This window comes from Canis lupus, chromosome 33 (genome assembly GCF_048164855.1).
Source record: "Canis lupus baileyi chromosome 33, mCanLup2.hap1, whole genome shotgun sequence".
Classification (NCBI taxonomy): domain Eukaryota; kingdom Metazoa; phylum Chordata; class Mammalia; order Carnivora; family Canidae; genus Canis; species Canis lupus.
Genome location: NC_132870.1, coordinates 24,886,952 through 25,031,130, shown reverse-complemented (window position 1 = coordinate 25,031,130; position 144,179 = coordinate 24,886,952). Strand labels below are relative to the sequence as shown.

General features: G+C 34.9%; 1 protein-coding gene and 1 pseudogene across 1 annotated transcript; one reads left to right on the top strand and one right to left on the bottom strand.

The window, feature by feature from the left end:
* The first annotated feature begins 57,958 nt into the window (after positions 1 to 57,958).
* Positions 57,959 to 139,203, top strand: TACR3 (tachykinin receptor 3). Its single transcript, XM_072810046.1, has 5 exons — positions 57,959 to 58,488; positions 89,490 to 89,678; positions 91,780 to 91,930; positions 133,073 to 133,269; positions 134,737 to 139,203. Exons 1-5 carry the CDS (start codon positions 57,959 to 57,961, stop codon positions 135,047 to 135,049), a joined length of 1,380 nt encoding a protein of 459 aa, XP_072666147.1. The 3' UTR covers positions 135,050 to 139,203.
* On the bottom strand, positions 100,661 to 100,805 carry LOC140624043 (U2 spliceosomal RNA; annotated as a pseudogene).
* Positions 139,204 to 144,179: the final 4,976 nt, after the last annotated feature.

The window sequence follows — 144,179 nt, the reverse complement described above, 5'->3', positions numbered from 1 at the left end:
AAAGGGAAAATATGAGAAATTTACATAACTAGAGTCATTTTAAAATGGAGCTGGAATGACCATTATACAGAAATCCTATTACTCACCTTGCTTAAACTGGACCAAAACCTCTGGACTGGGCAAACCACAACTGTTTTAAGTAATTGCTAATTACTTTGACCACATCCTGATTACAAGACTGATAGTTATGGACTTTCTGGAGATAAAAATCAACAGTTAATCAGTATATAAACCAGAGTAGTTTAGTTTATTAACACCCATAAGAAAGACTTTTTTTGCTTCCTTTTCTTCAACTCATTAATTGCCTCCTTCATTTTCCTCATAAAAATCCCTTTGGTTTCACCCTAGAACCAGGAACCACTATTAGGGTATTTCTCTGGATCTGTGCTCCTCAAATTGCAATTTTTGGTCCCAAATAGACACTCATTTGCCTCTCACTGTGGCTTTTTATTTTCAGATTGACACACTGAAGGGGAGTAGAATTTACCATCCCAAAATATGCCTCTCTGGCATAAGGATTACCGAGAGCTAATTAATTTTAAGAAGCAAGAGACAGGAGAATCTCTGAAAACCCAGAAGAAACTATTCTTTTATAAGGGACATTTATATTTCTAAGGGAAATCCTTATTTTATAAGGGTGTTTTCTTCTCTATGCCAGGAACAGGACTAAATCTATAGAGACTCATATCAATGGAAAATGTAACTGACTTAAATGACAACCCTCATTTACTTGCTATAACTGACCCCCCAACACACAACATCTTCTTTTGTCTTTAGCTGACAAGGTGTTGGTTTGGGCTGTTTGAGTTACTCATTTTTCCTGAGTATCTTCCATGTATACAGTATACAGATGATTAAACTTCTGTTTTTCCTCTGTTAATCTGACTTTTCATTATGGGAGGGTGTCAGTCAGGAAGCCAGAAGGATAAAGGGAAAATTAATTTCATCCCCCACAACAAGAAATGAAATATATTAACATGTCCTAGTGCACTCCTTGTTTAACAATGTGTTTTTCCATACAAAATAATTTGTTGAAATTAATACTGCCAAGTGGTTAGTCAGCAGGATTATGTGCTAAAAGTAAGAATATATTTCCTTACACGTAGAAATCCACTAAGCCACAAGTCCTAATATTTTAAGAGATTCTTCCTAGATATGTTTGTAATTCAAATGACTCCAAAGTAGGAGAAAATTGAAAATACTGTGAGAAAGTGTGCTAAAGTTGTAAACCCCTTTGTACTGAGTTCAAAATTTCACTAGGAGAATACAAGAGATTTCACTCAAAGTTGCAACTTCTAAAGTATGTGTTTAGTTTTGTCATGCTAATTCAATCTTGGTTTTCCTAGAAGGAACAAAGAAGTCCCTTAGTGATAGTTAATTAAATCATTTGTGGACTTTGATGTTCAGTTGAAACTCATTTCTATTGCATATGAATTATTTGGATTTGAGGGAAAGAGAAAAGATTTTCTGGTAGTCCTATATCCCAAAGGATTTTCCTGAAGAAAAAGAAATCTTCATTTAATCACACTAAGCAATTAAACGATCCAAATAAAATGGAGTTGACTTGGTAGCTTGAGTTATTTTTAATTTTTATTTATTTAAAGATTTTATTTATTTATTTATTTATTTATTTATTTATTTATTTATTTATTTGAGAGAGAGTGTGTGTACGAGTAGAGGGGAGAGGCAGAGAGAGAGGGAGAAGTAGGTTGCTCTGCTGAGTAGGGAACCTGATGAGGGCTTGATCCCAGGACTCCCGGATCATGACCTGAACCGAAGGCAAATGCTTAAGCGACTGAGCCATCCAGGGGCCTCTATTTTTTATCTTTACTACTCCAATTCATGTTGAAGTATAATGTATTAGTGAGTGTGAATAGAATGAATGATCAAACAACTTTTTTAAAGATTTTATTTATTTATTTATTTATTTATTTTATTTTATTTTTTTTTTATTTGAGAGAAAGAGCACAGTGCACTAGCAGGGTTAGGGGCAGAGCGAATCTCAAGCTGAATCTCAAGCTGAATCCATCCTAAGCATGGAGCCCCACATGGGGCTCAATCTCATGACTTTGAGGTCATGATCTGAGCTGAAGTCATGAGTCAGATGCTTAATAAACTGAGCCACCCAGGTGCCCCTCAAATTCTTTCTCTTTAGTCTTACATGTGAATTTTCCTGCAGTTACAATTATGAATTATAAAATGGCAAACAATCCTATTTGTGGATGTTCTTTGACCAGAAAAATTGCTGAACATAGTTACACTAGGAATCTAGCCAGTTATTGCCCTTGCCTTTAGCAAACTCGCAAATGGATAACGGAGAAGGGGGGAAAAAGGAGTAAGCATGGTTAAAAGGATTATTTGAAATGGAGCCAGGAGGACTTTGAGGAAGTGGGGCTTCTGTCTGTGCTCTGTCAAACATTACTGAAGTATTTGCTGAACTCAGCTAAAAGTTAAAACACCTGCTATATGCTAAAATGGACATAAATGGAGTTTCCACCTAACACTTGCCCTAGCAACCAATCATGTATAGATTAGCATAACTGTAGCTATATCAGTATCAATCACATTTTGTTCAAAACAACTTATGTAAATTCCCTCTTTCCTCTTTAAAAGCTCTAACTCCTTTGTCTCTCCAGAATATGCCTTTGGTTTCCAGATCATCTACATCTACCAAGTTGCAGTCCCTAAGATCCCAAATAAATGCACACATTTTATTTTGTTTTTCTTTTCTTGGCAAAATCTAATGGGGTATATATACTTTTATATTTTAATATTTCTTCTTCAGAAGTTTAGTATTTGATCTGATTTGATTCAATTAAAATATATTTAAAATGGATATATTAAATACCCACTATATGTTCCACTCTAAAAAAATAACTGATATCTTTAATTATTTATAAATTTATAATTTTCTAATTCCTACAAAGGATTTAAGGGATAAAGTTGATTGATTCAATCCATCACCACTTACTTTAACGATAAGGTACTGATGATTGTGTTTTTCCCACAAATATACCTCAAGTAATTAGCAAATCATGCTTCTAAATTGGTGGTTCTAGGGATAAAAATATTCCTGCAGTACCACATTTTAAAAGTAAGGTTTTTGTATCATTCATATTTTTTACAAAGCTGCATAACTGTTATCTATGCCGACATTATTTCATTAAAATATGATACATAAGTTATACCCGATTGTTAAGAATAACCATAGGATCATTAATACTTGTATTCATTTACCTAGAAGGTATCGTATACATCTGTTATACAAATTTATTTTTCTTTTACCTGTTACTTCAAAGAATCTTTCGCTCAAAGAGGTTAGTAGTAATTGAAGCCAAAAACAAATGAAGAAATTTATCACTAAGAAATCAAACAAGAGTAATTGCAAAGAACTCTATAAAACTGTACAGCTAGAGAAAAGTTTTAATGTTGAAATTCCTGTACAGAACTCTATTTTGAAGCCTGAGAATGGTTTAGTGTTTTCAATTAGGGTACTATAACTGTGTTGAGAGGAAAAGTAACCCATTTCTTCAGCCTTATATCAAAAAACAGAAATATTTGCTTTTAACATGATGTTAATATAGAAACGGAATATATTCATTTTTATTCAAATGAAATAGTACTACCCTATTATATGTACAACCATTTTTCTAGGTGCTAAAAGCTCACAAAGCTATGTAAGATATAGTTGCAGCTATGAAGGAGTTTATAATAATGGCTAATGTAAGTCAGAAGGCAGTGAACAAATACAAATATTTACATAATTAAATTAGAAGGCTGAATTAGATAAATGTCATTGGAAATAATGCAGTGGTGCTGGGGGACAGGGGTTCTGAAAAATCAAACTTTGCATTGAAGAAAAGTAGAATATGCCACTCCAAAATATGCTGCTTTGGCTTTGGATTATTTTGAGCTGAAAGCAATGAAGACCCAGCAGACTCAGGAAAAGTTTTACCTCTCCCTTAACTATAAGAATTTGGATAAGGAACCTATGCAAAAAGAGCTATTACCAGAGGTAACCTTTTTTTTTTTTTTTTTTTTTTAAATCTGAAAGACCTATGAGCATCACAGGGCAAACCTCTAGTAAGCAAACATCTGCTCTTCTTACCATTCCATGAATTGCCCTCCTCCTTTTGGAAGCCCTAGGCCCCTGTCCCATTCCTTGACTCAGGATGGCTCGTAAGCCTCAGCTGCCTGACTTGCCCCGGAGTCTCGTATCTTTAAGGTTCCTCCATGTACAAAAGTAAATTTGTTTTTTCTTCTGTTAATCCACCTATGCCAATTTAATTATTAGGCCAACCAAAGAACCTGGAAGAGAAGAAGGGAAAATTTTTCTGTCCCTACAGCAGTTAGTTATAGAATTTAATAAAATTTACTTGAAGAATGGATCATGGACCTTAAGCAGAGATGAAAGTGCATATAAAAAGCATGTACCTACACATAAAGATGGGAAAGCTTTAAGATTATTTGAGTTACAATAAGTAACTCAATTGGATCATCTCAGAGGAGTAGTGGTAAAATGAGGCCACATTACCAGTTAATTAACAGGCATATTGTGGGTAGCCTTATATATGAGGGCTTTAGAATCAGTCCAAAGGCAATTAGGTTTTGTGAGTTTCTCAAAATGAGGGATAGATTGTAAGGAACTCAACAGATCCCGATCTTCTTCATCTCTGTGCTCCCAGTATCTGGAACAATGATTCATGAAATACCTGTGAGAAAACACATTTGTAAATGAGTGAATGGTGACAAGACACGTACTTCTGGAAGATTGGTTTATTTACAAGTGGCATGTTGGAGGAATTGGAAGGAGATTTTCATTCTACTTGCATCCTAGTGATCATTAATACAACATGCTGTTACTGGAGAGTAAGAACTTGTTTCTGTGCCCAGTTGTGACAATTACTTGATAGTAAGCCTATTTCAACTAATAGTCATATCGATATTCTGAGTAAAGTAGAATTCTAATTCCATTTTATAGAAAAGGAAACTGAAACTCAAGGTGTTAGTAATCTATCCAAAGTCACATAGCTTGTAAGTGGTAGAGCCTCTGTTTAAACCCAGATCACTGACCTCTGGCCCCCAGTTCCTAATCACTGAGAAAACTTACCTCTTTCCTCAAATATAAAGAGTTAAAGAAAACTCCATCTTTTCAGTAAAGCAAGGGATTACGTTATAGGTTAGGAATGGAGGAAATGGATGTGGAGTTAAATTTGCGGAGGTTTTCAAAAGTCTCTTTGATTCTATGAGGATTTAACAAGAGAAAATTAAAAACTTTTGTAAATTCGGCCCAAATGATGTCAATGGGTGTGGAATCTGAATGCCCACCCAGTCATTTAAACTCTTAACACATGGGATCCCTGGGTGGCGCAGCGGTTTAGCGCCTGCCTTTGGCCCAGGGCGCCATCCTGGAGACCCGGGATTGAATCCCATGTCGGGCTCCCAGTGCATGGAGCCTGCTTCTCCCTCTGCCTATGTCTCTGCCTGTCTCTCTCGCTCTCTCTCTCTCTCTCTCTCTGACTATCATAAATAAATAAAAATAAATAAATAAATAAATAAACTCTTAACACCAGTATTTTCTAAAGCAGAAACTAAGTTGCCCTTTCAACACCAGGACAGTTGATGTTGGAAAAAAGACTAGCTACATTTTGTGAACATAACTGTATTTCAAATAAACTATTCTTCAGCAGAGAAAAGAAGCACTTTGGAAATACACTGAAAGTGGCCGATGAATTAGAACTTTTGAAATTTCAAACCACCTGCACTTTCATATATTATATATATGCACACAAAAACTTCCATATATCCTCAGCAGAATGTGATCCTCTTGAATCATTACACAGTGGAGCTCATTTCTTAGTACAGAAGGCTATGTGCAATTAGTTAGAAATGTTCGGGCATTCTTTCTTACTTTACAATAAAGATGTTGTACGTGTGCTAATAGAGGCATGGTCCTCACTGTAGGAATGTAATCAATAAAAGCCAGAATGTGGAACACTATAGTATAAATGGTGCATTTACTTCAACAAATAAATTGCAGGGGAAAAATAAAACATAAATAATCTATAAAATAACAAGGACTAAGAAAACCTATCAAATGTAGTGTATAAGCCTTGTTTCCAAAACTTATTCCAAAAAACCCTACATTACACAACCACATACCCACACAGACAAAACAGAAAAATTTGATGCATGATTAGATATTTGTGAAATTAAGAAAATATTGTTAATATTTTGGATATAATTAGTATTTGGTTGAGCTTTCAAAAAAGATTCTCTATTTGTTAAAGATTCATTCTAAATATTTAAAGATGAAATATGATGTATTGGATTTGATTCAAAATAATTTGTGCAAGCAGTGAAATTGGGATATAATTAAAGTAAAATTGGCCCTGACTGAATGATTTTTACAACATAGTAATGGTACATAGGAATTCACTGAAACATTCTTTCTATTTTTTGTTTGTTGGAAATTTCCCAAAATAAAACATTTAAGTACACACACGTATACACACGCAGAGGCTATATGGGAACTCCCTTATATAATTCAAGTTCACTGTTAAAGTTTATATAAAAAGATAAAATATATCTATATAAGTATATAGTGCTGTAAGTCAGGATAAGGGTTACTTTTGGGAAAGAAGGTTGAGATAATGGTGGGGGACAGACATAGGGCCTTCATAAGGAACCTGATATCTGTTTCTAATGATTCATTGAACTGAGCATATTATATATTTTGGGCACTTGTCTGAATGTGTTTGACTTCAACTGAAAAATTATTTTAAAAGCATGAGCCTTATAAATTTAATTGAATTATAAGTTGATATAAATTATTAGTATTGTAAAATATAGAACATCAAGAAATATGTGGGGTACTTGTTACAATATTTTTCTAATGCTTTACAAGTAGTAAAATTTACAAATTTATACGGAGGTTTTATTTTCTCCACTTTGCAGTAGAAAACAAGCGTATCAAGATAAGCTGTCTTACCTGAGGCCACAAAACTAACGAGTGATAGAGATACCATAAAAACCTCAGGCAGTCGAGCTCAAGACCCTGCATGTTCAGGACTTTTACTACCACTCAGAGGGAAGAAGGAAGGAAGTATATCAATGAATCATGAATAGATAATGTCTAAAAAGTACAAGATAATTAGGATTTTTATCAAGTTTAAATGTCAAGTCAAAACTTTTTAGCTATATGAGAACTAAAATCTTTTTATTACATTCAAGTTCTGTGCACATATATTACATGCAAGTTCTTTGTTCAATGTTTGCACTTAATACTTTCATGTACATTTCTATGTGCCTGAAACAGTTCATACAATATTTTTGTCTTTGCTTAATCTTATTGTAATTTAATAGCTGCTACTATTATATCACCCAAATAAATAAAGAAAAAAGATAAAATTAAAATTATATCAGTTTCCAAGGACTAAAATCTTGGAAATGTAATATCTCCACATTTACCAATGTGTATGGTTGATCAAAGTCCATGTATATTTGCCAACATCCATCTCCCTTTCTGGAAAATATTCATATAAAGTCTGTGGACTACAAAAAGTATCCTTTAGTTTAAGCAAATATCCGCATAATATTATACAGAGATGTAAATTATCCAAATAATTGCTAACCTTTATCTTCCTGGATTCCATGTCAATTCAGATATATAGATATATATATGTATCTATAAACCTAATATATATCTAGAAATCTATATATGTATCAATAAACCCCCAAAAATAAGTACTAAATTTTGGAGATGTCATATTTTAAATAATCAGAAATGGCATACTTGATAATAGATATTTGAAACTGAACTATTATATAATTTAATTTTCCACAGGCAAATGTACAACATCATACTAATCTTCCTCCAAATGAGGTAGGCAACTCAGTTATTTTCCACCACTTATAAAGTATTACTATCTCCTTCTATCTTTTTAAAAAATATATACCTCTTCATGAAAATCTTTAAACCATTTTTCTTTGCTTTTAGCAATATTAAATTTAAGTCTGTTCATCAACCATGTGGAACCAAGTGATAGAAATGCACAGGAAAGTTAACATGAGCCCCTTTCCTCAAGGAATAGCAGGGCAATTTTTATCTAGGTATAGACTGGCAGAAATGAGAGCTAAAATGAATATGTAAATAACATCTTAAGTCAAAATCCCACACACACTTCTCAAGAAAAAGATTCATATATTTCAAATAGAAATGATGCCCAAAACAAGACACCACATCTCATAAAATTACCGTGAAAATTAGACATGATAATCCATTCAAGGGATTTGATATTTAGTGTTTAACACAGAAAGTGTTCAAAAAACATTAGTTATATAAAGCATCTATTTTAAGAGATAGATGTGTTCAAGAGAAAGGAAAAAAGAAAGGAACTCGATAGTAAAGATGTCCTATTTTTGAAGGATTTTGTTGGTCTCACAGTCTTAGGTGACCCCCTACAGGAGGTCAAAATGTTCAGTCAGATTTTTTTACACAAGTGTTTACTTATTTAGGTAGAATAATATAGCTTGTGAGATAGCTAAGCAGTTAAGATGAGTCCTTATATTTTATTTTACTTCTGTGATAGCTGGTAAGGCAGTGGAGAATGAAAGACCTTACAATTATGGCAACCAGTAGTGTGTAATTATATCGGGAGAAGAAGAGATGGCATAAGAGGGCCATTAAGTGGGAGTCCATTGGCAGCTTTGGATTTCCAGCTGGAATTTTCTAAGAAAAGCATTTGTGACATAAAGAGACATAGTTTGCTGAGGTCTAATATACTAGAATGAGTCGTGGAAAATCTGACCAGTGAAGAGCAAAAGATGGGTATATGGATTCCAAAGCGAAAAGAAATGAAATATTGGATCCACTTTGCCATCTCCCTCTGGCTGCTCAACTTGTGTTGCTCTACCAAATTTACTCTGAGGTAGCCACTTGGCAGTTGGGTGCAGGGCAGCCAGTGAAGAACCTCACAAACTGGCCCAAACAGAGACCAAAATGACCAAAATGGGTCTGCTCCTTCCCTCATTACTATCACTTATATTGTGTACTCCTCAATTAAGACAAGGCCAGACTTGGAATAACAGCACAATTTTGAAACTGTTTCTCTCCTTCTTTGTTTTCATTCTCCCATTTTCTTCAGGAATTGAAGAAGAAAAAAAATTCTTCATTTATTCTTCTTTCTGGATTTCTCCATATATCATTTTACTCAGACCACTTTTAATTCTGACAAATTAAAAAAGAAAATAATTTAAATAATCATTTCTTAATTAAAAAAAAAAAACTGGGGCCACCTGGGCAGCTCAGTCCGTTAAGCATCCAACTTTATTTCAGCTCAGGTCATGAGCTCAGAGTCCTGAATCTATCTGTGCATCTGGCTCTCAGTCAACAAAACTAAAGACAACCTACAGAATGGGAGAAGATATTTACAATGACATATCAGATAAAGGACTAGTATCCAAGGTCTATAAAGAATATATTTGAAAAAAAAGAGCATATTAAACTCAACAGCAAAGAGAAAAACAATCCAATCATGAAATGGGCAAAAGACATGAACAGAAATCTCACAGAGGAAGACATAGACATGGCCAACAAGCACATGAGAAAATGCTCCGCATCACTTGCCATCAGGAAAATACAAATCAAAACCACAATGAGATACCACCTCACACCAGTGAGAATGGGGAAAATTAACAAGACAGGAAACAACACATGTTGGAGAGGATGTGAGAAAGGAGAACCCTCTTACACTGTTGGTGGGAATGTGAACTGGTGCAGCCACTCTGGAAAACTGTGTGGAGGTTCCTCAAAGAGTTAAAAATAGAGCTACCCTACGACCCAGCAATTGCACTGTTGGGGATTTACCGCAAAGATACAGATGCAGTGAAACGCCGGGACATCTGCACCCCGATGTTTACAGCAGCAATGTTCGCAATAGCCAAACTGTGGAATCATTTCGAGTTGGAATCAAACTCGGTGTCCATCGAAAGATGAAAGATGAATGGATAAAGAAGCTGTGGTCTATGTATACAATGGAATATGACTCAGCTCATTAGAAACGACAAATACCCACCATTTGCTTCGACGTGGATGGAACTGGAGGGTATTATGCTGAGTGAAATAAGTCAATTGGAGAAGGACAAACATTATATGGTCTCATTCATTTGGGGAATATACAAAATAGTGAAAGGGAATAAAAAAAAAAAGAAAGGGAATAAAGGGGAAAGGAGAAAAAATGAGTGGGAAATATCAGAAAGGGAGACAGAACATGAGAGACTCCTAACTCTAGGAAACGAACAAGGGGTGGTGGAAAGGGAGGTGGGCAGGGGGTGGGGGTGACTGGGTGACGGGCACTGAGGGGGGCACTTGGGATGAGCACTGGATGTTATGCTATATGTTGGCAAATTGAACTCCAATTAAAAAATATGTAAAAAAAAAAGAAAAAAGTTATAAAAGCCTTTTGTTCAGTTAAAAAATAAAAAAATAAAAATAAAAAGGACAAAGGAGTCAACTTAAAGGAGCTCCCATTGTTCACCTGAAGACAGTTGAACCTGAGATTTAGGATGAGAGGAAAAATGATAATTGGGGTTCATTGAAGTAAATTAAGGCTCTTGAATGCTGTGAGATTTTTCAATACTCAAAGATAAAAGTTAATATAAAGTACACAAAAGATGGCTTGTAATAGAAAATAATGTTCTGAAAATTGATTTTAATAAAAAGGGAATTGTTAAAAAAAAGTAAAAAGATCATTGAAATCAACAACATCATCAATCAACTGCCTATAACTGATATCAATAGACTACTACAACAGCAGAATATAATAGACAATATCAAGGGAATTAGAAGACAATCCACAGGGATCACTGGGTGGCGCAGTGGTTTGGCACCTGCCTTTGGCCCAGGGCGCGATCCTGGAGACCCGGGATCGAGTCCCATATCGGGCTCCTGGTGCATGGAGCCTGCTTCTCCCTCTGCCTATGTCTCTGCCTCTCTGACTATCATAAATAAATAAAAAATTTTTTAAAAAAGAAGACAATCCACAGATATGAGACAGTATTTGCAAAAGTCTGACAAGGACTGATATCCAAAATATACAAAGAAAATTAAAAATCAGCAATAGGAAACAAGCCAATTAAATAATAGGCTGATCATTAACAGACCCTTCATCAAAGATATTCAAATGGCAAATAAGCATATGAAATGATATTCCACATCAGATGTTATCAAGGAAATACACATTAAAACAGTGAACATACCACAACAAAACCAATAGAGTGTCCAAAATCCAGAACACTGATCACACCAAATGCTGGTGAGGATGTGGAGCAACAGAAACTCTCATTGCTAGTTAGAATATAAAATGGTACAGTTATTTTGGAAGACAGTTCGACTATTTCAAACAAGACTAAACATGCTTCTACTATATACTGCAGAAACTGCATTCCTCAGTATTTACCCAAAGGCGTTGAAAACTACACAAAAATCTGCACATGGATGTTTATAGCAATTTTATTCATAATTTCCAAAATTTGGAAACAACCAAAATGTCCTTCAGGAGGTGAATGGATAAATAAATTTGGTACATCCAGCCAATGGAATATTATTCAGTGCTAAAAGATAATAAGCTAGCAAATTATAAAAAGATATGGAGGGATCTTAAATGCATATTATAAGGTGAAAGAAGCCAATCTGGAAAGTCTACATACTATCTGATTCCAACTATATAACATTCTAGAAAAGGCAAAACTATGGAGACATGAAAAAGATTGCATGGGTGGGGATGGGCTATGGGAAAAGGATGAATAGGTGGGGCACAGAAGATTTTTCAGGCAGAGAAAATATTCTGTAGGAATGTTGTAATGGTGGATACATGTCATTATACATGTGTCCCAAACCATGGAATTTACAACTCCAAGACTGAACTCAAAAGTGAACTATGGACTTTAAGTGATTAGGATGTGTAGGTTCATCAGTTGTAACAAATATGGGGATGCTATACACGTGTGGGAGTAGGGAACATATGAGAAATATGCGAAATGTCTGTACCTTCTCAATTCTGCTGTGGACCTAAAACTGCCCTTAAAAAATAAAGTCTTAATTAGAAAGAAATTATTCTCAGGAAGGATAAAGGCCAAAGAAGTCCATAGCACAAAAGGTTAAAAATCTCTGATGTAGAATATGTAGATGTGACAAAAAGGTGACTTTCATGATAGGACATTTAAAAACTTAATTTCATAAGCAATAATGTGAAGAGTAATGAAAATATGAAGTATTTCCAAGGACGGAGAAACCTAAAGAGAGAAGGCAAATCTGATTTGCAGGACCCCAAGGAGCCAGTTCAGAGGGGTTTTTTGTTTTGTTTTGTTTGTTTGTTTGTTTGTTTGTTTTTTGTAATATGGAGACAATGTTAAGACATCATTTTAATAGATGGCATGTGGGACAAGACTGGAGATAAAGTGATCTATGGAGGTTTGTGAAAACGATTTGATAAACATCACAGGAAAGGGAAAATGTCTATTTTGGTTTAATTTTCAATTTAGATATCAACTGTGTTTCCTCTTAGTTTATGTAATGATGTTATTTGCTTTTGAAGAAGAGTCATCATAAAAATTTTGGATGGCTTTCAAAGAGAATTGAAATGTTATAATGCTCAGAAGACCAACTTGTTTAAAAGATCTGAGATGAAGAAAATGTTCATAACCATATATTCCCTACACATTCAACAAAATCCTTGCTTTTATTAGTTCATCTTGCCACGAAAATAACAGCATAACTGATCTAATTATTGACAGAACAATAGAACTAAATGGCTAATTATTTATTTAGGATGCTTGATTACTACTTGAATACTACCTAAATGTGAGTGGGCACTAAAAGAGGTTTCTCATGGTGTCACTAATTTAATTTCTGAATTAAATACATTAGTATTTACTGTATTTCTAAAGTAAAACTAATCTCAAAAAAGTTATTGTTTCAGAAATGTAAGTTCAATGATGAAGAGCATTTAATAAAAAAACCCAGAGTAGGAATGGAGTTCATTTTTTTAAGCTATGATATCTTTGGGTACAAAATATGAATGAATCAGTGAACTATGGATAAATGTCCTTCCAAAGTAATTGAGTTCTAAATGCCAAACCAAAATAGTTTGCCATAGACTCAATGAAAATGTTCTATTCTAAAGGATGTGCTGACTGATAGTAAATTTAATAAAGTTTAAAAATGTCAAGTTGAGTTTTAATTCCAAGTCTATATCTCCTAAAGTGTAATGTGTTACAAATTCAATATATTGAGACCACCTTTCTCCAGCTTTTTAGATTTTTAGCAATAAGATTTTTAGCCTACTCAAGACTCTATCCTGTTTATGTCCTTCAGAAGTTTAAATAATTTATCTGAATTGCAACTCTGTAGGAAGCTATTTTAAAATAAAAATAATAATAATTAGGTCCATAGCCTCCAAACCAGGCTGCTTCTTATGGTAGCAACTAAGCTTAATTTGTAGCTTTTAAGCTAGAACAACCACTGGCTAAAAATAAAAATTTTTAAATGACAAAACTGGAATACATCTGATAAACACCTATCTGTCCCATAGAAGATATTTTTCAGTAAATATTTTTACTATCTTGCTTGAGGACAAAATAATTAGGTATATGGTTAATATAAGTAAGTTAATAAATTGATACTTAAGTATATTGGCTACCTAAAACCATTATTATACCCACAAATAGAATGAGTCACAGCTTTATGTAGATGAAATAATTGATGCAGATAATTAATTTAAAAATCATAAGCAATTGTTTGGTGGCTATCTTAATATAATTTGGCCTTTCTAAAAATATCTTACATTGGAACTTGTGTAGTTATACTCTATAAAAGATAAAGCTAAAATCTGAAATTAAACTTTTCAAAAGGCTTTTTATCACATTGTTTATTCATTGAAAGGCACTGTTCCACCAATTTGTCAATGCTCCTGTTATTTATACTGCAACCCGAGGATTCTTCGCAAAATGTCCTGACATTTCCTGATCCCTCCTTGTCATTCCTAAAGAAGACAGGAAGGTTCTTTATGAAATTCAGCCTTTTTTTTTTTTTTTTTTTTTTTTTTTACTAAATGGTCCTTGCATTTTTGCAAGCCTTTGGCTAATTTCACTGGTTTTTCAGTCTATTGTTTCGTATGCTTCATTTGTTATTTGTTGTTTTGTTTTTTCTGTTCTTTTAAATTTTTCTTGCAGTGTAGGCTGAGTTTATGTATTTAGGAATTTCTTTTCTAGTAATGACATTTTGTGATAATTTCTCTCAAGTACTCTTTTACCTACTTGATCATATAAATAATTTTATATGATGTGTCTTAATTTTTATTTAGCTAAAAATATTTTTTAGTTTAATTTTTTATTTCTATATGGAACTGTGAATTATTTAGCAGTCTTTTATTAATTTTTAAGTATTTTAGGATTTTCCACATATTGATTTCTATCTTTACTCCATCTTGATCAGAGAATGACTCTAGGTGACTTGGATCCTTTCAAGTTTACTTAAACTTGTTTTATGACTTCAAATATAGTTTATCTTTAAAAGATTTTATATATACTTGAGAAGAATGTGTATTCTGCTGTTATTGGTGGAATGTTCTATAGATGACAATTAGGTTAATCTGATTGATACTGTTTAAGTCTTCTATATCCTTACTGACATTTTGTCTACTTGATCTATCGATTATTGAAAGAAAGATGTTGAAATCTTTAACTATAATTATGTATTAATCCGTATCTCCTTGCAGTTCTATCAGTTCCTGCCTCATGTATTTGCAAGCTCTATTATTATGTCCATACAGGTTTAGGATTATTATCTCCTCACTACTATTTTCAAAACACCCAGTGTTATCCCTGATCATATTCTTTATTCTAAAATCTATTTTGTCTGATATTAATATAGTTATGCCAGCTTTCTTTGGATTATTTTGGTATAATGTAACTTTATTCCATCATTTTATTTTTAACTAGCATTTTTTATTTAAAATAAGATTAGTAAGTAGCATATAGTCAGGTCTTGATGTTTCGTCCTCTCTGACAGTTCATACTTTTGAATTGTGATGTTTATATTTAGCATAATTATTGATATTGTTGGGTTTAAATTTGCCATATTGCTATTTGTTTTATTTTTAATCCGATGTTTACTTTATCCATCTTACCCTTTATTCTTTCCTACTTTTGAAATCAAGTATTTCTTGTTCATTTTTATCTCTTTTGTTAACATATTATAGTTCTCATGTTGTTATTTAGTTGGTTGATATAGGGAAGATGGCGTATATCTTTAATTTATAATACATATCAGGGTGCCTGGGTGGCTCAGCTGGTTAAGTATCAAACTCTTGGTTTCAGCTCAGGTCATGATCTTGGGGTCCTGGGATGGAGCCTCTGGCATAGGCTCCTTGCTCAGTGGGGAGTCTGCTTGGGATTATTTCTCCCTCTCCTTTTGCCCCTGCCTCTCACTTTCTCTATCTTAAATAAATCTTTAAAAAAATATCATACATATCACTTCATAAGGGAAGATTTAAGGACCTTAAAAGAGTGTATTTCTATTTCTCTCTCCCAGTCTTTATGCTATTGCGAACATTCATTTTGCTTCTTTATATATATCTTTGTGGAGAACAGGTGTAGACAATTGTGAAAATTATTTTCCAGCAAAATGCTGGAAAAAGAGAACTACTATCCCTAACACAATTACATTTATCTTTAACAGAATTGCACAATTGCATGATTTTGGTTTGGTTTTAGCCAATGTTTAATATCCTTTTGTTAGTATTTTTTCATGGTTTCTAACTAAGGATATTTTTTTAATTGGAGTTCAATTTGTCAACAGATAGCATATAACCCAGTGCTCATTCCATCAAGTGCCCCCCTTTGTGATGGAAAGATAGTATATATGTTTCTTATAATACTAAGAAGTGCTTACTGGACCTATGCTGGCACTTTTCCCACCATGAGAGTTTTGTCCTCTGCTGAAGCCTCTCAGTTAAACGTCAGTCTCTACAGAATCTCCTTTTCCTTGGACCTATAATTGGAAGTTCTTGAATCCTATATCATTTATTGTTTTTTTCATTTTTCTGATAGTCTTCCTTCCACAACTGGAGAAATATCACCCCTGAATTGCAGAAAGAATAGTCCATATTAACATAAAAATATATTTTGATTCAGTCAGTTCAAATTCCCATTTCAAGGGAGAACAATAAGGCTAAGTGGTATCCATTAGAAATATGTTTCATGTTTCAAAAAAATGTTATTGACTGCATAGAAAGATTCACAAAAGCAAAAATTCCACCTTCTTGAGGCAAAGTTTTGATTACCATTTTGACATAGTTCCTTTCCTTAAATTCTCTCACATAATATTTATTATCTATTACAAGCTTGAAATGCAGATATCAAGATAAAGTATAATTTCCTGTGAAATCAGAAATTCATTTGACAGAAACTCTAAAGTCTGATTGAAACATATTAAAGTAAACTCAGCCCATGATGAAAGATATCGTGTCCTCCCTCCAAGTTTTATTATGTTAATATATACTTAATCCACTTGGTAATACATTTTCATAAATTCTCTATTTTAAATAGGAAAATAAAATGTGTATTGATTTTATCATAGATACTAGACCAAAGATGATCTCATTTATTTAGGGCTACTTTTCCTTAAAAGTTATGTTTTTATTCCTAAGATTTAGAAGCATATCTACATTTCCCAAAGTTGCAAATCCAAATGGCATAATTTAAATTCAAATAAAGATGCGTTCAAATCCAAAGCCTCTTGCATTTCTATTAGCATATGATTCTATATTTCATAGAATTTTATATATAAAACATTGTATTTTTATTATTAAAAATAATAAAACAACATGTTTCTATCAAAAAGTATGCTGCCTCATTTAAATTCACCTATATCCCATAATTGTAATCATTATTCTTTTCCTACAAATCTATTTGGTAGATCTCAGGCCTCTCATATGCCTATCTTTGAGTGATAGAACACAACTAGAGGGCTACACAATTTTGCTGACTATTCTCAGTTGCAATTCATGAACTTGAATCTCAAGAAAGCTTTTAATGTTCCCTAATAATGATAATATATTTCTCAAGTCTACTAACTCTACCATTCTTCTGAAATGATGTTTTTTTTTCTCTCCTCATAACTAAAATACCTATGCCAGTATTCTCTCTTATCCAGCAATTGACTTGTAACTTTAGTAAGAAAATTGAGATGATCAGAGGAGAATTTCCACCAGCTCCCCAGCTACATATATCTTCTGCCAGTATTTGTACTTTGGTACTTTGGCTTCTCTTCTGTCTTAGATCCATCAAAGTCAACCTCTCTCTTATGAGTTAGATCTTATCCCCATTTCCCAATTCAAAGGCATTTTGCCAGAAACTTTACCCTCTCCCTTTTGTGTGTCTAAAATTTTCTTCTTTATTGTTTCACATGCATTAATATACAATTACACTCCTATTTCATTCATAGTTTAAAAAAAAAATCTTTATTGCCCCACTTCCCCTTCCACCATTACTCCATTTCCTTGTTCTCCTTAGTAGAGCAACATTCTTTGAAAGAATTTCCTATATTCCATCACCAATTCCACTTTCCCATATAAATGTAAAATTAATTCTGTTTTGTTCACACAGTCACACTGAAACTCTTATCAAATTAGTTAAGCTGAGGGCAGCCCCAGTGGCGCTGCGGTTTAGCGCCGCCTGCAGCCCAGGGTGTGATCCTGGAGACTCAGGATCGAGTCCCACATCGGGCTCCTGGTGCATGGAGCCTGCTTCTCCCTCTGTCTGTGTCTCTGCCTCTGTGTGTGTGTGTGTCTCTCATGAATAAATAAATAAAATCTTTAAAAAAAAATTAGTTAAGCTGAGAATATCTGCATGGTTCTGAGTTATACTTTACAGTAAACATTTATGTAAAACTTGAAAACTAAAAATAAAATAAAATAGCAGTCATATTTGTTTTATACAGTGGGAAGGTTAGAGAATGCAATAAGCACTTTGTCATTTGCCCATGTTGTTGATTACTTATTGGTTCACTTTGTGAGCTTTGTTCTTGCAGCTCCAGTTCCCTCTGAATCCTCCTTCCATTTCTCTGATTCCTTGGCCAGGGGCTTGCTTAGCTCTAAGAGCTCCAGCTTCTTTTATAATACACCTATAGCATTGAATTGGAGGCTAGAAGCATGAGAAGCACTGAAGAAATTTAGTTGATCCTACTGAGTCCCTTGTATCTTTGCAGGTTCCAACTTGAACTTCCTTCCACAACCTCACATTCATTTTCTCCCAGCTCCCTGCCCCATACACTTAACTACCACAACTGCATAAAGATAAATTCCTATTTTAAAAAGCTATTTACACATATCCTATAGATCTACTTATATTCATATATGATCTATTTATACATCTAACTATCTATCTGTCTATCACCAATTACACATTAAGATCACCTTACTTCATATTACTAAATCTAATGATCAAAAGTCTTTTATGTTGTTGTTTCTGGTTTTTTTTGTGTGTACTTTTATTTTTTTATGGTACATGATCAGCAGCATATGATTTGGTTTTGATTATTTTTTCTTCCTTTATACACATCACATGGCTTCTAGAAAACTGCAATTTCTATGCCTTTTTATTATTTCCCCTCAACTCATTTGATAATTTCCCTTTCTCCTTGACCTCTTGATGTTTGAGTGCCTCAGAGTACAATTCTTGGATAGTGTCTCTAACCAAAGTTACTCCCTTGGTCAGATTCAGTTCCAAGATCTTAAACACGATTTGCTGAAACTCCTTAAACTTATAGCTATAGCCTTATTGTCTCTCCTTTACCACAGACTCCCATACTCAAAAGCTAATTTATGAGCTGATCTTAGGTCTGTGAAATCATTTCAAAAGCAATTATCGTAAAATTTAACTAGTGATTTAACTTCTTTATTTTTTTATATATTTTTTTATTCATGAGAGAGAGAGAGAGAGAAAGAGAGAAAGGCAGAGATACAGGCAGAGGGAGAAACAGGCTCCCTGCAAGGAGCCCGATGTGGGACTCCATCCCAGACAACAGGATCACACCCTGGGCCGAAGGCAGACGCTCAACTGCGGAGCGACCCAGGCATACCCGTAGGCTTCTTTAAACCCATTCTCTTTAGTGGCCCCCATCACTTGATGTTGATTTTATAACTGATTGCTCTGATCCAAAAATTAAGGTCACCCTTTACTCCTATCACATTCCACATATATTCAGATAGGAAATCCTGTTGTTCTACCTATTATGTCCAGAATTTGACCACTTCTTACAACTTCCTCTACTCCGATTCTGGTTGAAACAACTATGATATTTCACCTGGATTGCTGCAAAAGCTATCTAATCACTCATTTTGACTTCATTCTTGCCACCCTTTAGTTCATTAATAAATAGCCACTGGAGTAGTTGAGAAATACAGCAGATTGTGTAAGTCCCCTACAATCCCTTATCCAGCAAAATTCCAAGAAATGAACAGTGAGTTAAATTTTGTCTCCAGTAGTCTTCATAAGAGAAAAACAAACCATGGTTATGGAAATCTCAAATTCTGGTTAATTCTATACAGAATAAAATGTTAAGATTTTGTAAAATAAATAAAATATTAATCAGATATAAAGGAGTAAGAGAAACAATTTAACATTTTACATACTGATATACTTCTTAGTTCATTTTTTAGACCTGTACCTTTTTCCAGAAATGTTTATGATTTTAAAGATGTAGTACTCCAAGACAGCATGTATTCAAATATGAATGATAGGAAAACAAGCAAGGGTAGAAATGTAAGTATCTCCTAAATGACTTAATAAAACTATATAACATACAAATGACCTTAGTGTCTCCTAAATGAGATACAAAACTATGTAACACAAAGCTAAAGTTCACAGGTACAAGTAAGGAACAGAAGACACAGATAAAATTCTAGCAATCTGCAGAGTGTCACTCTGAAGTATTCAGGTGAGAACTGATTGGCACATGCATGTAAGGAAACAACCCAGAGCTAGGAAGCAGTGGTAGGCAGTGGTGGTGGGGGCAGAATATTAGAAAGTATTAGAAGGAACAGAACTTGAAGATCATATAGGACCTGGAACAGTCCAGTCCTCATTCCAAATAGCCAGAGTGGAAAATAATTCATAATTTCTGAAAAAAGGCTTAGAGTACTAAAAAGATCTTCCTTAAGAAGTGGAAAATAAATTACCCCTAGGATAAATATACCATTAGTCCTGCCCAAAAAACTTAAAAGAAAGACTCAAAATATCAAACTGTTTCCAGGTAACAGGCTGTATCCCAGAACAATGATCAACACATTTACAGAAATCAAAAATACCCAGTACCCAACAGAGTAAAGTTTAGAATATGTAGCATCTAATAAGAAATTACCAGGCATGCAGGGATGCTGGAATGGCCCAGCGGTTAGGCGTCTGCCTTTGGCCCAGGGCATGATCCTGGAGTCCCAGGATCGAGTCCCACATCAGGCTCCCTGAAAGGAGCCTGCTTCTCTCTCCACCTATGTCTCTGCCCCTCTCTGTGTGTTTCTCATTAATTAATTAATTAATTAATTAATTAATTTAAAAAAGAAAGAAATTACCAAACATGCAAAGAAGGAAAACACAACCCACAATGAGGAAATCTGACCTAGAGATTACTCAGGTAATAGAATTAGCATGTAAGGGCAATAAAACAATTGTGAATGGACTGTTCCATATATTCAGAACCTAGAGCAAAATTTTAATATATTAAGTAGAGATGTAAAATAAATAAGAGAAGACATGAATCAAACTTCTAGAGGTGAAAATTACAGTCTTAGATAAAAGGTATAGTGGATAAGGAGATATCCACATCAGCTATAAAGAAGTATGGGGCTGGTTGTAGATTCCCATTTAAAACAAACAAACAAACAAAAAAATAGGTGAAACAATGGTTTTCAAGACACTGGGCTTCAGGGGGAAAAATCCCAGAAATATAAGAAATAAACAAAGTGAGCCCTACCATTGTCTCAGGTTCCCGCCTTGGAAGAGTTTGCTGGCAGAACTGAGAGAAGAGGTAGAGGCAAGAGGTGTCCCTGACTAGAGGAGATAGAGCAGAGGGTCTGGGAAGATCAAGGAAAGGGATTTTCACTGCGAGGAAACTACCAATATGCACAGTATCTTCAGGAAGTATTCAGCAGAATTCTGATCAGAATATGCATATAAGAGACTCAGGACCAAGGGAGAAACACCCAAAACCATGAGAGGAGTGCTCCCAGCATTAATAAAGAGTTAGGAATAGTGTCTCCTCCTACAAACCATACTTGGCATTGGACAGAATACTTAGAGGAAGTGTTTTGTCTCAGTAGTGGGAAATCATTCATCCCAGATTAACAATAGCTTTGGTCCACCATACCAAGTAATTAAATCATTACTAAAAAACAAAACAAAAACAAAAACAAAAAAAACTATATCCAGTTTCTACCCAAAGTTCAAAAACTGTAGGAATGCAAAATTATCCACCACTCAAAAAGTCAAAAATTATCAGACATTTAAAATCACAAGAAAATATGACCCAAAATGAAGAAAAAAGAATCAATCCATATATTCAGTGATTTTAGAATTAGCAAACAAGAGCATTCAAACAGTTATTATAACTGTATTTTATATATTTAAAAGGCCAAAGGAAAGATGGAACATTTTAAATAGATGCTTGGAAAATATTTTTTTAAGTCCCAATTCAAATTAGTGGAGGTGAAAACTATAATGTCTGAGATGAAAAATATACTGGATAAGATTAATGACAGAATTTATATTGCAAAAAAAAAATAATGAACTCAAAGACAGAGCAATAAAAAAAAAATTCCAACATGACACAGAGAAACAAAACTCCTAAAAAAATGAACAACTTTAAGGCCTAACATATATGTATTTGCAATCCTGGAAGGGAGAGGAGAAATGAGGACACAGGAAAAATATTTGAGGAAATGATGAAATTACCAAATTTAATTAAACTATAATCCTATAGATCCAAGAAGTTTAATGAACTTGAATTACAAGGAATGTGATGGAAACTCCAAGGTTTCTATCAGAGATTAAAAAAACTATTTAAAACAGCCTGGAAAAAAAACAAACATTTTGTAAGGAGGAACAAAGATAAGGTTAAATTCTCATAAAATATGAGTTAAGCAAGAATATTATGGCAACACATTTAAAGCACTGGAAAGAAATCGGTCAAAAAAATCTGAAGCACATATCCAGCAAAAATATATTTCCAAATGAAAGACAAAATAAAGACACTTTCAAATATGCAAAGGCTTGAAGAATTCATCACCAGGAGACTCAATCTGCCAGAAATAATGAAGAGAGTCCTACAGGCAGAAATAATATGATACTATGTGGAAATCTGGATCTACATAATGGAATAAATAGTAAGGGAATAGCCACAGAGTAAATACACATAAAAACATTGACTGATTAAACCAAAACAAAGCAGAGGGTTGTTTCTACTCTATATTTAAATAAAGTGTATGACAACCTCAGCACAAAAGTCTGAAGTAGAGAAATAAAAATAAAATGCTTTAAAGTTCTAATAATAAATATGAAGTGGTATATCACTTGATGATTAATATAATAAATTAAAATGTGTGATACAAACTCTAAACTATAGAGATGCCTGGGTGGCTCAGTGGTTGAGAGTCTGCCTTCAGCTCAGGTTGTGATCCCAGAGTCCCAGGATCGAGTCCTGCATCAGACTCCCTGCAGGAAGCCTACTTCTCTCTCTGCCTATGTCTCTGCCTCTCTCTGTGTGTCTCTCATGAATAAAGAAATAAAATATTTTATAAATAAATAAATAAATAAATAAACAAACTCTAACCTATAAAAATGCACACTGAACTCTACAGCAAAAAAAGTAACAAAAAATGTATGGTTAATAGTCCAAAAATATATGGGAAAAGTAGGAAACAAACAGCAAGATGATAGATTTATAGCTATATCAACAGCCACTTCAAAAAATAATTAAACACTGTGATTGAAAATCAGAGATTGTCAGAATGCATTAAAAAGCATAATCCAATAAATTAAGAAGCATAATCCAGTCCGGAAGAAATCCACCTAAATATAATACTACAGATAAAAGAAGAAATTAATGAAAGAGGCAATAATATAAAAACAAAGAAAAATCAATGAACCCAAAAGTTAGTTATTTGAAAAGAGCAACAAAATTTACAGTCCTTTACTAGACTGACAGAGAAGAGAGAAGACTCAAAAACAATAAAAAATAAAAGAAGGGTCAGCACTACCACCTTACAAAAATAGAAAAGATTATAAGGGAAGATGGAAAAACTGTATACCAATTGAATTAGATAAGGTAGATGAAATCAGCAACTTCCCAAAGAGAAATGAATTACTAACACTGACTCAAAAAGAACTAAAAGATTTGAATAGAACCTTTGATAGATTGAATTACTAATTTAAAACCATCTCATAAAATTGAGTCCAAATCTAAATGACTTCACTGTTAAATCTTACCCACTATTTAATTAAGAATTAATATCAACTATTGACAAATATTTTCAGAAAATATGGGAACAGGGTACATTACTAACTTATTCTAAGATGCTAATATTACCCTGAAGTCAAATTAGACAAAAAATATGTTAGAAAACTAAAGAACAATATCCCTATGAATATGGACACAAAAAATTCTCAACAAAATACCAGCAAACCAAATCTAGCAACATATAAAAGAGATTATAAACTATTACTTTTGAGATTTTTCCCAGAAATGCAAGGTTGGTTCTATAACATGATTAAAATTACAGTGCTTCAGGGTGCCTGGGTGGCTCAGGTGGTTAAATATCTGACTCTTGATTGTTAAGACAATTTCTTTTAATGGCTGCATAGTAGTATTTTGTATGGTTGAATCATAAGCTATTTAATAGTCTGGTTCAAAATATTATTATTATAAATACTATTATAGTAAACATTCTCATGTTAATTATTTTATGTAATTTCTGATAATCCCTTCGGGATAAACTCCTAAAACTGTGTTGTTGGATTAAAAAAAAAAAGCGTACCTTTTAAGACTTTCTATATGATGCTCACAATCAGAATGAAAGTGCCAACTTTCATGTATTGTTTGTGACAATAGTTTTTTTTTTCCTTTCCCTTCTAAATATGTGAGTAGTAAATAATTGGTCACCACTGTTTTAATCTATAGTTACTGGATTACTAGTGAAAGAATCTCGTATAGAAAGAAAATTATATAAAAAAAGAAAGAAAGAAAATTATAATTTGTTTAAGTTCATTAAAACATTTGTTTACTCTTTCTAAATACTAAATGGCCAATCCCATATATTTGTAGAGTCCTTACCACATGCACGATTAGATCTGTGTTCATGTTGAAAAGAACTAATGACAAGTCCTTAACTTCATTAGGGTTTACAATCTCACTGTTAATCACAAACTAGCTATCACTTAATGAACTACTTCTAGGTACTATAATGAAGTCTTTTATATGTATTTTCTCATTAAAATCTCATGGCAATTTTATAAGAAATCATATTATCTGCTTTATAAATGACAAAATCAAGGTCTAGAGAATTTAAGAGATAAGACTTAGATGATTCAGCTGAAACGTGCTTCACTTCGATAGAGACTGAAACACTTTAATGGGTAGAATATAAATAATTAAACTTCCGTGTAATATAAACTTAGCACTGGATAGTGGTGTAGGGGAATGTAGGAGATTTGTGATCAGGCTTATTTGACTAATAGTGAATCTTTTCTGAATTCCAAGTCATTGTCTGAGTCACTTTTTCTCCTAAGCCGCATTTTTTTCCTTTAAAAAAAGGTGAGGATCAATAATGTCTACGTTACATTTTGGCCTTATTATATATTATGCACATAAATTTCTAAAACAGAGCTACCCCTCTATTTGTTCTACTGAACAATACACTATGGGAGAGCAGAGACTGTATCTCTACTGCTGAAGATTTTATCTGCTGTGCCTAAGTTACTGCCCGTCCAATACTAGACCCTGAATATTTGTTCCAGTTTCCCTTACTTTGGTTATTACTCAGTATTAGAATAGTCTCATAACTATCCATTAAAATCTATTTATGTATGTGCTTTTTATTTCATCTTCCATATAACTCAGTTTACTCTTAATAGACAGAAATATTTCCCAGCTTCAGTGATGAATCAGACCCAACAGAAGAACAAATTGTGGAAATTGTGTACTAATATGTGATTCATGATGGCCCATGTTGCTGCTACATTTAAAAAAGTTTTTATTTATCTGTAATTCTTTGAAAAATGTCATAAAGCTCTCTGTGTATAGTCATTTGACCTACTAAGAATACAGGTACATTTAAAATAATGAAAATAAATGTCATTCATGATAATAAATCATGTCAATGGACATCTTATTTTTTTCACTCATTTCCTCTCAAATTTATTAGGCTGGAAATGTAGAGCGGTTGATCCAAAACATATTTTAAACCCTTCAAACCTCCGTATCCTTAGCTGCCTCTACAAAAGGCTAGCAAAGGTAAAACCCATTTCTTGGTCTTCTTTCAAATCTAGGGTTGTTTATATGTGACATTGCTTTGCACAGGAAGGATTCCAGAGGAAAGTTATTATTTTCCCAATATATTTTATTGACAAATATTTTCAGAAAATATTTGCTAGAAGAGTCCTTCATTTGGGGTTGATGTGTCACTATTTTGCTTTGAATGAGAGCAAGAAGGCTATAACTGTAGCAGTCACCTTGACACTGAATAGATCACACAATAATAGCAGAACACAAAGATAGAGCTTATCTAGGTCTTTTTATGGAATTATGGTGCAGAGAGATCAACATTGATTTCTAAATTTCTTTCATGTGAGAAAATACAATAGGAATTATTAGCTGGGGCTTTATGTTAGTTGAAGTCATATTCCTAACCTGATAAAGTTGACTTTCCTGACAAGCAAATAGTTTAAGTTAATACTTAGCTGTTTATTTTCAGGGTTAACATAATATTTACAATGTTTAGAGTCCCAGGGCATTATTACTCAGGTGTTATTCATCTGGGAAATGTAGAGCAAAATAGTTAATTGTCAAATAGATTCTGTCCAAATGCAGAGAACTTGAACAATCAAAATTAAAGTTTTGTATATTTATACTATATTTATATATAAAATATATATTTATATATAGTATATATTAATATATATACTATTAAGTACAAAGCATTTCAAATAAGCCTAGTCCTTATCTTTCAAAATATCATAGTAACATCATCTTATATTAATCTAATTCTTCATATAGGTAAAGTTATTTTCATATATCATCTCAATCATTTAAACAATCATGTGAAGGTGAATATATTTATTCCATTTTTTTAACAAATGAAAAATTTAATAGGTTTTCTAATTCAAGCAAGACAACTAAAAAAGAAAGCTTTCCTTTTGTCTTTCTGAATCTACAAAAATAAAATTATAGAAATGCAAGAACTGATAAGATCAGATAACCTCCTCTCAAAACAAAACTATGAAGTTTCATTTAAAGATGTCAAAAAAAATCCATGAATAAATGTAGAGACTTCTCATGTTTCCCTATGTGCAAATTTGACATGAAATAGTATTTCCTCCAAGAACAGTCTAAGAATTCAAAGTAACTCCAAAGGAAACCTTTAAATTCCTCAAGGAACTTGAAAATTAATTATAAAGTCACTTTAGAAAAAAATTCAAAGATAGCCAATTTAGAAAAATTAAAAGTTATAGGGCAGTGAAAGAACTCTTAGGTTAATACAAACATATCTCTGTAGTTTTATAAAAAGGAAAACAAGATCAATGAATCAGAATGTGAGCACATATGCTGATTTCTGTTAATGTGAGAATTTAATACAAGTTAAATGGGGCATTTGTTTTTATGTGGGTGAAAATTGAAACTGTTTCACAAATGGCTGTGGAACAAATGGCTGTCCACTTGGGAAAACAATATTAGATGCCTATCTCAAAGCATTTATCACATTCTAGATAAACTACAAATGCACATTAAACATACACAAACACACACACACACACACACACACACACACGGCTACAAAAGCATTCAAGGAAAATACCTTAAGGCAGAAAATTTCTTCCTAGAGCAAAGGAGAGATTGTAAAACTTGACTACCAAGTATTAACCTTTCTTTATGACGAAGACAACACAAAGTTAACAGACAAAAGAGCACTGGGGGAAATAATTGTAACATAAATTAATATTTCCCATCTATGAAAAGCTCCTATAAATTTAAATCAAAAGACAAATATCTAAATAGGCAAATGCATAAAGGTTATGAGCCAGGTAATTAATAGTAGAATAAATATAAACAGCCAATAAAAAATAAGAAGTTCAACTTTACTATTACTATTTGTATTCAAAATACAAATTAAAAGCAACAATAATATTGGTCACCCAGTAAAAATTCAATCATATCCAAAGTTTGATAGGAACAATAGGTATTCCAATGCAATATTGTTGGGAGTATAAGAAAGTAGCATTTCTAGACAGAAAATCGATTTTATATATTCCTAAAAATCATGTATTCAGTTTGACCCAGTAAATCCATGTCATCTATATCTTCCAAAGAAAACATGATTTTATTTTACTTATTTTATTTTAGTTATTTTATTTTAGTTATTTTAAATTTATTTATTTTAAAGAGAGGGGACCGAGTGGAGGGGCAGAAGGTGAGAGAGTCTCAAGCAGACTCTGTGCTTAGTGTGGAGCCTGACATGAGGCTCAATCTCATGACACCAAGATCATGACCTGAGCAAAAACTAAAAGTCAAATGCTTAGTTTTAAACACCCAAGGGTGCTTATTTTAGTTTTATTTGTAATTGTGAGGAAGTGAAAACAATTTAACTATCTAGCAAAAAAAGTGGTGAGAATACCTCCACATTTTTGATGGAGTCTGACTATACAAGTTATTTTTATCTGTAAGAATTGTGTGATCACAATATTTTAAGCTGACATAAATCCAGAAATCTTCCAAGAAAGGGAGATTGAGACCTTAGGAGACTTTTTTTCTTGAAAATCTCAGAATAAACTGTGCCTAAGTTGAGCTGAGAACTGGTAATTCGGTTCAATCAGTTATTTTATTTTCTATCACAAAACCACAGAGACATTTAAATAAAGCTACATTAAGTGCTTATTGTTAACTGTTAACTGTCATAACACTCTGTTTATTGATATGTTAATTTATCATAAAAAATTTCCATATTCTACTTATTTTTCAGCTGCTTTATTACTAATTATTGTCAAGAATTTTTGTTGGTAGTAGCAATAGAAATAATAGACAGTTCTATTTCACAACTATTGATGCTTAAATGATTCATTTTAAACACCAAACATCAGTTTAATTCATATAAGTTAGAAGAATTATACATTTTTAAATTTTTATTTATTTTATTTTAGAGAGCAAGAGCAAGTCAGTCAGTGGGGGAGTGCAGAGGGCGAAGAAGAGAGAGACTCCTCAAGCAGACTCCTACTGAATATGGAGTCCACTGTGGGGCCCCATCTGACCTTGAGATCATGACCTGAGTCAAAGCCAAGAGATGGATACTTAACCAACTGAATCATACAGACACCCCAGAGGCATTATAAATTTGATTTACCCAATCACATTAACACTGACTCCAAATTTATTAGTTTGTTAATTAATTTATTTTTTTTAAAGATTTATTTATTTATGATAGACATAGAGAGAGAGAGAGGCAGAGACACAGGCAGAGGGAGAAGCAGGCTCCATGCACCGGGAGCCCGACGTGGGACTCGATCCCTGGTCTCCAGGATCCTGCCCTGGGCCAAAGGCAGGCGCCAAACCGCTACGCCACCCAGGGATCCCCTATTAGTTTGTTAATTTATTAAGGGAACAGTGGGAGTGTGTATATGCAATTTATATGAATTTCTACTGCTTTTCACCATGTCCCTGATATATTTGCATAGAGCTGATAAAAATATGTTATACTTTATGTAACCTGCTAACAGTCTCATGCGTCTTAGAATCTTAATTTATATTTAATGAGTTCTACAGTTGAGAATAAAGTGAAGCAGGCATTTTCAGACATGGCTGAGAGATACATAAATTCATTGAAGTTCTTTGGAAAGCAATTTAAAAACATATCAAGATCCACAAAAGTGTTTAGAACTTTGACTCAGAATTCTGTGAAAAATCATTTAAACTAAGGTGAAAATAGAGAAAAAGATTAAGATTTATGCACAAATATGGTAACCTTCATATGATCAGTAATAGCTGAAAATAAGTATGAAATAGCTTCAAAACAAGTATTCAATTTAGCAAAATAAATAATGAGGAGAATACAACAAAATAAGGGGATGAAACTCCATAGGGACACACAAAATATGTGTATACCTATAGAGGATGTGTAAAAAAGAATTGCAATTTGCTATGTTAACAAATTCATGAAATAGAACAAAGTAAATATGCACAGGAAAATTTGAGAACAAAGACTCCAGGAACTTTCTAACAAAACTTGACATTATAGCACATTATAAAATATAATAGCTACATGTTTATAATGTATTAGAATTTGTTTTGCTTCCAGTAAAACTATTGACATTGGTTTTGCTTCCTATTGCCTATGGTAGAGGCAGTAGGCTAAAAATTTTCCCCATGTGTCAACTACTTGGCAGGAATGGTAATTTCATTATAATGGACAAAGAAGACAAGAGACTATAGCTACTGTTTTCATGATCTACCGCACCAAGTTGTTTAATGTATATTTATTGCTAAGTATATTGCTGTTTCTATTGAAATGATTAATGTTCTGTTATTTATTTACTTATTTATTTATTTATTTATTTATTTATTTATTTTTAAAGATTTTGTTTATTTATTTATTCATAAACAACAAAGAAAGAGAGAAAGGCAGAGACACAGGCAGAGGGAGAAGCAGGCTCTATGCAGGGAGCCCGACGTGGGACTCGATCCCGAGTCTCCAGGATTAGGCCCTGGGCTGAAGGCGCTAAACCGCGGAGCCACCCAGGCTGCCCCAATGTTCTGTATTTTAAAATGTTTTATCAAAGCTCTGTTTTAACTTGAAATTTGAAAAGTTTATTAAATGCTGAACACAATTTTCAATTCCTTAAGCTGTTTGAGGGTAGGATTAGTGTGGGAGGTCTCAAGATTGTTTTTCAGAAGTATAGGAAATGTTAAAATATAAAAGAAAGGAAATGCAAAAAGGAAACTGGGTCAGAAATAGCATAATGAGCTTTCACATCTATTTTGTCTTGCTGACACTATTTTTTAAAATATTTCTGAAATCTAATGACTTTTCAGCATCTCTACCTTCACTACTTAAAGTTCAAACCACCAATAATTATTGCTTAGACTATGGTCATAGTTATAGGCTCGCTCTTTTCACTGTAACTCCTATAATCCTGATAAAATGCAAGTCACATAAAGTTCAGCTCAATCAGTTACCTGCTGGAAACCACCAATAACTTGAAATTGCCTAGAATAAAATAATAGACCACAGAGCCTTTGTTATCTGGCATCTGACTATAGCTCCAACATCAATTGCCACTCTTATATACATCACTCCACTTCAGCCAGTCTGGACAACTTGAGATGCAGTAGAAACTCTCACAAATGGCCCTAACTCAGGGGTCCTTGTCAGTTCCTTCACAACCTAGAATGATCTTCCCCCACATATTTCTATGATTCATTGACTTGCTTTCTTTGATTTTCGCCAAACATCATCTTCTCAGAAAGAAAAACTTCTATCACTTTACCCTATATTCTTTTTCTTTACTATTACTAGACTATTATTGTTTGATTACATTTTTTTTCTTCTCCTACTGAGGCAAAGACTTTCTTTTAAACCACTGTATTCAAGGTTTCTAGATAGCACCTTCCATATAATAAAAATTGTGTTAGTTAAATCAAAAAGTGAATTTTATCCTTACTAAAGTATGATTCTACAGGTATCATACAGACTATATAGTGAAGGGCAGGGCCCAGAGAAGCTTTTACTTGGTAAAGTGGAGAAGCCCTGTCTCAGAATCCACAGTTTTGTCATTCCAAAAAGTATGCTTTTTGGCACCACATTGGATGAATTCATTCTTCTAGACCTGAATTATCTGGGAGTCTTCATAAAATATACATATCAGAGCTTCATCCAAGAAATGTTGATTTAGTGGATCTGGATTGTGGCTCCACAGATGTATCTGGTATGCAGCCAAGGTTGTATTTTTATTAAAATAATACAAATATGGTAGAGACAGTTCATATTCAGTAAGTTATTCTTCCAAAATAATTTTACTATTACACTAATGTATCTAATTTGTTGAAATAATTAGTGTGCATATCAAAGCCACAGGCTTTCAGGGAGAAAATGGTTGTATATACATTTATATATAATAGGAATATGATACTATATTGATATATATGTGATAATTTTTACTTCATGTATACATATATGTAATGGTGTTACATATTGTAGCATTACACATTACCTGTATAATAGTTTGTATACAATATCATGTCATATTAAGTTATAGATATGATATTATGTATGTTAACTCATTTAATATTCACAATCTTGATTATATACCTGTTGAATTTCTATTTAAAAACGTGTTTTCACTGGGAAAGAAAATAGAACACTTAGGAACTTAACCAAAGAGGAAAGCGTTTTTTCCAATTTAGAAGAGAAATTGGACAGGATTAGCTCATCTTGAAAGTGTTTTTAAAAGACAGCAGCTAGAGATAAGCACAAAATGAACATATAGTTCAAAAGGGAGTTCCAGAAAAAGTTGTATCCACTGGAGAGAAAAGTTAAGAGGATGAGTATCTTAATTTTAAGATCAAGTGACTGACTAATCTTGCCAGAAGGAAAAATAAATCTATTACTATACCTAGATGTTCAGTGGTGGAGACCATGCTGAATCCTGCTTCTGCAACATGTTACTTATGTGACCTTGGTCAAATTAATCCACTCCTCTATATCTGAGTTTTGTCAAGATCATTGTGAACATTAAATGACAGTACACGGAAAGTGTTTGAAGAAATGCTTAACACATAGTATGCAGTATGTGAAAACTTGCCCTTTTAATTTTTACAAGCTGTGTTGCTGGGGAAGTTATATCCCCAGAATAAATAAAATGACTGACTGACTAGAAATAAACAAATAAATAAATATACATCATTCCTCAGAGAATAATAATTCCTGTCTAACTGATTTTCTTTATGTATCAACAGTGTGAAAAGCTGTTTAAAAGATTAGAAATGTTGGAAACTAAAATGATTGTTAAAATCCAGAAAAATAAAATAAATAGTGCAATCACAAACAACTTTGTTTTTTTCTGACTTTGATATGACCTATATTTTTCACATTTAAGCATAAGGTTGGCCTTTAGGATGAGATATGTACATACAGTTCATATATTAAAAGAAATATTTTACTAAAAAATTATAAAAAATCATTGTTCAATCAAATGTCCCTTTGGTATATTTAGACATGATTGTATGAGATTATATGATATTTCTCTTTAGGTATATTTATATTATGAATTACAGAACTGCTTTTCCATTTCTGGAATAAATATTACTTATCCAAGTTATATTACACTGGATTATGTTGCCAAGATATATTTCTAGAATTTTTGTATCAATATTCATATTGAGACTGATCTAAAATTTTCTTCTTTGAACTATATTTGTCAGTCTTTTTATAAATATAATGCTTCCTTATGAAAAAAATGTGGAAGCTTTTCTTTTTCAATACTCTATTTCATTCACATTATAGTTAGCAATCTGTAACAGTTTCATAGAATTTCCCTGTGAAGATTTCTGGGCATGTTTATTTTTTGGTGGTGGGGGGAAGAATGGATATTTATTTAACAATTTTCTTTTTTTTATATATTTTTATTTATTTCACTTATTTGAGAAAGAGCATGCCAGCTGCACACACACACTAGTGGATGCAAGGGTAGGAAGGCCAGCGAGCAGGAGCAAGGGGAAGGGCAGAGGGGGATGAGCCCACCATGTGGTTCATCTGATGACCCTGAGATCTGGGCCAAAACTGAGACTCCCACACTTAACCAACTGAGCCACTGAGGTGCACCTACAATTTTCTATACATTTAAAATGTTCTAAAATCGTTGAAAATCGATCTATTTATTTTGTTTTCTGGGATGAGATTCGGCAATTTAAAATCCTCTGGTATTTCCTCTATTGAATTCAGTTCTTTTTTTTTTAAATTTATTTTTTATTGGTGTTCAATTTACTAACATACAGAATAACCCCCAGTGCCCGACACCCATTCACTCCCACCCCCCGCCCTTCTCCCCTTCTACCACCCCTAGTTCGTTTCCCAGAGTTAGCAGTCTTTAAGTTCTGTCTCCCTTTCTGATATTTCCCACACATTTCTTCTCCCTTCCCTTATATTCCCTTTCACTATTATTTATATTCCCCAAATGAATGAGAACATATAATGTTTGTCCTTCTCCGACTGACTTACTTCACTCAGCATAATACCCTCCAGTTCCATCCACGTTGAAGCAAATGGTGGGTATTTGTCTTAAATTTATTTTGAGAGAAGTAATTCCAGTCCAGGGCAGCCTGGGTGGCTTAGTGGTTTAGTGCCATCTTTGGCCCAGGGGGTGATCCTGGAGACCCGGGATCGAGTCCCACATCAGGCTTCCTGCATGGGGCCTGCTTCTCCCTCTGCCTGTGTCTCTGCCTCTCTCTGTGTGTCTCTCATGAATAAATCAATAAAATCTTAAAAAAAAAAAAAAAGCAATTCCAGTCTAAACATAGTCCCTTTTTGCCATGTCTTTTTGCCATCCTCATGCTACTTGGTACCCACACACTTCCTACATTGCATTATACACAGAACTCGGAAGCCTGAAATCTCTAGAGAAGTGCAGTGTGGCCTCATTCCTGACTTTTTTTTTTCTCATAAGAGCAAGCTCTACAATCTGTGGAATGGTGTTTTCTATCTTATCACAAATAAATGTGAGTATGCAATGCCAGAGTTCACAGCATTCATCAGACTCTTTAAAGAGCTCATGACCCAAGGAAATTAAAAGCTAAGGGCTTTAATACAATTCTTTAAGGCTTTCCATGTAAGTCATTGCACAAATGTGTTAAGCAGGGCCCTTTCTTTCAGGTTTAATCTTCCCAGCTATTCTTCCCTCAGCCACTGGGGCTCTATCCTTAACACTATTTCTTAAAAGCCTTCAATGATGCTCTATTGCTCTGAACTCCTTAGTTTAGCACACAGGACATATGGTGAGCTGATTCATTCCTACCTTTTACTAGCTGCAACCCTTAACTTGCAGTCTTCTCTCGAAGAGAAACCAACCATGTGTCTGTGACTTCGTAGATGGTATTTTCTCTCTCTGCATGCCTTCACCACTAACTCATCTCCAGGGTAGCACAATTCATCAAATTCTTTAGGAAGGATTTCCTCTTCCAAGTCTGCATAAAAGTCCCTTTTTTAAATGTTTCCCGACAATCTTCTGTATATCCCAAACATTGCGCCTCTAACACAGAAAACCTAATGGCGATTTGCTATTTTTTCTGTCCATTATACTCTGAGCTTCTTGAGGAATTAGACCATGTAATATATCACAATTTCTTTCAGGTACATAAACTGACTTTCATAACTTTCATTAAATAAATGAGTAAACTTATTATGAATGATATATTCCATAAGAATTCTGAAGAAGAGGGCTCTGTTTACCAAGGCGATCTCTGACAATTTTGAGAGGCTAGAAAACACATTGCAGGAATTTTTCAATTGTATCTAGTGGCCTTGCCTACTATGAATATGTTCCCAGTCAGAAGCAATCTGGAACAATGGTTTAAACAATGATAATACTGCTATCTGGTAGCTAGCACTTGGCTATATTGCAATAAATATATTTCAGAAGCCAGAAAAACTGAGAATATGTCCTTAATTCTTTATTTTGACAACACTACTTGATTCTTATCTTTCAAGTAGTTTATTCCAAAAGCACCTATACCTGGTAACATTATATTCATCAAAATAAATGTCACTTCCCTATTGCAGGAAGCATTGGCACAATTCTATATAATTCAGGTTGAGTATTCTGTATAATTATTTTCTCCACTATATTCCATTTAACTTCATCAATATTATACTAGGTCTCTGAATTGATAATCTCATCATAGAAAAATAGCATTATTATCTTATATAGAGAACATAGTTCTATTATTTAATGTTTGATGTAAACTGATGCAGCTTGCCTTTCTTAGTTTTTAACTAATATCTGCTCATGTAAATAAGTCCCTGAGAACAAGAATGAATGATGTCCCATTGGTCACTTGATAACTGCTCAGATAAAGAAAAATATTGAAATAATGGCACAGAATTAGTCATATTAACCAGTGGAAACCCTTTACAACTTTGAGGGGAAAAGCAAGCGAATAATCATAATTCTGCTTCAAAGGTATCAAAGAAAGGTTTCAAAGACAGCAAATCAAGTCATGGATATAGAGGCATACATACAATATTTTAACACCCCCTCTTCATCACAAGGATACTTGTGGAAGGTATCTTGAGGAAGAGAAACACAAAATCTTTAGTTGATGAAACCACAGATTCAGATCACAGCCCATATTACTTTACCAATTTTAAAGAATTCAAGAGTTTCTATTTAAGTATTCTATAACATTTCATATGGACTATAAAAATATTTTTTCCTATATTTTTCTCTCTGTGGTATCACTGTTCAGTAGGGTTTGTAGAATTTAAATAAACTGATAAATTTATTTGTGCATGTTAACTAAGTGATTTAAAGGAAATATTCTAACTAATCTTTCTCCTTCTAATTTCCTTCTACCTCTCCTTACCATCTAGCTTACCTCTACTATAAATGTTAGCTTCCCCCAAATTATTAAAAACATGTATCTAGCAGTATCACTCCACCTCTAAAGCTCCTCCCAATGGTTCCTCAACACTTTTAGGATAAAGGTCTAAATTCCTAGCATAAGATAAAAGTGCTTCATGAATCTGACCCTAGTCTACATAATCATCTCACAGCAAACAACTTTCCAATGCACATTCAATCTATTCTCACCAACACTCTCATATCTCTGTGCCTTTGCACTCATCATGCTCATTCTGCTTGGAATAACTTTTCCTCATTCCCTCTGCAGGTAAATTCAAGTTATTTTCAAACCTCATCTCTAGTTTTATCTTTCCAAAGGGAACCTCACCAAGAGTTAGTAGTAATCTCATTCTTCCTTGAGATTAAGCAGTAGTTTTGGAGTGCCTGGGTGTCTCAACATGTTAAGCATCTGACTCTTACCTTCAGCTCAGGTCATGATCTCAGGGTCCTGGGATCGAGCCCCGTGTCAGGTTCCACATTCAGTGCAGAGTCTGCTTGGGAATCTCTCTCTCTCCTCTCTCTGCCCCTCCCCCTGTTCTCTGTGTCATAAGAAATAAATAAATAAATAAATAAATAAACATAAAATCTTTAATGAAAATTGCAGTGAAGTTTTTTCTTGAGAACTATACTAAAACTGCATGGTCTTAGTAGCTAATTTTTTAAACCCATCCTACTTGAAGTTATATTTTTCATTTAGTTAATGTTTAGCATGTTTTAAGCACACAAAGTACAACAGTAATAAAAGTTCTGTGTGTTATTATATGATTTTTTTCTGGAAACATATAGTACGGTAGGATGAACATGGGAATTCAAACAAAATCATAACTATGTCATGATTTTTCAAGCAGGTTTCACTATCATTTACTGATGTATTAATAAGTATTCCATGAATAAAAGGGTTCTTCTTTGGCCACAAACCTTTTTGAGAACTACTAGAACTTAACATACAGATTTTGTAGTAACAAGACTCTTTGCTTATTTGGTCATTGCATGAGTTCAGCTTCGTTTAAAAGAGACTCAGCTAGGGTGGTTTTAACCAATATGTTTTGTAAACATGGAGTCCCATATATAGTGTCTTCAATAGGTCCATAAATCATCAGTGTCTTAAATTTGTCCTAACTTCTTCTCTACTGCTCTCATAATCATCTCCTACTACCAAGATGGCCAGTCAGCCCTCAGCCTCTCATCTGAATGCCAGGCAGGAAAAGGAAATGCCAAAACTTTTTCAGAAACACCAAAAGATTCCCACTGAAGTTTCATTGGCCAGAAGTGACAAGTTATCCTTGCTTAAGGGAGGCTGAAGTAATGACTTTTGGTTGAATCATATTTTTGCAGCTTCTCTTAGAAAAGAATGTAGACATTAGATAAGCAGCTATCAGTGATTTCCATTATCATAAGAGCATTTTTATCCACAAATGTCAAGGAACTTGAATATATCATGAAGCAATTTTTAGAACAATGGTAGCATTAAAAACAAACTAGTAACTAAATCTAGGTACCCGTATTCTTCCACACTACCCTCTCTTTTGAACTACCAAATGTAAAATATTATGAAGTAGGATTTATGAATTTCATCATATTTAATCAAAGTAAAATTATTGGAATGAAATATAAATTAAAAGTTTCCTTGTAGGAAAAAGTCTTTATAATAGGAAAAAATGATTATGAATGCAGTTGAAAATGGTTTATGAATCTCATGAAGTACTTTTTAGAAATAATTTCAGCCTTTATGCATAATGCTATAATAAATATACATGATAATGTCACCTCACATTTTATGTATATTTATGACACTGTGTTGTATTTAAATAACCTAAAGTTTAAAATATCTTGTTTGGTTTTTATTTAAAAATTTTAGAAAAAGGGATGCCTGGGCGGCTCAGTAGTTGAGCATCTGCCTTCGGCTCAGGGCGTGGTCCTGGTCCATGGATCAAGTCCTACATCCAGCTCTGCAAGGAGCCTGCTTCTCCTTCTGCCTGTGTCTTTGTCTCTCTCTGTGTTTTCTCATGAATTAAAAAAAAAAAATTAGAAAAAAATTAGCCTAGAATCCTTGCCAAGAGTTGTAATATCATGAGATTTGTTTTACTTGCTCTGTGGAAGTCATAGACTATTCCCCCACTCAACCTTACACACTGGGATCATCCTCCCCCAATTGTGACTACCTACCAATTGTCTTCCTTGTTTCAAAATAGTAGACACTGGTATGCTTTGTTTACCACTGTACCTCCACCACACCACACAGGAGACATTTAATGAATACCAGCTGAATGAACACAATGCTTTTGAATGAATGCATTGTGAGGCTCACACTGGCTTGATACAATTGAACACAACTGATTTCTTCATCATTACCTTTTGATAATGTTGACTCTACTGGGAAAACTAAAAACTTTTGTTTGTTTCAACAAACAAAAAATTCTGATTTAGAGAACTGCCACTGTCAGAACATGGTAGTTATTTAAATTGTATTCGAAAATAAATAAATAAATAAATAAATAAATAAATAAATAAATAAATAAATAATTGTATTTGATGTTATAAAAAGAAAGCTATTATGTCAATAACTTCATATTAACTGGAAGTAATGATAAAGTTCATAATTTAGCATTACCTAATAAAGCACTAACTAGAGCTTCATTAAATTTTAAGTTTTTTAAACTGTGATTTATTATAATTATTACACTAAATTATTATTTTGCTTATTCACTATTATCAACAGACCAATATTGTGTTACACCAGAAAGCCAGACACATTACCTAATTTACAATTCAGAATCTTTTCATTGCCTTATCTCTTTGCTTTCATCAGCTATCTCTAATGAGCAATCGTAGTCCTTTGTGTTATGCTATTTGTCCATATTCAATGCTAAAGAATAATTATTTTCTCCCTTTTATAGAAGTGTATATATGATAGTACTTTATTTTATTATGATGAATTATTTTAAAAGGTAAATAAAGGTATTCATGATGAGTACAAGCAGGGTGAGCAAACAGAGAACAATGCAAGTGGAAAGAAAATGCTAATTTAGAGAATATTGAGGGCATAAAATAAAGTTGCACTGGATTGGAAAGAGGCTGGGGAAAACTGTTGGGAATGAGTTGCCTCTTTTAATTTTCCAAACAGGGATGGAGTAAAAGTAAGACAATATTCACATGCATACCAAGGAGTGCGATCATTTCTATATCATCCCTTACCTTAAATTGAAAGTCCAAATAGTAACCCTATGATCAGTTCTAGAGAAAACAAGAACAGAGAAGCCAATTTAAAATTGGTCATTTAGGCAAATGTTTTTTCTTAAAACTTTGCAACTACTGATAACTCATATCTTCATTTATTGCATCTCTGTTGAGTATTTAATAACATCTTAATTAATGGATTTTTAAAAGTCTTACATCTAGAGCCATTAAAGTGAAGTTAATGCAAAGCAATGTATCACTGTTTTAAAAATATGTAATTGCGCACTCTAGTTTTATTATGAAATTGTATATCAGCATTATTTTGCCTTTGAGTGTTTTCATTTGTAATTTCAAATCTTTTGTCTCTTTAGGTATATCTTCAGCCCTTATTTACAACCAAAGCATTTTATTAATAATAGTTCTTTTTTTAATTGAGTATGCAATAATCATTTCTCAAATTTTCCTAGAAAACATATTATGCATTAATGCATAAGTCTATTAGGAATACAAATAGTCAAAAAATAGAAAACTTGTAAGTATTTCCATGTAGTAGAAAAAAATGATAAAGTCTCTCAAAGTCCCTGACACATTACTTAATGCTCAGTGACAATTTTAAATTTCAAATTAGTTTGTTGGGCAAATAAATTAACTACATGACATAAAGCAGCCTCTATAATCAGTAGTCAATATATTGTGGCATGTAGCTATATTTATAATTGAAAAAAGAATCAGATATCTTTTTGGAGGCATCTCAGCTTAATCTATCAGATATTTTCTCAGAGCTAACTGCAGTATTGCGGTGGATGGCTATGTATTTGATATAGCTATCTTCTTGCCTCCAAGTAATTCACTTCAGTCTATATTTTGTGTCTAAATTCCCTCAATTCTGTGATTGGAATATATAAGTAATTTTTTAAAGATTTTATTTATTTATTCATGAGAGAGAGACAGAGACACAGGCAGAGGGAGAAGCAGGCTCCATGCAGAGAGCCTGATGCGGGACTTGATCCCAAGACTCCAGGATCACACCCTGGGCCGAAGGCAGGCACTAAACCGCTGAGCCACCCACGGATCCCCTATAAGTAAATACTGATGTTAGATTGACATCAAATCATTCCCTAGGTCAATCAAAGGTACTAACATCTGTGAAGTGATATAGCAGCTCCCCCACTGCAAGATGTAATCAATTAAAAGATCAAAGAATTGAACTTACAGTAAGCAAATTGGTTTCCAGTTTAGTCAAGTCTAGGTAAACTCCTTTATGCAGTAAAACTTCACATACGCTTTGTATTGAAAATTTTAAATGTGAGCTTTCAATAACGAAAGTATTTCATAAATAAAAATATTTTCATACTCTCAGGCTTTGTCTTCCAATAGAATAGGACTCTAGTCACCATGAATGTGCTTGAAGATATAAATAATCTTTGAAAACAACAACAAAAAAGCAAATTTCCCAAGCAATCTACTTCCAGTTTCAGAAAAATGTAGGTTGAAGAATTAACTCCTAGTCAGATAGCTTGGGTTTATTCTGGTGCTACTGTTCACTAGCTGTGTGATGTAGGAAAAACTAATTATTCCTTAGTTTCTTCATATCCAAAAATAAAAATATGCCATCTAAAGTATTATCTAATATTTGGGATGCTTGAGTGGCTCAGTGGTTGAGCATCTGCCTTTGACTCAGGTCATGATCCCAGAGTCCTGGGATCAAGTCCCACATTAGGCTTCCCACAGGCAGCCTGATTCTCCTTCAGCCTATGTCTCTGCATTTCTCTCTCTCTGTCTCTCAGGAATAAATAAATAAAATATTTAAAAAAATAAAATAAAATATTATCTAATATTTACCCTACAAACCTAATAGAGCTACTAAAAGACAAAATACATGAAAAGAGTTTAGAAAGAAGTCGGCACAAAGAATGTTGTCATAAATTCTAGATGCTTTTGTTTTTGTTATTATTATTATTAGCTATAATTTTCAAGTAATAGACTTCAGTTGTTGATGATCAACCAATTAAGCAGTATTTTAGGAGTTCTCCAATTAGAAGTTAATGGATCATCTCTATACTCTTGAAAATTAAATTAGTAAGTAGTTTTTGACTAATGGACTAATGAAGTCCAGTTAGACTCTGGAACTCATACTTCTGTCAAGAGAGAGACCTCAGGAGAGTTGAAAGCACAGGATAATAAGTAGCAAAATGAAATAAAATCTAGTATAGCTGGATTTGAGCATCAAATCTTAATCTTAGGAATAACATAGAGATGGTTGAGAGTACTGGCTTAAGTAGAGAGTTTGAGGAACTTCTCTCCTTTCTAGGACTTGATATAAATCTTTGAAATTTACCAGAATCCAGTTAGCAACTTTGAAGAAGAGAGTGCAAGATAAGTAAGAAAGTTAGAGTTTTCCTATGTGGGAGCAGTACAGGCTGTTCACCACAAAATGGAGAAAGACGACTCCATACCTTAGTGCATGACCTCCTAATCTGGCAGCTCTGCCAACTCACAATCATGGTCCAATTAGAGCCTTAAAAACTGGACAATCTATAACAATTCCTCTTTGGTGAAAGAAGGGCTTATGACATAAATGAAGCAAATTTCCTCCCTTACTCATTCCAGAGAACTACATAGGAACAAATGAATTGCAATACATAATTACTTCCCTCCAAAGCTTGTCATATAATGTAAGGTAATTCAAATTACTACTTCTACATAACAAAATACCTCAAGATTTAGTTGCTTAAAATAATTATTTTTTTTTCATGGATTCTGTGGATGGTGACTTTGGATAGGGTACATTAAATATAGTTTGTTTTTGCTGAAAAGACTAGATGAATGACATTGATCATTGTTCCACAGCCTAGGACTGGCATCAACTACAGGTTTATTTACACATATGTATAATAATTCATAATGGCTATTTGCTGGGTCCTCAGCTGAGACTTCCACAGAACCTCTTCATGACGTCTGCACTTCCTCACAATATGACTGCATTAAAGTAATCAAACTTCTTAAATAGCATTTCAGAGCTCCAAAAGCAAATATCATGGTGATCATTTCATCATCTTTTCTAACATAGCCTTTGTAGTCATGATGCAATTGACTCATAAGCCTACCCAGAATTCAAGGGAAGGGGACAAGTGTCAAGGTCACATTGTCAAAGAACATAAAGGATGGGAAATATTAGTGTAGCCATCTTTGTAAAATATAATCTGCCACAAAGACATAACATTACAATGAAAGATTAATAAAAATCATGTTAAAAGCAAACAAATTAATTGTCAAATTTTGGAAATTATACTATGAGCATGAATGAAATTCAGGAATTGCAGATATCAGTGAAAGCAACTCTAGCAACAAATAACCTAATGGAAGGGACTTGCCCTGAATTGGGCTTTGAAAGATATGTAATATATTTTAACAATCCCTCTATACTTCAGGAAAAAAAATATTGATGCCCAGCTGTTCTCCATTTTCCATTTAAAACCAATTATGGTTTGCCAATTTCCTGTTAGAGTTAGTGTTTAAAAGAAGAAAGAAACTTTTATATCATTGGCAATGATAAATGTAAGAGTAAGATCTTCTAAAATAGGCTGAAAATATTAAAACAACTTTTTCTAATAAAGCTAGCACAAAATTTTGCTTAACATACAAAAAGGAACAAAATTTTAAGGAGTCACAAAGTTTCAGGTTAAAGAATGTTGGAAACTATAGATTACCCATTGAAAGAAGATTGAGAAATGAGTTTTGGCATTTTCATGATAAGTATCTTTTGAACAACATTTTTTGATGATCTTTTAAGTAACTTAGAACCTGAGAAATAAAAAATCTTTCTGGCCTACCTCATTCAAAACAAATGGCTCACTTCGTAAAAAATATTTTCTGGATACCAGTTTCTAGATATAGCATTCTTTCTCTGAAAAACTAGAAAAGATTAATTTAGTTTATAATAAAGAAAACTGAAAAAAAAAAGAAAAGAAAACTGTTATCTGAATAGCAATTTTAAATATACTGTGAGGGGGATCCATGGGTGGCTCAGCGGTTTAGTGCCTGCCTTTGGCCCAGGGGCGATCCTGGAGTCCCGGGATTGAGTCCCACATCGGGGTCCCAGCATGGAGCCTGCTTCTCCCTCCTCCTGTGTCTCTGCCTCTCTCTCTCTCTTTCTCTCTCTGTCTATCATAAATAAATAAATAAATCTTTAAAATAAATAAATAAATAAATAAATATACTGTGTGGTGTCCAAGCATATTATGAATTAGTAGTGAGTAGATTAAGTACATTAGTACTAATAAGTTTCAAATATAAAAATAAAACAACTGAAATCATTTCAGATCTTAAGAATGCTTTGCATCATAAATTATTATTTCTTATATTGAATGGTTATGTCTGTTTGCATCCAACAACATCCAACAACGTTGAAGCACACTGAACCACAGATAAGATGGCTTAGCCAATAGGCCATTTTTTAAATACTGGTTCTTTAGCTGCTGGGTTTCATCCACCAATATTTGATGCAATTTTTTCTTGACCATTATAATCTTTGTTTATATAGTCAGTCTTGCTTTGCTTTTAACCCTCTTGCTTTTTGTGCAATTTCATTTTGTGCTCTTCCACCAGGCACAGTCCTGTCATAACTTATTCAAATAATAGAACTCCATTTGCTCCCTCTGGACTACCTACATCTGCAAACTATATTTCTCACTAAGCAACCATGTCTTAGTCTCTTCTTTGACTAGCAAATACAACAAAATGTTAAAACACACTGTGACTTTTCTGTTTGTGTTTCAACACTCTGGAAGATCTGTCTTGATTTTTAGTGATCCTTATGAAATGTAGTCTATGCTAATTTCACTTAATCATTTTAACACACAATTTTTAATTGAATAGACAGTGAAACACACACATATATTTATAAAACAATACATAGCAAGAATCATTACTTTGATGGCACATAAAAGCATAGCAGAAATATATGAAATATGTGTTCTAAAACTTCATTAGAAGACTTGTAGTTTCAGCCCTAACATGTAAAGATCTTATACATTTTCCTCTCATCCTGCTAATGAAAACAAGTTGGACAAACTGAAAATTGGTGCCTTCATTTGGATCCATCATAGAATTGAAGTCATAGGGCAAATGTCACTCCAAAATCTGGAAAAAGAGGTATGTCCAGAAAGTATGACAACCAAGATTTGCTTACCTGGAGCAGAAGCCTATAGAGCCATTAAGTTGAAGAAATGTGTTAATTTTGAGACTGAGAATAGGGCTGTAGTCTTAGAGGAACTCATCCTTTCATAGGCTTCCCCTCCAAGAATCCTACCAGGTGCTCACTGTAATGATCCAAGAAAGTTCCCCTTGTGGCTCTGACAGGGTGAGGAGAACAGTAGCCAATGTGAGACACTCCCAAAGCCTACTTTTCAGGGGAAAAACTTTGTGGGAGCAAAATTTTGAAACCCTATCTAGCTGAGTGAAAGGAATTCCTATCCACAGCAGTCTCTCTGCAGTAGAAGAAAAATTAGTTTCTTGCCTCACTATGGGGAAGAAACTAAATCAACAGGAGACAGAGCTAGAAGGCTATAAATTAGGAATGCTTCAGACAGGCAAGGGAAACATCAAAAAAAAAAAAAGAAAGAAAGAAAGAAAGCTATAAAATGGAAGAAGGTCAGGAATATTTGTGAAGGACACAGTCCAAGTCAAAGTCCCACTAAAAGACTAAGGCTTAACCAAAATACAATAGAAAAATTTCCCCTCCCCCACACCTTACTACCACAGAAAAAGGGCTCTCATTTATTTATTTATTTTTAAAGATTTTATTTATTTATTCTTGAAAGACACACACACACACACACACACACACACACAGATAGGCAGAGGGAGAAGCAGGCTCCCTGTAGGAGCCTGATGTGGGACTCGATTCCGGAATCCTGGGATCACACCCGGAGCCATAGGCAGATGCTCAACCACTGAGCCACCCAGACATCCCAAGGGCTCTCATTTAATAATAATGATTACAACTGAAAAAACTCAGACTCTGAGGGACAATAATGGGGAAGCCTCTAGGACAGGAGAGAAGACAAAAACAAAGTCATTAGAAGAATTTAAAGCCTTTGCACCTATAGCTACAACAAATATTAAACACAGTCCAACTCCAAGATGATGAATAAAAATCCTTGCACTCAAGGCTGATTTCCTTTATTTACTATTACCCAACACAACGTGTATGGCTTGCAACAAAATATTATAAGGTATGCAAAGAGGCAAGAACACCCAGTGGGAAAGGATAACACAATTATCTGAACTAGGCTCACATATGACACACATGTTGGAGGTATCAGAAAAGAAATACAAAATAATTATGATTAATATGTTAGGAGCATGTAATAGAGTTCTCATGATAACCCTCAGGCTCACTGATTTACTAGAAAGACTGCCCAGAAAATGGGAAAGCTATTATATTCACGACTAAGGCTTTTTACAATGAAAGGAGACAGATTAAAATCAGCAACTGAAATGATACATGCGGCAAAATCCAGGAGAAAACAGACATATGTTTCCTGGTATCCTTACCCAGGAAATCACACCGGAATGCACTTAATTTTCCCAGAAATGATGTGTGAGAACACATGATAAATGTTGTCCACCAGGGAATCTTATGTGAGCTTTGATGTCTTGGTTTTTATTGTAGATCAGTCACACAAGCATGCAGCATCTACATGACTCATCTCAGCCACTCAAAATCCCCTCCTCCCAAAACAAACTAATATATATATATGTGTATATATATGTTATATATATACACATATATATACTAATATAATATAAACTAATATATATCTATATCTATATATAGATATAGATATATATTAGAATAGCTACATTACATAAAGCTAACAATACAAATTGCTGGCAGGAATGCAGAACATCAAAAACTTTCATTCATTGCTGGTGGGAATATAAATGGCACAGCCATTTTGAGAGACAGTTTGGTGATTCCTTCCAAAGCTAAACATTGCCTTACCATGATCCAACAATGGCACTCCTAGGTACCTGCACAACTGAATTGAAAACACATGCCAACATAAAAACCAGCATATAAATGTCTATAGCAGCTTTATTCATTTTCTCCATATACTGGAAGCAACCAATGTCCTTCCATAGGAAAATGAATAAACAAACTATGAGACATTCACACAATGGAATAATACTCAATGACAAAAAGGAATAAGCTATGCAGCCCCATAAAAAATATAGATGAATTTAAATACATATTTCTAATTGAAAGAAGTCAGTCTGAAAGTGCCATATAGTTCCATCTTTATGACATTCTAAGAAAGATAAACCACGAAGTTGGTAAACAGATCAGTAGTTGCCAGGGTTTTGTGAAAAGAGATATTTTTAGGGTGGTTAAGCTATAATATGATACTGTAATATTGGATACATGACATTCTGCACATGTCCAAACCCATGGTAATTTACACCCATAGAGTGAATCTTAATGAATGCACATTTAAATTTAAAAATCACTTAGGGGTGCCTGGACGGCTCAATAGGTTAATTGTCTGACTTTTGATCTCAGCTCTGGTCTTGATAGCAGGGCTGTGAGTTCAGTGTAAAGCCTACTTAAAAAAATCATTTACAAGGTTGAAAGGATTGTAGAGTGGAATTCAGACTGTGACAAAGGAATTGAACCATATTAAAAATACATTAAATAACCTCATTTGTGGGAGTAAGGAAGAAAGCTTAGCTTCTGAGCTAAGCTACTTTGAAAATGGCTGAGTTTGTATGTTTAAAGCCAAAAGAAACTGAACACAAGCAAGGTACTCTAACTGGCAAAGTTGTTTTCTCTTGGAGGTACAGGTTAACAATTCTGAAATCATTATACAGGTATAATGGAATTGACAAATAAATAAATTGATGGGTGATGGTGAGATCCAGGTTCATCACATGTGGAATGGAATATTATGGTCAAGCCAAAAGAAGGGTAGAAAGATCCATGTAGTACTAGATTACAGTTAGACACATCAATACTAGTACATGTTTAGCCTAACAGAGAAAAAGATGAATACATTTAGAAATATTTGTAGATATGAGTCTATACACAGGCTACTATATGCACATACACATCTTTGTTCTGTCCTCTGAGAGGGCTAGAATCAAGGACAGCCCAGTAGCAATGAACACACTCAGAGCCCAGATCTAGATTCCTTTTTTTTCTCAGGATTTTATTTATTCATTCATGAAAGACACACAGAGAGAGGCAGGCATAGGCAGAAGGAGAAGCAGGCTCCCTGCGAGAAGCCCAATATGGGACTCAATCCAAGGACCCCGGGATCATGCCCTGAGCCGAAGGCAGACGCTCAACCACTAAGCAACCCAGGCGTCCCGATTTTTATTTCTAATACCATTCACCAATCAAACGAAATAGGGCTTCTTAGATAAATGTCTTATTCTTAAGCTGGGACAGGAAATATACCAGATAAGGCTAAAGCATCTTTCAGCGCCAGAAAGTAAGGAAATGCTAAAATAATAATAATAATGATAATTACACAACAATGGAATTTGTCAAAGAGACATGGAAGACAACCAAAAGAGCTCCCAAAGGCCAAAGCTGAAATAATTTGAGCAAGAAAATAAAAATACAGTAGTATTAAATTATAATCCAAAATATAAAATAAATATCCATGAGTCTGTACTGATATAGATAGGTAGATAGATAGATGGATAGATAGATATGTACATAAATGGGTAAGAGAGAAATTTCCCATTCAGAAGATACCTAATACATAAATTATTTATGTAGCTACTCTGCCCTGAAGGAGGTAAGCACAATTCCACACTTCTTAAGCATGGGCTACACATGGTGGCTTACTTACAAAGAATATAGTATAGAAAGAGAAAGAAAAGTGAGTAACTTTAAAATGGCTAACCATGACAAACACTACCTCAGTCAAGTGATCAAGGCCAATATCAACAGAGATAAGTCTTATTGATATAATGAACCTTTGATGCCATATGATGAGAATAACTTCATCTCTGTGGTCTTCCTCCCCACACCATGTTACTTCGGTCTAATCATGAGATAAGACTTCAATAAACCCACACTGAAGGGCATTTTTTAAAAGACTGATTTATTCATGAAAGACAGAGAGAGAGAGACAGAGAGACAGAGAGAGAGGCAAAGACACAGGCAGAAGGGGAGGCAGGCTCCTCACAGGGAGCCTGTTACAGGACTTGATCCCAGATCCCAGGATCATGCCCTGAACCTAAGGCAGATGCTCAACTGCTGAGCCACCTAGGCGTCCCTGAAGGACATTTAATAAAATGGCTCACCAGAAGTTTTCAAAAATGCTTCAGATCATCAAAAACACAGGAAGTCTGAGAAACTGTCACAGTCTAGAGGATCTAAAAGTATAAGATGACTAAGTGTATTATGATAGCCTGAATGAAATTCTGGAACAGCAAAACAGCATTATGGAAACACTAAGAAAATCTGATTTAAAAATGTACTTTAAAGTACATTTATTAGTTTTAAGAAATGTATCAGAATCCAGATGGGGCACCTGGGTGGCTCAGTGGTTGCCCATCTGCCTTGGCTCAGGTTATGATCCCAGGGTCCTGGGATTGAGTCCTGCATTGGGCTTCCAGCATGGAGCCTGCTTCTCCCTCTGCTTATGTCTCTGTCTCCCTCTGTTTGTTTCTATGAATAAATAAATAAAATCTGTAAAAATAAAATAAAAAATAAAATTATCCAGAAAAAAAGTTATTTTTAAAAACCATTACAATCATAAATTGATTATACTCTCTAGGGGGAAAAGATAGATAGATAAATAAATAAATAAATAAATAAATAAATAAATAAATAAATAAATAAGTTTTAAAGATTTTTCTTTTTAGCTAAAGAGGTTCCTAAGTATAATCAGTGTTTACATTTCATCAATAGTCAAAGACCTATGACATGAGTTAAATTACTGAAGAAAATATGGAGTTTTACTACTTAATATTATCTATATACAAGCACAGGAAAATATAAAAATATACATTTTGGCAGTAAATGTATTTGGTCTCTGACCTATTGATGAAATGTACACCCTGTGTATTTTACACTCTGTATGATGATTTGACATTAAAAAAAACATATTAGCCTCTTCCAATTACTTCCCAATTAAAATGAGGCCAAATTTAAAATGGTTATAATTTAAAGTTGTTAAGTGGGTGGTATTTGCTGTTGAAACCTCTGGATTTGAATGCTGGCCCCGTTAGTTAAATTTCAAATTACTTTTCTGTTAGTTTCCTCACTCATACAATAGAGATGTTAACAATTATGGTAGTATACTTCTATATATATATAATTTTTTGGACTATATACATGTCTATAGTTGACTCAGGGGCACTGATTCCCTGCACAATCAAAAATCCAAAATTTAACTCCCCAAAAACTTCAATATTAATGTCCTATTGTCTCCCAGAAGCCCTACCAATAACAAAAACAGTCAATTAACACATATTTTATATGTTACATACATTATATACTGGATTTCTACAATAAAGTAAGAAAGAGAAAAGAAAATGTTAAGAAAATAATAAGAGGAAATACACTTACAATACTATATTTATCAAAAAAAATCTGCATATAAGTAGATCCACGCAGTTCAAACCCTTGTTGAAGGGTCAACTGTACTATAATACCTTGTGTATGTACTTGAAAGACTTCTGTTCAGGAAAAACAAGGAGTTACATTCAAAAATTTAAAAAACAGGGTATATGGGGAAAAAAGGTTTAGGGACCCTTCTCAAAATATATACAATTTAGTTACAAGAGCACTATCAACACTTCAAATCAGCATTGGAGGGATACTTTGGACGAGTGAAGTAAGAGGTCAACACACCTGGAGGTAGCCTCAACTGATACTAAAAATGTACCCACAAGGGACACCTGGGTGGCCAGTCGACTAAGTGTCTGACTCTTCATTTCACTCAAGTCATGCTCCCGGTTGTGAGAGTGAGCCCCCAAAATAGAAACAAGATACTATGCATCAACTTCCCAGTACTAGAGTTATCATTCCCTCAATTGCCAATCTCATGAAAACTAACACCTACAGGTACTTCAGTATGGAGTGTTTTATCTTTAGTTTTGGGGATACTGAGGAATTCCAAATGTTCCCAGGGAAGAGAATAAAACTTCCTAAAAAGAAAAAAGGAAAATATCTATGTTTCAATCAATTAGGAGGTATATCAATACTATAAAAATTAGGACAACCATTTCTGCACACACCTGCTGACTCCCAGCTGCGTAGACAGCCACGCAAGTTGCAGGGCTGCAAATAACTTGTTTGTACAGGTTGTGTGAGGAAAGAAACTATGAAACATTATTTTTTTTACTATGAAACATTATTAATATTTCAAATTAATTACAGAAGGGGAATTTTCATATCTATGACCAGATCTATGTGGATGGAGATTACATATTGGGATCCTAACTGTATTTTTAAAAACTATTGTTGGGCAGCCCGGGTGGCTCAGCGGTTTAGCACCTGCCTTCATCCCAGGGCGTGATCCTGGAGACCCGGGATCGAGTCCCACGTCAGGCTCCCTGCATGGAGCCTGCTTCTCCCTCTGCCTGTGTCTCTGCCTCTCTCTCTTCTCTGTGTGTCTCTCATGAATAAATAAATAAAATCTTAAAAAAATAAAAACTTGTCAGTGGTTTCATCTTTCAATTTCATTATATCTTAAATGTACATAATATGTTAGTGCAATAATGCAATTTATATATTATTTGTGCATAAATATATAATGATGCTTTCTTTTCAGCTCTTGATCAACAGCTAAATACTAAACTAGTCAGTTTATAATAGTACAAAGATTAGAAGGTAATTTGTGCCTCAGAGTATTAGCTATATTTGGTTTTTTAATCTAAACCAGATTTAGATTAAACTATATAAAATGCTGATTTGATTATAGATTATGTTCTTAGAAATCTTCTTAGACCACAAAGGACATTTTGGAATAAATATGTATCCAGAAAATTTTGTGCACTATTATGAGCAAAGTTTACCTATTTTCTCTTTAATATCTTTCCATTCTTGTGGAGTTTATGCAGTGATCATATTTGAAATGAAAAATTATGCCAAGCAAAACGAAGCTACTTAAATAAAGATATCAACCTCTCCTCTACACACTAATTTCTGATTCCTCCTTTAAATGATAGTAAATGAATGTGTAGTACAGAAATTATATACCAATCATGGAATCCTATAATTGTACTGATTACCTTTGATTTAATTAACAGATAGGAGTTCTCCAAGGAGCTCTTATTTTGAGAGCTAAAAAAAGCTGAATTGTCCCCCCTACCTACTCACACACATTTTTAGCAGTTTTTAATTTAGAGTAATAGATACTTTAATGAGTTTTGAAAGATTAATTCTTCCCTTAATTATGTCACCTGTATATTTTGAATCAACATGGGAAATGCCAGTGTTCGTAGATAACCAACAGATGTCTCACCTACCACTCCATACTTATTTGAGTAGAACCCTTTCTTCTCTTAGACAAAAAAAAATTAACACATCTTAATGTTATTAAAATTCTGTTGATGAATTTATACAAATATGCTTTTCTTTGGAAATTGTCTCCAAATTACTCAAGGGTATAAATGCAGGTAGCAAAATTGCCATCCCTCTATAACTCTATAAATTATATGTGCATTTCATTTTCTAAAATTCCAATAAACATACTTGGAAAATAAAGGAGGAAATAAATTTCTGTTGTTTTAGGCCACTCAGTTTCTGGTAATTTATTATGACAACCCTAGAAAACTGATATAAATGTCAAATACTAATGCTACAGAAAGGTCAAGGAAGTTAAGGACAGAAAGTGACAGTTTGATTTAACATGCAGATAATTGATAGGACTGTGCACTAAGAGAAAAGTATTAAATATTTGATACTTAAGAATATTATTGTGAGTGAGGAAGTGAAAATATTGAGTTTAGATATTTTGCTAAAGAAGCTCATATGGGAATAGAAAAGAAAGAAAAGTGGTGACCAAAAGGAATGTGGTCAGAAAAGAGCTATTTTAATGTAGAATCTTAGATATGTTTCAATTCTAAAGAAAAAAAAAAGATGCTAAAAGAGAGACAAAAGAGAGGATTTGTTGAAAGAACAGGTAGCACAGATAAAAGAATTGGTTTTAGTAGAAGATAAAGCACTTTCACCAAGATGATAACAAATGATGAAAAGATGGATGAAATGTACAGAAATGTGAAATTCATGGCTGATGTTCTTTTTTTAAGATTTTTTTAAATCTATTTATGTATTTATGTATGTATGTATGTATTTAGAAAGCAGGGGTAGGGGCCGAAGGCAAAGGAGAGAGAGCATCTCAAGCAAACTCCGTGCTTAGATCCCAATGCAGGGCTTGATTTCACAACCCTGAGATCATGACCTGAGTCAAAATCAAGAGTCAGTCACTTAGCTACCACCTAGGAGCTCCAACTTGGCTGATGTTTTTTGGTTTTTGGTTTTTAGGGTGTTTGTTTGTTTGTTTGTTTGTTTGTTTTCAGATAAATTGGAGATAACTTGCTGAGCAGGAGAAGGATGATGAAGAAAGAAGAAAATTGAAGAAAAGTTTGGATTTGGGAAATAGGAATCACAATACCCCTTTTCTGTGGGATATCTGGCAGACAACAAGCATTTTCAAGGAACACCTGTCTACACAATTGAGTGCAGTTGTATCGATTGTTGATTAGTGATTGATTGCCAGCAGTACTCAGTAGCCTGACTGTAGGAGTCCAAAACTCAGAGAGTGGAAATGACCCGAGGTAATTGCAAAGGAGTATGATGAAATAACAAAGGAAAAAAGTGCAAAGCAAGAGTAGAAGTGTGGACTATCAGACCTGAAATTCATAGGAAAGAAAAATAAATCTCAAAAAGTGGTAACAGTGAACATACTGAAACCAAACTGTCAAAGAGAAGTTGGTTGTCAGAGAAATCTGGAACTTTGACAAGTTTTTTTCTAAAAATAACTTCTTCACTAGCCAGCACCAATACCTGAAATTCTACCTTATTATTTTTAAGAGGACTGTTAAAATAAAAATGTAAGTGTGAAATATGCCATATGGTTTCCTTGAGTTGTAAGAGAGAGAATAAAAGGAGAAAGGAGGCAGGGAAAGCATGTCATCAGTATCCATTTTATTATTATAAGTTGTTAGCAAATTACTGGGGCACATTACCAATATGTATTCTAAGTGAAAATATGGAGAACAAATGAAACGAAGGAAATGTAATCTATTACACATCATAAAATAGGAAAACCTTTCTTGGTCATTAGGAATAAATAACAAACATTCACATAAAAGATCATAATTTGTATTAACATTTATGCAGTCAAACCAAAATTTAATCACTATTATATAAAACCTATTAACATCTCCTATGATACTATGCTTGGCTTATTTCCTAGCAGCCTCATGTATTTACATACGGTTTAAATATGCTCAAACACACTCCTAAGCTTCTTTTCCCCCTTACTATACACGTCTCTTTTTATTCTTTTGGTAATCTCTTCCAAAGTTAACCAGTAATTCCGTTGGTACATGATGAAACATGTTAGGAATCGACTTCAAACATTGGCACAGCTCTGAGCATGGCCTTTCCCTTTACTTGAACTCAGAATTAATACTTTCAGTTCTTATTTTCTTTTATTCCGGTCCCAGAAGCAGTTTTCACTGTAGAAGTCATTTGCAGTCAGTCTTCTGCTTTCTAGTAGTAGTCTACAACCAGGCTCTAGTTTCTCCAGGACGCAACACAGGATGGGTGTAACTATTAAACTAAGAGGCATTCTCTCAAAGAGTTTAAATGCAACTTATCTTTACACAACCTACATGATACGTAATATATATGTATATATATAATAAGATATATATATATGTGTGTGTGTATATATATATATATATATATATATATATATAAACAATGCCTCTGCTCCAAATAAATCAGAGTCAAAAGAAATGATGAGCTCAAGATGACATCAGGCCCATTTGTCTAAGTCCTAGTATTGTGTGAGTGAAGAGCAACAGCCAGTTATGACAACAGGTGATATATCCAGCTATTATCCAAAATAATAGCTAAATTCAGTAACATTTTTCCATTTCTAATCTATTCTCAAAGAAAATCATAGATGGGGTCACTCCATTCTCCAGTAGCCCAGCAGAGCAACCATGCCATCTGTATTCATGTTTTCTCCGATAAAGAACTGGTAAGTTTTGAAATTAGCTAGTATGCCTGATTTGTTCCGCAGCTCCTGTCACAAAAATTTTTACTCTTTCTGGCCTCTGTTCTTCAAGTTTGCCTTTGATTGATTTCACATAATCTCAGGTATACTTCCTGTAGGTTTCTTTTGTGAAGCTAGTTTCCTGCAAGTGATGGTTCATGACACTATCAACATCATTGATTACTGTGCTTCCAGTATGTTTGCCTTCATCCCTGTGTGACTTACTTGTTACATAACTGGAAACTTCTATCTCCCAATCCCCTTCACCCATTTTGCCCACCCTCTCCTTTCCCCACTGGCAACCATCAGCATATTCCTTATAATTATGGGACTGTTTCTGCTTTTTTGTTGGTTTGTTTTGTTTTTTGGATTCCACATATAAGCAAAATCATATGGCGTTTGTCTTTTTTGACTCATTTCACTTATGATACATTCTAGGTCCATCCATGTTGTCAAAAATGGCAAGATCTCATTGTTTATGGCTGAATAATATTCCATTGTGTATATATACCACAACTACTTTATCCATTCTTCTATCAATGGTCTCTTAGGTTGCCTCCATATCTTGGCTATAGTAAATAAAGCTGCAATAAACAGAGAGGTGCATATCTTTTAATTACAAAGAAATTCTTTAAGAGAAGTTGAAAGAATCCAGAATCCAGTGAACACAACATCCTCCTATTCAGTTGCACACTTCCATTTTCCTCTGTACCTTCCTATTCTACTATTCATAATACTCTAATGTAATACTTGCTCTAATGTCAAAAATGCTGCCAGACTGCAGGTTCAGTGAGGGCAGGGTTCATATCTGGCTTCTCCCTGTAGTTTCATTCCTCCATCCTTAGTACTTGGCCCAGCTCCTGTAAGGAAGTATACCCAGTACTGATGGGAAGAATCACTGAAGCAATGAATAAACAATAAATCCTCTACTTGGGTACAGAGAGATTCGCTCTGTAGAAGGCAGATCTAAAAGGAAAGCCATGACCTGGATCTTTCTCTTCCTCTGAAAGGAAAGAACTCACTGATTAAACCCCTGGCATTGTAAGTACTTCTAATCCTGTCATTATCACTTTTTTTTTCATATCATTTCCAATCAGGGAAAAGTTCAATGAAGGCAGAATCACAGACATGATACTCTGTACAGACAAGTAAAGCAACAGAGTAAACTGAATGGATTTCTACACAAGTAGGTAATTCTACGTTAAATATTTTATCAAAATATCCATGATTACCAAGCCACCACATGACTTATTTGATGAATGGTGCATGTCACACAAAACGTTTTTAATTCTTCCTTGATTTCATTAGAGAAGAAAGAGGTTTTCATTTGTAACTCAAGTAATTTCTAAGTGGTGAATTGGCAGAAAGAAATAATCTGCCATTCAAAAGAAAATAGTTACACTTAGAATTAGTAAGCAGGACATGTGGCATCTCTATTAAATTCTCTTATAATTTATCACATATTGTTACAGGACTTTCTGAGAAGAAATAGTAAATAATAACTTTTGAAAATCATCATTTTCAGCATGCATTTATTTTGAAGCAGGTTTGTATCAAAATACTTATCAGGTTGCCTCAAACATTTCTATACACTACCTTGTTTGTCATAAAGACTACAAGAAAGAAAACATTATTCATTACCAGACATCCTAAGTTCATTTGTACAATACTCACTGCAGAGTTTTGGAAAAATACATCCTTCACCAGGAAACTAAGGAATACAAAATGTTCACAAATCACATGCTATCTTTTCTTGAAGCAAATAAAACTTGCTGTGCCAGCCTATTTACCTGAAAATGTCTAGATGAAACAATGATAACAAGAGGAAAGGGTGCTAACACATATGGAGGTCTCCCTCTTCCCTCCTGTTGCTGAAAGTCTGTTGAAACTACTCATCCCATAATTATTCTGTAAATAAGATTTTCTTAATATTCACTTTCAAATGAGGAAACTCAAGTTCAAAGAGTTCAATGTTTGGGGGAGGCTGCTAAAACATGCTTAACCCTAAATCTCTCTATCCCTGCCCCCCTCAAGAAACTAGAGCTTCTACTCTGGAACATATTGATAAATCATCCATCTAAGCACAGACTACATCTTCCAGCTTGCACTCCACGGAACACTGCTGCTCACCTGGTCCAGGCCAACGCTCAGAAGTCAAGGCCCCTGGGTCTGCACAGGAAACAGGTTACTGTCACTCATCCTTCTCAGTGTGTCCTCTTGGTCAGAGCCAAAAACTAAGGTACCGAATATCCAAAGCCATATAACCAAATGAATGTGTTCAGATCACTTACAAGATACGTTCACACCAGAGAAAAGAAGTGATTCAATTCTCATCATTGTATTGAAAAAAAAAATATCTACACCGGGGGCTTTCTGATTTACCCTCAGCGTGTTATGGCATTCCAGCATGAGCAGAATCCTCCAGGAGAAACCATAGTTTCTGCCTGGGAGGAAGTCAGAGAAAACTGATTTCTAAGTGAGGGAGCTTAGAAGAGGACGAATGGCTAGACCTCAGAAGTGGGAGCGAGAGGGAGAAGGATGTGAGAAGTGAGAACATAAACACACAAGCAGAAAGTGGAGCGAAATTCCAAAAGCCAGGGAACCCCCAACAAAGTGCGCGTCCCAGCCGTGCCCACAGCCTGCAGCCCGTGACACCCACACGCGCCCTTGTGGGCAGATCTCCGGGGATCTTGCCTCCGCTTTGGGGGTGAATGCTTTGATTGGTTTAGAAAAGAACAAACAGCCCGTAATAAAGGTCTGAGAGCATGGACCTTAGCAAAAGAGCTTGAAACTAAAAGAGGGGGGAAAAAAATCTTTTTTTAATTTATTTTTTATTGGTGTTCAATTTACTAACATACAGAATAACCCCCAGTGCCCGTCACCCATTCACTCCCACCCCCCGCCCTCCTCCCCTTCTACCACCCCTAGTTCGTTTCCCAGAGTTAGCAGTCTTTACGTTCTGTCTCCCTTTCTGATATTTCCCACACATTTCTTCCCCCTTCCCTTATATTCCCTTTCACTATTATTTATATTCCCCAAATGAATGAGAACATATAATGTTTGTCTTGTACAGGTTTCAATTACAAGTGAAGAAGCGCAGCCCTTCCCGAGCGCCTCAACCCCCTAAGGTCCCGGTGCGCGGCTTCCAGGAGCGAATGAACGAGATGCGTGCCAAGGGCGCGCTGGGGAGAGGAGCTCAATCGTAGCCCACGAAGGGGTTCGTCAGCTCCCGGCCCCCACAACGTCACCGAAGCAGGGGACTGCAAGAGACTATAAAGACCCGCTGCAGCGCCCGGGGCCCCCGGAGTGCCCCGCTGGTGACAGCTCCTAACATCTCCCTTCCCTCCCCTCTCCGCCTTCTGGCCTGCGAGAGTCGCCCACTCCTCCTCGGAGAAGGTGCGTCCCCTGCCTCCCCCCGCATCACCTGCTGGCTCGGAGCATCTCAAACCCAGCCAGGGCCGCGGTAGCGTCTCCGCCTCGCTCGCTCGCTCGCAGGCGGGAGCTGCGGGCCGCCCAGCAGCCCAAGGACCGCGAAGCAGGAGCTCCGAGGGAGGCGGCTGCGCGGGCAGACCCGGGGCTGGAGACGCGCGGCGATGGGCTCTCTCCCAGCAGCCGCCACCTGGACGGACCGCGCGGGCCCCGCGGGCGCGGGCGGCGGCAACCTGAGCGCGGCGCTGGCCGCGGGGGCGGCGGCGGCGGCGGGGGCCGAGTGGCTGCAGCTGCTCGGGCGAGCGGGCAACCTGTCGGCCTCTCCGTCCGCGGCCTCGGCGGCGCCGGCGCAGCCCCGGGCCAACCTCACCAACCAGTTCGTGCAGCCGTCCTGGCGCATCGCGCTCTGGTCCCTCGCCTACGGCCTGGTGGTGGCCGTGGCGGTCTTCGGGAACCTCGTGGTCATCTGGATCATCCTGGCCCACAAGCGCATGAGGACCGTCACCAACTACTTCCTCGTGAACCTGGCTTTCTCCGACGCCTCCATGGCTGCCTTCAACACCTTGGTCAACTTCATCTACGCGCTTCACAGCGAGTGGTACTTCGGCGCCAACTACTGTCGCTTCCAGAACTTCTTTCCGATCACGGCGGTGTTCGCCAGCATCTACTCCATGACGGCCATTGCGGTGGACAGGTGAGGAGAGGGCGGGGGGCGGGCAGGGCTGGGCGGTGGCTGGGCGGCGGGATGCGGTCGCGCGGGCACGGCGACTAGGCGGATCTCGATAAAAGGCAGGGGCCCGGGAGGGAGTTCTTGGGCAAAGGAGGTCACTGACACGCAGTCGTCCTGCAGCGGGCTCAGCCGGTTTCTGCTTCGGCGGCCTCCCACCGCTGTCCCCCGACCCCTGATCCCATTCCGGGCCCTCAGAGGGGCTGAGATGACAAATGAGGGAGATGGGGGAAATCTGTCATTCCAAGTAGGACAAACTCAGCTAGAAACAATGCTAGCAAGCTTTCTCAAGTGGCTTCAAACAACTGCTGAAAGACTCATGGTCTCTTTGGGTCTTCCTTCTTTCTAGTAGTCACTACTCTGTCAGAGGAATGGACTAGGAGTCACCCTCCATCCTTCCCCCTTCTCTCTGGTCTGCTGGGCCTCATCCCCACCCACCGTATTCCCTGGCCTTGCTCCAAAGCCGATACTGGCTGGCGTGGGCTCCCGGTGGTCATGGAGCATGCACTAGAGGTAACAATGACCCTCCAAAAGACTGCTTTATGCTGGAAGTTTCCACAGTGTCTTGGGTTAGATTTCACTTTCAATGATCTGGGGAGGCTATGAGCTGGGTGCACGTTGTTCTTGGAAGATTACATACAACCAAATGTTTCAAATGATGAGGGGAAAATCTCAAATAATAAACGGTTAAGGGGATCCCTGGGTGGCTCAATGGTTTGGCGCCTGCCTTTGGCCCCGGGGCACGATCCTGGAGTCCCGGGATCGAGTCCCACGTCGGGCTCCCGGTGCATGGAGCCTGCTTCTCCCTCCTCCTGTGTCTCTGCCTCTCTCTCCCTCTCTCTCTCTGTGTCTATCATGAATAAATAAATAAATAAATCTTTAAAAAAGTAATAGACGGTCAAAAATGAGACATACTACCTTATAGCTATTTAATTTAGCTAATAATTTATAATAATTAGCTAATAATTTATAGCTAATAGTTTTTTTAAATATTCCCCCATCCACAATGGGGATTTCTGAGATTGTCAAGCGATTAAAAGAAGCTAGATAAGTCACCAACATTTGTTCTCGTATTTAAGTTTTTACATTTTCTGTTTGCATTTGCTTTCTCCTATTGAATATTATGGAATATGCATACTTGTGTTAAGACAATGGTGAACCCCTACTTATTACTGAAAGCTGGTTACACTTTAATTCAATATTATTGTAAAACTTCAACAACACCAGTTGATTCCTCTCTGTTCTGTGATTGGCAGCTGCATGGGAAATGTAGGGGAGGTGGTGATGTGACTTTAACTTCAAGCCTCAATTTTAACTGTGAAAAGAAAGTACTTTTTCTATCTTAACAGCCTGTTTCAAAATAAAATAAGACTTAATATTCTTACTACATTAAGCCACCACTATGAAATAAAACAAAAAAAAAACAAATTCTTTCCATAAATCCGTCCTCTGTATTTACTATTTTGAAATAGTGAGCACAAAGATATTGAAAACATAAATCTTTAATAACTACTTTTACATGCTAGGCTCAGAGGATTAAACTGAAGGAGCAGTAGTTAGTAGCCACTAATTAGGATAAATAAGCACAAAATCATATCTTCTAAAAGCCTTGAAACTGTCAATCTTCCCTTTATCTCTGATCTTCCACATATATCTCACCACTTTACTTTTGCAGAAACAGGAGTACAAAGTAGGAACAAATCAGCTCCAAGTGGAGGGATAGGTGAAACTGCCTCTAACCTTGCTCCACCAAGATAAAATTAAATGTTCTTTTGGTTTGAGCATCTTCCTTTTTTTGTTTTGTTTTGGTTTCGTTTTTCCTTTTTTTTTTTTTAATTACTTGTAAACATGTGGTTTTTAATAGAATCAGGAGGGGCATTAGCATATCATGTTTTAAAATTCTCACAATCTTCTTGAGCTATTAATAATTCATTATGAAATTTGATGAAAATTTACTGTGTGGGAAATAGGCATTTCAAAGTCTGAAGGGTACAGAAGTGTTACTTTTCCGTTACTTTCTGCCAGCATTTATACAAAATCTGAAATGGTCTTGGAGTTATTTCAGTTGATAATATAATGCTATTTCATCACAATCACTGACCTGATCTTAATGAATACTTATTCTTTACTATTTCTTTAGTAGAAAATATTATTCAGTCACCAAAACAATACAAAATTTATTGAGCATGCAATTTGTAACAAAATTTGAAGAATGTTTGGCTTAGATACTGAAAAGCTTTTTAAAAACTTGTTATTTAAAGTAATACTTTGAGCATACCATTGACAAAAAGAAATACAAACATATAGAAAAATCTACTTCAGATAATTTTTAGAATAAAAGACTATATGAATATAAGTTATTAGAATTCTCAATAGTTTACCATCCCATGGAATCGTATCTGCACTAGTGTCTTATCAAATATGAACTGGACAAACTAGTCCTGTGGTATTTGTAGTTACTTTGTAGATTCAAGTTTGCAAGATTGACCCCCCATACACACCCTGAGAAATTTCAGGTGAGTCACGGTGTCTTTGGTTATGGATGCATGGACTCTACACCCCGTATGGAACATAGGCAATAGCAGGTGCTCACAGAAATTATATTTTCCCGTATAATTAATGCTTATTGAAATAATCATAAAGGTTATTAGTTCCCTAATTAGTTCTTATTGATAAAGGAATACATCATTTAGACTGCAACATGAATACTTGTTATTGTGCTTTCTATCCTCATTAAATATAAACTGAATTGCATTCTTCTAGGCTAAAGAGAAAACATATTTAACTCACTCTATCCCTCTGCATAAAATCAAAAGACCCTCTGAGCTTGAAAACAATTTCAGCTTTGAGTCAAGCACAAATGGCTTTTCTTCAGCTGTAGCAAAATGCTTGCAATCTCCTATGAACTTGGAAATTGTAGACCTGATTGTAGGTATTCCTTTTATGAACACATGTATTTTGCAAATGGAGAACCTCAAGCTAACTGTGACCACATTTTGTTTTGTTTTGCTTTTGTATGATACTAGTAACTCTGCTAAAGATGTTCATGTGAGGTCACAGGTTCTGGTCTTATCCTGACACATTTTCCCTTTTGCTTTGTTAGAAATTTCTGCAAAGCTATTTTTATTAGCTCAGAAAGCATCTTTCAGTTCTACACAGTCCCCTCATGCCTGGAAGTCTAATACCCATGCCCACAGATACCCACACACATTACAATTATTTGCCAATGAGCTTGCATTTCTCTTCACCATCCTTCCCAAATTTGCCATTTTGAATCTTAACAATTTTTTAAGATTTTATGTATTCATTTGAGAGACTGAGAGTGTGCACAGTGAGAGAGAATGAGAGAGAGAAGGAGCATGAGTGGATTGAGGGGCAGAGGGAGAAGCAGACTCCCTGCTGAGCAGGGAGCCCCCGATGTGGTGCAGGGCTCTATCCTAGGACCTTGGGATCATGACCTGAGTGGAAAGCAGACGCTTAACCAACTGAGCCACCGAGGCACCCCTTGAATTTTAACATTTAAACATGACATTTATTTGAAAGATACTGTACTTTTCTCACCTGAACTCTGGATATAGCCTGAGAAGCAGATAACTCCAAGTTGTAAGGTACGGCTAAAGCTCTCCAAATCATCTTCCTTCCAGCCCTCAATTTCTGATCCTTATCTATCCTCTCTACCATTCTTTTTCCCAAGATCATGCAGTATAGCAAAGATTCAAGACACTGTAATCCACTCATGAGTCTGTGCTATTCTCAGGTTATAATACACTCTTAATGGCTCCTAAAGAATCCTGATGACTGTAGAGTTTAATTAGACAAAATATTACCTTCATTTAAATTAGACTTTAGTGCTTGTTTATATTATATAAATTTTGTATCTATATATTATATACTTACATGTATATATATTTTACATATACACTAATAACAAGATACAACACTAATATAAAAAGAACAAAAGATATGAACAGAAAACGCATAGAAGTAAAAATGTCTAACAAACATAAAATTATGAGCTGCTTACAATCCATATCTGCATTCCTTCACCTGCTATTTGCTCCTCAAACTACTCAAATCTGAATTCATCTCCAAACACTATCTAAAGGTAAGTTGTGAAACCCAGTAGCCATTTCAGTCCTCAACTTCTTTGATTTTTCGGTAGTATTCCTATCAGGTAGCTACTGCTTCTTCGCTTCCCACTTCCCAGGTGCCCTCCTTCCTCCTTGGCCTGTCTTCCATGCTTGTATTTCTGATTCTCTGCTTCTATATAGTAATTAAATACATAGGTTCCTCAATGCTAAATCCTGGGCCTGAGTTTGTCCTAACTTTATTCTCTCCCCAAGTAAGTTCATCCAAACCCATGGCTTTATTTTTCACTTTTGAATAAAGAGCTCTCATTTTTTTCTATCATCTAATTGGTTTTCCTCTGGATTGTAAAGATACATAACAATCTGTACAGTAGACAAATATAAATGAATGAAAAATTAAGTCTGGACAAAATAAAGAGAAAATAGGAACAAAATCAGGGTAAAGTTATAGCATAGACATCAAGTTAAAGAGTCATAATCATTAAAGTTGAACTTAAGATATGTCTGAGATTCTTGATATATATGCAAAAAATACAATTAGTAATATAGCCTACACTGTCCATAAAATAATATATTCCTTAAGAGCTAAGGAATTTCTGGTATTAGGTTTCAAGAAATTCTTTGTATGGGCAGTAAAGAAGATACTGTCCTCAACCACTCTGTCACAAATACAAAAGCAGGTTTCCTACAGGGTTTTTTTTTTTTTTTAATAATAAATTTATTTTTTATTGGTGTTCAATTTGCCAACATATAGAATAACACCCAGTGTTCATCCGTCAAGTGTCCCCCTCAGTGCCCGCCACCCAGTCACCCCCACCCCTGCCCTCCTCCCCTTCCACCACCCCTAGTTCGTTTCCCAGAGTTAGGAGTCTTCATGTTCTGTCTCCCTTTCTGATATTTCCTACCCATTTCTCCCTTCCCTTCTATTCCCTTTCACTATTATTTATATTCCCCATATGAATGAGAACATATAATGTTTGTCCTTCTCTGATTGACTTATTTCACTCAGCATAATACCCTCCAGTTCCATCCACGTTGAAGCAAATGGCGGGTATTTGTCGTTTCTAATGGCTGAGTGATATTCCATTGTATACATAGACCACATCTTCTCTATCCATTCATCTTTCGAAGGACACCGAGGCTCCTTCCACAGTTTGGCTATTGTGGCCATTGCTGCTAGAAACATCGGGGTGCAGATGTCCTGGCATTTCATTACATCTGTATCTTTGGGGTAAATCCCCAACAGTGCAATTGCTGGGTCGTAGGGCAGGTAACTTTTACAGGGAAACCTTCCATGAGGCTTCCAATTTAAATTAAATGTCCCTTTATTTGTTAAGTGTTCCTCTGGGTGAGCTAAAGGCATGTTTCAAAGCAGAATTCAGTGAATGAAGTCCTCAGGATACCAAATCTCTTTTTGAACAGTTTCTAGATGGTCAGGTTGGATGCACTGAAGAAATTACAAGAAAGGATAAAGTACATTTCCCCCAGAAGTATTTTTCTCACCTGAACCCTGGATATAGACTGAGAAGCAGATAACTCAAAGTTGTAAGGTATGGCTAAAGGTCTCCAAATCATCTTCCTTCCAGACCCCAATCTCCGATCCTTATCCATCCTCTCTACCAGTCTTTTATTCCAATTTTTTTTTCACTCATTCATTTTAAGCACATATGCACGGTGCAAAAAATTCAAAAATTTAAATATTAGGAGGTTAAATTTACATATGGTTATCCTACTCCCCAAATATAGCCAACCTATGATCTTCATATTTGCATTTCAACTCTCATTTTGTGATTTATAATCTCCTCTCATATATATATGATATTTATACACATACTCTGGTGCATAGTATATTATATACATGCATAAATACAAATGTCTTTCATTTATTACTAAAATAATGTCACATTATGTCATTTTTAATTTAATATACTTATAAACATTTATTGAACAAATTATAGATCTCGGACACTATTTGATATAAGAATATAGAGATTTATCTTGCTCTATAATGTTCTTTAAATTTTTAATAGACAATACATATATTTTGTTTAAAATTCAAAAAGTAAATGGCTCACAATTTAAAATCCTATATCTAAACCTTCTTTGAGCTGTGGTTATATGTATTCAGTTACCTACTTGACATTTCCACTTGGATGTCTGAAAGCCCCTTAAACTCCATCAAATGCATTACCTTACCTCTAAACCTTTTTCTTTTCCAATGTTCCCCATTTCAACAAATAGTACAAGCATCCATTCAGTTGTTCAAATAGCTCCCAAATCTATTACCTTTTTTCTGTCTCTACCCCAATTTCCCAAGTCCAGCTATCATTATGATCATACAAAGAATGATGCTTTCAAAATATATATAAGACCATGATTCTGTACCCCTGCTTAAAATCCTACAGTGTTTTCCCATTGCTCTTATGAGAAAAAAAATATTCTTAATCCAGACAATAATGACTGATTCCTTCACCTGTCTAGCTTCATCTCATACTCATACCACAGCTCAACCGGCCTAATCTCTGTTTTAGGCACTCTTATCTTCTTTCAAGTCCCTGAATGTATGATGCTCTATTTTTGCCACAAAATCTTTTTTTTTTTTTAAGATCTTATTTATTTATTCATGAAAGACACAGAGAGAGAGAGAGAGAGAGAAGCAAAGACACAGGCAGAGAGAGAAGCAGGCTCCATGCAGGGAGCCTGACATGGGACTCGATCCCGGGTCTCCAGAATCGGTCCTGGGCTGAAGGCGGTGCTAAACTGCTGAGCCACCCAGGCTGCCCTGCCACAAAATCTTTGAACACAATTTACCATTTCAAATTTCCTAAAAAAAAAAAAAAAAAAGAAAAAAAAACAAAAACAAAAAACCAACAAATTTCCTTCTGCCATTTCCTCATTAGTTAAATGTACTCCTTTTTTTAAAAAAGATTTTATTTATTTGAGAGGGACACAGAGAGAGAGAAGGAGAGAGAGAACAAGTGAGCTGGGTGGGTTGGGAGCAGAGGGAGAGGGAGAAGCAGACTCCCTGCTGAGCAAAGAGCCTGACACCAGGCTTGATCCTCAGACCCCTGGGATCATGACCTGAGCCAAAGGCAAATGCTTAACCAACTGAGCCACCCAAGTGCCTCAAAGGTACTCCTCTTAAATAACAGATCAAATGTCACTTTTACAGGGAAACCTTCCATGAGGCTTCCAATTTAAATTAGATGTCCTTTTATAGACTCTCTTAACACATCAGTCATGGCCTTTTTCATACCTTAAATTTCATTTTTATTTAGGAATATTTGATTAATAATTTCCTCTAATAGACTTGTTTATTTTTTCTAGTAGACTTGTAAACACCATGAAGACAGGGTCAATTCTGATCTTAGTGCCTTTTGTATGCTTACGCTGATCATAGTGGTTTACACATGGTAGCACACAATCCAGACTATTGAATAAATAAATCTTAAGAGTAATTAAGCAAATGAAAATTAAAATAATGAAATACAACTCTTTATTAAAATTGGCAGAGATTGGTAAGTATGTTTGTAGTGAACAGGGCATTTTTATATATGCTTTTAAGTTGAACCATATGCAATTGCCATTTTTTTTTTTTTTTTAGTTTAAAATGTCAATATTCTGGGGGATCCCTGGGTGGCTCAGTGGTTTAGTGCCTGCCTTCAGCCCAGGGTGTGATCCTGGAGTCCCGGGATCGAGTCTCACATTGGGCTCCCTGAATGAAGCCTGCTTCTCCCTCTGCCTGTGTCTCTGCCTCTCTCTCTCTCTCTTTCTGTGTCTCTCATGAATAAATAAATAAAATCTTTAAAAAAATAAAAAATAAAATGTCAACATCCTATATCATTTAGCCTAACAATTGGATATATTTTGTCGAAACCTTTCAGGAGTTCAATTTGCCAATATATTCAAGGATATTTTTCTTATTTTTCTTTTCTCTTCCTCTTTTTTTTTTAAAGATTTTATTTATTTATTCATGACAGACACATAGAGAGACAGAGACACAAGTAGAGGGAGAAGCAGGCTCCCTGCAGGGAGCCTGATGTGGGACTTGATCTCAGGTCTCCAGGATCACACTGAAGACAGTACTAAACCACTGAGCCACCAAGGCTGCCCAGTCTCTCTTTCTTTTTTCTTTCTTTCTTTCTTTCTTTCTTTCTTTCTTTCTTTCTTTCTTTCTTTCTTTCTTTCTTTCTCTTTCTTTCTTTCTTTCTTTCTCTTTCTTTCTTTCTTTCTTTCTTTCTTTTCTCTCTCTCTCTCTCTTTTTTTTTTTTTTTTTGAGAGAGAGCGAGAGCGAGTGTGCATGGGAGAGAACAGGGGAGGGGCAGAATGAGAGGAAGAAAGAAAATTCTAAGCAGGATCCTTTCACAAGGCTCCGTCTTAGGACTCTAGGATCATGACGTGAGCCAAAATCAAGAGTCAGACCCTTAACCAACTGAGCCACCTAGGCACCCCTCAAGGATATTTTTCAAATCAAAATTCAAAGTTTAATGAAAACATTAAACATTCAAAGTTTAATGAAAACATTAAAAATTCCAACAAAAGAAAATGATCAAATAAATGATGGGGCATCTATGAGGCCAAAATGAAATTCTGTGTAGAAATTTAAATCCCGTATTTGAATATAACATTAGTCCTCTCAAGTCTCCAGGCACACATGTATAAATGTGGTAACATTATCAGAAATATCAATATTTTTAGTTTATAACCTTTCCTTATAAACCACTTCTTGGGGCGCCTGGGTGGCTCAGTCAGTTAGGTGCCTGTCTTCGGCTCAGGCAGTGATCCCGGGGTCCTGGGACTGAGCCTTGAATTGGGCTCTCTTCTCAGCAGGGAGCCTGGTTCTCCCTCTCCCTCTGCTACTCCCCCTGCTTGTGTTCCCTTGCTCTCTCACTCTCTCGCTGTCTGTCTCTCTCTTACGAATACATAAATAAAATCTCAAAAACAAAACAAAAAAAATACTTCTTGGTAGTCTCCAATGATTTCAGAGTCCCTAGGAAGGTCTGATAACAGTTCATCAGTAGTCCTCTTTAGCACTTCTAATCTCCCCATCCTACCCTAAGGAAAAAAGAAAAAGAAAAAGCAGTATCATCACACTGGTAGAGAGCATGACAGTTTCTGTTGAGGTGGAAACACTGTCTTTCTCCAGATTGTTGTTTGGGCACATTGCATCCAAATCTGCAAAATTCATAAGTTACAATCTTTATTCTGTGCTTGAAATTTTTGCGATGACTATGTTGAAAGAGCATTTAGAAGAAATGATCTCGTTCCTAATCTTTGTTCCATTAACAGTTTCCTAATGACCAATATTCCTTCATCTTCCACTTGCAATTCTCTCTCCCTGGGCTCAGCAATAAATGATATGTCCAGGATGGGGAACCATACCTCCTCTTCCCCATGCCTCATAACTCTGAGCATAAATCATTTTTATTGAAGCCTGCTCACTGGTATATTAAATAAATTCTGCAAAATACACAATTGGGGTTTGCAGCCCTACCACCTCATTAGACACAGTCAGAGTCTGAATCCCATTTTCGACTCAGCAGGATTTCTAACACATGAGAAATTTTTAGACTATGGATTTAACAGTCTGATATAATTCTATATATGCAAAAGGTTTATTTGCTCTGAATGGTGAGACTTTGGGTAACTTTATTTTGTTTTGTACTTTTCTTTTTAAATTATCTACAACATGTGCTTATTTTACATGAAACAAATTATTAATTAATTGAAGTTCTGTGGATAGTGGTGAAGGCTGCACAACAATGTGAATGTACTTAATACTTGGACTATACACTCAAAAATAGTTAAAATGGTAAATTTTATGTATGTTTTACCACAGCACAAATTTTTCAAATATTAATTAAATATTTTTTTAAAGAACCAATAGTGACTCTGAGATATATGCCAAATAGTTTGAACTGCAGAGCTAAATAACTTGATTAAACTTTGTATAGACATTCTTGTGGTAGATGTCTTATGGCAACATTTTTAAACATATTTCCTGGCTGAGTTTGAATTTATGAAGAAAGCTCTGGCAAGAGAGTACTGTTAACATTATAATAGATTATTTTATAGGCTGTGAAATCTTTTTTTCCAGGAATTGTATAATAATATCTCAGCTGTGTGGAATAGCTTAAAAGCCTGGCTAATGGTACAAGATAAACTTAGTTGGGTATGTGACATAGGTTTTTAAATATTTGCTTAAATATCACATTTTGAGCTTTTATTATAATCTATGAGATTTTTTTCTTCCTATTTGCCCAAGTATCAAGGTTATTTAAAATTCTCTTTTATGCACACCTGTAAGTAAGGAAAATATGTATATGATTATATCACTAGGTAAGAGTTGGCTCAGTTTTGTTCTGGAGCTGGTTTATACTGGCTAGAGGGACTCAACTGCACACATTTCTTCCCAACTCTGCATTTAGTGATGTTAGTTTGGTAGCTGGAAATCATGGTAGGAGTTTACATCACAAAAATCTGAAAACACTAGAAATCGGAAGTTTTGTTTTCCATTTGATTTTTTTCACCCAGTGTGGTTGTAGTTGAACATTTACCAGCATACAACTCACTATATTTGTAGTCACTCACTCAACAGGTATTTCTTGAGTACCTTCTAAGTACTAAACACCGTATAGATATGGTACACACATTGGGATAAACAAGGTAGATATGGCTCATATCCTAATGAAACCAATTAATATATCTAACTTGAACCCCTCAGCTGTATTCCAGCATCTTAAATCCAACAACCTATTCAACTTTACCAGTGAAATGTCTAACAGGCATCTCAGACTATCCTGGGGTTGAGATGTCCCCAGACTTTACTGAGTTCTTTACATTCCTTCAAACTTATTCTTCCTGCAGTCTTCTGAGGTCAAAATCTGAGCCTCAGGTCAAAACTCTTAAACATATTCTTGACTCATATCTTATTTCCTACTCCATATCCAATCCATCTAGAGACAAATCTAACACCTCTATTTTTAGAATATATGTAGAACCTAATCACTTCTTAAGATATCTACTGTTGCCTTCCTAGTCTTAATCCATTTCTCACCTAACATGTTTCCCTACTCCTACTCTTATTCATTTTTGGTTTGTTCTAAATGAAACCACCAGAGGTATCCTGTTAGTAATGAATCTGATCATTTTCCCCTCAACAAATTCTCCAATGGCTCCCCAATTCTCTAAGGACAGAAATCAAAGTTCTTACAATGGTTTATAGAAATTTGTAGCAACGGGTCCTTTGTTACTCTCTGCTCTTATCTCCTGCTACTCACTACTCCACCACTCTGCTCCACCATCATTAGTCTCCTCTGTTTCAGCAATATAGTAAGCATATTTTCACTTCAGGATCTTTCCTTTTTCACTTTCTATGTGAAACATGCTTCCTCCAGATAGCCACATTCCTCATTCCCTGTACTACTTCTGAACTATAACAGTTTTACTTAAAATTGATTTATTCTTTATCACATGTATCACCTTCTAAAATACTATACAGCTTTTTTAAAGATTTTTTTATTTACTTATTCATGATAGACATAGAGAGAGAGAGAGAGGCAGAGACACAGGAGGAGGGAGAAGCAGGCTCCATGACGGCAGCCCGACGTGGGACTCATCCCTGGATTCCAGGATCGCGCCCTGGGCCAAAGGCAGGCGCTAAACCGCTGAGCCACCCAGGGATCCCATGAAATACTATACAATTAGTTCATCTTTATTGCTTATTGTTTTCTATCTGTCTGTCCTACTGAGTTGTAAGTTCTATGAGGACTAGATAAGACCTTTATTTCAATTAAATGAGTGAATAATAAAATCTATGATAACTATAAGAATATGTAGTAGGGGAAAGCACATGCAGACTGTTAGAATAGAAAAAGACAGAAATTGTAGAAGCATTTTTAAAGTTCATTGTACAGAGGAATAGAAACTATCTCCTAATAAGTTGACTACGAGTAGTTAATATTTAAGTAAAAATGAAACATTTTAAATACTCTATGCAGCCTAATGCATGATTATAATATCCAGCTGAATTATCAATAAAGAAAAAGGCTTGGAGATTTTCAAAGCATAAGAAACAATTTTGAAGAAAACAAAATATTCACAAAATTGAGTGTTTATGTTGAGTAAGTACCTCTAATCACAATTCAGAATTCCCAGATAAAGAAACCTATTGAATTTAAAAGATGGCATAGTACCCTGTGTATTGATTTTATATACCTTCAAATTGAATGGATATATGTATGTAATTTTTCCCATAAGCTAACTACTCGGCATAAGATAAATTCAAAATCTTTTACTCCTTAAATCAAGATGTTGTCAATATCTCTTCAACAAAGACTTACATAATCCTAATTTCATGTTGAAGACTACAGTGTTTCAGAATCAAACAAAATGAGTATAATCCAATATTATTTTTTGAATAATAGATTAAAATATTACTATGCAAGATATTACTCATTCACCTGTCACAGAACCATTGCTGATAAATATCTCAAATGAACTTAATATGCATTTTTCCTTTTTTTCTCTCCCCTTAGACAGGACAGGAAGGCTAGGGTAGGATAGAGTAGGATACTTCCCTTCTCCTACTTGCAAGGCTATACAGGGCTGGATTTTGCTATACCTTTCCCCTAAAACAGTTAGTTAGATTCTGAAAACTTGTCAGATTAGACTTGTCTGATTAGGCTCTGGCTAACTAGTTTCTCCTATTGGCAGACCTAATTAAGAACAGTCTTTAATGTGTTTCAAATAGTTCCTTCCCCCCTCTCCTTGCCAGAGCATGAGGGAGTGTTTCTCCGATAGTTACTGTGGTAACATGGTCAAGTTCCTGGAGATAACTCTGATAATATTGTGGGCCCCCTTATGAATGGGTCTCCCTGAAGTCTTTAGGTCTCAGACATGTCCACTCTGAGCCTCCAGCAATTCATATACTACAGCTGAGGTTTTCCTACCCGCACACTAGTTCTGATGGAGTTTTTGCTTGTGAACCTCTGTTCAGATATTTGCCTGTCTGCTCAACTTTGGTTCAGTGGTTTTCCCTACATCCTTCCCTCTCCTCCAGATCTGAGAAACATTGCTGATTTTTCAGTCTGTGCAACTTTTTACTAGTTAGGATGAAGTAGTAACTTCCAAGCTCTCTGCATGCAAAACCCAGAAACCAGAAGTGTCATGATATTTTCTTTTACACACACAAAAAGAAAGGGAAGGAGGGAAGGAGGGAAGGAAGGAAGGAAGAAAGAAAAAGAAAGAAAGAAAGAAAGAAAGAAAGAAAGAAAGAAAGAAAGAAAGAAAGAAAGAAAGAAGAAAGAAAAGAAAGAAAGAAAAAAAAGAAAGAAAGAAAGAAAGAAAGAAAGAAAGAAAGAAAGAAAGAAAGAAAGAAAGAAAAGGAAAAAAAGAAAGAAACCACACTTATTTTTCAACATTTCAAATGTTTAAAATTACACTGCATGAAATATTAGTTTTACTATTTTTTCATTTCCTTATGTACACATGACTGAGATTTTTAAGTTTTTTGCAGAAATTTTTAAAGGTTACAGGAAATCTGTCATTTTTCTCATTGATTATTAAGATCATTTTGCACAATTTCAACTTGCATAGTCATTATGATGTTCCCATACTTTGCTAAGTGAGAACTGCTGGCATGTTAGGCATCACAACTTAATTGCCTAAGTTTGGTAATAAATACTTTTTTTCTCAGACAGTTGCACACTGGTTAGCACATACAGACCATTCTATTCACCCAAGATAATTATTATATTATTTAAGAATAAATCTTGCTATTTGCAATGACATGGATGGAGCCTCAGTATAATGTTAAGCAAAATAAATCAGAAAAGACAAATACCATAGGATTTCCCTTGTATGTGGAATTTAAGAAACAAAACAAATAAGCAAAGGGGAAAAATTAGAGCACAAGAGGGGACCAAACCAAGAAACAGGCATTAGCTATAGAGAACAAATTGATGGTTACCAGAAGGGAGGTGGGTTGGGGATATGTTAAATGGGTGATGGGGATTAGGGAGGACATTTACTGTGATGAGCACCAAGTTATGTATGTGAATGTTGAATCATACATTGTACACCTGAAACTAATATTACACTGCAAAAAAAATAATAATATTATACTGCAAGGTAACTAACTGGAATTTAAATAAAAACTTAAAAAAATACCTTTGTCAGTGATACAAATTATAAAGCTATGCAAATAGAATTGAAAAGGATTATACAAAGAAAATACCAGAAACTAATAAAAAGCATAGTTAGTCCAATAAGAAATTTGGAATTTAGTATTTTGGAAAAACACAAGTTAGAGTCTCACTTTACACAATGTGCTAATATAAATATCAGATAGACCAAATAGTTAAAATATAACAATCAAACCATGAAGAAAAAAACAGAAAATCTTATCATTAAATAATCCTAGCTAGGAAAAAAATTCTAAACATCAGAACAGCAAAAGAATACAGAGTAAGATATTAGTTGCTTTGACTGTAAGAAACTATATAACCAAAACATATAGTTTAACCACAAAATCAAAAATATTAAAGCATAATTAAATAGCAAGCAAACTGTTTTAATTATTTTCAGTATAAATTATAGACACAGGGTTTATAACTTTATAATAAGCTCCTATAAATCAAGAAAATATTAATGCAAATATACAAAATATGACAATTTTTTTAAAGAATAAAACTATTACAAAATAAATGAAAAAATATTTATCTTCACAATATTCATTTCAAAATATTTTATACCTTGCTAATGAAAGTTAGAGAAGCAGCCATTCTAAATTTTTGCTGATGGAAATAGAAATCAAAAAACATTTTGTGAAATCAATTTGGTAATGTATATACTAAAATTGCTCATTCCATTAGACACAGCAATTCTAACTCCAAGTATCTATCCATAAAAAATAAGGTTGCAAAGAATGACTTTATTGTTTTCAATTTTTTCACATTATAATAGGTCAGAAATAGATATTCTTAGGCACATTTTAGAGTATTGAGTAGTGATTAAGAATAACATTTCAAGAATATTTATATTCAAAGAGCATACAGTAAAATATTAATTACAGAGAATGTATATTACTATAAACAGGTAGAGGATATAATGATACATGCATAAATATGCATATGCATAAATAAAATAGTAAAAAGGAAATCAATGGGGAATATAAATAATAGTGAAAGGGAATAGAAGGGAAGGGAGAAGAAATGGGTAGGAAATATCAGAAAGGGAAACAGAACATGAAGACTCCTAACTCTGGGAAACAAACTAGGGGTGGTGAAAGGGGAGGAGGGCAGGGGGAGGGGGTGAATGGGTGACGGGCACTGAGGGGGACACTTGACGGGATGAGCACTGGATGTTATTCTGTATGTTGGCAAATTGAACACCAATAAAAAATAAATTTAACATTAAAAAAATAAATAAATAAAAGCCCTCCAGCCCCCCCACCCCCGCAAAAAAAAAAAAAAAAAAAAAGGAAACGGAAAATGAACCAGGATATATAGCAATATTGTCCCTTAGTGACAGGATTATAGGGAATTTGTATTTTCTTTTTTTTTAAGATTTTATTTATTTATTTATTTAGAGATAGAGAATGGGCATGGGGAGGGGCAGAGGGAGAGGGAGAAGCAGAGCCCCTGCTGATCAGGGAGCCTGAATTCAGTCTCCATCCCAGGAGCCTGGATCACAACCTGAGCTAAAGGCAGAAGTTTAATCAACTGATCCACTCAGGAGCCCCTGTATCTTCTTAATATACCCTAGTATCCTCAGTTTCATAATCTGGGAGGGCGGAGTAACTTTCTATAAAGTAGGAGAAGATTATTTTTCCACAATTTCATTTTGTAGAAAGACCTGAACATTAACATGCTCATTATTCTATTACTTTGCTGATATACATCGGCTTTGCCTTTGCTGTGACCTGTTCCGTAAAACTCATTTTGAGGTACTTTACATGTATCTGTTCCTACAAATCTATGGAGTTACGGAATAAAGGAGATTTAATGAACCTTTGTACAGTATTTTCCATTCATTTGCTATTTGGATATGGTTCCACTATTTGATTTGTTAATTTTTAGGGAATCACTCTGATAGGTTGTTTAAAAAATTCTACAAGCACCACATATATAAAGTTTCAAAATAAATGGAGAGAAGTGTTAACATTTTCTGATGTGATGAACTCTCCTCTGTAATTACATCAGGTTCACTAATCATGTTCAGCTCTTCTTCATCTTTACTAGGTTTTGTTATTGTTGTTGTTTTGTTTTCTGCTCTACCAGTTACTGAGAAAAGTATGCAATAGTCCAACTATGCCTGGGAATGTATTTTTCATCTTAGTTCTGTCTAATTTTCTTTGCATATTTTAAAGCAATGTTAATACAAATCTAGGATTTCTTTTGCATTCCTGTTGAATGGATCTTTTGTATCATTATGAAATGTCTATCTTCACATTTTGTATCACTTCATGCCTTAAAGTCTAATGTTTGTGATACTTTTTTGGGGGGAGGGAGACTGTGTTTACATAATAACCTCTTTCACAGAAATATTTTAATACCAAAAATATCTAATATGATTAGAAATCACAAACTTGATTTCAATAATGTATGAAAATATAAATTCCAACTATATAACTTTATTTATGATTAACATACAGTATAATTGATTTTAATTGATGTACAAATGCAAGATTTTTAATGCATGAATAGATTCATTTAACAACCACCACAATCAGAATACATTTTTTTCCCTTTTGCTATATCTTTGTATTCATACCTTCTCTTTGCCTTAAGACCTGGTAATCACTTATTTGCCTTCTACCACTGTAGTTTAGTCTTTTGGGAAAAAAAAAAATATTAAATTAATATAATCATACAACATGCAAACTCTGAGTCCAGATACTTTCACTAACCATAACATCTCTGAGGTTTATCTAAGTTGCCAAGTATTTCAAAAGTTTTCTCCTTTTTATTACTGAGGATATTGAATTGTATGGATGTACCAAAGTTTGTTCATCCACTGTTGGTAAACGTTTGGGTTGTTTCTAGTTTTGAGTGATTATGAAGAGAGTTGCTATAAACACCCATGCAAAGATTTGTGTGTGAACAGAAGTTTTCATTTCTCTAGGGTAAATAACAAAAGTGGGATTGCTGGGCCATATAATAAATGTATATCTAACTTTATAAGAAATTGTGATAACACTTCATACCTGTCAGAGTCGCTATTATCAAAAAGACAAGAGATAACAAGTGTTGGCAAAGATGTGGAGAAAAGGCAACCCTTGTGTACTTCTGGTGGGAATGTGAATTGGTGCAGCCACTATAGAAAACAGTATGGAGGTTTCTCAAAAAATTAAACGTAGAACTAGCATACGATCCAGCAATTCCATTTCTGGGTATTTATCCAAAGAAAACAAAAAAGGTTCATTTGAAATAAATAAATAAATAAATAAATAACTGAAATATATATATGTGTGCGTATATATATATATATATAATCACTATATTCATTACAGTGTTATTTACAATAGCCAAGGTAAGAAAGTAACCTAAGTGTCCATCAATAGATGAATAAAGAAGATGTGCTATATGTATGCAATGGAATATTATTTAGGTATAAAAAAAATGAAATCATACCATTTGCAACAACATGGATGAGCCTAGAGGGTATTATGATAAGTGAAACAGTCAAACAGAGAAAGGCAAATATCCTATGATTTCACTTGTATGTGGAATCTAAAAGATAAAACAAACAAAACAGAAACAAACTCACAAGTACAGAGAATGAACTGGTGTTTGCCAAAAGAGAGGTGGGTAGGTGGATGAGCAAAATAGGTGAAGGGAATTAAGAGTTACAAACTTCCAGTTATAAAATATGTAAGTAACAGGGACATGAAGCACAGTATAGGGAATATAGTCAATAATATTGTAATAATTTTGTATGGTGACAGATGGATAACTACACTTATCATGGTGAACATTTCATAATGTAAATAAATGTCAAATCAGTGTCATGTACATCTGAAACTAATGATATTGTATGTCAACTATACTTTAATAAAAAGAAAAAAGAAAAAAATGTGAAACTGTTTTCCTCAGTGGCTATACCCTTTTGCATTCATACCAACAGTATATGAGAGTCCAACTTATCCAGATCCTCATCAGCAATTGATATTGTCAGTATTTTTGTTTTTATTTAAGCAATACTAATGTGTGTGTAGTTGTATCTTAATGTGTTTTTTTTAATATTTATTTCTTTGAGATAGAGAGAGTGAGTGAGTGAGAGAGAGAGTTAGAATCTGAAGCAGACTCCACACTTAGCACGGAGCCCAATGTGGGGCTTGATCCCACAACCATGAGATAATGACCCACAGGAAACCAAGAGTCATATGCTTAACCAACCAACTGAGCCACCCAGGCTCCCATCAATGTGGTTTTAATTCATGTTTCATTAATGAATAATAATGTTGGACATTTTCGTGTGCTTATTTGTCATTAATATTTCTTCATACATGAAGTATCTGTTCAAGCCATTTGCCCATTTTTAAATTAGATTGTTTTCTTACTGTTGAGATATTTTTATAACCTTATTGAATTATAATTTACATTCCATAAAATACAGTCATTTTAAGTACATAATTCAATAATTATTCATAAGTTTTTAGTTAGGTAACCATTAACACAATCTAATTTAAGAACATTTTTATTTCCCCGAAAAGAAACTTCACTCTAATTGTAGTCATTCCCTGTTCCACACCCAGACCTACACAACCAAAATGCTATTTTCTCCTGCTATAGATTTGACTTTTCTGGAATTTGGTATAAATAGAGTCATACAATATGTAATCTTTTGTATAGACTTCAAATTGTTTTCTCTGTTTTGAATTGGATTATATGTCTTCTTATTAAATTGTAAGAGTTATTTGTGTATTTTAGACACAAGTCCTTTATTGTACATATTGCAAATATTTTCTCCCTGTCTTTGGCTTGTTTTTTTACTCTCTTCATGGTGAATTTGAAGAGCAAAAATTTTAATTTTGATGAAGTACAATATATCATTTTTCCCTTCATTGTGCTTTTGTGGTCAATTCTAAGAAATTATTAGTTACCTCAAGGTGGTAAAGATTCAGTTGTATGTTTTCTTCCTGATAGTTTTATAGTTTTAGATCTTACATTTATATATGATCCATTTGGAGATAATTTTTGCGTGTGGTGTGAGGTAACAACACAATCCATCTTTCTGTGTGTGGCTACCCAATTGTACCAGTACTGTTTGTTGAAAAGGCTACAGTTTCCCCTCACAGATTGCTTTGGCACATTTGTCAAAAATCAATAAATGTGTTTATTTCTGGACCTGGGATATTTCTAGTTCATTGATCTACATGTCTATTTTTCTACCAGGACTATAGTATTTTGATTACTGTAGCTTCATAATAGGTTTTGAAATATAGAAGTGTAAGTCCTTCAACTTTGTCCTTATTTTTCAAAATTCTTTTGACTATTCTAGGAGATTTGCATTTCCAAATTATTTTTAGGATCAGCTTTTTAAATTTTTAAACCACAATAAGGATTTTTATAAGGTTTGTGTTGGACTTTTCAATTTAGGAAGTAATGTCAACTTAACAGTTGAGACTTCCCATCCATGAACATGGACTGTCTCTCCATTTATTGAGGTATTCTTTATTTCAGCAATGCTTTGTAGTTTTCAATGTACAAACCTTTCATTACATTTATTTCTAATATTGTATTCTTTTTGGTGCTGTTGAATAGAATTTTTAATATAATTTTTATTTAAATTCTAGTTAGTTAACATACAGTGCAATATTGGTTTCAGGAGTAGAATTCAATGATTCATCACTTACATACAATACCCAGTGCTCATTACAAGTGCACTCCTTAATCCCCATTACCCATATAGACTTACTCCTCCCTCCATCAACTCTCAGTTTGTTCTCCATCTTTAAGATTCTCTTATGGTATGTTTCCCTCTCTCTTTTATTTCCCCCTCCTATATGCTCATCTGTTTTGTTTCTTAAATTCCACATTGCTGAATGGAATTATTAAAGTTTATTTTCAGATTGTTCATAGCTAGTATGTAGAAATGCAGTTGACTTACTTTGTTGTATCCTGTGACTTTGTTGAACTTATTTATTGATTCTAATGGGTTTTGGTTTTGGTGCACTCTTTAGGATATTCAAGATAGAGGAATAAATCATCTGCTAATAAAGATAATACTTTCTTCTTTTTAATTTGCATGCCTTTTATCGTTTTTCTTTCTTTTATATTTTATTTTTGTTTGGTTGGTTTTTGCCTGGTTGATTACCCTGGCTAGAATCAATCTCCAGTACAATTTTTAATGGAAGTGATGAAATTGGACATCTTTGCCTTGTTCCACATTATAAGGAAAAAGAAATAAATTTTTAACAATTAAGTATGATATTAATTTTAGATTTTTAATCAGTCCACTTTAATAGGCTGAAGAAGTTCCTTTATATTCCCAGTGTGTGGAGAGTTTTTATTCTGAAAAGCTTTTGGGTTTTGGTAAATGACTTTCTGCCTTTGTGAATATGATCACATGGTCTTTGTTCTTTATGCTATTACTATGGTATATTACATTAGCTGATTTTCAGATTGACCTTGAATTTCTGAAATAATTTCTGCTTTTCCATCATGGATAATACTTTCTGTATGCCACTATTTATTTCAGAAAGGAATTTTTTATTTATTTATTTATTTATTTATTTATTTATTTATTTATTTATTTAAGATTTATTTACTTATGATAGACATAGAGAGAGAGAGAGGCAGAGACACAGGAGGAGGGAGAAGCAGGCTCCATGCCGGAAGCCCGACGTGGGACTCGATCCCTGGATTCCAGGATTGTGCCCTGGGCCAAAGGCAGGCACTAAACCGCTGAACCAGCCAGGGATCCTCTCAGAAAGGAATTTGATATTCTCATTAGACAAAGTTGAGGGGAATTAATTCCTAGAATATGCAAAAAATTTTTAAACTCTCCAAGTGTAACATTGAATATTTCCATTGAATCATTGAATCATTGAGCATTAGAGGGCCTTATTGAAGTTGCATAAAAAAATCTCATTACTCTCTATATAGAAAATTGTTTCAGATGGAGAGATTTAGAAGAGAAATAATCAGTATGTCCTACCTGGATGGGATAGGTTTGTGTTGAAGAGCTAGGGACAATATCAAAAGATATTTTTTCAAAAAAAAAAAAAAAAAAGATATTTTTTCAATCCTTAGAATTTTGGCATAAACTTATTTTTCTTTTAATGCCAATCACAAGTTCTAAGAACTGAGTTAAATTGTTTTTGCCTCAAGCGTACCACTTTAGCTGTTTTTTGCTTTTGTTTTTTTTTTTTGCTTTTGTTTTTATCCTAGGTGTTAATTTCATTTTATTCAACACAGTTTGAGATGTTTTAGATTGTCTAGAGTGCCTGACATTATCTTCATCTCTTTGTACACACTGTTATTTAATGCTATTTTAACTTCATAATCATACTCTATATTATGCTTATTATTCCCATTTATCAAAGTTGAGAAAACTATTGCTTTAAAAATTGTAAACATGCTGAAATTTCTATTTGTAAATAATTATTCACTCCATCCAAATATTCCACAGCCATAGAAGTATTCAAATATTCAACTGTCCAAATGTTCAATAACCATTTGCAGTCACTATTCAACTGTAATGTCAACTACTATAGGTATTTTGTTAGGTGCTATGGAACACAGAGAAAAATAAATGGGTAAAAAATCAATCAATCAATATTTCCAATGAGCTAAAATCAAAATATGAGCATAATGCTGTTGGAGCACTGAGAAGGTTGAAAACTAACTCCAGACAGAGAGAAGTGAAGGAATCCAAAGTGATCATTCTTTAATCTGAGTGAAAACTCAAGGATACTTGGAAGTTAAGCAGGCATAGAATTTTAGAATAAGGTATAAGCAAGAGATGAATTATCACAGTAAAGAAGCTACCATATGAGAAATATGAAATTATTAAAGGCCATGTGAGCTGGACAATTTCTATTTCAGTTCAGATCTACCCTCTACTTATTCCACTGTTTTTTCTGTCCCCTCCCCACCAGGCCATTTCTGTGGACTAAATGCATCTATAGAGTCCCTTGCTCTCTGGCCTCTTCTTGGCCTTGCCTAGGGGGAGACACTTGGAAGAGATGGGAGAAAGAGAGGAGAGCAAGTTTGGGTTGTATCTACCACTCCTTCCATTCAGGATTGCTGTGAATTGACTAAGCCCTCAACAGTATCCGTATTTCTTGTCAAGTGCTCTTCCCCCAAGGGTTCATCTCCTCACTTTAGATTATAGTAGCATCCTTTCATCCTTCAGACCTGGCCAGGGGGGACACCCATTCCTAGTCCTAGGAATGTTCATTTCAAGTTGATTTCCTTTAACACCTTTGTAAAATGGAGTTTGTTAAATGGCTTATCTATTTAATTTTGTAAATGGCCCCTTTATTAAACTCTCTTCAGTTTTCCCACTCCAGTGTGCAATCTCTTTTCCCTGGAGCTCTGACTGACACAATGGAGTAAATTTGAGCATAAAGTAAGATATTTAGTGACACTGTAGTAAAGATTGTGCAGCACTGCAGTTAATTCTGTCGAAAGTGAAGAAACAGTGAAATAATTTAGAAAGATAACTTTAAAGACATTGTGAAGAAAGCGAAGAAAGAGTAGCATCAGGAAAATTCATTATGATAATGTTCCAATAGTCCAAGAATTGAGATTTGGAAGGGACAATAGAACAGATTTGGTGATGTCAGAAGTTGAACTGATAAGGTTTATGATTGTGCAAAGAAAATGAGAAAAATAAAGGGGTTCAGAGTAACTCATATGTATATATGAATGATATTTACAATGATTCATACTCAAAAAAGTATTCATTTTCCAAAAGTGAAAAGGCTATTAATGAAGCATGAACATATTTTCATATGAGTAGTACTATTCATGCTTTTTTCTGAAGCCATTGACACTGTAAAAGAGTAGATATAACATTGTTTCTCTTCATTCTAATAATACTCTTAATGTTGCCCATTAGTTAAGAAAAATGTCTGCCAAAACTATTGACTTATAGTACCAATTATAATATGTAACTTTACTTAACCACATGCATATAAAAGCTATATAAAAAGGGAAGCCAAATAATTTTAAGGCAACACTGATAGAGAGGAAGTGAATTTTGGCTCAATACCATTTAATATATGAGTCATACATGTAGTACTCTGAAAATTATACAAAGTAATAAGTTATTTCACTCAATTGTCCCAACAATCTTCTTCCTGTTATAATTCTCTGATAAGGGACTGGAATTATAATTAATTTTCAGACAAACTCTCTCTGATTAAAATTAGAATCTCAAAGTTGCGTGGGAGACTACTTTTACATATTTCAACAATTTGCCTTACATTTATAATCCTTTAATTCATTCAGTAAATGGTGATTCATTCTATTTCTGATTCCTGAGTGCCTTAACAAAGGAGAGAAAGAAGAAAAAAGACTTATTACCACTGGAGACAATCTATTGTCCCCTAGAGACTTGTGATTCATCTATGTCCAAGAAGTGTAGTTTGAGTTTTACCTCCTATCATGATCTCAAACTACTCTATCTATTCTATAGCTCTTCATACATTTGACTAAAGCTAGCAAGTGTCCTGAGTCTTCTCTGCTAAAGAAATTTCAGTACCTTTGTTCATTGATTATAATTTTACATGTCTATTGCTCCCGCCTGGGAATTTCTTTAGCTCTTATTCTAACTCCTCCACTTTGGGGCAGCCTTTTGAATTCTCTTTTTATCTAAAAACTCTTTTCCTTATAAAACAAAATAAAACTGGATGCATATCTGTTTGTATTGCCCCAAAAAGAGGCTTTGTGTATGCATTTTAGGAAGCATGTTATAGTATAAATAGAATATCATGTATAGTTATACACAATTAGGTATATAGTGTTTTGTATTATCTCTATGAAACACTGAATACTAAAAATATTTATAGGTCAATTTCAACTTCAAATACATTTAAATGAAGGGATTGCTTCCAGGAAAATAATCTGCCAGAGTTCAAAAGTATTTTCAAGGGGAATTAGTTTCTTAATATCTGATTGATAACATAAAGGTGACTGTGAAAGCAGCACTTTCGAAGTGATGTATAGAAGTGGTTATGTATGTTCCCATTAACTTTTAAAATTTATTTATTTATTCATGATAGAGAGAGAGAGAGAGAGAGAGGCAGAGACACAGGCAAAGGGAGATGTAGGCTCCATGCAAGGAGCCTGATGTGGGACTCAATTCCGGAACACCAGGATCACACCCAGGGCCAAAGGCAGGTGCTAAATCGCTGAGCCACCCAGGGATCCCTTCCATTAATCTTCTAAGACAATATAGAGATGACACAAGATGTAAGTTAGTTGGACTCTGAAAAAATGATTAAGAGTTTTATAGTATCTCATGGATGAAATAATCTATTATATTCTGATTTTTGAATTATATCATCAGAGATAGTATAAATAACATAAAATAATCTTTTATTTTATAAATAAGTTTTATATTGTCAATACAGAAAGCCACTTCTAGGGATCCCTAGGTGGCTCAGCAGTTGAGTGTCTGCCTTCTCCCAGGGTGTGATCCTGGAGTCCCAGGATGGAGTCCCACACTGGGTTCCCTGCAGGGAGCCTGCTTCTCCCCCTATGTCTCTGCCTTTCCCTCTCTGTGTCTCTCATGAATAAATAAATAAAATCTTTAAAAAAAAAAAAAGAAAAAGAAAACCACTTCTAAATTCATATTTGAAATTCTGACAAGAAATTGTTTTATGTCATACTTAATGAGGTAGCTTTTTGTTATAACTCATTTTATAATTACTATAAATAGAATTTAAAGATTAAATGATTTACATATAAAGCTCTTAGAAGAGTGTCTGGTAGAGGTGTTGGCAATTATTGCTTTTATTGTCAAAAAAGAAAATCTAAATATATATTGAATATATAATATCAGTGAAGTCATGAGTAATAAATACCTCCATCTCCAGCTTCATTTGACACCTCTGCTTTCCCCTCCTCTGTACTATAGCGAAGCTGGCTTTTTTATTTCCTCAGATGCCTCATGGTTTCTCCAACCTCAGGACTTGTTATTCTGCTTTCTCTTCCAATCCCACCTTCATTCTAATTAACTCCTATTTATCATTCTAAATTGATGTTGCTTCCTCAGGAAAGCCATGACTATTAATATATCTCTACCATCATTTCAACCTAGGTCAAATTACCTGTTGTATGCTTTATAATTACTAGTACATGTCTTTATAGCATCCTGGTGTACACAATGGAGACAATTTATTTTGCAGACCTCCCAAAGGATTAAACTAGACTGACTAGTCTATTGACAGTACAGGGAACTGGGCTAAAGTTCTCAAAGCATTGTAAATGACAGGGTCACCCATGGTACATGTAGAGTTTTTTTTTTTTTAATTGCATAATATAAAGTGAGTATAACAAAGAAGAAAAGTCAGGTTTAGAATCATAGGATGAAGACTAGTGGTATATTCTCTCCTCCCCTAAACTCCTAAAATTTTGAAATCTGAAATTCTTTATATAATTGGATTTGTTGTGGAAATCATATGACAGTACAATTTCACTCCAGGTTCACAATGGGTGAGATAAATGTTTCTGACATGGTTTCAAGAACAGAAACAGAGGGTACCAAGTAGGTCAGATTGGATATCACTTAGAAATCATGGGGGAGGATGCTGAACGTGTGCAGGCCATTACAATAAAGCTCCAAGGAAAGTTTAACTAAATATCCTTGAGTCAATGTTTCCCAAGCAACATTTAGGTAATTTCTGAAGTATTTTGTGACTATTTGAATAATGTATTTCTTCTATGTAAGACTCTGAACTCCACAAGAGTAGGAACTATATCTATTTCACTTACCAATATGGCCAGAAAATGTAATACAATCTTGGAAAAAAGCATTCAAGAAATAATTGAAAACAAATAGTTGATACTAGATTAATAAATGAGTAGACAAACCTAATTGTCAAATTTAAATTGAATGTGTATACATTGAAAGTCAAGTACTTTTTCTATTCAGAAACTTTATTTTTTAAATACAGTCTCCCTCAAATGCCTGTTTATAAATTTTACTCATACAAAACAAAAACTTGAGTAAACAAGTGATTTGTTTCTTGCTTGATAATATTTTGAAGTTCCTATTATATGTGTACATATATTTGAATATATGTATATATGTTTGTTTTAATAAATACTTGTTCCCTTAAAAAGTCACTAAGACAATATTTATAATAAATTAATTGGCTCACTCTTGCTTCTTTAAAACACTTATGAAAAAGCACAAAATAAAATTTGTCTACAAAATGCAGTTTCATAAAAGATTATATTTCTCTCTAGTGATTTTTCAAAGCAGAAAATGCCTTAGCACCAAAGGCCTGAAGTTGAAATTTTATGGGTCATGAACAGCTGTTATAACTAATTATTTTACACAGACAATAGCCAGACAGCATATTATATTTGGGCTTTAGAGACTAAAACATTGTCTACCGTGGCCAGAAGCAAATTGGAAAACAGCAAAATCCATGTCTTTTCAGGCAAATATTTTTTGCATTGTTGATATAATCAAGTACCATCTGCAGAGTGTACTCTGTATTCATACTAAAGCTTTAAAATGCAAAGAGGCTCATAAAGATCCAGAAACAGAGCTTAATAAAAATGTTCACAAAAGGAAGAATTATACCAGATATCAAGAACAATTGCAAAATGGAAAAGGCTTACTTATTGAAAAAATTATGTCAAAATATTCTATTTTAGACATCAAAGGACCAGAAAAGACCCTTAAATTATATCAGAAAAATATAAGTGGTAAAGGAATGTGAATCTTATAGTAGAATGAAAAGGGAAATTGATAAAAGATGGCATTAAAAATATGAGCTTTCAATGGGTGCTTCTGAGAATTTCAGACTAATGGATAATGAAAAAGTGATTTTAAACTTGTTTAAGTGATTATGCTAATTGGAAGAGTGAAGAATCCAGTCTTAACTATTGCATACAAAATGACCATACCAAGGAAACTAATGTATTTATGAATCTGTTTAGTGAGAAAAGAATGGTAGTGAGAAGCCCAGCCTAGGAACAGCTAACCTTTGATCACATAAAAAGTATGCATTTCTTTAAAGGAGAAATAAAGTACTGACAATCATTTGAATGATACTGTGTCTCAGATTGGATCATTTCTTCTCAGGGTCCCAGTGATATTCATATGGATGAGCCTTAAAGATCCAGGGTTTTTTTCATGCCTACTTTTGAGCAAATTATTATGGAGACAGTCACAGAATAGGAAATGTTGATGCCACAATGAATCCCTAATTACCAATTTCAAATTGGTCTTGTCAGCAGTGCCTGGAACTCAGCCTACTTCTTAGGCCAACTGGCTCTCCCTTTATACAGTGTTTCAGCATTTCTTATTTTCCTCAAACCGTTAACAGAATTCAACCTTCCACTAACACCCTACTCCAGGCAGCAATCTTCTTATCCAAACCAAAACAATAGCCAGGTTACTTCTTCCCCTGCTTCCATTCTTTTTCCTCCTTCAGTTCCTTTTCTGTACTAAAATCTGATTATTCTTCTCTGACTAATCATCTTGATTACTTGCCATAGGACAAAAAAACAATCTGCTCTGCAACTCCATCTTAAACCACTTCCCCTTTCACTTTCCATGTTCCTATTACAGTAGTGTTTACTCAAGTGCCCAATGCTTCCCCCATCCTTACCCATTGCTTTGGTTTCCTGGGGCTGTTGTAACAAAGTACCACAACCTGAGAGTTCAAAACAACAGAACCTCACTGTCTTAACAGTCTGGAAGCTAGAAGTCTGAAATCAGGGTTTGGCAGAGGCCACGCTCCCTCAGAAACTTGTAAGGAAATCCATCCTTGCCTCCTCCTAGCTTTTTGTGGTTTGCAGGTAGTCTTTGGCATTGCTTGGCTTTTAGGTGCATCATTCAATTCTCTATCTTCATATAGCCTTCTCCATATGTTTCCCTCTGTTCCCAAATTTCTCCTTTAAATCAGTCATATTGGATTAGGGCCCACCCTAATAACCTCATTTTGACTCAGTTGCCTTTATAAAAAGTTGATTTCCAACTAAGACACATTCTGTATCTCTTTAAAAAAGATACAACATATCTTTTTTAGAGAGACACAACTCAACCAATAAAAACCCATTAACACAGGATTTTTTCACATATCTTTTGTTCTTCCAGAAATCTTCCTGGTAATTCCTTTTCTTCTGCCGCCTTGCATAGTCACCTTTACAAATTTCAACTCAGAATTTTCTTAGGGAAGACTGAATCACATTCCAAATATGTTTTTCTCAGTAAATGCATTCACATGTCTATATATTGCTTGCCTTTGTAACACTGTCATATTTGTAATTTTATATTTATTTTACATTATTTGGTTAGTCTAGACTATGAGCTCTGTGAAGGTCATTTCTCCTCAGTGTTGTATCACTATAAGTGTCTGGAATATCACAGTAGGCATTCAACAAATGTTTGGTTGAATGAATAATGGATCAGACCAGAAATGACAAAAATGTCAAATTGAAGTTCCTAAATTTCTATTTTCACTAAAGTGTTAGTTAATGAGAACATAAACTGTTTGTTTTCATATAATTCATATGAAACAATACCTGTCAGGAAATAATTTCTGTAATATAGAGTAATTTACCAAAAAAAATCAATAAGCAACTTGCATCTTATTTTGAATTATATGTGCTAGAGTAACTGTGTAGGACTCTAACTCTGCTCATGTCACTCAAATTCTCTTTTTTAGTCTCAAAAAATAAACTGTTTAAACATCGATATTGCATTCATACACTTCTGAGGCAAGCAGAAAAGCAAAAAATTATTAGAGTTGAAGAATATTCAGTTCAGTACAACAAAATTTATTGATAAGTGTTGTGCTTGGCTGTAGAAATGCCCATTAAGCAACAAGTCAATATAATGAGAGAAATGCTGTGGTGAATCATAATCAGCAGCAGTGTAAACAGAAGTGCCCAACTACAATTATTGCCTTTCTGTGCTTGACTTTTGTCTTTAATATTGAACATGAACACTTTTGGATTCTGAGGCATAATGTGGTTCTTTGGATGGCATCTACCATATATATTTTTCTTTCTCTTTCACAATTCCTTACATGAACAGTCATATTCAAAGCCATAGTCTGTAAATATATGGACTTTGAAGACTGGCAGGACTGGTTTAGAATTCTAGCTTTTACCATCTGAGGTCATTTTGAACAATTTACTTAATGTCTTTAAGCTTCAGTTTTCTATCAAATAGAGATAATAATAAAAAAAACAAATAGAGATAATATTATTCGGTTGATTAGATTGTTCTGGATATTAAATATATGTAATGTATATAATAAATTGCCTGCTCATTGTTAGCAATCAGTACATGCTGCTAGTTCTCACCAACATAAGCACAAGAGGTACATTTTAAACAATTTTCAGTTTCAAATATATGCATTTTATTTTCATTGTGTGGTTCACTTTATTTTCTGAAACTATGGTACTGTTTTTATGATTTTTTTCATACTTAACATTCACTTTTATCTATTAGCTGTCATACATAATAATGAGGATGTTTCCTTTAAGTAAATCTCAACTGAAGTTAATATTATTAGTGGTATATAAATAAGTTCCAAAATATCTATTAAAGGTCCAATTTTGTCTAATATTCATAAAGCAAAGAGCAATAAGCAAGTTAATAAATTATCCTTATCCTGAGATATTTATTCTTAAGATTAAAATGTTTTGTGCTTGAGTAACACTCATTCTTTGATTAAATTGTTGCCTTTGAAAATTTTTCATAAATCAAAATACATTTGAGAAACACAAAATGGTCAACAGTAAAATATTTAAATAATGTTTTATTGATAGAAATGCAGAAATACAATTGATTTTATGTATAATTTGTAATTAATTTTCTGCTCTATTAGCCAGAGTTTGGTAATTAAGTATGTTATTCAATTTAAAACTGTAAATTGATTCACTATTTTACCAAGTGAATAAACTTGACTTTTGTTAGCATATTCAGAGAGTTTCCAATTTCCCAAAAAGTTGCACTCAAAAAATCATATATGTGTTTTTCAGAGTCTCAAATATATTTTCCTATAACTATTATGTTATACGTAGTTACATAGACAGTATGAATATTTTCATGATAAACCATGACTTCAATTTAGAGGTAACAGCAAGACATAGCCTCAGTCAAGCTTGACTTATTCATTATTATTTGAGTCCTGAACTTGTCTCTTGAAGGTTTTAAGTGAAGTTGATGATATACTTTATAGGGGGCTCCTCATCTTTGTCAATCATAGCCATATTAGTTCTCTAGAATTTTCTTCTGAACAGTTAAACATATAGAAGAAAAATGGTAGTTTTGAGGTGTAGAACTCATTTTTAAACACTGACTACACACTTTACCAATTCCATTCAGCAGACATTTATGAATTCTAATAATGTGCTAGGCACAGTACCAAATAATTGATACCTTTCACTTACATTATTTCTATTGATCTCGACTTTACCCCTACAAGGCGGATGTTCTTATTTCTATTTTTAAAATAATGAAGTTGAGGTTTAAAAATATTAAATAAGTGACAAAAGAGGATTTGAACTTCAGTCTGCCTGATTCCTAAGACTCTGCCATGATTATCATTCTATGCTGCCTCTATGAGCAAAATCCTCATTAACTTGCTTACCAGAGAGATAACTCCCTTGAAACTCCATCTTTCACTTTGCTAGCAAGAGAGACAACAAAATGGTTTTGTTTGTTTTTATATAGGTATATGGCCATTATTGATCCCTTGAAGCCCAGACTGTCTGCCACAGCAACCAAGATGGTCATCGGAAGTATTTGGATTCTAGCATTCCTACTTGCCTTCCCTCAGTGTCTTTACTCCAAAATTAAAGTCATGCCAGGCCGTACCCTTTGCTATGTGCAATGGCCAGAAGGTCCCAAACAACATTTCACGTAAGTTAATTCTCTATTATGGCTGTTAATTCAATTTAATGAACAGTTGAGGGACTACAGATTGGGAGCAACAATTAAGCAAATAAGATAAACATTTCTGTGAAGGGTTCACACATTACTTGGGGAAAGAGACACATTAAAATACCACAATACATGGGGCACCTGGTTGGCTCAGTCAGTAGAGCAACTGTTTGAATTTTTTAAAATATTTATATTTGTTTAGGACAGAGAGAGAGAGGGAGAGAGCAGGGGGAGTGGCAGAGGGAGATGGAGAGGGAGACAGAGAGAGAGAGAGAGAAAGAAAGAAAGAGAGAGAGAATCCCAAGCAGACATCACACTGACCGCAGAACCCAACATGGGGCTCAATCCCAGGACCCTGAGATCATGACTTGAGTCAAAGCCAAGAGTCAGCAGCTTTTTTTTTTTTTTATTGGAGTTCAATTTGCCAACATATAGCATAACACCCAGTGCTTATCCTGCCAAGTGCCCCCCTCAGTGCCATCACTCAGTCTCCCCAAGAGTCAGCAGCTTAACTGACTGAGCCACCTGAGCGCCCGTTTGCATTTTTTACTGCAATTATTTAAATCTTAATCCAATAAAATCTTATGTAGTGTCCTACTTTTCCCTTTCACAATAACAAATGATACAAATATAACGGTTACCTTTTAAAGTAGCTGTTTTAACAAACTGGTCTATACCAAATGTCCAGATTTTTTAAATTTTAAGTTTTTATTTTAATTCCAGTTGGTTAACATGCAGTGTAATATTAGTTTCAGGTGTACAATATGTGATTGAACACTTCTATATACCACCTGGTGCTCATCATAAGTGCCCTCCTTAATCCCCATCACCTATTTCACCCCTCCCCCCTACCCACCTCCCCTCTGGGAAGTATCAGTTTGTTCCCTGTAGCTAACAGTCTGTTTCTTAATTTGTTTCTCTCTTTTTTCTTTCGCCCATTTGTTTCTTAAATTCCACATACGAGTGGAATCACATGGTATTTTTCTTTCTCAGATTGCCCAGAGTCCAGATTTTTAAAGAAAAATATTAGGGAGTATTTATCGAAGGAAAAGCAGGCAGCGGTCATTACACTGAGTGCTGTTATTCTATCCGATATTAATAAATCTTAGCTGTATAAGAAAACAAAAGTAATCATGGTAACAAAATGAAATTACTGGTTGACAGAATTGCTTCCCATTACTGTAATTCAATACCAAATAACCTATCAGGAAATGGGAAGGCAAGGAGGTAAAAGATTCCCTTTACAAAGAAACAGATATTGAGAAGCCTAGTGTACCAAATTCTTTAATTACTACTTTAAAGCCTTCCTAAGACAATAGAAGCTACACAAAACTTTATACAAATTCTAATTGCATGGTTGTATTATCAGTTGCCTTCCTATTCCTCCCCAACTGCATCCTTATAATTTTGACTGAAAGCTATGAAGTCCTAGAATTTAGTTTGTTAATCCTGACACTGATGTGACTAAACATCTGAATGTTATTTACCAAATCAACAATGCAACTGAATGTGTCATGACATTGAAAAAAAATGTGTGTGTCCTTACCTGATTTTTAAAATTACAGTCATATAGCTTAGAGATCCAAAGTGCCTTAGAATAGCTATTACATTTTTTATCTGGATAAAAAACACAATTTATTTCAAATATGGCTGGTGTTGCAGGGATACATAGAATAATTTTATGTGTGAAAAAATATCTGTAATTTGATTCATTTATTCTGTTTGACATCTTTCTCTCTGATAATAAATTTAATTAGGTTAATTCAATAATTTCCAAGCAGAGAAATGGCATTCATCCTGAATCTCTAGGCAAGGAGAGTATGGGTAGTTTAAATTAGCAATGCATTGCAGCTATAGTTTTTATATATGAATCAAAGATTGACAAAAATCAACTTGTAGCCATGACTGTAGTAGACAATAACACCATATCTTGATGGATTTGTGAAATGATGACTTAGAGAAAATGTGGAAATAATCTTTGGAATTGTCAATTATTATTTAAAAGGAGATGATTTCAAAGTTCACATATTGCATCTCAATATGCTCTTTGGCATGTGTTTTTTTTTATTATTTCTTGCAGTTACCATATTATTGTCATTATACTGGTATACTGCTTCCCATTGCTCATCATGGGCGTCACATACACCATTGTTGGAATTACTCTTTGGGGAGGAGAGATCCCAGGAGATACCTGTGACAAGTATCATGAGCAGCTAAAGGCTAAAAGAAAGGTACTGTTCCATATAATTTTACATAACATTTGTGCAAGTGGCCCATCAGAGAGGGCGAAAACTTAACTATGGCATTTTAATATGATTTAATGCTTTACTCCTATTTTTGTGTTGTTTTCTTTCTATCAATATTTTAGTTTCTTTCTGTCTTCTATAAGCATTGTCTATGTACAATATCAGTCTGGAATATTCACTTTCTTAAAACCAGACTTTTATTATGTTTTGCAGAATACTCTCAATTAGTCCACCTGAAACTTCTGAAATTTCACTTTAAGTCCCAGTGATTATACTTCTGTCTGTAGCTATCTTTGTCCTTTATTGAACAGAATGCCTCTGATGTCCTCTAATCTTCCAACAGCTTCTTTTATCCCAGAATCTCTCCTAGCCTGTGTTATAATTTCCTAATATCCATCTACCTATCTCTCTCCTTCCACCCACACCTCGCCTCCTCCCTCATCCCCATCTGGTTTCTTTCTTTTTTTTTTTTTTTTTTTTTAAGATTTTATTTATTTATCCATGAGAGACACACAGAGAGAGGCAGAGACATAGGCAAAGGGAGAAGCAGGCTCCATGCAGGGAGCCCAATGTGGAACTGGATCCCGGGACTCCAGGAACACGCCCTGAGCCAAAGGCAGATGCTCAACCACTGAGCCACCCATGCATTTCCCTCCATCTGGTTTCTACCCAGCCATCATATATGTCTGATTAAGAGATAAGAGCTGCTCTAATACTCTTCTATGACTTATTGGGTGGCAAGGAAAAGCTTATTTTTTAACAATTTGCATTAAACAAAAAGCCTCTAAAATTATTATATTGACATTTTACTAGAACTACTTTTTCATTAAGATTTTTTTCTATCATCATGTGACTCAGTAAGTGAGATTTTTTAAAAAATTTGTGGAGTTAAAAAGAATCCTAGAATTATCTATTCCATCTTCACTCTCCAGTTCAAATCAGAGAGGTTTTCCCAGAGATAAAAGTCATACTGGCTATGCCAATTATTATTTATTCCATTTATGATTCATTTATTTATGTAGAACTACTACCTACTACATGGACACTTCCCTTAAAAAACACTCAACAATTTAAATACCACTTACCTACAAACACTCACTTAACAAAGATCAATCATGTTATAAAATCTAATGTAGCAAATTGATTCCATTTTAGTACTGTTATGTTTTTCCTCTGTTATTGATAAATAATGGAAGATAAGACTTCAGTTCAGTCCACATTTTATCATAGTCTCTAGTATTTGAAAACAAAAAGTAAGCATGAAATTTTACACACTAATTTAGTCATTTCAGCTTATAATATGGATAACTGGATTTATTTCTCTTTCAAAGAAACTTACCTTAGGAATGAAGTGCACAAACAATCGAACTATGCCTTTAGCACCAAAAACAAACAAAAAAAATCGCCTAAAACTAGCAAAATGCCAATAACACATCTTAAATGAACATTTCTCTTTATACTTTGTAGTGTCAGTCCTCATTTTCCAACATCTTGCTCATATTGCAGGATGCTTTTGGGGATAATATTTTTTATAGCTATATTTTAGGTGTCATCACATTAAATAACTGATAGGTATTTCAGAATAATGTCTGTTTCTGTACTACCCATTTAGTTTCCCATCTTTTACTTCTTTCTTTTGGGTTAGGCATCTTTTTTTTTTTTTTTTTAACATTTTTTCCTTGCTAGCTCCTAAACAACTTAAAATAAGCCAAGTAATTGTTAATGAAGTTCTCTTTTTCTCATATTCATATACTATTGTCTAGCAAGACATGAAGTGAGTATTCCTGTTTTATTTTTGACAAGGCAAATCTCTGTGTCCTGGGACCCAGGAGACTTTTTGATTTAAGTCCCAGAGGGAAGAAAACCAAGAGGGAATATTTTTGTCTTTGCCCTTATATAACTGATGAGAGTAAGGCAGAAATGTTTACTTTTTGTTTCTTTACTCTATAATTTCAAAGTATAAAGTACAATTCAAACTGAGAGAGTCACTCTTCTAGAACATTTCAGAAAGGTAAGACACTTAAAAGTTCCAGTCCTTATTTCTGTCATATTGTGTTCTGGGCTAAAATAAGCCAAAACGACATCCATGCCATTGACTTCTCATAATAAATCACCTTGCCCTTGGATTTCTTTCTCAGACATGTATTGGAATGATTATCAGTATCTCAGGAGTAACACTCATTTTGTCTAAAAAGTTAAATTTCAAAATAGAGCTAGGTTTTCTCTTAATTTCTTTATTTGTATCTAAAATTAAAATAATGTCTTATATGGTCTGGAACTCAATTATTTATCTAGTAATCATATTTTTATATATTTTAGTATGACAAATTAAGTCAAAGATGTAAATCCTACTCTGCATGAGCACTTTAATTATATGTTTGCTATCTTCTAGAGAATTATCTTTGATAATACAGATTGGACTTCAGAGATTAAATGAGAGGGTATCAGTTATGACAGTACAAATTCATCATGACTATGGGGAAAAACAACTCCACTATGGGGAAAAACCACTCTGAGCCAGCCTCCTAGTAATAAAAGAGTAGTGGAGCTGCCTAAATACATGAACAAGAATAAATGAAAGCTTAAGAAATTTAGGCAAACACTGAGGTCTTTGCAACCATTGAGAAGCCTTGCTTCCATCTCTCTTTTTCCCACAATATGCAGTAATTGTTTTCATTTAAAGCATTGTAGATTAAATTCTCTGAAGAACAGCAAGTAAAATAAATTACTATGTCTATGTTATAATGAATTTAGAAACCTAAAAATTAAACTAATATGAAACTTTCACATAATTGAGGATTAACTTCTCTACTCAATCTTTACATATGACCTGCCTAAGTATATATATATATAGTTTGAAAATACTACCAGTACAATGGAATATTACTCAGCTATTAGAAATTACAAATACCCACCATTTGCTTCAACGTGGATGGAACTGGAGGGTATTATGGTGAGTGAAGTAAGTCAGTCGGAGAAGGACAAACATTATATGTTCTCATTCATTTGGGGAATATAAATAATAGTGAAAGGGAAAATAAGGGAAGGGAGAAGAAATGTGTGGGAAATATCAGAAAGGGAGACAGAACGTAAAGACTGCTAACTCTGGGAAACGAACTAGGGGTGGTAGAAGGGGAGGAGGGCGGGGGGTGGGAGTGAATGGGTGACGGGCACTGGGTGTTATTCTGTATGTTAGTAAATTGAACACCAATAAAAAAAAATAAAAAAAAAATAAAATAAAATAAAATAAAATAAAATAAAAAAAAAGAAAATACTACCAGTACTTCTAGCCAACACCAGGTAAAAACAACAACAACAACAACAAAAACAAACAAAAACAACCACTAAATATAGTCTTGAAAAATAAGTTAATACCTCCAGAAATATTTCCTCATCATTAAAATTGGAGTGTTGAAACTGAAAATCAGTATTAAAAATCAAGGGCTCGAAGCAGCTCACTAAACTCTAGGAGGTAGTAGGTAGGATTGTCCAACATTTGAGTCAGATGTATAGAACTAGGCTTCCAAAAAAAGGTTAGCAATCACATTAATAAATTCTTATATAAATGTATTTTACAACTTTGTGTACCTAATAGCACAATCAGGTATCCTTAATTTATGGTAAATGTTCTAGATTTTAAAATATTCTATGTCACATACCCATTGGCTTTCAATACAATTCTATTTAAATATACATACTAAAATAATAATGTACCTTTAATATAATAAAGTGGTTAACTTAGAATCCAGGCACTTAAATACGACTGTTTTCAAAGAGTGTCAAAATATAAAGTTTCAATTAATATCACACAATCCCCAGAGCTTTGGCTCTCGTTAATCATAATTTTAGTCCCACATCAGGCTCCCCGTGGGGAACCTGTTTCTCCCTCTGCATATGTCTCTGCCTCTCTCTCTCTATATATATATCTCTCATGAATAAATAAATAAAATACTAAAAATATATATACTTTTACAAATTTTTAAGAGAATGCTTTTTAAACATTATCCTGTCTGCAAAGCTTGCTATACTAACACTTGCACACCAGTGTGAGAATAATTTAGTATCTAGAAGAAAAACCTGATTCTGGTCTACTTTATTCTACTTACTGGTATATATAGTCACAGATTTTGACTACCTGTGGCTGGAATGCTGTGTATGAAAGGAATCTACTTGTAGGCATAACAATTATACAACAAAATTTGATACTATCTCCTTATGTTGGCATTGTAAAAAGTCAGATTTTTTAATATCTAGTGGTCAACTTACAAACTAATTTAAAATACATTCGCAGTTTTAAAAATTTATTCTAGAATGACAGATATGATCAGAACATTAATTTCATGTATCCCTTGCTTACTGCTATTCTGGATTAAAATCAAATACAGTATAAGGAGAAAATGAGTATGGAGTGTTAGCATCTCATATTTAGGATATTTTTGTAAAAGAAATAAAATATGTTCTTTGACTTTTTTTTCATTCTTGTCAATATTGTTCAATTTCTTTGTATCTAGAAGTAAGAAAACTAAAGTTACTGCCTCATAAGCCATTGTAATGCTTATTTAAGTTAGGATTTTATATGCAACTAAATCTACAGAGCTATAGTTTTAACTCATTCATTTTGGAAAGAATTTGGAAGAGTTACTATCCATCTCTCCCACTTAGTATTCTTATAAATTTATTACTTTCTTGGCAATGTGGGTGAAAAAAAAGTAGTGACCTTCTTTTATAAATGATATTAAATTCTTGACAATGACAAGATATATCCCAAAATATATGTGTGAGTCTGCTGGAATTTTGGAGTAATCATGTAGAACATAAATTCCAGAAGACCAGTGATTTTCAAGATGGAAAGAAAATAAATTATACCTATTAATAGATATATGAGTTGGACATAAAACATAGCTTAGTACTTCAAATAATTGTAACTATTGAATGCATCAATAGGAAAAATAAATAGTGACTAGATAGAAATGAAAACAATGATAGGAAATATATTATATCAACTTCAATTCATTCATCAAAGGTTATTTATTAAAAGTTCCTATTATGGAAAGACCACTGACTAAGTTTGCTGATATCAGAAAAAAATGCTGTCTTGTAATATTCTTACAAATCAGGTAAAGAAAAATGGCCTTGTTGCAAATTGCACTAATATTTATTGAATTTGGATGTTCCATGTGTGCTGATGAAGAGGATATAAGTCTAAACAGAGGCTTTAAGGTGGCATGTCAGAGCTCTGTCCTCAGTACTAGCTCATTCAAACTTGATCAATATCAGGAATATCAACTCTTTGACGATGAAAAAAATAAGTCTACAGATAGAGACAGAATATTAGATGACTGAATTAAGAACTAAGAAAGAAAAAAAAAAAAGAACTAAGAAAGACAAAACCATAGGGCCATGTACATGATGTATGGTCTTGATCCCATGGCTGACCAGAAAGAGCAGGGTATTGGATGTCAATTATCTCTATTCTCTTTTTCTCTAAATTTATCTATGTATTTATTTATTTGGAGAAAGAGAGAGAGAGCAAGGGGAGAGAGATTCTCAAGCAGACTCTGAATGCAGAGCCTGACCTGGGGTTTGATCTCATGACCCTGAGATCATGACCTGAGCTTAAATCAAGAATCAGGTTCTTTTTAACCAACTGAGCCACCCAGCTGCCCCATCAATGATCTCTATTCTAGTTACTGCCCTATCAAAGTATGATCTTAAACATATCTCTTTAACTTTCATAGGCCCTGTGTACTGAAGGCTGCAGGTTTGAAAAATGACCTTTTGGAATTAAAATTCTGTGGTTCTAATGCCCAGCATCATGACTTTTATGTAGCAGATGCTTAATTCCTAATTCTTCTTGAGCCATTTTCTACCTTTTTCAATATGGAGAACCTAAAACTAAATGCAGAACTCAGGTCTAGTTATTTATATCTGACTCTCACTTTACTCCTTTTAATAAATCAATGCTTTGTATTCAAGACAGCTATAAATTTTATCAGGACTTATAGTTGAGATAAACTACATTAAGGATAAAATCCATTTCCACATGGCCTAGAGTTGCTTGTTTATTTCTATGCATTAATTTACAAAAAATATAAATGGAAAATTTCCTGTGAGTACATTTAACCAAAGTAACAACAATAGCTCAACTACATGGGGAAAAAGTGTAACTTTCAATTTTTCAGATTTAGCCTATAAGCCTCTCATTCTTAGAAAATATCCATTATAACAAGGTGAGTCAATAATTTAATAGCACATTTCCCTCTCTTGTGTTTTAAAATTTACATTACATTTTATTCTATTAATCTGATTTTTTCCTAGCAATTGTCTTCCTTTACCTACTGAGCTATATAGCAAATAAAGTAACACAATATGTGCATATTTTTCTAAAAGAGAGCTCGTTGTGCAATGTCAGCGGTGGCAAACACTTAGATTAATTGAGAATCTACTGAAGTGTTGGCTTTGTGAATAAACTAGAAGTTTTGTGTCTGACTTTTTCCCATGACCAATTGTTTTATCTTTATGGACTTCATTTTTTTGCAATAAAAAAAACTTAATGTTATCTATATGATGTAGACTTTAAATATTGATACATTATGTAAATGTACAAGCGAGTGTATAATTCAGAGTGATTTTCCTATCTCTGTAGCCCTCCCTCATTTGTATGCCTCCATGACATATTTCCACTTATTTCCATGCATCTTCCTCAATAATTTCCATAATAATATTATTCATATTATTAATCATAAAACCATATATCCCTTTAAAATTATCTATTTTAAGAAACACATATACCTTCTCATGTATTACTTCCTTCAAAATGTATATACTATCATCCAGGTATAAAACCAGTATTTTAGTAGTAAATTTCCTAGGGAAATGAAAATCAAGAACTATAAAATATCTTTTTAAATTTTTTGCTGTATTGCAAAATGTCTCTTCCATAAAGAAAAATAAACATGGTGAGCACTTTAATGTAGAAGTTCATGATAATTTATCAACTATTTTTCATTCATTTATTTTTAAAACAGTTTGTGGGGTTTTTTTGTTGTTTTTGTTTTTGTTTTTAATTTAAGTGAAGCTTGGTTTATTGCTTAAAGGTAAAGGACAAAGGTGGGAGGGAGGATGGCTGGTCCCCACCCACTATGTGCTGGGGCCCAGGGCCTGGCCTCTCTTGCCCATCTTCACCTTCCCTGTTCCCTCCTTCAGTGTCTCCCAACAAAGCCCCCACGTGTCATTTGTTTGCTGGAACTTGTTCTTATCCCAGAAAGGGGAAGGAAGTAAGGTAGTAAGGTAGTAGGTAGGTAGGTGCCTCTAGAGGCAGAGAGACACCAGAAGTCAGCTGATGGGGTGGGTGGGGATGGTGCAGAGAGCCTTTCTTATATTTGCCTTGGGGGTGGTCCCAGGCCCTAAGAGGGACTCCCAGGAAGTCTAAATCAGAGGTTGGACTCATTAAGGCAGGGTTAGGAGGATTATTGGGGTGGCTTGCGGGAAATAGTGCTGCTGAAAAGCCAAAGCCATGGTCTTGCCCCCTCCCCAGATGGAGAGCAGACAGATTTTTAAATGCAAATGAAAATTTAATTCCTTTTTCACCACGAAGTATTGGGAAAGGGAGTTGTAGCGGTGCTGCAGAACAACTGGGTGAGGATGACCAGGGTGGTATCATGGAGGAAGGAAGGTGACAGGGAAGGATGAGAACTCAGCCAGTGACTCAGGCACCCACATCTATGCACAAGCAAACAGCTGCAAGTCATGTCCTCAGACACACCCTTACTCCTGCTGCGCCGAGTCAGACTTGCGTGTATGGGAAAACAAACACAGGCCTCTGAACAAGATCTTCCTGTGGGCAAAGGACTCAAAATCATCGCCAGGTGCCCCATAGCCTGCACACAGCCCCCTACAGGTGCGTTAGTACACACATACAGGATGACACACAGTCTTACTTGAACATGCCCACACATGCATACACACTGACTCTCAGTCACACAAGCCCAGACCTCTGAAGAGCTGCGCAAGGACAGGCCCATGCCCAGAGTGCACAGACACACCCCTCTGCCCTTCTACAGTGGCACTGAGCACAGGCCCTTCCCCAGCCCCTGGGGCAGTAAAGAAATATACAGCTTAAAAAGATGAATTACAAATTATACTCTCACCATTTGGATCCTGTGTGGAGAGGGAATGTGAAATTTAAGTCATTTCTTTTGGGAGAGACTTGTTTTGGAAGCTCCTCCCAGCCCCTTTCTCCCCCACACTGTAAAATGTTGGGATTGTGGGTCACAAAAAGAAGTGGGTTTTTTATTTGAAATTTTTTTTTAGATTTTATTTATTCATGAGAGAAAGAGAGAGAGAGAGAAAGAGGCAGAGACACAGGCAGAGGGAGAAGCAGGCTCCATGCAGGGAACCCGACGTGGGACTCGATCCCAGGTCCCCAGGATCATGCCCTGGGCTGAAGGCGGTGCTAAACCGCTGAGCCACCTGGGCTGCCCTAGTTGAATTTTTTTTTAACATTCCTCATAAATGTAAATTTGTACTATTTAACTGACTATTCTTGGTGTAAAATCTTATCATGTGTATAAAAATAAAAAAGATCCCAAATACTCAAAGAAAAAAAAAATCAATGAGCATCATTAGAACATATCTGCTTTTCTTTTTTTATTTTGGAAATTATATACATATTTTAATCCATTGGGATAAGATGAAAATTTATATGATTGGGTCTTTAAAAACCTCGATGTCTTCAAGGAAAAGAATGAAGATCAAAACAAAATCAAAAGAGTACCCGAAATTTATGATAGATAGGAATAATATTACCTTGATATACTTCTAACTGCACTTGATCTTAGCCAAAAGGCCGAGAAGCGATGAAATACTTGTATTTCTTTCTGGCATGCCAGTAGCACTCAAGAAGAGGAAATGTTTACTCCTTTTGAAATGATAGCACTTTTTTTAAAATTATTTACTTATTTATTTATTTATTCATGATAAACATAGAGAAAGAGAGAGAGAGAGAGGCAGAGGGAGAAGCAGGTTCCACGCAGGGAGCCCGACGCGGGACTCAATCCCAGGACTCCAGGATCATGCCCTGAGCCAAAGGCAGGTGCCAAACCGCCGAGCCACCCAGGGATCCCCAAAATGATAGCACTTTTGAAGACAATGTCTGCAGCCCCTAAGTGCTTGGAAATCACTTGAAAATATTTCTCTATGGATTACCCATTAATAGTTCTTATTCTGCAATCACAAGTGCAGAGAATATTGGGACCAGGTTCAGAAATCATAGATTTCTCATGGGAAAGTTAAGCTTAGCATATGAAATCTATAACAAGTGCTATAAAATCAACACACAGGAATCTGTTGCATTTCTATACACTGATTAAAAAAACTATCAGAAATGAGAAATAAACAATAAACAAAACAATCCCATTTACAATTGTATCAAAAAATAAGAAAATACCTAGGAATAAATTTAACCAAGGAAGTGAAAGACCTGTAGGCTGATTATAAGACACTGATAAAAGAAAGTGAAGACAACACAAATAAATGGAAAGATACTCCATGCTCATGGATTGGAAAAACTAATATGCCAAAATGTCCATACTACCCAAAGCAATCTACAGATTCAATGCAATTCCTATCAAAATTTCAATAACATTTTTTAACATAAATAGGACAAACAATCCTAAAATGTGTAGGAACCACCAAAAAAATGCAAATAGTCAAAGCAATCTTTAGGAAGAAAAATCTAGCTGGAGGTATTAACTTCCTGATTTCAAACTATATTACAAAGCTATAGTAATAAAACAGACAGTATAGGCAATAAATATTGAATACTCCAAAAAGTGCCTAGCACATAGAACTGTTCTTAGTAAATGGTACCTTTAGGTACTTCATTGTAAATATAGATGCCAGTACTGTAGAGATCAGAAAGGATACTGTGGTAGTGAAGTAAAGAGGTATAAAATTGGCTATTTATCTTTTAAAACAAATATTGACTGACAATTCTGTTTGTGCTCTTAATTCCCTTCACTTATGTCATCCATCCCTCCACCTACCTACATTGACTTCCTTCCACAGATATATTAATTCTCACAATATCTGTGTGAATTTTTCTTGCTTTACAGAAAAAATGAAACTGAGTCCCAAACTTATAAAATTAATAAGTGGCAGAACTTGGACTTGAATCCTAGACAGAAGTTTTTAGGACTGTGTTCTTTTAGAAAACTATTTAGTCCAAAGAACCAGGTTTCAGAATGATACTCTATGTCTGAGTATTATTTGTATTATACAAGGTGCATTCTTATATATTTTCTGTACTGACCTTCATAATTCCCCTGGGGAAGTAGACCTGGTGGAAGGTGTTTTCTTCCATTTAACAAATCAGGAAATTGAAGATCCAGGAAGGTGAAAGTTGCCCAAACTTAGAGAGTTGGTAAGACAGTTGGCAGCCTATTCAGAAGGAATGCAAGATGACCATTCCTTCCATTACATTCAATTCTTTTACATTAAATCCCTAGACAATACTTTGCACATTAAAATTTTCCTCCTGACAATTCTGTTATGCATTCTGACATACTCTAGAATAATGCTGTCCAACAGACGTTTCTGCAGTGGTGGAAATGTTCTATATCTGTCCAATGTGTCATTAGCCACATGTACCCAAGTGAATGGACACCAAGTACAGCTACTATAACAAGAAGCAAAAATTATTTTATTATTTTATTTTATTTTATTTATATAAATTGCAATTTAAATCACCACGTCTGGGTACTGACTATCATATTTTTATATTAGAACAATAAACCAACTAGTTCTTTCAACCAGTGTTTATTCTCATTTACTATGATAATATAGAAGAATTGAAGAAAATTAGTAGAATTAGTAATTCTACCATTAGGTTCTTACAAAAATTAAGATTCTCTTAACATTTTGCTCATTGAATTCTCGTATTTGAAATATCATTTCTCTGTTCTTGATTCTTATTATGTGTCATGTGTATTTCAACTATATTGTGTCACATATATACTTATTTTTGCTACAAGTTTCTTAAGCCATAAGTAAAGATTTATTTGTAAGAAAAGGGCCATCATGACTTCCTTGCATTTCTGAAATCATGCCTAACATAAACACATGTAACATATTTGTGCATTGTTAATGGGAAAAAAAAAAACATGAACTGTGAAGTCAGATAGGCTGCTTCAATTCCTGTATTGTCTGCTACTCATTCTCTGACCCTTAATCTCTCACCCTCCATTTCTTATTTATGAAATACCAAAATACTATGTCTTTTCTTGAAACTTTTTGATGAGAGCTAATCAAGATAATGTATGTATTATAGTATCTGGTACCTAATGCTCATAAATATGCAATTCCGGTCTGCACTTATTTTCATCTATTCATGAGACAAAAATAAACCTAATTATGATCACTAATAAAAAGAATAATGTTTATGATAGCTTTATAAAATCAACAAGCATTCATTGTGCTTGTTATGTACCAGGCACTTGTTCAGGTGCTTTAAATAGATTAGCCAACTGAATTCAGACAACCACATGAGGAATTTTACAGATGAAGAAGCAGCTAATAGTTGGGTTAAGGAATTGCCTAGTCTCCTGAATGATAAAGTCAAGATTTGAACCCAGCAAATCTGATTCTACAAAACATGTTCTTTTTCTTTCAGACTTATTTGAGAGAGAGCGAGTGAGCACAAGTGAGAATGGGGGGAGGAGGAGAGGGGCAGGGGGGAGAGTGAATCTCATGCAGACTCCCTGCTGAGTGTGGAGCCTGATGCAGGGCTTGATCTCAAGACCCTGAGATCATGACCTGAGCAGAAATCAAGAGTCAAATACATAACTGACTGAGCCACCCAGGCACCCCTAGAGGATGTGTTCTTATTCTCTCTATTATACTGATCATTTCCATACTTTGCTCAAGGCGGGGGGAGTAAATAAGATAAAGTAATTCTTCACTTATTTCAATTTGTTTAATTACTGGCAGTACAATTTAATTATATTATTGTATTATTTATTGACATACTCTGAGTTAAAAGGCTTTTGAAGATTAAACTAACCAAAATACATAACATGGTTTTTAAGGAATAATTATTTCACAGTACCAACAGTCAACTTAAAAATTAATTCTTAGAAAACAATCCATCAGTAAACTAAGACTGCATGCAGTCACCAAATTGAAGAGGCATCTATTTTAGATATGCAAAAAATGTACACTAAAAATGTGTTGCTAATCATTAAAAGTTATAAATCAGCTCAATATATAGTATTTTTTGTATATTTGGCTTAGATCAATTGTTAATATTCTAAAGCTCCTTTTGATATATACTGAATAAAAACAACACCCCCCAAGTTCCCCTTAGTTAATATAACACCCTAAAGAATGCTGATATTGTTTTGCAACAACTAAAACAATTTCTCAATAATGATATTACCATTGCCAACTAGCATTAGACAGGTATAAATACAACTATTATATTTGGAGGAAATCTAGATATGTAAAGTCAAATAAGCACATTTTCTGTATGCCAGAGAGGGAGCTGAAGAGAGAAGAAGAGAGGGAGTGAGGAGGGAGAGAAAACCAAGTAGAGTGATACACATGATACAAAACAGAAGAAATGAAACATTTTCTAATATAGTGAAGGGAAAACTGGGACTCAGGATGACTGAGTGCTAGACCTGCTATATTTCATCATTCTCTTATTTAAATCATCACTTTTCTCTGGATTCATTGTCTTATTTGTAAAAATAAGAAGATTGAGATATATCACCTGTAAGTTCTATTCCAACTATAAATACCTGTGACTAAGATTCATAAAATCTTTATTCAACATCTAGTATATACCAGGCATTGTGCACAAGTGATTTTATTTCACCTTAAAAGAGGATATATTTCAGGTCAGAGATATTAGTGGTCTAAGCTCACTGAAAATTTTCTAATGGATTCTCTGCAGTTGATTCTGCTTACATACCAAAGTTTTCCCTCGATTCTCTGACCCCACTCAAGCAATCAAAGTTACACATAATTATATTGTTGTCTGAAAGTGATGTATCATGCAGATAGATGGATAGAAAGACCCACACTTAAGGTCAGTTAAGCATCGAGTCCCCTCCATTCAAAAATAAAATCTATCCTTCTTTTAATTTGTAGCGCTTCAGTCCCTACATTTCTTCTCTGTGATCTCAGCCATCCCTCCACTTCCATCTCTACCCTGACCCCTATCTAGTTGGGGGAAAGAAAAAGTATGTGCTTTGATGTATGTTTAGGCAAGTGTTTCATGGGGCAGAAAACAGGAAGGAAAATCACAGGAAATATTAATACTTAGAGTATCAACTTATGCTTATAGTTCAAGGTCATGTCATTTATATGCAGTAGTTCTGTGTCCATTACTTATATAATATGTATTCATATAAAATTTACATGTCTTTATATGCACTGCAGCAGTGCACTAGATGGTGAGGCAAGGAAACAATCGAGCCTGCAACTAGCTCAGAATCTATGATGAAAAAGTTTTCCAATTCCATAACATTTATAACACACAATCTCTACATTATTTTACTTTACACTCACAACAATGCTCTTGGAGCAACAGGAAAGGTTTTTATCTTACTTTAGAGATACATAAGCAAGAAGTCAAAGTTAGTGAAGGTAGAGGTGAAGTAGAAAGAGATCAATGTGAAAAACTTAAAATAATCATCAGAATTTGGTGACTGATTAGATATGAAGACAGAGAGAGGAAATTAAAAGTTTTATTTAAAGACTCAATTACTGAGAAAATTAAGATGCTAGTGACAAGAAACATGAAGCCTGTGAGCAAATCCAGCAATTTGGAGTGAAGATGAATTCACTTTTAGGAGAATCCAGCAAGGTGGAAACGGTCTGCATACAGCTGGAGGTGTGTTCCAGCAGAGGGAACACTTACTTGTGCTAAGGAAGATGACAACTCATGTTACAACTGTGGAAAATGTTTCACACTCCTGGAATCTAAGAGCATGGTGGTCAATCAATCTATTCTGTACTGTGATTAGAAATTTTCATAAGAACATTCTCTGCCACCCTCTGTAGGACATAATTATGAATATAGGTGCAACCCCTTCCATGTATCATGAGCACAAATTTCTCTGTTCATGTCTCTTTTTCCTTCCTCCCATTCTCCACACCACCAACCACCTGAAGCCCAAGTTAGAGGAGCAGAGAAAAATATTTTTGCCAGAAGAGTCTGCTTCTATTTATATTTATTCCATTATTTCTACTTTATTATTTTCAACTCTGTTAAATATCTTTCGATCTGCAGAAAATTCCACTGATAGCATTGTTACTCTTTACTAGAGGTAACCAATTAATAACAGCCTAGTAAAATATTCTTTGAAACAGGTGAATAGCTAACTGACACTTTATGCAGCTATTTTTGTGCTCTCAAAAGTGAAAGTGAATAAATATCTTCTTCTATGCCTGTTTGCATCATAGTCATACAGCCTGTATTACTATCAATGATAATGTAGTAGTAGTCTTCAGCTTGAGATTATCTGATGTGACTGGGTAAAAGTCAAAATCATGAAAGGGGAGAACAATTCTGGAATTTAGACTTCCTGAGTTCTACCCTGGTCCTCTGCCCCTTGTCCCAGCATGCACGGGAAAGATTTTAGGCTAAGTCTGTGGAATAAAGTGAATGTCTTCAAGACTATATTAATATTTTCAGTGCTAAAAAATGAAGTCTACTGATCTATTGCTGAATGAGTTAAACTGTCCTTGAAAAGTTTCTATATTTCATTAAATAAAAATATTCTTAGCCCTGTCACAGGTAATATATAGGACTCTCTCTATTGTACAGATTCTTGATAAAGTATTCCATTAAGCTAAGAAGTCTAGTCAGTAAAACGAGTTTATATGCATGCATATAATACTCATTACATAATTCCAAATTCCTGTAACATAAAATTATGCTGGAAAAAAGTCTCCTTTCTTTCATAAAGGAAAAAATCATTTCAGTGTTTTTGCAGGACTAACTTTATCAATATCAAATATAAATTGCCTGACCATGTAAAATAATTAATAGGTTCAGTTAACAGAACAATGAATAACAGAGGGTATACTCCTAGGCTTAAGTATTGCATATCTGCATAGCAGATTTGCTGTCCTAGCAAACATTTTCACAAACCTCCTGTTCTGCCCTATGCCCTCAGCTGGTAACATCAACCATAAATCTTTTTCTAAAAAGAAAAATCCCTTCCAAAACCCCAAAGAATACATGAAGAACAAGCATTTCTTTCTTAGTGTCCTTTTGGTTGACAGCTAGGACCCAGGGGTTGACAGAATTAAGGGCTCTCTCTGCTGCAGGTAACCAGTAAGAGATAGCAGATTAAATTAGCCACTTCAGCCACAGGAGCAGCTATGTGAATTGCATGGAACTCACCGTGGATCTATCGAGGTTAGGTAACAGAACACAAGTATCAGTTATATTTCATAATACCTCCCACATATGATTTAGAAGTGGTGAGATGACGTGGGGGAGAAAGGTGGAAAGAAAATGTATGAGTTTGTTAGCGAAGCCATAACAAATAACCTCAGACAAAGTGACTTAAAAACAGAAATTTGTTTTTCCAAGGTTCTGGAGGCTTAGAAGATCAAGGTGTCTTTCCCTGGCTTGTGGCTGGCCGTCTTCCTCCAGTGTCTTCATGTGACTTGCCTCTGTATATAAGGACAGCAGTCATATTAAATTAGGGTCCACCCATAGGACTTTCACTTTACCTTATTTAACTTCTTAACGGTCCTGTTTCCAAATACAATCACCTTCTCGGGTATTGAGGGTTAGAACTTTAACATATAAATTCGAGAAGGGGGGGCATTGATAATTTTTGGAAAGGAACCCTCTGATTAAGTCACTTCAGGGCTCTGGCAGCTTGCTGGCACCAAGGAGTATTTCTGCTGTTATAAAGATGCAAGTTCTTTAACAAGGGAGAGAGAGTACACTAAATGGGAGGGTTAGGGTAGTACTTCCCTCTACTTCATTCCAACAGGCTTATCTTCGGCTGACAGAAAACCGAAACCATTTTTCTGTTTGCTGGACTTGAATGTTTTATTCTTTCTCATCCCTAGTTGGCAGTTGGCTTGTGAGAGCCCTCTTCACTACCCTGTTCTCCTCCAGTCCTCTTTTTTCATTCCTGCCCTCAAAGAAACAGTGCCTTCTGAAAAGACTTCACCTTCCCATCTTTACATAATCTTTGCAATCTTTTAAAGTGCCTGCCATGGAGCCCCTGGGTGGCTCCATGTTTGAGCGGCTGCCTTTGGCTCAGGTTGTGATCCCGGGGTCCTGGGGTTGAGTCCTGCATCAGACTCCCCACAGGGAGCCTCCTTCTCCCTCTGCCTGTGTCTCTGCCTCTCTCTGTGTGTCTCTCATGAATAAATAAATAAATAAAATCTTTTTTAAAAATAAAAATAAAGTACCTGGCATGATGCCCAAGCCCCCCAATACAGAGCTTGTGAGTGACTGACTCCCCCCATGTTTATCAAGAGCCAGTTCCCAGGACTCTTTCATTGTCATTTACCATTAGTTATGTGACCTGGTTTTTAACTGACTTCATGTGCATCACTTTTTTTCACGTGTCCTGAATGAAATATGCAAATACCTCCTGGACTTTGTAGATTAGTCAAAAGGGGGAATTTGCCTCTCAGAACATAAAATTCCTTTGGCATGTCTTCTCAAGTCAGCAACCACGTAATTATGTCTGTCTCTCCCTCTTCATCTTCTTCCTCCCCACCTGTCCCTTCTTTGCAGCCTCTCCTTGATCCATTTCTCTGCTCCAAAGACCATGCACTCATAATTTTCAATTTAGTGCTGTTCCTACAGTTCCAATTGTAGTATTGTTCCTATAACTCAAATAGTCCAAATTCTGATCTATATCTATTACCCTTCCCAGCAAACACTATATCTGCCCTATATTCAATGTCACTCTCCTCCATGTCAGGAGATGATTACAGATAGTATAATAATGTTGGGGGCACCTGGGTGGCTTAGTCAGTTAAGTGTCAGCCTTTGGCTCAGGTTATGATCCCAGGGCCAGGTCCTACATCGGGCTCCCTGCCCTACGAGGAGTCTGCTTTCTCTCTCTCTGTCCCTTGCCCCTGCTCACCTCTCTCTCTCTCTCTCTCTCTCTCTCTCTCCTCCCTCTCTTTCTCTCTCTCTCTCTTTCTCTCTCTCTCTCTCTCAAAGAAATAAAATCTTTTTAAAAAAGAAAAGGAAGGTTGTTGTCGATGTTGTTTTCTGTCACACAATGTTGCATAGACCCTTTAATTCTAATTATTTCCTCTAAGTCTTTTTCAGATGTCTTTGTGCTCCTGTTTTTATTTTTATTTAATTTCTGAAAAGATTTCAGAGAGACTTTCCTCTACTCCTTTACTTAGTTAATCCTAAAGAACTATGATTCTCTGTACTTCTATATGCTTTCCTCAGTGTATTTCCAAACTTATGTATTTTTCAAATCATTTCTGTTCCTTCCAAACCTGTCTTTAATCTGTTTTCATTCTGAAATATTTAGAACTAGCGAAATAATACATTGTGAATACTTCTTACATTTTCATTCTCAGGTATTATCTGCAGATTATTTCTGCTTCATTATTTCATCATTCTCCAACATGATCTGGAAGCATTATACAAATCTCTGAAATAGGAATTTCTAAAACCTTTTGCCATAGCCATCTAAGCCCAGATGAGAAGAATGTTTTTCACTGACACCTTAAAGGAACACATACATGCTTCACATATTAAATCTATAAAGGAAAAGAGCATTCTAAAAGAACTGAAAACAATGGATGGAATAGTAGTTGTATACCAAAAGGGAATACAAACTTCAGTATTAATTAGAATAAACAATAGATCCTCCAGCATTATCCATTCTGATTAAAAGGCAGAAGATCACGTATGAGATACTAATTTCCTTTATATTAACAATACCTTACCAGAAATTCAAAAACTCATGATTGATGGCCATAAACTCACATACCATGTTAATCCAGCTTGAACACCACAGACTAGTTTATTTTAAAACAAGTTTTCATGGAGAACTAAAAGACACTGTCACTTGACTGAGAAAACAAACCAGGTCTCCATCATCACAACCCCAGTCTTCCTTCTAGCCAGAAGATTTCATGAGACATTTCCTAGAACATTTCATTACAAGACCAGGCATTTTACTAGGAAGGACTCTGTATAGAGAGCTGTAACTCCACTGCTGGGAGACAATAAGTCAACTTGCATTTACTCGGGGATGACCTGTAATACATTGATTGGGAGACCACGGACCTTACAACTTGGTTTCTATTGTTCTCCTATCTTCCTATAAGACATCTTAGAATGTCAGCAGCTTTGAGAAAATTAATCAAATGCGAAGGGTTTTCCCTGTACCTTTCACAAGTCCCATAACCAAAAGGCAAACATACATAGTGCAGGAGCATTTTACTGAGGTGATTTCATTTTATAATACATATGTGGCATACAAATGGCTGTTCTATTATATTTTGCAATGACAAACCACAAAAATATTTTTGCCATGAGCAAAAGGAACTATTTTACAGCACATGCAGTTTTTCTTTCTTTTCTTTTTTTTTTTTTTTTTTAAGTTTTAGAGAGAACTCACAGAATCCATGTCTTTGGGTGATTGAACAACAGATCAGATTCTCAGCTCTCTGAAATGTGTTGCTTCACACATAATCATTCTTTTCTCATCCAAGGTTATATTAGTTGGCTGAAAAATAAACATTCTAGTTTTTTTTTAGCTTCTAGTTTTATTTATATTAATTTTAAGGAGAAAAATACGAATCTATTTATTTTGAATACTTTTTCTAAGACAGTTGTATGTATATTTCAATTTTTGGACAGGTAGATACAGCAAATGACCTTATAGCATTCCCATTTTTTGTCCTCCAATTCATTCTGATTCAAATTTTAATATGGATTTCATTTTAATTTTAGGAAGTGTGGTTCCTTATAGCTGATGAGTCCTCTTCCCTAACGGCCTTAACAATGGTCACTCCTGGGTTTGATTGCTCCTTGCAATTGAGTTCCACAGCAACACATCTCTTCTGCAGTACAGAACAATTCCCAGCATTCTATTCAGACTTATTTCAGGGTGGAGCTTAAGGTTTCAAGTGACCATAGATTGCTTTCAAGACTCATTGTCTGCACACCTCTCCAAGCTTCTGCAATATTCCTCTAGTCTTAGTGTTCTCATGTTCTTCATTTATCCATTACTTGTGTTCTGGATCCTTGGCACTTCCTACTCTTCCATCAGTTAAACCTTCTTTCACGTCACTATGATCCTCCTCAAAATGCAAGCATGCTTACATCCCTTCCATCTTTTGCTGTTTTCATTTGCTTTCTTCTCTTGTTTACCAATCTTTTACTCCTCTTGTTATAATTTTTTGGCTTCCAACCCACCATTCTCATGAAACTATCTTTGCCAAAGATACTTTTGCCCTCGTCACTAAATTCATTGGAGATATTCAGCCTCTGACCAGATTGAAGCAATAGATATCTTCTGATCACTTCACACTTGAGATGTCTCTCCTATGGTATTTGCCTTTATTCTTTCCTCGGGCAATTCCTCTTCAGTATCTTTTTCTGGCTTTTCTTTCTCTAACAACCACTAAAGTGCTACTCTTTACCTCTAGAGGCCCATTTTTCATATTTTGATAGCTTTCATATAGAGTCTTATTTGGATAATTTCATCTACGTTAGGACACTTGAAAATTACTTCCAAATCTACATTTACAATATGCCCATTTCTAGACTTTCCTTCTGAGGTCCAGGCTCTAAGCTCCAGATTAAAATTCTATCAATCATTTTTCACCCCAGCCCTATGTGTAATATATTAAACACTTCAAAATAAGCTGGTCAAAATGATATAATCATCTTTATTCTTCTTCCCCATTTCATGCGAGTATTACTAACAGCCAAATAGTGGCCCAGATCAAAGCAAACACACACACACACACACACACAAACAAAAACAAAAAACTGAAAATAATCTATGTCTTCCTTTCATCATCTGAAATCCTATCAGTAACAAGGTTCTTCAAATTAACTCTGAAAGCACTTCGATAGATTCCCTTCTTTCATAAGCTCCTGCTCTACTCTTATTTAGATCTACATAATTTCTCACCTAGAATAATATCCTCGCCTCCATTAAATCTTACTCAAATAAAATCCATTCTACACTGTCTTCATAGTGATGTCTCTAAGATCTAAATCTATTAATAACCTTTCTTAAAAATCCTTCTTTGATTTCTCCAGCCTATAAACTGCACCTTGCCCCTCCCTAATCTCATTTCCATTTCTAATTCCCAGTTTCTCCATCCTATATTATACACGTCATCCTAGTCAGTCAAATCGTTTGTAGTACTAGAGTGAGATATAAGTTTTGCATATTTTATTTTCTTTGACTAGGACACTCTTCTCCCCTACTCTTCCACCCCTTTTCTGCTCCTCTCACTTAGCTACTTCCTAACTGTCTTTCAAATTGTACCACAGCCACTTCTTCCTCTAGCAAGCCTCTTTGATACCTCCACTCCCCATTTGCATCTGGACATTTGCAATATCACATAGAAAACTCTAGTATGCAACTTACTATGTTATATAGAAAACATCTGCTTGCTTAACTCTATCTTCCAACAAACTACAAAGCTGAAGAAGAGCAGGGTTCATGTCCTATTCTCCTTTAGATATTCAACAATTTAGAGAGTGTCTAGCATAATTCACAAACTCTATAAATGCTTTTAAAATGAATGAATGAATCCTTTTCCTTGCATATTTTTTCCTGATGACCAAATGCCCTTCAAGGAAGACTGAAAATATAGTGAGAATTTGATTCTTTGAAATCCATAGAAACTGAATTTTCAATACATTGCATTCTTTTTCATTCATTTTTCTTCTTTATCTATAAACTTCATGGGATCTTCAGGTATATTTTTTTCTAATTGCCATTATTCCTGGATGCCTGATGAACACGTTTTCTTTCAAAGTGGGGATGTATGGTAGTTAAATTCTTTTATTCCTTTATTTAAGTGAGTCATTACTTTAAAATAATTATTATCACATATGAAAGTTTATACTTAACAAGGAGGATAGAATATTTCAAAATTAATCAAATTTTACTGTATGTTGCTTGCTTAATTGTCTTAAACCTGACTCAAATGAATCACAGTCTTAAAATATTTATGACTCAAATATTAAAAGATCATGACTCATTTTGGCTGTCTAAATCTGGTTTTAATTTTTTAAAGATATTTTATACTAACTTTCATGTTTTGTGATTTACTAACAAGAATAGACTCTCGCCAAAAATGGCAGCAATTAATGGGAACTCAATGCTTCGATGATTTTTCTAATTTAAAGGTTCTAAGAAATTTATTTTTCTCTCCTAGAAGTGATAGAAAAAAAATGTCTTATTATAGGAATATAACTTTAGAAAGTGATATAGATACTGACAAAATTAATCAAGTATTATCAAATAATTATTAGCAATATTCACATAACCATAATTGAAATGAAATCCAATGCTCTGTATTGATTTCAGATATTGCTATAAGATCTTCACTTCAGTTTTGATATATCTCCTGATAGCCTGCATCTTTTAATTCATTATAACCACCTTTTCCTGTAATTATTTTAACATAATTATCATAGTTATTGAAAGGCCTTATTTGCTAACTGCAGAACCTATTGATTCATCTTTTTCTTGATTATATATCACATTTTTATATGTGCATGTGTAATAATTTTTGGTTGTGTACTGGATATTGTGAGATATGGTGTTAGGACTCTATATGCTATTATCTTCATCTGAAAACTGCTGTGCTTTCTCTTAGCAGGCAGTAAAATTACTGGTGGGAACATTCAAATTTGGTGGAAATTTGTTTTATACTTTACTAGAGTAAATCTACTTTAGCTTTGATCTTCATTTTAGGATTAATCTCTTAACCATGGGCATAGTCTTTACTCCTAAGGCCTAGTTCTTCTGGGAAAACTCAAGGTGTTTACTGAGACCCTCTAGTTTGTGGAGACTGAAACTCTAAAACTGTCTTTTATATTAGAAGTGGCTACTAAAATCTCTACACTCTGGGAAACGAACTAGGGGTGGTGGAAGGGGAGGAGGGCAGGGGGTGGGGGTGAATGGGTGACGGGCACTGAGGGGGGCACTTGACGGGATGAGCACTGGGTGTTATTCTATGTTAGTAAATTGAATGCCAATAAAAAATAAATTTATTATAAATAAAATAAAATAAAATAAAATCTCGGGATCCCTGGGTGGCACAGTGGTTTAGCGCCTGCCTTGGCCCAGGGCGCGATCCTGGAGACCCGGGATCGAATCCCATGTCGGGCTCCCGGTGCATGGAGCCTGCTTCTTCCTCTGCCTATGTCTCTGCCTCTCTCTCTCTCTCCCTGACTATCATAAATAAATAAAAAATTTAAAAAAATTAAAAAATAAAATAAAATAAAATCTCTACTCTCTTGCAGCCTTCATCTATTGTTTGCTTCCCAAGTTATTCATAGCTTTGGTCCTGTGCATATACAGTGCAGGGCAGCCACAGACTTAGGAAAAGTTTGTATATATAAATATATGAATTTCACCCAGTTTATATAGTTCCAGATGCACCTTCCTCTTGATCAGTCTCCAGTGCAATGAAACAGTTTTGCTGTTGTTACTATTGTTTATATTTTTTCAAGACTTTATCATTGTTCTTGGGAAAAATGTTTTATCTGCATATGCACATACATATACATATATACACACATATACATGTGTATGTGTGTAAGACATATACAAGCTACTGTGTATACACAATATATAATAAAATATATACTATATGTATACTTACATAGCTTATGTACAAGTTATATAATATATTAATGTTTCTTATATTGGAAATATCTTTATAATACATACTGTCCTTTATCTTTACTGTATCTTTTGTGCTGTGTAGTGACCCACACACTTGCACTGTTTCACTTCATATTCTCTAATATCCCACCTAGGAGTTTCCTCTAGCACAAGTCGCTAATTTCTGACATTACTGATCTGGGTCCATATCATTTAATTTTCTAAATCACTTCCAATTTTCCTGACACATTATGGGAAGACTTAAATTTGCTGTTTTAAAATATATTTCTGGAATCATTAGAGCAGAGAATATCACTATTTCCCAGAAATTATTCATGCATCTAAAGGAATAGGTACATAAACAGGTTGTCTCCTTTTTTTCTCAAATGAATTTCACAAGCCAAATGAGATCTGAAATACTAATAGAAAAAATTCCAAGATTGTATGCCTTGCATTAATTTTACACTCTACAAAAAAAAAATAATAATAATAATAATTTTACACTCTACATATTCTAGTTAAATGACCGTGACAGTCTAAGAGTTTAACTTTTTTAACACATTTATGATCTTTTTACTGTTCAATTAATATTTTATTAACTAAGTTTCACATTGCTGATTTTCTAGTGGTAAAGCTAAAACAAATATTAAAAACAGACATTTATTATTCTTTCTCTTCCTGGTAATATAACAGTTTTTTTTTTTAAATGTAGGAAAGCTATTCAAGGAATACCTGATATCCTGTTATTTTATAGAAATATGCTATGTTGGTGAAATGACAAGGCCACTATAACTAAAATAATTAGGCTTGTTTTTTTAAGCAATAATGGAAAACATGTATTTAATATCACTTCTCACTTTCTCTTTCCCTCTCTCACTATCTATCCATCATTCACAATCACAGACATTCACATTCACACACAGGTAGCAGGACTATGATGAGAAAAGAGCCATTTTTAAAACTCCTATCATCTGCACACTTTCTGTTACAAAATTTGGCAAAATTCCTTGGCTCTCTAGTTCTCAATCTGCATTTTACCCATTGTCCCCAGCCTGCCACCACAGCCTTTCTTTGCCTTTACTAAAGACATGTTTGTAATCAATTTAGGTCATGGTACCAATGACTTAAAATTTGCTTATAAATTAGTAAAATTGGGGAATGAAGTAAAAATGAGTATCTCAGTATGCCCAGAGTATCTGATGAGCCTGGCATCCACATTTCCATTTAATTTCCACAGTCCCTGCATGATAAGTATTCTTGTCTTTTCTTTACTACTACTATTATTGATGTGAAGAAAGATGAAGCAATTTTCTAAAGTTCATGCAGCTGTTTATGAACAAGACCCAGATTTAAATTAAAATCCTGGAGTCTAGTGCTCTTGACACTGTAGTACATTGCTGTACAATGAAGACTTCAAAGTTGCTTATAACTATTCCAGAGACTGTATGTTTATTTTATTTTATTTTATTTTATTTTATTTTATTTTTAAAGATTTATTTATTTATTCATGATAGACAGAGAGAAAGAGAGAGAGGCAGAGATACAGGAGGAGGGAGAAGCAGGCTCCATGCACCGGGAGCCTGATGTGGGATTCGATCCCGGGTCTCCAGGATCGCGCCTTGGGCCAAAGGCAGGCACCAAACCGCTGCGCCACCCAGGGATCCCGAGACTGTATGTTTAAACATATACCACTGGGCAGCCATGTGATGAGCCATTAATTTTTTTTTTTTGCCTAAACACTAAATAGAACCAAGCTAATAAATCCTTAAAATATCAGGGAAAGAATTCTTCTCAGCAACTCCTTAAATAAGTTGTATGTTTTGTGTCTCTCCAAATTTGGAAATCATTATTCCTAGGCAAAACAATGAAATATATCCATATAAATATTAAAACTAATATTGAAAGAAAAACGTTACTTTCTAGAAAACACAATAGATAATTAACAACTCAAAGGAAAAGTCTAGAAAATAAAAGAACTAATACATCTATAAATGAGCACTTGAAACAATATTATCTTACATTTATTATTGCTAAGGACAAATTGTGTCCCCCCCCCAATTCATTTTGGAGCTCTAACCCCTACTGTGATTATTTTTGAAGATAGGCCCTATAGGGAGATAATTAAGGTTAAATGAGGTCATAAGAATGGACCCTCATCCAATAAGAATAATACCCTTATAAGAATAATCACCAAAGAGTTTACTCTCTCTCTCTCTGAGCACACAAAGAGTTCTTGTAGGCACACAGTAAGATGATAGTGGCTACCTACAAACCAGCAAATGGACTCTTACCAGAAACTGACCATATTGGCACCCTGATCTTGGACTTCCAACTTCCAGAACTGTGAGAAAATAACTATCCATTATTTAAGTCATCTAGTTTATGTATCTTGCTACCATTTACTCTGCCAGCCTCATTCTGTGCCACTTTGCCATTCATACACTGTGTTCCAATATCACTTGCTCTTAGTTGTTTGAACACATCAAATTTTCTTCCACTTCTCAGTTTTACTCACACTATTAGTGTGATGTGCCCTTTATTCTTCTGTCTATACCTCCTCCAGATTTCAGCTTAAAGAGTGCTACCTCAAATAGACCGTCCATTGTATTCTACAAATCTAGAAAGGATTGTTTTTCTCTATAGAATTAATTTAATATGTTTTGCATACTTATTATTTAACAAATGTCTCTTTGAAAGGATATAAATGCTGTGGAAATAGATAACAAATTTTTCTTTGTTAATTTAGCACCATATCTCTAGAGTCTGGAGCCTTGGTTTCTTAAATAATTGACTTCCTTCTTAAGCCTAAGCCATCACATGGTTCAAATATTCTTTTTAAACATCCTGCTAAACACAAAAGTCAAGGGTCATCATAATTATTTTAATGTAGATATAATATATTTAAATGTATTTTTGTTTTATTCACTGAGATCTATAAATACACAAAACAAACTGATGGTTGCCAGAGAGGAGGGGGATGGAGAATTGGACAAAATATGCATGAAGAGGTGTGGAAGATCCAGGCTTCCAGTTATAGAATGAATAAGTCCTGAGAATAAAAGGCATAGTATAGGGGGTGAGGGGAGAAGGAAAAAATAAAAAGAAATTCTACCTTCCTAATTCAAAAAATATATATTTTGAAATCCTATTATGTACATGATAGGACAAAATACTGGTGAGACAAAGACAAATGAAAATCCAATACCTCAGTCAACAGGCAATTTATTCAATGTCAAGAACTATGCTAGGTTCTGGAGACACAAAAACGAATAATGCATATGCCCATATCTGGACTGAAGGAAACAGAAACGTGCTTGACTGTAACATGAATCTGTGTTATAAGGTGTAAGATGATATGCTAAGACTGATTAGGAAGAACCTAACACTACCTGCGTGAAGAAATAAGGGAAGCTACTGAGAGAGGTGAACTTGAGGTGACCTCTCAAAAGGTGGACAGAGAATTTTATAGGAAAAGATATCGGATCATGGCATTCCAGAGTGATGAGCATGTGAGAATCACATAGATTTACTTCCAAGTTAACTACAAATCAGGATAATATTATTTACAATCCACACCTTCTTAGTTTGTCTTATATCACAGAGAAAAATCTTAATATTCAGTGGCTGATCTTATTTTCTACCAGATTTAGTATAGAAAAGCATATTATTTTAAGTATTCTAGATTTATGCCATTTCAAAAAGCAATTAAAGTATGCACACTTTTAAAACAAAAAGCCTATGAGAGGAGGCAAGATGGTGGACAAGTAGGGCTCCTCGTTTCATCTGATCCCCTTAATGTAGCTAGATAACTATGAAACTATCCTGAACACCTACAAATTCAACCTGAGATGTGAGGAAAGAATGACTGGAACTCTGTAAATAGAAAAGTGACCATTTTTTGCAAGTTTCCTATTTTATCAACTCTTTGTGGTTGAATCTTTTCTTTTGTAACTTTCATATTTTACAATGACGTTATTACATATATTCTTAATTTTTGGCTTCCTTTCACTGTATTCAATTTTATGTTTGTATAAATATAAGTTTTGCTTTCTTTATAATTTTGGAATTTAGAATCTTCTAACACAGAGACCAAAATCTAACAAAGAGACCAAAATACACTCAGGACCAACTGGATCACCCCCTATTTTGGCCACGCTGTGAGATTATATTCTCTCTTTCCCCCTTTAACCTCCCCCCTTTTTTATTTTTATCTTTTTTATTTGTTTTTCTTTTCCCTTGTCCTTTTTCTTTTATTTTCTGGTTCCTGACCTTTTCAGAATCATCTAGTGTTTATTATGCTTGAGTCGAGGTTGATATTTTTTACTCTGTTTACTCATACAGCCATTCTGCACTGAACAAAATGACTAGAAGGAGAAATTCACAACAAAAGAACCAGAGGTTCTTTCTCCACCACAGATCCAATGGATATGAATTTAAGTAAAATGTCAGAGATAGAGTTTGGGATTACAGTTATAAAGTTACTAGCTGGGCTTGAAGAAGGCATAAAAGACTAGATCATCTAACTACAGAAATGAGATCTAATCAGGCCAAAATTAAAAATACTCTAAGATGCATTCTAAACTGGATGCTCTAACAGCTAGGGCAAATGAGGCAGCAGAGAGAATAAGTGATATGGAAGACAAGTTGATAGAAAGGAAGAAACTTAAGGAAAAGAGAGAAGAATAAGAGTTCAATAAATAGGACAGGCTCTGAGAAACAAGTGATAGTTCGAAAAAAAATAATAACATCTGAATTATTGGAATTCCTGAGTACAGAGAGAGATAGAGAGAGAGAACCAAAATTATATTTGAGAAAATCATAGCTGAGAACTTCCCTAATTGGGAGAAGGAAAAAAGCATTCATATCCAAGAGGTAAAGAGGACACCTCCCAAAAATCAATAAAAGTATATAAACACCCCAACATATAATAGTGAATCTTGCAAATTTCAGAGATAAAAAGAACATCTGAAAGCAGCTTGAGACAATAGATTCCTAACATACAGAGGAAGAAATACTAGATTAACAGCAGACCTATCCACAGAGACCTGGCAGGCCAGAAAGGGCTGCCATGATATATTCAGGGTACTAACTGAGAAAAACAGCAAGGCTGTCATTCAGAATGGAAAGAGAGATAAAGAAGTTCCAGGACAGACAGAAGCTGAAAGAATATATGACCACCAAGCCAGCCTTGCAAGAAATAATAAGGGGGATCCTGTATAAGAAGAGGTAGCCCAAAGAAACAGAGACAATCTGCAGAAACAAGGACTGTACAGGTAACACAATGGCACAAAATTCATATCTTGTAATGGTTATTCTGAACATGAATGGGATAAAAGCTTCAGTCAAAAGACACAGAATATCAGATTGGATAAGAAAGCAAGACCCATCTATATGCTATTTACAAGAGACTCATTTTAGAACTAAAGACACCTTCAGACTGAAAATGAGGTGGTGGAGAACAATTTACCATGCAAATGGACCTCAAAATAAAGCTGGAGTAGCAATCCTCATACCGGATAAATTAGATTTTAAACCAAAGACTGTAGTAAGAGATGAAGAGGGACACTATATCATACTTACAGGGTCTACCCAACAAGATCTAACAATTATAAATATTTATGCCCCTAATGTGGGAGCAGACAATTATATCAACCAATTAATAACCAAAGTAAAGAAATACATTGATAATAATACATTAACAGAGGGAGACTTCAACACCCCACTCTCAGCAAGGGACAGACAATCTAAGCAGAAGTTCCACAAAGAAATAAGGGTTTTGAGTGACACACTGGACCAGATGGACTTCACAGGTATATATGGAACATTCCATTCTGATGCAATAGAATACATATTTTTCTCAACTGCACATGGAACTTTCTCCAGAGTAGACCACATGCTGGGTCACAAATCAGGTCTCAACTGATAGCAAAAGATTGGAATCATTCGCTGCATATTTTCAGATCACAGTGCTTTGAAAACTAAATTCAATCACAACAGGAAATTTGGAAGGAACTCAAACACTTGAAGATTAAAGAGAATCCTACTAAGGAATGAATGGATCAACCAGGAAATTAGAGAAGAATTAAAGAGATTCATGCAAACTAATGAAAATGAAAGCACAGCTATTCAAAACCTTTGGGATACAGCAAAGGTGGTATTAAGAGGGAAGTACATTTCAATATAAGCCTCTCTCAAAAAATTAGAAAAATCTCAAAAACACAAGCTAACTTTACACATAAAGGAGCTGGAGAAAGAACAGCAAATTAAGCCTAAGAGCCTAAACCAAGCAGGAGAAGAGAAATAATAAAGAGCACAGCAGAATTTAATGAAATAGAAACCAAAAGAACAGTAGAACATATAAATACAACTAGGAATTGGTTCTTTGAAAGAATTAATAAGAAAATAAATGCCTAACTAGACTTATTTTAAAAAAGAGAGAGAAAGAGCCAGAATTAATAAAATCATGAATGAAAGAGGAGAGATCATGGCCAACAACAAAGAAATAAAATGATTTTAAGAACGTTTTATGAGCAATTATATGTCAACAAACTAGGCAATCTGGAAGAAATGGATGGATTCCTAGAAACTTATAAACTACCAAAACTGAAATAGGAAGAAATAGAAAATCTGAACAGACTAATAACCAGCAAGGAAATTGAAGCAGTCATCAAAAACCTCCCAAGAAACAAGGGTCCAGAGCCAGATAGCTTCTCAGGGGAATTCTACCAAACATTTAAAGAAGAATTAATACCTATTATTCTGAAGCTGTTCAAAAAATAGAAATGCAAGGAAAACTTCCAAACTCTTTTTTGAGGCCAGCATTACCTTGATCCTAAAACCAAAAAGAAGAATTACAGACCAATATCCTTGATGAACATGGATCAAAAATTCTCACCAAAATACTAGCCAATAGGATCCAATAGTACATAAAAGGATTGTTCACCACAATCAAGTGGGATTTATTCCTGGGCTAAAGAGGTGGTTCAACATCCACAAATCAATCAATGTGATACACTACATTAATAAAAGAAATGTAATCTCTATCAAAATACCATGGGCTTTTTTTTCTTTTCCACAGAGTTGGAACAAATAATCCTAAGATTTTTATGGAACCAGATAAGACCTGAATAGCCAGAGGAAGGTTGAAAAAGTAATCCAATGTTGGGGACATAAAAATGCCTGACTTCAAGCTGTATTATAAAACTGTGATCATCAAGACAACATGGTGCTGGCACAAAAACAGAGATCAGTGGAACAGAATAGAGAACCCAGAAATGGACCCTCAACAATATGGTCAACTGTTCTTCGACAAAGCAGGAAAGAATATCCAATGGAGAAAAGACAGTTTCTTCAATAAATGGTGTTGGGAAAATTGGACAGCAACATGCAGAAGAATGAAACTAGACCATTCTCTTACACCATACACAAAGATAAACTCAAAATGTATGAAAGATCTAAATGTGAGGCAGGAATCCATCAAAATCCTAGAGGAGAACACAGCAGCAACTTTTTTGACTTGGCCACAGCAAACTTCTTGCAAGACAGATCTCTAAAGGCAAGGGAAACAAAAGCAAAAATGAACTATTGAGACTTCATCAAGATAAAAAGCTTCTGCACAGCAAATGAAATGGTCACAAAACAAAAAGGCAATGTACAGAATAGGAGAAGATATTTGCAAATGATATATCAGATAAAGGGCTAGTATCCAAGATCTATAAAGAACTTATCGAACTCAACACCCAAAAAACAAACAATCCAATCAAGATATAGGCATAAGACATGAATGGACATTTCTCCAAAGAAGACCTACACATGGCACATGAAAAAATGCTCCATGTCATTTTCCATCAGGGAAATACAAGTCAAAACTACTATAAGATACCACCTCACACCAGTGAGAATGGTGAAAATTAAGAAGATATGAAACAACAAATGTTGGAGAGAATGTGGAGAAAGAGGACCCTCTTACAGTGTTGGTGGCAATGCAAACTGGCACAGCCACTCTGGAAAACAGTGTGGCAGTTCCTGAAAAAGCTAAAAATAGAGCTACCCTATGACCCAGAAATTGCACTATTGGGTATTTACCCCAAAGATACAGATGTAGTGAAACGATGGGACACCTGCACCCCAGTGTTCATGGCAGCAATATCCACAATAGCCAAACTGTTGTAGGAGCTGAGATATCCTTCAACAGATGAACGGATAAAGAAGATGTGGTCATATATATACACAATGGAATATTACTCAGTCATTGCAAAGGATGAATACTTACCATTTACATCAATGTTGATGGAACTGGAGGGCATTATGCTAAGTGAAATAAGTCAGTTGAAGAAAGGCAATTATCATATGGTTTCACTCATATGTGGAATATAAAAAATAGTGCAAGAGACCATAAGGGAAGTAGGGGAAATTAAATGGGGAAAAATTAAAGAGGAAGACAAATCATGAGACTTTTAAATCTGGGAAAGAAACTGAGGGTTGCTGAAGGGGAGGTGGGTGGGAGGATGAGGTAAGTGGATGACAGGCACTAAGGAGGGCATGTCAAGTGATGCTCACTGGGTGTTATACTATATGTTGGCAAATTGAATTTAAATAAATTAATAAACAGACAAAAAGCCAACTGCAAAAGTACCTTAAGACACTGGCTGACTTAACATTTCAGACTACAATATATTAATAACAGTGTATTTTCAAAAGGACAAGTTATGTCAATGTAGAACAAGACATAAAATTTCTTGGTCTGGCAAATGATGTCAGCCTAGCCTTTTTACCTGGCCAGGCAAACTCCCAAAATACCAGATTTCCCTCCCCGGCAACTCCTGGAACAGAATAGGAAGAGTTGACCCTATGCCATGTTGTCAGCAGGCTGGCAGCTGATTGCAGTTGTTTGTTCATTTACACTCACTTCCACGCAAAGGTAATTGAGGCAGAAATATTCTTCACTCATTCCCCTTCTGTGAATGTCAAAAGATCTTAAATTCTAACAATAACTATTTATTTGGGATCAAAGTAGTCCTTTCAGCAGATCTGCTTTATGGCTACTAAGTATAAAGAATATAGGAGACTGTCCAGAATTTATACTTCCTGTCCATTAGTCTTTAAATATGCTCAACATAAATGCAGTCTGTGGAAGCAAGTGGTACCACACAAGCCCATAAAACATTTGAAGGGCTGAGTCCCTATTTCACAGTTTTAATGCAGATAAATCTGTCCATATTCCCATAGCAATAGATAAACTAGATTCCAAGTTCAAGTTCAGCCTGCTCCATTTTTCCAACTTCTTTTCTCACTCTTTCATCTTCCAGCTTTAGGAAAATATCCTCCATAAAGTTCAGATGGGCAATTCCCTGGCAAAAAAAGGTAGTTTTACTACCCTCCACTTGAGCATCTCCTGAGCTTACTAAATAGAGAACGAAGCCAGGACTATTTCTAAAGGTCTCCAGAAGTAAAATGTATACAAAATGAGCCCTTAACTAATGAAGAATTAAGAGACCCAGGAATCCTAGCTCTGAAGCTGCCTTTGGGATCTTGAGAAAGCAACTACCTTTTGGGTTTTAAGTCTCTCATCCATAAAATGGAGAAGCTATACGGTCAAAGATTTGTCATGAACGTTAGATAAGTTCATATATCTAAGAGTTTTTTTAAATGGTTATAAAAAGCACTATGCCTATTACTAAAATCAAAAGTGATCATGACTCCACTGAGTCATCCACCAGTCTCATCCTCAAATGTGTCTGCTGGCCTTGCCTCTCTCAAAGGACAATGTTGCTATCAGCATGATTTTCCTTTGCTGAGTCTCAAAATGCATGTTAGAATACCTGGCCAATGCATAAAATACAGAACTTATGCTGAACATTGCATTCTGTAGCATAGAGTCTGTATACAGAAAGTCTGTATAGGAAGGTAATCAGGGAAAAGATAAGGGAATAGAAGTTTTTTGTTTTTTGGGTTTTTTTTTTTTAATAGAAGTTTTGAAAGGTAGGATGAAAGTCATTAAGTAGAACACAGGATAAGTTCTGGAAACACTGCTGTACCTTCGAGAGTTTATAAAGCAGAAATTTGAAATGCAGAGTCAGGAATGGGCTCTTTACTACACTCCATTTAAAATTTAACAACCCACCCCCTGTCCCTAAGAGCACAAGATACTGATCAAAGAATTTCAAACTTCATTTCCATTACCAGACTTCCTTCTCATAGTCCATTATGAATTAGTATTATGTTTTGTCAACATGTTGTGAATAATATACAAGAGTACAAGAGTATTACATTTTTGTGTTAATGGCTAAACATGTATATTTTTTTTTAAGATTTTATTTATTTATTCATGAGAGATGCAGAGAGAGAGAGAGAGGCAGATACAGGCAGAAGGAGAAGCAGGCTCCATGCAGGGAGCCAGATGTGGGACTCAATCCCAGGTCTCCAGGATCACGCCCTGGGCCAAAGGCAGTGCTAAACCGCTGAGCCACCTGGGCTGCCCTAATTTGCTAAACATGTATTTAAAAGTAATCCATGTTGTTTAACCATACTCTGACATTGCTTCCCATTCTAATAAAACAGAAGCCTCAGGAACATGACTTTGTCCCAATATTCACAAAATGTGACAATTCCTTTTCAAAAGCTCTCTGTAAAATTGCTCTTGATTATTTGGATACCCATGAAATGCTGGTAAATAAATCTACTTCTCCTGTTTTTGTAAATCATAGAAATTGTTCTCTGGCTATTTTCTATTTTAATTTTCTTCCTCTACCCTAACAAGCCATAACAGCTCTGATCTGTCAGAGGTGAACACCTAAATGTAATAACAAAGAAACGCTTTGCCTTAATCAAAGGGACCACTCTTCAGTTTAAGCTCAAGTGACAGATTCAATTGGATTTTTGAATTGTATAACAACCAAGAAAAATCTATCCTCTCATTCAGCAAACAAGCTTTCAACTTGCAGTGTCATTATTTCTGCTGCAAAGGAATTATCAAGGAAAACAGCGCTCCTAAGGAAGACCATATATAACCTAAGAGAGGCTCATCTGATGCAACTGGAGATCTTGGTCTATTTCTGATATTGCGAAAAGCAATTCTACAGGCCATACAAACCTTTCTTGAAATCTCCATTTTCTGGGACCCTGTATAGTATTTTGCCTCCTATTTTGCTGGCATGAAGCCATATCATCTAGTGTCCTCAGCATCTTAAACACTGTTGCTGTCTTTTCAAGCTGCCATAACAAAATACAATAGACTGGTGGTTTAAACAAGACATCTACTTTCTCACTGTTTTAGAGGTGAGCAGTCTGAGTTGAAGGTGTTGTCAGGGTTGGTTTCCTCTAAGGCTTCTCTGCTTGGTTTGCAGATGGCTGCAAACTTTTGTCTTCCCATGGTGTTCCCTCTGCATGTCAGTGTTCTAATGACTTCTTCTTTCAAGGATACCAGTCATCCTGATGTAGGCCTCATCCTAATTAACTCGTTTTAACTTAACTGCCTCTTTCAACACCCTACCTCCAAATTCAGTCTCATGTTGAGGTAATGAGGATTAGGACATGAAACAAATTTTGAAGAGTGATGTCAGCAAGATGACAAAATAAGACATCTCTTGTCATATCCTGAATAACAATTTGGTATACATCCACAGGCAAAGGTGCCTTTGTGAGAGCTGAAGGATCCAGATAGATCTGGTACAGTCCAAGAGGGAGGAGAGTCATTTTGAGAAGGCAGACCTGCAGTCAAGAGGATAAAAAGGGTCCTAGCTGTAGACACAGAAATAGCTCTGTACCCCTGACAACTTGAAAATAACCCCATTTGGCTTTGGTTCTTTCGCCAGCACCAAAACCATAGAGTCTCACCCACTATGGGTCAGGTAATAGATATAGAGAGCTCCATGCACCTGGGTACCTATGGTGGCCCTTGAACCAGCTCTAGCTCCTCTCAGCTACAATCCAGGAGCCCTGGAAAACACTGATTTAGACAGTCACCCACGGACCAAAGAGTCACGTGGAAGTCCAGGAATCTAGCAGAGAAGTTCCCACACAGCATTAGAGAAAAAAAAATCTATTGCAGGTGCACTGAAGAGGGTAAGAGAAACCATTTGACCCCACCCACATCATCTCTTCCTGAAAATGACAGCCCAGGGCCAAGAGGGGCTATCTCAGAGGTGATTTCTCCCAAGGCAAGAAAAGAAAGCACATTAGTGAGTGAGTGAGTGAGTGAGTGAGTATGAGTGAGTACCTACTGCCCCAGCTCTGCAGGGCACTGCTGAAAAGGCCCATTTCTCTCTCCTTCCATCCAGAGAACTGATTCATGAGCTGCAGAACTAAGAGAGAGGTGAGTGGCTGGGAAAACAGCAAGCAGGGTAAACAGAACTTATCTGAGGGACTTGGATTCTACCAACCTGTCATGGACTCTATGGGAGGCCAGTCCATAAGCAGCTGGGGATGCCTTTCCTGCAGCTTTTCCACTAGCCTGGTTATAAGATGAATACAGTCTGAGGATCGGGTGTAAAGCATGGGAACTACAGTTAACTCTACTGGGTTATATACTTGAAAGTTGCCAGTAAATCTTAAATGTGCTTATGACACACATGCAAAAACCAAAAACAAGGAGATGGACCTTATTGTGGCAATCATCTCACAATACATATACGTATTAAATCATCACATTGTACACTTTAAACATACACATTAGATATCAATTATATCACAAGAAAGCTAGGAAGGAAGGAAGGAAGGAGAAAAGAAAAAGAAAAGAAAGAAAGAGAAAGAAAGAAAGAAAGAAAGAAAGAAAGAAAGAAAGAAAGAAAGAAAGAAAGAAAGAAAGAAAGAAAGAAAGAAAAAGAAAGAAAGAAGAAAGAAAGAAGAAAAAGGAAAGAAAGAAAGAAAGAAAGAAAGAAAGAAAGAAAGAAAGAAAGAAGAAAGAGAGAGAATGAATTAAACAAGTCTTGTATACTTAAAAAAAAAATGGGGGAAACACAATTTTGTCCATAAGAAGCCTCCATACATTTTGATCTCCAACCAGGATCCCATAACATCAGTCATTATTCGTCTTGCCTTAATGTATTTCCTTTTCTAATCTTACCTAATCTTCCCTTGAGTGGCTGCATCACTTTCTTTGGCTAAAATCTTAACGTTGGTCTCAAAGTCTAAGTTTTCAATGGAGAAAATGAAAATACACTAAAAACAAAATATGACCAATAACACAAAAAAGAGTAGAGTCCAAATACAGCACTGCACACACACACACACACACACACACACACACACACACGCAGTTTTCCACAATTGCACACAGACATACAGAGGTTTTTTCCATTTGTTTGGGCTTGACATAATTTCTTCCAGGCATTACTGTAAACTAATGTTAACTGCACGTCCATGTTACTTGTAGTTGGCACGAACATCCCATTTCTTGGACAACTCTAACACAATAAGCCTGTATTTTCATTTCACTGTAAAATTACTAGAAAAATTCAACTCCGCTTCTGGACCATGGTGCACTTTTTTTCACAACTATTATTACTTAGTTCATATTTTCACACTCAAAACTGAAAGTTTTAAGCTTACTGAATGTAACTGAAGTGGCAAAAGCTCAACCTAACAGCCCATGAAACAGTACTTTAAACTTTGATGGCTTTTATTGAATTTTTCCCATATCCTATTCTTAAGGATATTATTTTAATCTGCTAATGTGTGGTTAAATTAAACAGGCTTGAAGTTTTGACTTAAAGAAATATAACAGTCCATTAAGAACATTTGTGCAAACAAAAGGGCATGGTGAAGTGGTAGGGTGTGATCCATAGGATGGTTCTCCAGAACATACATTCTGTGGGGGTTCTAATCAAAACAAGAAGCTTCCTATCACATGGTGCTGAAATTTTCCAGTTCAGACACTTAGAAAGAATAAATCCTACACTGAAGAATATAACTCCTAGACATTTTTTATGGTTGGCACTATTTTATTTCATTCCCTAGACTTACTTTTTTTTTTCTTTTATGACCTAAACCTGAAAATCATCCCTCTTACACTAATTTAATATGAAAGATAAGAACAGCTGCAGGCATTCCAGTGTAACCTGTACAGGATACAAAAATCAAAGATTTTTTTTCTTCAGTACACAAAGAAAAGGTGCCCAAAGCTTATTTTCACTTACCAGGACATGCATTTCCGTCCCGCCAATGTGCATAAAGTGGATTCTTAACTACTAAAAACAGGCAGTAGAATTGTATGAGCTACATCGCTTGTCCCACATTCCTTCTTCCTCCTGCTAGTAAGTGTGCCAAGGACAGTAGGTAGGCACAACTGTTCATGTTGCCCTAGAAAATAAATCCCATTGCCTTAGAAGTGGGACATGTCTCAGATTTGTGAAATACCCAATATCAATCAATCTTCATATCTAATTGTAACAAAATTTGTTAAGACATGGTGGAAGATTTGAATTGTCTCTATCCCAGCCTCTTATCTTGCCTAACAATTTCAGGATTCCTAGGAAGTCTACCAACTGAGTACCTTTCCCGCTTAGTGTGTATCTGCTAGTGCCATTGTCCTGCCATGAGACACATGGGAACTACTCACAGTGTTTGCACATCTATCAAGGTTTGTGTTTCAAAGTCCTCTTTTCCTTAGCGATTTAAAGAGTAGGATTACAATTTCATGATTTTGGCACTTCACAAATCAATGCAATTTCTCTCACCCAAGACCCTGCTTTTGCATTTACATTATACCTGGGGTCCTGAAAGTTTGATATCTGAAATAATTCCACAAGATATTCTGAGCAGAGAGTGAAGCTAACAGTTAAAATGTATTTTACAGAAATAAGTAGGTGAAGTATATTATAACCATGATTCGCTGTAAAAGATTCTTTTCTTTAGGGTCTTTTAGATTTTTCTTTATTTTTTAATCTTTTAGGGTCTTTTAAGTTTTTTCTTTATTTTTAAATAAGTTTCTAATTGTTTTATAACAAAGTCCATACGGCCCTGTATATGTAATTAGAAGTTGTCTGAAACTTCTGTTCCAGAGGCATTTTCATTTAATTTAACTTAATTCTCCACATGCACTTTAATTTTTCCACATTATGGACTTCTTCCACATTAATGGTTGGAAATCACTTAAAAGATTCTGATAGTCTTTGTAGGTCTTTAACTATTGTTAGAAAACAATTTCATGCACCTGGAGTTTGTGGTCAGCCTCTAGAAAAGCATTCAAAGACATTCAAAGAAGCATTTATGCATATTTGCTGATACTGTATTTAACAGAGTAACCTGTACCATGTTCACATTGTCATAGATTTTTTTTGCCCTTAACATTTATTCAGAATAAAATTTAATGCTTTCATGCACTCAAAATCATATATTGGTTATAATGTTTATACAGTCATACTCTTTTGAATTTGTTTGCCTTATAAAAGTAAGATAGCAATAAAATATCAGGCTCATTTTATACATCCATGCCCATTTTAAACTCAGAAGACAAATAAATGATACCTGTAATTAGTGACTGAGGAAAATTATGGACATCTCCTAACTGCCTATATGACTCTTAGTTTCTTTTTTTCTTTCTTTTTCTTTTTCTTTTTTGTATTCAGTTTCATTTATTTATTTAAAAAACTTTTGAGCACTGATTATTATGAAACCCAGTCTATGTGCCTGCATACATCAGCAAACAAAGCAAGCAGAAAATTCTTGTTCTTTTATATTCTAACATGAGGAGACAGAAAGTAAAGAATAAACATAACAAACTGAAAATAAAGAGCAAGCTAAGGAGTTTGGTGCTAGAAGGGCAGACTACAATTCTAAACAGGTTGGTCAGAATGAGAGTCACAGAGAAAGGGACAGCTGCGCAAAGGTATGAAGAATGTGAGGGTGGTACCCACAGGGAATAATTAGGGGAAGAGTATTCTGGTGGGAGAATAATTTGGGGCAGGAGCTTTACTGTTGTACAGTAATTTGTATGTTACATCATACGAATATGATGTTCGTATATTCAAGATAAAAAGACAATAGAACCTGTTTAATTTAGTCTTATATCCCCTAAGCCTACAGTTGCCATGTATCGAGTCATTTCATTCTTGCTCATAATATAGTAAGTTCTCATAAATATTATTTCTATTTTGTATGCACATGTTTATATTCCACACTTTTCCATGCATTTTATTTACATTTTTTCATTATATTGTAAGGTTCTTCAGAATAAGAAATGAGTCCTCTATTCATTATTTTTCTCTATACTGTTTTCTAGATCTAGCAGATGTTTAATGAATGTTATTAACTGTAAGCAGGAAGAAAAACGACTTAATCTTAGTTTTAAAACTCCAGCTTTGTTTCATGAATCACAGTGGTCAAATCTTTTAGTCTTTGCCTCAGTTTCCTAAAGCACAATTGAAAATCAACTAATAAGTTGTTAAATACATGAAACATTGTATAAATGTGTATTATAATAAAATATCATTCTTTCTTATATTCCACAAATACATGCATAAGAAATAGGAGACATAAATATAGAAATCAGAACACAGCTTTTCAGAAAAAAGAAAAAAGGGCTTAAAGTTTAAAGAGCACTGAGAAAAACCTTTAGATGGTAAGGCCAGTAATGGCCTTCAGTGAGCTATTGACCTGGATCTTCAGCTCTGATGACCAATTTCCATCAGCTCAATACTACTTACCTGGATGGTTCAGTGATTAGGACCTTGGGAAAGAGCCTTCCAGATTGATCCACTTCACGATTTGCCTAGTCCTAGAATCATATATATCTCTCTTGACTCTTAACCTTGCCAATTTTCCATCCAAATCCCTAACTTGCAGTGAAATGATGAATCCAGTCCATGAATACTGTATTTTCATAGTCTAAGATGCCTCATAGATCATTTATGTCAGGACTCTCTCTGATTTGTGTGCTGATCTGACTAAGGGTAAACCCTGAAATTATTTTATTTAACATATATCATTCTAAATATTTTATTTACCTATTTCTAAATTGCCAAAAGAAGTATAGCCAAATTTAGTAGGTAGACTACTAATGAGAAATATCAAATGAAGTCATCATAGAATACTATTTCCTTTTCCACACAAAGCCAAGCTGCTTTGAGTCTACTTTTCTTATAGTCATAAACAATGGACAGATTTTATTTCATTTAGGGACACATAAAACATCCTCCCATTCAACTTATTATAGCAAAATATGCATTGTCATTCATTATTCATTCATTCCATGTCTAATTATTTACCTTCAGCTATATACTTCGGGTTGTGCTAGATGCTGGGAATATTAAGATAATTAAGACATCCTTTCTGTCATTTAGGAACTTAAGGCTTAGTGGTAGAGAATAAAGGTTGATACGCTATTTTTGGCCAGGGTTTTCCAGAATATTTTGTTTCAAAGGTGTGGAAACCAAGGAAATGATCCGTGCTTACCAAATTCATATGACTTAATGTATAGACCAGTTGGCTGCCTATGTATAAATTCAAAAGTAATGATATTTCCTCAGACTAATGTGAATACACATAATCACTATCCAGAGAAACTTTTCCCAATACCAGATTACAAGTGAAACCAAATTAATATTCAGAAGGTTGCTTAGTGGGCATGGTAGTAGAATAAAAAAATCTGAAGAGTCTTAAGCTATATTCAGACTATTATAAATACTGAGGAACCAGCCCAACCCTTATAGCTTACATTATCCCCACAGTGACTCAACAGTCAGTTTCTTTAGATACAGAATCTCTGCTATTTTACCTTTCATGCTAGCACAGCCAAATCCTGTTCCTCTCTCCCCTAGGCTTGTTAGAGTTTTATAAACACTTATTGTCTTCAGGCCAAATAATACATTTGTTTCTGTTTGATTCATTTTAAATCTTTTTTTAATATTTTATTTATTTACTCATGAGAAGCACAAAGAGAGAGAGAGACAGAGACATAGGCAGAGGGAGAAGCAAGCTCCATGCAGGAAGCCTGATGTGTTCAGGATTAGTCCCTGAGCCAAAGGAAGATGCTCAACCACTGAGCCACCCAGGCATCCCTGTTTCTGTTTGATTTAGTGCCATCCATTCACTTGGGTTCAGTAAAGAAAGAATGGTGACATCAGCATGTTTTCTTGAGATTTATCTTAGGCAGCTATCCCTATATTACCTCCCACTTTTTAAATACTAATCCTTAGGCATGCTATGTATGTAACTGTATTGGCAGAAAAATGATTTGCAGTAAGCTACTGCAACTAATATATTTAATGACTTAAATTTTCCAATATTGACCTCTTTCCTTCTTTCTTTCTAGGTTGTAAAAATGATGATAATTGTTGTGGTGACATTTGCCATCTGCTGGCTGCCTTATCATATTTACTTCATCCTCACTGCAATCTATCAACAGTTAAATAGGTGGAAATACATCCAGCAGGTCTACCTGGCTAGCTTTTGGCTGGCAATGAGCTCGACTATGTACAACCCCATCATCTACTGCTGTCTGAATAAAAGGTAGAAACAAGATTACCAAACCCAAGTTTCTCATAATTCCTGGCTTAGCTAAAAGCATATAATGTTGTTCCAGCTTCTTGGTGCAAACTAAAAATGCCCAAAAGAAGGAAATATTTTTAAATTCACTGAGAGGAGTACAGAGTTTGATTTTTTTTTTCTAAATTTCCTCCTACTTTATGAAATATCCCACCTTTACAGTTACATCCTCAAAAGACTGAACTTAAAGGTCTAAATGGGAAATTTTTATATGGTCTAAAGTCTCCCTCCAAACCCTTCAGAATTTTGTCTGCACAGAAAAAATGTTTCCATCATAATTGAAGGAGGTGAGTTGAATATGTGCTTAAGCCCTCAGAGAAATGAGGACACTTCATAAAATATACAGGTAATTTCTATAAGATGGAGAGAAGATGTCATATGTCAGTGAACTCTATTAACAAGGATGTCTTATAAATGGACTTCAAAATCTAAGATGTTGCTGTGAGGATTATAGAATCAACAGTAAGGGCAAGGAGAACGCCAGTCCTTCTGCCTATATAATGAGGTTAGTGAGTAAGAGAGGGTGCAGTCTCCATGGAAATGGGTTGTGAAGAAATTGAAGCGGTCAGGGAAAAGCTGCTTTTAAAGTCCAGTTTTTAAAAGGCAGTATTTTGACTGCAGTCAAATTTAAGACTTGAGGGAAAGGCAAAATGTGGTTTCCAGATTAAATCACCTTGGGTGTATGGTCAGCACACGGAGAAGCAGAGTTAAATTTCCTAAGATTGATAATTCCCTTAAGAAACCAATGTGTTTTGAGCACAACAAGAAATAGAATTTCATGTAAGTAACTGTGAGCTAAATTCTAAACTCTTTCCAGTTGGGCCCCTACTGCACTGTGCCTTAAGTTTGTTAAATACTTAATTCTTCCTTTTTTTTTTCATTAATTGCATAAGCCATATATCAATTCAAGCCATCCCACAAACAGTACATCTGTTTTTAATCAACTTCATTTAAAGGTTTACTAAGCAAAGGATTTTGCACTTTCATATATGATTAGATGAAAAACATTAAGATCAGTAATTAATTCTAACATTAAATGAGACTTTATCAATGTGTAAACATTTCTGAAAGAAGCTGTTTTTAAATATGTCATTTTTAAGTGCCTTAACCACCAAGCCTAATTTGATTACACTTCAGTAAATATACAAAATTATTGAAGAAAGGTACACGTTTCTTTGGCATATGGATTACTCAGTACTGTGCTTTTACTATTTGATGACTTGCTTCTCATTGATAGGGAATTAAAATCCAAAGAAGAAAACTGAAAACACTAGTACCAATCCTGTGGCATACGCTTTAAGAGTTTGGCTAGAAAATCATATTCAAAAATTGATTTTGCTTAATTGCCGTAAGTAGGGCTTTCTGTGGCAATTAAAGGAAATTTCCGCCTAAAAACATGATGTTTTCTTTCTGTGGCCTGCTTCTCTTCAGATTTCGAGCTGGCTTCAAGAGAGCATTTCGCTGGTGCCCTTTCATTGAACTTTCTAACTATGATGAGCTGGAGCTCAAGACCATCAGGTTTCACCCGACTCGGCACAGCAGCCTGTATACGGTAACCAGGATGGAGTCCATGACAGTAGTGTTTGAGCCCAGCGATGCAGACAACACCAAATCCAGTCGGAAGAAGAGAGTGACTCCAAGAGATCCAAGCTTCAGTGGCTGCTCCCGCAGGAATTCCAAATCTGCCTCCACCACTTCAAGTTTTATAAGTTCACCCTATACATCTGTGGATGAATATTCCTAAATTCACTTCACTTCAGAGAGTAGTGTGAGGGCATCATGATGTCAGCATATCCCCCATTATCCTGTTTAGCAGTGCTATCCCACCTACTTTCTGGAAACAGAGGGCAAGTTGGAGGGCAGCTATGCTTCAATTGAGAAAGGTAGAATAGAAATGTAACAGAGACACTATTTAGATATCTGTCCCCTCAAAAATAAAATAGGCTGTCCATTGATTCTTTGAAAACTCCAAACTATTACATGAAACAAACTAAAGAGACATCTGAAAAGTACTTCTAGAGTGTTGGGTTTTTCTCATTTAAAATTTTCAATATACATTTATGATACTAAAGTGATATATGATTTTTCCAAGAGATGAAAGAAGCTTTAAAAACATAATGTTATGAGTGAATAAAAACAAAATATATATAAAAGAAACATTTCATTTTTATCTATAGCTATAAAACAGAAAAAAGTTAAATGACTCATTTTCCCATTAGAATGAAAGAAAATTGCCTCAAAGAGTAGGAATTAATGAAAATCTTTGCTCAAATGAACTCACTTTGTAGATGAAAAAATTTAAAGATCTTCTCCATGAAATGTAATTGGAAAGGAAATCTAATAAAATTATCAGGCAGCTGTACATGTCATTCTCTTTATTATTTTCTCTGAGACAGTGGCTTCAAAAGAAAAAATAATCCTTTACTTTTTGACTATACTAAACTAAAAAATACTCAAAATGACCTTAAAAGGACAAAGAAAATTCTTATGATCCTCTTTATGTTATTTTTCACAAATATTTAAAAATTTTTAGAAAACAGGCAGATTATAAAACACTAAAGATGCCTTCTAATGAAGAAGAGAGGAAATTCATTCATTTCTGAAATGGACTGACTACCAATTTTTAGGCAAGAATTAAAGATAGTAATTCATAATTATGATGGCAGACAGGAACATCTACCAGCCCCAAAGGAAGAAGTGTTTCTACCCCATAACTCAAGGAAAAAGCTTAAGATGGACATCGACTTTATCAATTGTATAGCGTCCTTCTCCCCTCCTCTCCCTCCGTTGAGAAAAAGAGTAAGGACTAGGGGAAAGTATCAGAAAATATACTCAAATACAAATCCTTAGAAAAGAAAGTCTATGTACCACCTATATGTACTAACAAACATGTAGAAAAGTGAATCAATCAACTGTTAGAATAGGAAGCAGGACAATAGTTTGGATACATATGAACTAATACCAGGCAAACAAGAATATAATACACACCTTTCCACAGAGAACTTTCCTTTTGTCTGTTTAAATAATTCAGACATCTCCCAGGAATAAATGAGCTAATGGTCCTAAAGGAGCACCTGTTTACTATAAGAAAAACTTATTGACATATTTCCAAGAGCCATAGTGAAAACACACACACACAAAAAAAAAAAAAACAAGAAAACACTTTAAGTGTAGAATTTATCTTCCAGACCTCAGTGCTTATAAATCCTCTTTCTTTGAACTAAAGATACCGTCAATTTTGCTCAAAAAAGGAGAAATCTTCTGAGAATATGGATGTATAATGTAAACTTTTCATAAAGTTTAAAATATTCCGTGGGATTTTTTTAAAGCTATCCAGTGAAAATAATTACCTGTAATGTGTTACTGGATTGTTATGTCTCCATCAGTATAGAAACAACTATTGTTTTGAAGAACAAGATAAAAGCAATTATTCAACAACAAATCATGGTCAATTGCTGCTACTACACTAAATTTTCCAGTCTTCTTTCCTATTTTGAACCCAAAGCCAGACATATCTGATTGTTACAAAGTGTTAAAGGTCTGAAGAACTCCATCTTCTTCTGATTGTACCAATAAATGGACACATGTGTATATGTGTATACACATAGGAGTGTGCAAATACAATCTTTCTAACATATGTAACAGTTTCAAAGAATTATTTTTTAAGAGTTTATTTATTCATGAGAGATTCAGAGAGAGAGAGAGAGAGAGAGAGAGGCAGAGACACAGGCAGAGGGAGAAGCAGGCTCCATGCAGGGAGCCTGACATGGGACTCGATCCCGGGTCTCCAGGATCACACCCTGGGCTGAAGGCAGGCTCTAAACTGCTGAGCCACCCAGAGATCCCAACAGCTTCAAAGAATTAAATTCAAAATGGAATGCCAAAATAGTAAGTGGTTACTACAGAGGTGCCACAAAAAGATTAACAAAATCTATGAAGCTTGTGTGCATGCTTTGGATAAGCAAAGTTATCATTATTTAGTATTTAATTGTTGAATATAATTTTTAAATGTTCTATTCCAAAACATGTAAATGTTTATCATACAATGTGAAAGTGTCAAGAAAAAGTCTAACATTTTAAAGCAAACATTGTCTTCTTAAATTTACAAATGATTGTGAGACTAGCATTAATTAACCTTCCTGAGAGATGCCTGGGTGGCTCAGTGGTTGAGCATCTGCCTTCAACTCATGGCATGATCCCGCAGTCCCAGGACCAAGTCCCACATCGGGCTCCCTGCATGGAGCCTGTTTCTAACCTCTGCCTCTGTTCGCCTCTTTCTGTGTGTCTCTCATGAATAAATAAATAAAATCTTTAAAAAAAATAAATTTCTCGATACACTGGACCATACTCAGCTGCAAAATGTGAATGTGAAGTACAGCCCTCAGATTCACCATAGTCAGCCACCACCAAATACAGTTTGAAAAACCTAACTCCTGGTCTTTGCACAGTAGGAAAATTTAGCATAATTTGCTAGGACATCTAAGGAAAAATACTGCTTCAATCTGCTGCTTTGTTTGATTTCTTTTGTTTTTTGTCTTTTGGTTTTTCAGTAGATTTCTTGTTGCTGTGCTTACCAAATATCATCCTTCAACTGGGACAGAAATTCTGTAGGTCCAGATGGTACTGGGAAAACTGACATCATTAACTCAGTACTTACGACTCCTAAATGAAAACTTACTAAGCAGAATTTTTAAGGTCAAAAGTTTAAAAAATAATAATAAAACAAGAACAATGTGAAAGAGAGAATACTTTAGCCCTTTTGTCTGAATTTTGACACTGAGAATAATACACATGAAATCATTTTTAATAGAGGTCACTTTAAATAAAGCTATGCTGATATTTTCATATTTGTTAGTGTTTGGGATAATTTACCTCCAAAACTCACCCTACTCTCTGATGCTAAAGTTCACTGCAAATGTTTTTCATTATTTGAAGGTAAAAGCAGGCTAGAAATATGAGGCAGTTGGTTAAAACACTGTAGGATATTTTGGATTTAGATCAGCAACAGAAAAATACAAAATATTTTGAGATAAAAGAGAGAATCAGAAATACTTGTATCATTTTAAATATTTTTTAAAAGACAAAAGTAAATAAATAATGAATGTTGTATTTTCATTATTTTGAATCTGGAAAAGTGTTTTTGAAATTACTTGCATAGGAAAAAATTCACGCAAACATGATTATTGTAGAATCTTATCTAACATCTTTATTTTTTTAGCAAGTTCAGTATACTGCTGCATTATTCCATCTCCCAACTTCATGATGGTGACATTCTGACCTACAGTCAAATTTGTATTCTTTTCCAGATCCTGCCAAGATCTGATCAACTTCAAAGTGACCTCCATACTTACAAAGCACACAGAACAATGCCAAGAAGCTTAGTATCAAACCTCAGAAGCACAAACTAAATGTGAAAAATCAATGCTAGCCAGCTGAGATTTGAGCTTGAATTTTGTTAATGCAGAATTTCATCAGAAAACTTCTGATTATTGTCTGGTAAATTAGTCCAACAAATGCAAAGTCATCAGAGAGTTACAATTTCTCACACTTTTAATAGTAACAAATTGAGATCTCATTTGTTGCTAATAGCATTCCAAAAGTTAAGAAAATGAAGCATAACACCTGCCATTTAGAATAATGTTGTAATAATTTCCCTCAGGACTAAGCAAGAATAAAGAATAAAGTACAAAAAAACATTTAAAAAATTAAAAAATGAATAAAGTACGATAGCTCTGTACAGGTCAGTGATTGCATGTTGTAAAATAGCTTGGCAAAAATTCTGTGTATATAAGAAATAGATGAATATAAAGTTTGTAGCTAGTAAATAAAGTATTTTTAAGTTGTTCTAATTATACTGAATAATTTAATACATGCAAACCCTTTGTATATGTGCTAATATGTGACAGATTTGATTTTGCTTTTTTCTTTAAAAATATTAAAAATAACATTAAAAGCAAAAGCTGTCCTAATATTTTCCTACTGGCTAGCAAAATATATATTATGGAAGGTCCTATATTGCCTGAACACACAACCTCAGAATTATTTTGTGCTTTCTTCCTTAGTTTTCCTCATTAAAAATATCTAGTTTTCCTAAGTTACCTTGTTGCAGAAGAAAAGCATCTATAGAAATAAAAGTTATCAGGCAGCCTGGGTGGCTCAGTGGTTTAGCACCTGCCTTCAGCCCAGGGCCTGATCCTAGAGACCCTGGATTGAGTCCTACATCAGGCTACCTGCGTAGAGCCTGCTTCTCCCTCTGCCTGTGTCTCTGTCTCTCTCTGTCTCTCTTTCTCTTTCTCTGTGTCTCTAATGAATAAATAAATAAAATCTTTTAAAAAAATAAATAAAAGTTATCAAAATGTAGAAAATATTCTGTTGGAAGAGCAGGAGTACATGAATTGGAATATAGAATAGAAAGAGTATGAAGTTAAGTACAGAGCATAGCATTTTAGAGCTACTGCTTCAAGGCTTCAACAATTGACAGACGAGTTTAAATCTAAGCCTCGCCAACTGATAGCTGGAGAACCTGGGGCAAGTGATTTGGCTCTGACCTCATTTAACATATCAATAAAAAAAGAGAAAAAAATAAAAAAAGAAATAAAAAAAGAAAAAATAATAATTTCCTCAATTGAATGAGCTAATGCATGAATAGGACAAAGCCAAACATTAAACAAATGTTCAAAACAACATTATTAGTAACACTGTTTGCATGGGGAGAATAAAAAAAAAATTATTTTTTGCTTGTGTCATTCTGCCTCCATCCAAAGCCCTTTGAGGCATTTGTAGCCACATAGCTTCCCATCACTTAGACTTGGGCTATTTTCAGAGTCTGCACAAGATTTCATGGATTATGTATGAGTGTTTTGGGAATTTGCTACCTGGCCCTGGGCCCATATGTACAGAAAGCTGTGTAGGTAAAGGGTTAAGAATAACCAATTAATAGAAGTGACTTTGGACATGTGAGGCTAAACTCACTTCTTGGGAAAGATGCAGCCATTTCAGGTTGAAGAATAGGAATGTTAAACTTCAAAAGAAAATAGATGAGGAAGACAATGCAGAAAAATTTCTTTTGAGATTTCCAGGATGGCTCCACAGACTGCTCTCTTGGTGTTCCTCCCATGTGCTCAAAGAAGAGTGCCCAGAGACAATTCCATGTCAGGTGTCAGCATTGCCTATCCATTTCCAACAGTTGCACTTGATCCACTTCCTCAAACCCACTCAGATACAAGCCAAGTATCCTCTACCCTATTGTATCAATTTATCGTAAAGAGAAGAGAAAAAAGAAGCAGAATATTTTCACCAGCCTACCACGCATCCAAAGCATCAGGACATCCTCTAAGCTCTCAAAATATACCCAAGGTTCAATTGATATGTACCATATCAACTGCTACAAACCTGGTCCAAGCCCCCATAATCTCCTACTTGGATTACTGCAAAAGCCTCTACTCCATGCCCTCTCTAAAACTGATTCTCAATAAAGCAAGCAGAGTGATTCTTTTTAAATAGCATTATATCATTTCACTTCTTTGCTCACAATCCTCTCATGGCTTCCCACTTCAGTTAGAAAAAAATATTTTCTTCAACCACAGTGTAATGAAATTAGAACCCAATAACCCTCAAAAAGTAGAAAATTCATAAATATATGGAAATTAAACAACATGCTCTTATACAGTCAAAATATTGAAGAAGAAATCACAAGCGAAATTAGAAAATACTTGAGATGAATGAAAACAAAAATACATTCCAAAACTTAGGAGATGCAATGAAGGTAGTGTTCAGGGGAATTTATAGCTATAAATGCCTACAGTAAAAAAGAAGAACTATTTCCAATTAATTACTCAACTTTACACACTTTCTAGTTAGATAAAGAAGAACAAACTAAGCCCCAAACTACTAAAAGAAGGAGATAACAAAGATGAGAGCAGAGATGAAAGAAAGAGAGAATAGAAAAACAACAGAGAGAATCAATGAAATCAAAAGTTGGTTCTTTGAAATGATCAACAAATTGGACAAACTTTTAGCTAACCTGTCAAAGAAAAAAGAGAGATATGCAAATAACTAAACTCAGAAATGAAAGTGGAGATAAAGTATTATAAGAAATACTAGATTAGATGATCTAAAGTGCAAACTCCTAGAAATACACAAATTACCTAAGGTCATTGAAGAAGAAATAGAAAATCTCAAATATCTATAACAAGTAAAAAGATAGAATTGTAAAAATATCTAAAAACTAAAGGATTGGGACCAGATGGCAAACAACTAAAGAAAGAATAACAGCAAGCCTTCTCAAATTCTTTCCAAAAATAGAAGAGAAAGAAATACTTTTTTAGCTCATCCTATGAGGCCAGCATTAATGTGATACCAAAGTCAGATAAAAACATCACAAGAAAAGAAAATTACAGGAAAATGTCCTTTATGAATATAGTTACAAAAATCCTCAACAGAACCCTAGTAAACTGAATCCAATCGCATATTATTGAAGGAAGCATAAACATAGTACACTGAAAACCACAACATATCACTAAAAGATATTAAAAGCAAACAAATAAATGAAAAGACATCCTATGCTCATGGATTGGAAAACTTAGTATTGTTAAGATGTTAATACTATCCAAAGAAATCTAAAGCGTCAATTCAATCCCTATTAAAATTATAAACAGCAACTTTTGCAGGAATGGAAAAGTCAATCTTCAAATGCATATGGAACTGCAGTGTACCTACACTGATGGAATAATTTTTCTTTAAGATTTTTATTTTATTTATTCATTAAAGGCACAGAAAAAGAGAGAGGCAGAGACACAGGCAGAGGGAGAAGCAGGCTCCATGCAGGGAGCCCAACCTGGGACTCGATACTGGGTCTCCAGGATCACGCCCTGGGCTGAAGGCAGCGCTAAACCGCTGAGCCACCCGGGCTGCCCAGTCAAAAAGAATTTTATAAAATATGTCAGGTAACTAACAAACTCTTTCTGAGAACCCAAAGAACAGGCCTAGGGCAATGCAGTCACTGGCAACAGGCAAAAGAACAGCTTAGAGCCATGAAAGTAGCGATACCACCACCAGAACTGCTGGGCACAATCATTGTTATTTGCAAAATTTCCATCATCAAAATCAAGCATCCCGCACTGCTGACATACTGCTGCTTTAACCTCTGGAAATTGCATGCTGGTGCCACTGCAGCACCATCTTCATTGGAACGGGTCCTCCTGCATCTCTGCTGCTTTGCTTCACTAGCTTTCAATCCAAAGCCCATGGTGGCTGCATCTGATTGGTGTAGCCTAGGCTGGGTGCATGCCCTTAGCAACAAGCCCAGTTGAAAATGAATATTAGATTTTCTGCTTCTAAAATGAGAGACAGGGGATCCCTGGGTGGCTCGGCAGTTTAGCGCCTGCCTTTGGCCCAGGGCGGGATCCTGGAGTCCCAGGATTGAGTCCCTCATTGGGCTCCCTGCATGGAGCCTGCTTCTCCCTTTGCCTGTGTCTCTGCCTCTCTCTCTCTCTCTGTATCTTTCATGAATAAATAAGTAAAATCTTTAAAAAGATAAAATAAAATAAATAAAATAAAATAAAATAAAATAAAATAAATAAAATAAAATAAAATAAAATAAAATAAAATAAAATAAAATAAAATGGGAGACAGGTTCTGCCTCATTGGTAGATATTCCCCAAACACACATGTTAGGTATTTGATAAGGATGGTAGATGTTTGTTATAGGTGCCTTGGGGAAAAATATATATATTTAAATGTCATGTAAATATCTTTCATTAGTAGATGCACAGTTTACAATTTTCCTTTTATTTTTGCGTTAACCACATTTTCCTTAACAAGCACATACTGTATAAGTTACAAAAATTTTCAAGAGCATTATTCTGCAGGAAAAGAGTGAAGCTTTCTATTTTAATTGTATTCACAAGAAATATGTCCACTTTTATAAAGCTTATTGTTACCATGGCTTACAAACATAAAAAACAATTGCTGTGTTTTTTAAAGGTTAGAATATTTGGCTATTGATTGGCAGATGATATCACTATTAGATGAAATTAACATAATTACTGTCTAAATATAATGTCATATTCATAAACACATGTAGAAATTAAAATAACTCCTGTGACTCTCACAAGCCAAACAAGGAACAATGAATGTTGACCCAATCTCCACCTAAAGAACTTGAAATGCCCAGTCTGAGATCTCAGGAGGACAAGGTGAAGCCTTTTGATTAATTTGTATTTTATATCAGTCAAATGTTCTTTCAGTTTATAACAAAACACCTGTAGTTCGTTTTAAAGTGTATTGGGAAATCTATAGGAAAAGATCCTATAGTGTATGAATGAAAAGTCACCAGAATATGCTCCTGTGTGCTAAATCAGAATTCTCATTTGTATCAGAAGTCTCAAATGTTGGGTTCCATTTTCCTCCAACCTCCAAATAACCTAAGAGTGGATCTGTATGGGCAGTCCTAGGTGGCCTGAGACACAAATGCATTTTAACAAATATATCCCCTGAGCACAGGCTTATGCACCAGGCTAAGGAAAGCATGAAAACACATAAAACTTCAACTTTGTGATTCTAAAGGGCAGACCCCAAAAGTACATGACTCTTAATTTAATACAGCACCATTAAGTCTTAGATAATTAAGTGAAGTGGGTGGGGAGAATTTGTAGGATGCATAGTTGAACTAATAGATTTCAAAATAAGCAATCATGATAGCAACAAACCCTCAGCATCCAAAGAGCCACTGAGAACCTAAACTAGGCAAAGAGAGACCAAATGAAACTGACCTAGTGAGAAGTGCGTGAGGACCCTGGATCAGTGAAGAGTCATATGATGGTTTTAAGCAAGAGAAGCTGACTCAAAAATGTTGGGTACTAGGGGAAGAACCC

Excerpts from the sequence above, each read along its gene's own strand:
- TACR3 (XM_072810046.1), top strand. The coding sequence starts at position 57,959 with ATGGGCTCTCTCCCAGCAGCCGCCACCTGGACGGACCGCGCGGGCCCC. Across the intron at positions 58,489-89,489 it reads ACGGCCATTGCGGTGGACAG|GTATATGGCCATTATTGATC; the intron begins GTGAGGAGAGGG and ends GTTTTTATATAG. Across the intron at positions 89,679-91,779 it reads GGTCCCAAACAACATTTCAC|TTACCATATTATTGTCATTA; the intron begins GTAAGTTAATTC and ends TATTTCTTGCAG.